This window comes from Panicum virgatum, chromosome 4K (assembly GCF_016808335.1).
Source record: "Panicum virgatum strain AP13 chromosome 4K, P.virgatum_v5, whole genome shotgun sequence".
Taxonomy (NCBI): domain Eukaryota; kingdom Viridiplantae; phylum Streptophyta; class Magnoliopsida; order Poales; family Poaceae; genus Panicum; species Panicum virgatum.
In genome coordinates this window covers 17,413,377-17,554,215 of record NC_053139.1, presented here as the reverse complement: position 1 = coordinate 17,554,215, position 140,839 = coordinate 17,413,377, and the positions used below count along the sequence as shown (strand labels likewise).

Genomic DNA, 140,839 nt, shown 5'->3' with positions numbered 1-140,839 from the left:
GGTGGGGCCCACGGGTAGGTCGGCCGGCCTGCTTGGTCGGTCGGCCTCCCATTGGGCCCACCGACCTTGCACTTTGTTCTGTGGGTCAATTCCTGGGCCCACTTGTCAATGGCATGGGGTTTGTCTTTTATCATGTCGGTTTCTTGCTCTGGTGGGCCCTATACTCCATATTCTGACACGTGTCGCGTCCTGATTTGTCGGAACGTTGTGTCTTGGATTAAACCACACCATTATGCTGCAAAATTAGCTCAAAATCACCTGCACACGTTCTAGAACATCATCTGTGGAATTTGTTAGTAAATACATCTATCCTAGTATTTATTCCACATTTTGGTCCCTTTTTGTGCAGGAGTTGACAGTCAAGATTGGTCGTTAGTGACCGTCAACAATTAGCATATTAGCTTTAGAACTCTAGCAACTTTTCCAGTATTCTTATGTTTGCTCTAGTATAATGTCTGTCCATCGGAAGGGTGGGAGCTCCGCGCAGGATACTAGAGTATCACTTGTTAATACAGACGTGGTGTCTGGTGATATCACCTTTTCCCACAGTTTGTAGAGGTACCTGGCAGGTGCTGATAGCCCAGTTTGTGCCTAGTAATCCGCCACGTTCAGATTTGGGGGACTAGGAGGTCCATAATGAACCGTATGGTTTGGTCAGGCTTCTTCTATCAAGCTAGCTGCGATCTCCTGGTTGTACCAGTTTAATCTAATATTAATTTAATTTAATTATGGGATAGTATAGATATAGCTAACTTAAGTACATAAGACAGGAGATGCTAACCTTCTTCCTTTCTCCCTACCTATAGAATATATAGAGTTGAGTGTAAACTTGTGTGTCACACTACCTCTTATCATACCATTTATCTAACCCTGTTTATACAAATAAGTATCTAATCAAGATTAGTTCATTAACTAGCCTATGCATATTCAACCGCCACCTTCTCAGTGGAAATATAAATGACACCCGAGTTACACCTAGGTAAAATGCTATAACGGTATTCTGTGCGCTTGTAAATTTATTCGTGGTTTATGAAATACATTACTGTAGCAAACCTGCCTAAAACCTGCCTAAATTAAACCGGCTTAAGTGCGCTAACTATCATCTTAATGAATAATCAAGTTACCACGCACTTAAAATAGTGTAATCCGGCAGTCCGTCGGGTAATTTCCGATTAAACTACTATATTCTAGGATCACATTTGCACTAGAAGACTCGCACGAAGATGAGCACATGTGATACAAGCATACAGAGATACTCAAATTAATTTACAACACAGGTTTTACATAAAAGTTTTGAATACAAACAACAGAGTTCAAACACAGCGGAAGTTAAACCGAGTTCAAGATACAATAAAATACTACGAACGACGATAAAAGTGGGCCTCACATCTTGCCCACAATGTGCTGCCAACTGGCCCGAACATCACGGAGAAGATGGGACCCACTAGACGGTCCAACCCGGAGGAAGTGGTTGTCCAATCCAGGACGCACAGACCTCCTCGAAGTCAGTGGGGACACAACCTGCTCAGAAGGTTTACAACAACAACCCTAAGTATACTAATACTCAGTAAGACTTACCCGACTATGGGTATACTTTGCCCATTACCTAGACATGCAAAGCTTTTTGGCTCTGGAGCTCTTTTGCGGAAAGGCTACTAGCAGTGAATCCTTACTTTCAATATTTTAGCTCCATTTAGTATAGCGAGTATTAACTAGATTCGCTTAAGTATCTAGAGCACACATGGTGGTTCAGATTATTCTTCAGTAACCCACAAACCAATCATTTCCATTCCGTTCTTATTCCACCTCCTTATTATGATGTGACACAGTGACCAAGGCTCTCATATGCGCGAGTCACGGCGAATCGATCCGATTTAACCTTGCAAGATGGACCTAACTCACACGACATGTGAAAACCCCATCGGGCCACACACGTCAACTGTTCCCATCATCACCCCGACGTCTGAATCACGCCTGCCAAAACCCGGGTGAAGGGTCCCTCACGACGAACTCCCGGAGAACCCGGAGGCGACATACTATCCAACACCCGCCATCATTCTACTCCCAAAGTAGCGGGTCGCGATTCAAATTATCAGTGCAAATCAGGTAATTAGCTTACCGGTTTCGACTACCTCCTACTTCCGGCATGTGGTTAGTACTGTTCAATCCTCGATCAACAATGCCAACAATGGTACGGTCCTCAATCGACACAGGCGGAGACTTACTTTCCATCCATTTCATATCCAGAACCAATTCATCTCCGCCCGGTCTTCATTTCTCTTTCCTCATTGATTCACTCGACTTCTACCGCGATCCTACTTAGCAGAGCATTTCTATCGACATCTGCATACTAGTATTGACCCTCAGGTACCTAGGGAGAACATGCATACTAGATTTCCATACAACTCCTAGAACGTAAATGCACAAATACTTAAATAAACATTAATATATATACTGAATTTATGGGTCATGCTCCGGGCTTGCCTTGCAGGTCAGCGGGGTTAGCAACTTCTTCTGAAGCGTGCTCAATTACTTCCTCCTGCTGCTCTTCTGCTTGCGGCTCCGGGACTGGCTCAGCAACTAGCTCGTAGGCGGCTTCGTTCGCGGCGTCTACACGTATGAAAAAGAATGCCATGCAACAGTTAGGACACAGTGCGATATATGAGTGCTCATGATGTGATGCATTTCAAAACGATGCAATGCAATGCGGTTAAAAGAAAGACATGACTGGCAATCATTTACCGAGCAATTAAAGAGAACCGAGCAAAAAGAAATGACTTGGTGCTGCTAGGAGGGTTCAGTTTCCAACCCAGTTTAGCATGAAGTGTTTCCTTTCAGCAACACTACTAAACTCGCTTTAAGAAAGCTAGGTGCATACAATAAACAGGAAGAAGCAATAAGGCATTGCTTAACAACGGCGAAAATAAAGGAAGACTAAAGCTAGGAACTAGCTAAACACAAAAACTTAACATGCCACAGGGATCTAGTAGCACAACTTATCTATCATGAAAAACTACTGATAAGGAGTGCAGAAACAATTTAAAAAAATTTATTGATGGTTGAAAACATTTATTTTAGGCCTAGAATGAAAATCAAGCAATATTAGATCCACAAACATGCACAAAGGCTATGCACCTGAAAATTTTTCAGTGAATTACACGTACAAAGAGTAAGCTACTACCAATTTTTCATAATTTTTAGACAAACCAAACAACCGATACAAAATAAACTACATTAAGCACAAACCTAATTTTTAGCAGGGGCAAAAGTGATATTTCACAAGCATGAGCATTTTTTTCCTCTGAAGATCTTGATCTAAGCAACCCAACAAAATTTAGTTTGCATTTTTTACATTTTTCTATATTTTTCTACACATTTTCAAAATTTTCAGATAAAATAAATAATTTTTGAAAAAGACAAAAACCTAAATAGGGGGGCTGGTGACTGGGCCCCACCTGTCAGTGGGAGGGAGCCCAGCCCAGCTCCCCTGCTCGCGCGCGCGCGGCCAGCCATGGCTGGCGCGGCGGCGGCGCAGGGTGTTCCCCGCGGGCGGCGAGCCCGGCCGGCGGCGGGGCGGGCACGGCGGCATTAGGGCGGGCCGACGGGGCGGGGGCGCTCGGCCGCACCACGGGGCCCCGCGCAGAGGCGGCCCGCGGCTTGCGTGCGGCGGCGCTTGGGTAGCCGCGGTGGCGCGGCGCATTCCCGGCGGCGGCGGCGCGGGAATCGAACGGGGAAAGGACCGGGGAGGTAGAGTGGATCACGGGGAAGCTCACCACGACGTCCAATCGAGTGGAGAAGGGCCGGAGGTGGTTCGTCGACGAGAGGGCGGAGCTTCGGTGGAGAATGTCAATGGCGGCCAGCGGTCTGGAGCTCGATCCGGCCAGCGTAGGGCTCAATCGAGCTCGGGGATGGGTGGAGGAGTTGCGGGGCGAGGCTGCGCGGCTTGGGGCTCGAAGAAACGAAGCGGGGGCGGCGGGGTTGGGCCGGCGCATAGCTCGGCGGCAGCTCAGCTCGTCCACTGCGCGATGCGAGCGCGAGGAAGACGATGAAGGGGGTGGGAAATGGATAGGCTCTTGCGTGGATAAGGGCGAGCTCGTTCGGACACCGAGATTCGCCGCGACGGCCGACGCGTGGCGTCGCCGACGGGGTCACGCCGGTCGCGGTATGGGCGTCGGTGAGTACAGTGGTGCACAGGGAAGATGAACAATGATTCATTTTGTCCATTTTTGACTTGCATTTGACCATCCAAATCTCAAAATTTGATATATTAACTTGAAATTTGGCCAAAATAGAAGTTGTAGAGGACGATAAGATCTACAACTTTTATTCTGGGCGTAAGTTGATTTGAGACTTGGATTAGAAGAAAAAACACGGTCGAACACGACTAATTCAATGTTTACTATGCAAACTCGATTAGCGCTAATGACACACTTAAGCCATGATTAGCGATTAAACATGATATTAGCGTCAAAATTAACACCGGGGTGTTATAGCCCTCCCCCTTAAAAGAATCTCGTCCCGAGATTCACGCACGATAGAATATATATGGCGAGAAGGTTCAAAGATGAAGTACCTGGATGAGCATTTAAAAAGTCCGGATACTTGGATCTCAGAAATTCCTCTTTCTCCCAAGTAGCTTCTTCTTCGGAATGATTGCTCTATTGAACTTTGTAGAATCAGTTGGTGTTGCGACGAGTAACTCGATCCTTGCGATCAATAATCTTGATAGGATGCTCAAGATAAGTGGGATCAGACTCTAATTGAATCGAGTCACTTTCCACAACTTCAGTCGGAACTCTAAGACACTTTTTGAGTTGCGATACATGGAAGATATTATGAATGGCAGAAAGATTTGCCGGAAGATCCAATCGATAAGCCACAGGACCGTATCTTTCCACAATTGGATAAGGACCAATATAACGGGGAGCTAACTTCCCTCTTACTCCAAACCTTTGCACGCCTTTCCAAGGTGATACCCTTAAGTAGACATGGTCACTAACTTCAAAGACCAGCGGCCTACGCCTTCTATCAGCGTAGCTCTTCTGCCGGGAATGCGCGATCTTCATGTTCTGTTGTATGAGACGGACTTGTTCCTCGGCCTCTTGAACCATGTCGGGCCCAAAAATAGTTCTTTCCCTGGTTTCAGACCAATTCAAAGGTGTACGGCATCGACGACCGTACAGTGCTTCAAATGGTGCCATTTTGATGCTTTCTTGATAACTATTGTTATAGGAGAATTCAGCTAATGGCAAGCATTCATCCCATTTCTATGGATAAGCTAAAACACATGCACGAAGCATATCCTCCAAAATTTGATTTATCCTCTCGGTTTGGCCGTCTGTTTGAGGATGATATGCAGAGCTGCGAATAAGATGGGTGCCCAAGCTAGCATGTAATTGCTCCCAAAAGCGACCAACGAACTGGGTCCCTCGATCAGAGATGATGGTTTTTGGCACAGCATGTAAACATAGTATGCGATCCATGTACAACTCGGCATACTTCTTTGCTGGATATAGAGTTTTGACTGGAAGGAAATGTGCTGACTTGGTCAGTCTGTCCACCATGACCCAAATGGAGTCGTATCCCTTTTGAGTTCGAGGTAATCCAACGATGAAATCCATGCTGATATCCTCCCATTTCCATTCAGGAATATTCAAGGGTTGAAGAGTTCCAGCTGGCCTGAGATGACTAGCCTTGACTCTCCGACAGATATCACATCTGACACATATTTGGCTATTTCTCTTTTCATCCGAGTCCACCAAAATCGTTGGTTCAGATCTTGGTATATCTTGTTGCTACCCGGATGGATGGATAGTCGTGAGGTATGGGCTTCATCAAGGATTTGTTTCCTGAGCTCGAAATCCTTCGGCACCACTAGTCGGTTTTTGAACCATAACACATTCTCATTGTCTTGGTGGAAGCAATTTACTTTAGGATCTCCTTCTAATATTCTTCTCTGAATTTCCTTCACCCTTTATCTTTCTTTTGTGCCACGATGACGAGGTCGCGAAGAGTAGGAGTGAGTTCTAGCTGGGCCAATGTGCTATGTGGTATAATACTTAAGTTCAACTTTTCCATTTCAAAGCAAAGAGACTCACTTAATGGTATAGCTGAGATGTAATGATAGTGAACTTTGTGACTTAGCGCATCGGCAACCACATTTGTCTTGCCTGGATGATGATGCACTTCGAGCTCATAATCTTTAATCAACTCAAGCCATCTCCTTTGACGCATGTTCAAATCAGCTTGAGTGAAAAGATATTTGAGACTCTTGTGGTCAGTATAGATGTTGCACAATGTACCCAGAAGGTAGTGTCGCCAGATCTTCAGAGCATGAACCACAGCTGCTAATTCAAGATCATGAGTGGGATAGTTCTCTTCATGACGCTTGAGTGATCGAGAAGCATAAGCAATCACTTGGTTCTCATGCATCAGAACACAGCCAAGTCCTGTACCTGAAGCATCACAGTACACATCAAATGGTTTTGTAGTGTCGGGTTGGGCCAAGATTGGAGCTGAAGTGAGAAGTGTTTTCAATTTCTGGAAAGCTTCCTCACATTGGATACTCCAATAGAATTTGACACCCTTCTTAAGAAGTTCAGTCATCGGTTTCGCAATTTTGGAGAATTCTGGGATGAACCGATGATAATACCCAGCTAAGCCCAAGAAACTGCGGATTTCAGGAACTGAAGTTGGGGCCTCCCAATCGAGTACATCTTGTACTTAACTAGGATCCACAGAGATGCCCTCAGCAGATATGACATTACCGAGGAATGGAACTTCCTTCAGCCAGAAGTCACACTTGCTGAATTTGGAATAAAGCTGATGTTCTATAAGACGTTGAAGAACTATGTGAAGATGACTAGCATGTTCTTCCTCATTCTTGAAGTAGATCAAGATATCGTCAATGAATACCACAACGAACTTATCTAATTCCGGCATGAATACTGAATTCATGAGGTACATGAAATAAGCGGGAGCATTGGTTAATCCGAAGGACATCACCAAATACTCGTAAAGACAATAACGAGTTGAGAACGCTGTTTTTGGTATATCTGCCGGTCTAATTTTTATTTGATGATAGCCCGATCGAAGATCTATTTTTGAAAATACTTTCACTCCAGCCAATTGATCAAAAAGAAGATCAATACGAGGAAGTGGGTATTTGTTTTTGATAGTGACTGCATTCAGAGGTCGGTAATCCACACATAGCCTCAGCCCGTGATCTTTTTTCTTTACGAATAGAGCCGGGCAACCCCAAGGTGAGGTGCTCGGTCGAATGAAACCTTTATCTTGCAACTCTTGCAACTGGACTTTTAATTCAGCTAACTCACTTGGAGTCATTCTATATGGCCTTCGAGATATGGGTGCTGTGCCAGGCTGTAACTCAATGACAAACTCAATATCCCGATCGGGAGGCATGCCTGGCAAGTCCTCCGGAAACACATCGGGGTATTCACAAACCATAGGAATTTCTTCTAAAGATTTTGCCTCGAGATGGAATACTGCTCCTGTTGGAATTTCGTGCTGAGAAAGATGAATATCCATAGGACCATCTGTGGGGGAGTTAAACCGGATGACACGAGAAGAGGTATCGAGGATAACACAATGTTCCTTCATCCAATTCATTCCAAGTATGACATCTATCCCTTGGCTTGGAAGGACAATGGGCTTGGTTTGGAAGATTTTTCCACCCAATTCAAGGGACACACTCGGAATTATTCGATGGGTGTGCAACTGTGCACCCGGTGCACAAATAACATAAGGCCTTTTCATTTGAATTACTTGCAAGTTAAGTCGTTCTACGCATGCTTGACTGATAAAGGTATGGGATGCTCCCGAATCAAATAGCACAATAGCGGGGCGGTGGTTAATAGAAAACATACCCGCCATCACTTGGGTGCTCTCCGGAACTTCCTCCAGAGTGGTGTAGTTCACGCGACCAGTCTTAGAGGGTACAATCTTCTTTTTCCGATCCTTCTGGCTGGAACCTTGACCTGGCGCAGGGGTCTTGTAGTAATCCTGCCGAGGTGGCATACTACAGTCACATGCGAAGTGCCCCAGTTTACCACAATTGTAATATGGGTAGTTGTTGGGGCGTGGACCTTGTAGCACTAAAGGCCTCTGCTGCTGTGTCGGGAAACGGGGTGCCCACTGCTCCTGTTGCTGTGGTGGTTTAGCAACCCAACGACCCTGCTGCGGAGGGCGGTTTGAAACTTGCTGATTTCTCATCTGAACCAGTTTGTACCTCTGGGGTGCATTGCTGGAGGATCCCACTGGTGCCTTCCTTTTCTTGTCAGCTTTGTGCGCTAGCGTGGCATCTTCCTGAGTGATGGCCTTATTAACTAGCTCGGCAAAGTTGTTGCAAGTAGTGAGAGCTACCTTGTCCTGAAGTTTCATACTAAGTCCCCTCCTGAAGCAATCCTGTTTCTTCTCATCAGTGTCCACATGGAAACCACCATACTGGGATAACTGATTGAAGGTTTGAGCATACTGGAGCACAGTGTTGTTCCCTTGCTTCAGGGCTAGGAACTCTGCCATCTTTCTCCTCATCAAACTCGTAGGGATGTGGTGGGCTTTGAAGGCTGCCACAAACTCATCCCAGGTGAGACGCGTACCAGCGGGAAGTAGAGCCTTGTGATTAACCCACCATATCTTAGCAGGGCCTCTCAGCTATTGCGCTGCAAAGGAAGCTTTGTCCCTTTCTGTGCAATTGAGAATGCTAAATTTGTCCTCAATGGTGGGAATCCAAGCATCTGCCTCAAGGGGATCATCTGTCTTGTGGAACAGAGATGGCTGAGTGGCCAGAAAACCGACATAGTCAGTTTCTGCTGGCGGTGGCGGGGGAGCGTGTCGACCTCTGCCGGCATTAGCTTGGGCTTGCACCAGCTGCCTTATCAACTCAGTCTGCTCGTTGCGGTCAGCGATAAGAGCTGCAACAACTTGAGCCAAAGAGGGAGGTTGTTGTGGCTGTGCTCCGTGATTCTCATTGTTATAGTTATCGCCCATCTGCAAAATAACCATCCCCTGGTTAGCCATTTCGCTATCAGGACTAATTCATGAAAACAAAGAATGTGCATATATAATATGAACACACGGCATGAATCATTTCCCTCACGATATGGTTCACCAAGGGAAATAAACTAACTTACTTCAGTTGAAACCGCCTCTACTCAATTGAACACGGATTGATAACTCAGGGTTACACAGGTTCCACCCAGAGTAACTCTAGCGTACGCAATACTAAACATCGCTCAATAAGATTTCAGATTAGAAGACATCTAAAAAACAGCTCATAAATAAAGTTTCACACTACCGACATTAACAAAATAAAGCAGTAACCAGGAAGAACATTAACAGAGGCAATTTACATTATGCAGCCATGCTGCTTGAGCTGGAACAAGGTTCATTACATTACCAAAACCCTGCTACGAACAACAAACTAACATTAGAGAGGGTTCATAAACGACCCGAACAACACACCACTACGAAAAGAGGGGTCTTACACGACCCGGCTACACGCCACACTAGCGAAGGGTTATCCTACATGACTCGAACTGCCGAGCCACAAAAGAATTCTCAACCCAAGGTTAGCCTAAAGCACTATGTTGGTCATCCTACCCAACTATCCTACAGTTAGGCTACACTGCAAGGGGAGAAATGACGCCATCTAGCTGCGTCTTCACGGGGTCCCAGGTCCAGATTCGACTCTAGACACTCCCTCAATCTCCTCCGGATCTTCTTCTTCCTCTTCTTCTGACTCCTCCTCGGCTGCCTCGGCCTCCATGTCTGCTACTGCCTGCACCTGAGCCTGGACGTCCTCAATCAACTCATGGGCCTGCTGAAGCTGTCCCTCAAGGTGCTGCACCATCTGAGTCATGCTGCACCATCTGAGTCATGTTCTCTAGCTCCTCATGTAACTCCTAAACCCTTATCTTTCTAGCTCTGGACTTTGCCTTCAAGGTCTTGATCTTGTTCTGGGTGCCAATCATGTTTTGCTCATGAATATGAGCCTCTCAATCCTTGCTCCTCCATATCGCATTCTCCTCGCGAAGCTGCTCGTACATGCTGATCAACCCAGAGGAGTAGCTGAACGAGAGGGCCGTCCTAACATTGTAGTCGGGCATCATGTAGTTCAAGTTGCGATTCACCCGATCTGCATAGGCCTGAGTGGTCTCATCCTTCAGAGGAATCACACTATAAGGAGTATCCATGATCTCAGCACTATGCTTCTCAGAGAACTCCTCAATAGCCTTCCTAGCAGCGATCTCCCAGGAGTCTGTCAGTTTCCTACCATAGACAGTGAGATGCCACGAGTTCCATTCCAAGCGAGCGGGGCAAGCAGGAATCTTCACTATCATCTAACAGCGCTCGGTGCCCAGCAAGCTAGACTCGTGTCCTGAGTACTGTGGGGGCTCAGTGTAGTCAAACGCCCTGAGCATCTGCCACAGCAGACGAGGAAAGTGGCCGGTGTGCAGGGCATTGGAGTGCGCCCAACCCTTAGTGTCCACGATCACGTGCGTGAAGCTAGCCATCTGTAAGAACACAGAGCGCTAACGTATGCCACAGTTTTCAAAAGGATCAGATTTAATTTAGCAACGCAACATAAATAAATTTTTCAAGAACGCATAGTAAAAACATGGCGATCAAAACAATTTTTTATGAAGCGCACCCGTAAGCAAACAAAGCGATCAACCAACTCGGATATGCAAGATGCATGCACGTTCTATCGTTTCTCACCCAAACAAATACCGAAATATGGTATACGAGGATGACTAGTGGCACAAATACGTACTCTCCCTATATATACTAGTCATTCCTACGATCAAGGAATTCACAACGCGCTTAACATGGTTAGTTTACCTGCAGAAAAACACAGAGTATATATAACCACTTCTGGACCATTCGTGCCAGCACTCACGAACGGCCCCCATGTGTCCTACGCCACATGAGTAACACATATGCACTTTCCCACATATTCACACATACATTACCATCCACTATAGAGATGGCACCCAGACGTTCGACGCTGAATGGGTAGCGCTGCATACGTCATAATAATGTATTCACTTCCCGTACACTCGCCTTACGGGACATCCAAGGGTAGACGTGTCCCAAGGGTCACGGTCATGGCCAACCGAACGACAGGTTTACATCTAGTAACATTGCCTTATAAGATGACCGTGATTACAATCACACGGTAGGAAATCCGCGCTCCATACCAGGCGGCAGATAGTGACATGCTCGTTTGAATTGAGCCTTATCACCTCCTCGTATGCTCATCATACGGGACCCGCGCACGGATGAAACACGTGGGCTATTCTAAAGAACTACCAAGAATGCTTACCTTAGCGTAGGTGCGTCGTTACCGAAGTAAGGTTTAACAAAAATTAAAAGCTGGAAATGCTGGAATAAAATAGATACTTAGATGCCACCTAACTCATGTAACATAATTAGGGCATACCAACTATCTATCCTATTCCTTAGCGCGTCTAGCGTCAACTTTTCGAAAAACCCGAAATCGTTGCAAGGTAAGAGTTACTTAACTTAATTAAGCACGCCAGCAATCACCCCAGTGCAATTTAGAGCTCTGATGCCAGCTGTAGCAGACCCGCCTAAATTAAACTGGCTTAAGTGCGCTAACTATCATCTTAATGAATAATCAAGTTACCACGCACTTAAAACGGTGTAATCCGGCAATCCGTTGGGTAATTTCCGATTAAACTATTGTACTCCAAGATTACATTTGCACTAGAAGACTCGCACGAAGACGAGCACAGGTGATACAAGCATACAAAGATTCTCAAATTAATTTACAACACGGGTTTTACATAAAAGTTTTGAATACAAACAACATAGTTCAAACACAGCGGAAATTAAACCGAGTTCGAAATACAATAAAGTACTATGAACGACGATAAAAGTGGGCCTCACATCTTGCCCACGATGTGCTGCCAACTGGCCCGAACTTCACGGAGAAGATAGGACCCACTCGACGGTCCAACCCGGAGGAAGCGGTCCCACTCGACACGTCAACTGTTCCCATCATCACCCCGACGTCTGAATCACGCCTGCCAAAACCCGGGTGAAGGGTCCCTCACGACGAACTCCCGGAGAACCCGGAGGCGACATACTATCCAACACCCGCCATCATTCTACTCCCAGAGTAGCGGGTCGCGATTCAAATTATCGGTGCAAATCAGGTAATTAGCTTACCGATTTCGACTACCTCCTACTTCCGGCATGTGGTTAGTACTGTTCAATCCTCGATCAACAATGCCAACAATGGTACGGTCCTCAATCGACACAGGCGGAGACTTACTTTCCATCCATTTCATATCCAGAACCAATTCATCTCCGCCCGGTCTTCATTTCTCTTTCCTCATTGATTCACTCGACTTCTACCGCGATCCTACTTAGCAGAGCATTTCTATCGACATCTGCATACTAGTATTGACCCTCAGGTACCTAGGGAGAACATGCATACTAGATTTCCATACAACTCCTAGAACGTAAATGCACAAATACTTAAATAAACATTAATATATATACTGAATTTATGGGTCATGCTCCGGGCTTACCTTGCAGGTCAGCGGGGTTAGCAACTTCTTCTGAAGCGTGCTCAACGACTTCCTCCTGCTGCTCTTCTGCTTGCGGCTCCGGGACTGGCTCAGCAACTAGCTCGTAGATGGCTTCGTTCGCGGCATCTACACGTATGAAAAAGAATGCCATGCAACAGTTAGGACACAGTGCGATATATGAGTGCTCATGATGTGATGCATTTCAAAACGATGCAATGCAATGCGGTTAAAAGAAAGACATGACTGGCAATCATTTACCGAGCAATTAAAGAGAACCGAGCAAAAAGAAATGACTTGGTGCTGCTAGGAGGGTTCAGTTTCCAACCCAGTTTAGCCTGAAGTGTTTCCTTTCAACAACACTACTAAACTCTCTTTAAGAAAGCTAGGCGCATACAATAAACAGGAAGAAGCAATAAGGCATTGCTTAACTACGGCAAAAATAAAGGAAGACTAAAGCTAGGAACTAGCTAAACACAAAAACTTAACATGCCACTAGGATCTGGTAGCACAACTTATCTATCATGAAAAACTACTGATAAGGAGTGCAGAAACAATTTACCAACATTTATTGATGGTTGAAAACATTTATTTTAGCCCTAGAATGAAAATCAAGCATTATTAGATCCACAAACATGCACATAGGCTATGCACCTAAAATTTTTTCAGTGAACTACACGTACAAAGAGTAAGCTACTACCAATTTTTCATAATTTTTAGACAAACCAAACAACCGATACAAAATAAACTAGATTAAGCACAAACCAAATTTTTAGCCGGGCCAAAAGTGACATTTCACAAGCATGAGCATTTTTCCTCTGAAGATCTTGATCTAATCAACACAACAAAATTTAGTTTGCATTTTTCACATTTTTCTATATTTTCTTCACATTTTCAAAGTTTTCAGCCAAAATAAATAATTTTGGAAAAAACAAAAACCTAAATAGGGGGGCTGGCGACTGGGCCCCACCCATCAGTGGGAGGGAGCCCAGCCTAGCTCCCCTGCTCGCGCGGCGGCTGCGAGGCCGGCCGGCGGCGGGGCGGGAACGGCGGCGTCAGGGCGGGCCGATGGGGCGGGGGCGCTCGGCCGCACCGCGGGGCCCCGCGCAGAGGCGGCCCGCGGCATGCGCGCGGCGGCGCTTAGGCAGCCGCGGCGGCGTGGCGCGTTCCCGGTGGCGAAGGCGCGGGAATCGACGGGGAAAGGGCCGGGGAGGTAGAGTGGATCACGGGGAAACTCACCACGTCGTCCAATCGAGCGGAGAAGGGCCAGAGGTGGTTCGTCGACGGGAGGGCGGAGCTTTGGTGGAGAACGTCAATGGCGGCCGGTGGTCTGGAGCTCGATCCGGCCGGCGTAGGGCTCAATCGAGCTCGGGGATGGGTGGAGGAGTTGCGGGGCGAGGTTGCGCGGCTTGGGGCGCGAAGAAACGAAGCGGGGGCGGCGGGGTTTGGCTGGCGCAGGGCTCGGCGGCAGCTCAGCTCGTCCTCTGTGCGATGCGAGGGCGAGGAAGAAGATGAAGGGGATGGGAATCGGATAGGCTCGCGTGTGGATAAGGGCGAGCTCATTCAGACGCCGAGGTTTGCCACGGCGGCCGACGCGTGGCGTCGCCGACGGGGTTACGCCGGTCGCGGTATGGGCGTCGGCGAGCACAGTGGTGCACAGGGAAGATGAACAGTAATTCATTTTGATCATTTTTTACTCGCATTTGACCATCCAAATCTCAAAATTTGATATAGTAACTTGAAATTTGGCCAAAATAGAAGTTGTAGAGGACGATAAGATCTACAACTTTTATTTTGGGCGTAAGTTGATTTGAGACTTGGATTAGAAGAAAAAACGCGGTCGAACACGGCTAATTCAACATTTACTATGCGAACTCGATTAGTGCTAATGACATGCTTAAGCCATGATTAGTGATTAAACACGACATTAGCATCAAAATTAACACCGGGGTGTTACACTGCCACCCCCTTGACGTCTGCGGGTGTTGCTGTCCGGGATCACTCGATTCCAGTGGTGACGTTTGTAGGCATCAACACCGCGCCTATATAGGAGGACTGAGGGCATTTAGGTGAGGAATACACTCTTTCAATTCCTTGCTGGTTTCCACATTTCCATAGTGTCGTGTCATCGAGCTGCTGCATCTCGTCGGCCCTTCCCTTGGCGTGCACCGAGGAGGAGGGTGAGCGGTATCTCTGAGCCCTTGCCGTCGCAAAGCCTGCACGAGGAGTGGTAATAAGGTTTGTGGGCAGAGCTTCTGCACGAGTGCTCCAATTGTGCTGCCTCATCTTCGATCTGCACGGCGTCGATTCTTCACTGCAGCAACACTAGCAACATCATCTCGACTATGAGTCCATGTTTCATCTAATTTTATTGTGTTCTTCTACCTGCTGCTAGGACTAACTCGCATCTTGTGTTTAATTGCTTATGAAATATGCCTCAAACTAAAATCTGCTAATAGAATAATGCGCATATTTCCAATAATCCAGAAACCTTATTGCTGCATTTATTCTATTCTAACAATGGCTGGTGCATCATATGCAATGAAACCTGAGAGGTTTACTAGTGGCGAAACTTTTGTAGATGGTGGACTAGGGTCAAGTTTTGGCTAGTGTCTTTGGGGCTGTGGTGGGTGATCCACCCAGTAATGCTGTTTATAGTTGAGGAGGCCAATACTTTTCATACTACTAGCGATTCTGCTCTCAGTTGCATTTTGACCCTACTTGCTGATAACCTTTATGATTTATACATGGATTATACTAACCCCACAGAGTTGTGAGATGCACTAGAGCACAAATTTGTTGTCTCTGAAGTTGGTCGTTTGTTGTATACTTGTGAGCAATTCTATGATAACATCATTGATGCTGCAAAGTCCATAGTAGCACAGGCTCATGAGATGCAGCTATTGGCTGGAGAGATTGCAAGTCTGGGTTGCACTTTGCCTGACAGTTTTGTGGCAGCAGGCATTATTGCCAAACTCCTTGCTACTTGGCGGGATTTAACCACTACCTTGAAACATAAGAGGGCAGAGTATTTATTTATAGCCCTTGATGTGGAGGAAAAGGCAAGAGCAAAAGATGCTCCAAGCCGTTGCGGCAGAGAATGGTGCTAGTACAAATATTGTTGAGAAGAAATTCAACAACAAGAACAATAACAAGGGAAAAATGCAGATGCAGAATAGTGGGAAGCCTAAGAAAACCACTAACTTCAAGAAGAAGAAGAATTAGAAAGACAACAGGGCATGTCATGTGTGCGGTAAGGAAGGGCATGTTGCAAGGAATTGCTGCCACTGCAAGAACAAGGACAATGAACAGAAAGTTGTGAATGTTACCATTGCAAGAACGGCGACGAGGCCGGATCTCCAGGGTATGGTAATTTACAGTTTGTTTTTGTAACAATTCAATCAAATGATTGGTGGGTTGATACGGGTGCTAATGTTCATATGGGTTCTGATATGTCTTTGTTTTCTTCTTATCAGGGAGCGCAGACTTCCTCCATCTTGATGGGAAATGGATCATCAACTTCTGTTTTTTGTGTTGGTATGGTCTATCTAAAGCTATCTTTAGGCAAGACTGTCCCTTTGAAGAATGTGTAGCATGCTCCAACAATAAATAGAATCTCATTAGTGTTTCCTTGTTATGTCAAGATGGTTACAAGTTAGTGTTTGAGTCCAATAAAATTGTAGTGTCTAAATTCGAAAACTTTGTTGGTAAAGACTATATGAGCGGAGGCTTGTTCCGCTTGAGTACTTCTGATTTATCATATAATCTTAAGGTTGCATCCATGGTTAGTAAATTAAAGTTTGTCAGGATTATATGTGGCACTCACATTTTTTTTCATATTGGCATAGACACCATTGCTCGAATGTCCAGATTAGAATTAATTCCTAAGTTTGATATTGTCAAAGGATCAAAGTTCCAATCTTATGTGCAAGCAAAACAACCTCGAAAAGCTTTTAAAAGTTTAGAGGGAAAAGAGAAACTTGGCACCATTAGGTCTTATTCATTCAGATTTGTGTGAAATGAATGGATTGTTGACAAGAGGAGGCAAGAGATATTTCATGACTTTTGTTGATGATGCTACTCGGTTTTGCTACATTTATCTGTTGAAAACTAAAGATGAAGCTTCACACTACTTTAAAATTTATAAGGCCGAGGTTGAGAATCAACTTGAGAGAAAAATCAAATGATTGCGTGATGATCATTGTTAATGCTCAGTAACGACCAATTCTATGCATCAACTTGATCAGAAAATCATTAGAGTTTGCATTTTTTACGAATTATCTATCAAATAAATTCCGAAACACACTTTACCCCTAGAGAATTGCAAGTTGTGTTTTTAAGATAATTTACAGGTTGCAAGCAAAATTTGGTCCGAGATAAAATCACAGATAAAATCAGAGCGCAGATTCAAACTCAAATAAACCAATAGTAACCGAAAGACCAAAGCAAAACTGCTTAGGACAGGCCATGCATACCTCGGTGTTTGGACAAGAGGAGGTCCAGGATAGCCCAACCCCCATTAGTTGGGGGCGGTTGGCGCCGTTGGGTGGCCGGCCGGCCGACCACCCTAGTCGGCCTATGGCCCAATGGGCCCCACAGCCTTCAACTAGCCACGTGGAGGGTGCCATTAGCTCACTACGTCAGTTCTTGAAGGAGTAGCTACAGAAGAAATCCCTACTGGCGTGGCTCCCTCCTATAAATATGAGGGGAGGGGGTGAGATCAGAACACACGCCTCTCAACTTTCAACTCACTGTTGTATTAGCTCTATAGATTAGTGGAGTTTAGGTGAAGTAGTAGTCATTGAGTCCCCAGAGTTGTTTAGGAGTTTTAGTATGGGTTCTTCCCTAGCTCTCTCGTGTATTTCTCGATCGTTTGTAATAGATTTACGCTAGAAATATAGGCGAGTCCGAGGAGCACCGGCGTGCTGCGCCGCCGCTTGCCGCGCTGGGCAAGGAGCCGAGGGGCGCCAGCATGTTGCGCCGCTGCTTGCCGCGCTGGGTGAGGGAAGCCGCCCTCGCCGAGCTTGTTGGCTTTGGAGAAGTTGCTGGTGGCAACGAGGATGGAGCCGAGGTCCATGAGCGGCAGGTCCGAGCTCCCATGCTGCCCCCTCCCATACTGGCCGAGCCAACCAGGAAGCCCAGGCGTGAGGCCGCGAGGGATGCGGCCGCGCCGGGCAAGGGCGGCGAGGGGCGCGGCCAGCCCGCCGCGCAGGCTCCTCGGAGCTAGACCAGGGCAGCAAGGGGCGCTGGACGAGCAGCCGGCGAGCGGCAGCGCGCTGGGTGCTAGATCGAGCGGGTCTTCGGCGCTGTACAGCTCGGCGGAGCGCAGGAGCAACGCCGCCCAACACCACCGCCTTGCGCTTCATCTCATCAGAGCTTGGAATCAATTAAAGCAATCAGAGCTTGGGATAGAACCTGTGCTAGAGGTGGGAGACGAAATTGTGGGGCCCACCTGACGGTAAGGGGAGCTACGAGACCCAACTGTCGGGAGGGAGAAGAGAGGAGATGGTCAGGGGCGGAGAGGATATTTCGCGTGCATCTGCTGACCGTGCGTTACCGTGTCGTACCGACGTGGCCATGTAAGCAAAAATGATATAAATAAAAAAGCCGCGAGATAATAGTGGTAAAAATGTAAGCGTCATTTAAGAGTGTTGATAAGTATTATTATGGTAAATAAGTAAAAAACTCAATTGACGCACCCGTGGAAAACGTCATCCTCCCTTGAAAAGAAAGGAAACGTTCTCCTCGCTGCCTCCGCCGCGACTATGCTCTATGCAAGGGCAGCTTTGCCGACGAGAGAGACGTCGACTTCTTGCCTGCCAGACTCGGACTCGCAGAGGTGCTCGGTGGGCTCACCGAAGGTTCGCGCCGCCCCACTTGGGGGAGCAAGGAGAGCTGCTGCACGGCGGATGTTCGGCAAAATTCCCGTGCAAGTTGGCTTGCCTTGCCCGGCCGGTGTTCGACGAAATGCGCGCGCGGCTCAGATTGGGGCCATCCTGGGGACGGAGATGGCGTGCCCATCCTGCTCGAGCCCCACACAACTCACGACGTGCGGCGACTGGCGGAGGCCGCGGGCCGTGCACGCCCGCAGCGGTCGCGGCGCCATGCTGGAGGAGGGCAGGAGGCACATGCCGACATGTTGGACTGACGGAGCTGCGCGCGAGCCTGCCACTGTCCCAGGTGTGTGCTCGCTGCCCAGCTGACACCTTGCCATTTTTCTGCACATGCTTCTGATGGTGGTGCTTCGGCGCAGATGTTACCGAGTTGGAAGCTTCCTATTTCCGTGTGGTGAACTGGAAAAGGGAAAATTAGACGATTTTTTGTTAGAATTTCAGGGACAGAAAGGAAGAGTCTGTAACCAAAAGCTATCTTTGATCTTTTAAAAAACGCAAAGATATCATCGGTCACCACTTCAGTTCTACTATCACTATAAAACAATTCACTAATCCAGTCTTCGTCCATGTGGTGCCCCAAACAGCATTAACTTACAATGAAATAATGTAGCTTGGGCTACTTATGATGTTGACACTGGACCAACTTACACAAAATACAAGTGGACTTAGAAAAATATCAGTTTTAGTCTCGCTAGGGAGATCCACCAACTTCTCCAACAACCTATGTCCCAGGGCAGACCCAGTGCCAGCAGCTCCCACGAGTGGGGTCTGGGGAAGGGATAAACCGAGGCAGGCCTTTCCCCTACAGTAACTGCAGGGAAGACCTGGTGCTCAGTGGGTTGGCTTCACACCATTGCACCAGGCCTGCCCTTCCTCCAACAACCTATGTACAGTGCTAAAATAGCTGGAGGATCACAATTGAAGAACATGCCAGGCGAGAGGCATGGTTGTAACACATTCTAGTAAGAGGGTTATCAAATATCAACTAATTACGTACCCAAACCCAACTGATATAGGTAACTACTCCATAAATTTTTGTGCTAAGCTGACACCTGTTTAGGCTTTACTTGGATAGTTCGTCAGGCTTTGTTATAATATGAGCATGTATTTCCTTACCTGGGACTTTCATGGCAGCAAGTTGATCTATCAATTATCATAAACAGACAACTGAACCTCAAACTCTGTCATGATTATTGCGTACTGCCAATTTTGAAAGGCTGTCAGAAAGGGCAACTCATGGTTTTAAGACAAGGACCTTGGTGGTACAATAAGAACAAGGCCATGTCTCCCAAGTCAGTCATCTAAAAGGGCGAAGACAAGACTGCACGTTCAGCTACCTCATGCATTATTGAAGACTGGTGATCAGCTTTCACATTTGTTAATTGAGAATTGGAAACCATGGAAGAAAAGAACGTCTTAAAATATTCTCAAAGTTCATTAAAGAACATTTTGGAGGAAAAGCTCAGTTAAAGATGAACTGAGAAATAGAAGAAAGAGAGGCAGAAAAGAACCAGGCTACAGCGAAATGCGTATTCTGTGATCTATACAAAACACTTTTTAGATGTTTCTGTAGGTTGTTTTGTCATAATTAGACAATGCCCCCTCACAGTTAAATGGATATGTAGATATTTGTGATGTGAACCTAACAGAATTTATTAGGGTCAAGGCTATTTGTGTGGTCCACTGCATCTCACTTTTAATTTCGCAGCTGAGACTTCTCTCTGTTTGAAGCAGTCCATCATCGATGACTTGGACTTTGGAATCTTTATACAACTGATGATGAAGAGTTGCCATTCTCTCTTCCTTTTTTTGTCTTCGGTGCCTTCTCCTTCTATCTAGTGGAGGTGTATCCAAAGGCAGCAAGCTTTGCATATAGCTCATTCTCATATACCTTTTTCCAATGTTACAACGTTCCCAAACAAAATAGAGATTTGTTTTGATCTGAGATCAAGCCTATGGAGTCTGAAGAGCAGCCTGTAAATCACCATATGGCTTGCAACTCTCCTGATGAACAACATGCGCTGCAGCAAGGCCAAGCTGACAAAAATCCTGGAGCCGATGAGGCTGAGCTCCTGTGGAAGCTGAGGAAGTACTTGATGTTGTTGGCTATTCTAGCTGCGGCCATCACCTACCAAGCAGGGCTAGCTCCGCCGGGTGGGTTCTGGCAAGACAACCAGAACGGCCACATCGCCGGTGATATTGTGCTGAGAGTTAGCTACCCCAGGCGTTACCATGTTTTCTTCTACTGCAACACAACAGCTTTTGGGGCATCACTCATTGTTCTGATACTGCTCCTGGTCAGGGAGCTGAGCCGCAATGCGGTTTGGCTTCGGGCACTTCAATTTGCGATGGTATTGAGCTTGCTAGGGCTCATGGGGGCCTATGCCGCAGGGAGCTGCAGGGAGGTGAGGACATCAGTTTACATTTGGGTATTACTTGTTGGCATATTCGCATATATCACACTTCATGTCATATTCTTTCGGCATCTGGCGCCTGAATGGTTGCGTGATACATTCATGAATATAAGGAGATACTGGAAGGATTTCCTAAACAATGTTTTCAAGAATGCACAGAGCACAACAGATGAGCAAGAGCATTCTGACAAGATGGAAGAACTGGAGAGGAATCGCAGTTTCTTGCTGGTTCTTGCTACATTAGCAGCAACAGTGACATATACTGCAGGGCTAAGCCCACCAGGTGGCTTTTGGCCTGATGACAAGCCCAACCACCTTGCCGGCGACCCAGTGCTGGAAGATCATCACCCCCGTCGATTCAAGGCGTTTCTCGTCTGCAATGCAACTTCTTTTGCTGGATCGCTTGTGATCGTCATCATGCTCCTCAGTAATACAGCAGTGGATCATGTTGTCAAGTCAAATGCTCTGCGGTTGTGCGTGCTAGTCGGCCTCTTTGGGCTTATGGGGGCTTATGCTGCTGGGAGTTGCAGGGAGGTCCGTACATCTATCTACGTCTTCTCCCTTGTTGGTGGAGTTTTGCTCTACCTTGTCCTTCAGTGGATTGAACCTATTGTGACAAAGCCAGAGTGTGTAGAGAAGTCCATTGGATGGATCAGAAAGCAGAAGACCGAGCTGCTCCAGAAACTGAGCTCTTTCATTATGAAGGGGAGTGGGAATCCAGATCATGACAATCATACTACACTGTCAAGGCCCAATACACAACATCTATCCAAGAATAGCATTTCAAGCAATTTTAGTGATGCTAAGGATGATCTACAGAAACTGAGCACATATCTCCTATTGCTCGGCATCCTTTCCGCCACTGTCACATATCAAGCTGGGCTGAACCCACCTGGTGGCTTTTGGGGAGACACTGCTGATGGACATATTGCAGGGGACCCAGTCTTGGAGGCCATGCACCCAAGGCGTTACAAGTTATTCTTCTATTGCAATGCTACAGCATTTGTTGCATCTTTGGTGATCATAACATTACTTCAGAGCAAGCTGATTACCGTTGGTGCCATGAAGCATCACATATTGCAAACAGCCATGACTCTGGATCTCTTTAGTCTTATGGGGGGCTATGCTGCCGGAAGCAGCAGAAAGTTCTCAACATCCGTGTATGTTTTGGTCTTGGTTCTCCTTGTTTTCACCTATGTTGTACTTCATGTTCTGCTATCTGTGGCTCTCAAGACACGACTGAAGAGGATAATAGATCGTTTCAGAAGAAATGATGCAATGGATAATGAAGATGAAGGGGGTGATTTGGAGAAGCAGCGCAAGTTTCTGATGTTACTTGCAATTCTAGCTGCTTCCATCACATATCAGGCTGGTCTAAGCCCATCAGGCGGCTTCTGGAGTGACAATAATGGCCACCGAGCAGGTGATCCAGTGTTCCGTGATGAGTTCCCACGCCACTACAGAGTTTTCTTCTACTTCAATGCAACAGCTTTCGTGTCGTCCTTGGTTGTGATTATGTTGCTTGTTAGTAAAAGGCTATGTAGCAAGGGTCTTGAGGGTTATGCACTTCACACGTGTGTTTTGATTGATTTGATCAGCCTCATGGGTGCTTTTGCTGCTGGAAGCTGCAGGAAAGTTTTGACATCTGTGTACGTCATCCTTGTCGTTGTTGCAGTGTCTGTTTATGTCATGATTCAGGTTGTGGTTTTGACATTTGCAAAAGACAAGGTGAACAATATCCTGGAAAGGATGTACACCTTTGGGCTTTCTGAGCGCCAACATCCATCCATGAATCACAAGAGAAGCATCCAATTGAAAAAGAGAACTGAGCACAAATGGCGCAAAGATTTGATGCTGATCGGGACACTTGCAGTCACTGTCACATACCAAGCTGGGCTGCTCCCACCGGGTGGATTTTGGTCTGATGACCAGGTAGGCCGCCATTTTGCTGGTGACCCAATCCTTCATGATACCCATCCAACACGGTTTAAAGTATTCTTCTATTGTAATGCGACGGCATTCATGGCATCGATGGTCATGGTCATCCTACTGTTGAACAACACAATAAGCAAGTACAAGAGATCTCTTCTTGCTATGAAGACAGCAATGGTATTGGACTTGCTTGGTCTGCTTGGAGCATATGCCGCAGGCAGCTGCAGAAAGTTAAAGACATCTGCATACATTTTTGCACTCTTCATTGCCATGTTCATTTACATTGTAATACATGTTTTGCTGTCATTTGATAAGGTGGCTTTGTTAGTTAGAAAGAAGGGAGAGAAGTGGATGCCTTGCCTGAAAAATATGTGGGCACTTATTGAAACTGATCCTTCAAACCTTCAGCTATCTGCTGGGCGACTGGGGGAGGCACCTCCAGCTGTGTAGTTGTAGTCTTGATGTAGCATTTGTTAAATTGTTGTGCCTGATATATACAAATTAAAAAGTTTGGATCTCTGTTTTTTCAATTTATGTATGAGTCGTGGTGTAGCATTATTCCTTCAACCATGTATTTCTTTGCATTTGCACAAATCTGCACTGCGAGGTGTGAATGTAGTCCTTTCTCAGTAAAGAATCTGCCCAGACAAAATCGTCAATTGCGTGACAGATCAGAGGCCTAGGGTAATGTAATGTGGAGAATGCTAATTGTCAGTAGCCCATCTATTGGGTTGGGGCAAATAACCTGCAGACATTTTTTTGAGGGCTGCACAGACAACTTATTAATAGGACAACAGGTGCAGATAGAGAAACTGATGATGTAGGTACCCATTGAGGTTTGATAAAATGGTCTGGCAGTTAATGAACATGGTTGTATGCTAATCTGTTAGGATCTGGATTTTCCTGACCTGTCTGCAGCAGGTCCTGAAGCAAGAAGATGAATCGATAGGGCATAAAATTTTTGTTTACATTGGTCAAATATGACCAACTTTTGACAATGATTATATGAATACCAATTAAAGGGCAATTCTTAGATTGAAGTTAATGTGCATCCTCCTATTGAAGTGCACTTGGATACCTTCCATACTTGCTCTCATTGAAGGCAGGATTGTGTGTCATTCTTTTTTTACAGTTCAACACAATACACCTAAATTTTAATCCGTGTTCGATACTGTATGTAATTTGAAAGCAGATTATTTTACTTTAAGAGAAGATTGGCACTAAAGAATAAATAGGACGTGTTGGTTGTGGGACTTCGAATCCAAGTGGTAGATGGTAAAAGAAGTTGTGAAAAAAATTAAAGCCAACCAGTTACAATGGCAATAGCTTGGTGACATTAGCTGTTAATTTCTCACATTCTTGTTTTCTAAGATATTTTAATCAAACTGTAGTTGTTAAAATCAATGCTTTTTAAAATATACAACAGAATAAAACAAATAACTTGAGACAAGGGAAATTTGTCATGCGGGCAGGAGACGAGGAATGAACCTATGGTGTGGCGGGGCTTAGGGCCTTCGGTGTCCTTTTAAGGCCCTACTGTCCTTGCATTTGTGGTCGTTTTGTAATTAGAGTGTGGCACAGTGTGATGCACATTTGCTACCAATGAAATTACTCGCAGTTCTATTGCGTGCTCAAGAGAACAATAATATCAAGGAAGAAATGACAACAAAAGGAAGATAGCTTGGTATCCTGCAGACACTTGATAAGCTGCACTCAAATCAAGCCCTTATTATTCTTCCCTACTGTGATGAAATAGATATTGATCTGAGAATCTAATGCAGATCAGTAGTAATTATTTGCAAGGATAACTGAAGGATTACTGTCAGTGCCAGGTAATACCATAATAGATTCGATATATCATACTACAATATGAACCCAAGGCACACATGCTATATTTTAACTTTTGTACTTTATTCCACTTCAAGAGATACTTTCAATGTTTTCAACAAAGGTGGGCACCGGACTTACAAGAACTCCTCCTTTCTTGGTGGCTAAACCAAAGTTGTTATCATTTTTAAATTTGGCATTGGATTTTGTACCCTATAGCAGGGATACCCACTCTCACTGCAGCAAGGTAGAACTCGCGTAGTCATCCGTAACTATGACATAAGGGGCGGAGCAGCCGGGCCCCACCGGTCAGGCTCTTTCCTCACCAACCCAACGGCCCCGGACCCGCTCCCCGCTCTGGGACGAGTCCGGTGACGCCACGTGTCCCTGAGGAAGGGAAGCTCCGAGCCAACAGCCAAGGACTCGGACACCCCATAGGGGTCCGGGGCCTCCTCGCGCCCGTCCAGACCTCCCACGCGCGTAGAACCAACATGCCGCTAGGGGGGGTCCGGAGCCGCCACGTGTCCCGCAGGCGCGGGCACGGGCGCGGGACTTCCGCTGGAAGACTCGCCCACCCATCGCATTCAATGCAGGTGGTTGAGGCGTGCTCTGACGCCGTGGCACGCGGGGCAGCCTTTGTCAGGCCTCACTGTAGACCGCATATTTTCGAGGTACACAGTGTAGCCGCATGCGTCGCATCCGCGCAGAGCCCGTCTGCCGCATTAAATGGATACGACGGCACGGCACTTTTCCATCATGTCGCCTACGCCGCAAGCTACACGGCCGTTCAGCTACGCTGCAGGTGACGCCGCAAGCTACGCCTGGCGCTGTTTCGACAAGACAGGGCAAAGCACGCCGGTCGGAAGATCCCCGCGGGCAAGCAAGCAAATCTAGGAATGAGATCTCCTTCGCCTGCAACGCCATAATATATGAACAGTATGATATTTTATACTACATCGATTGGGCCCACCTGTCGGGGACCCAACGGCCATGTACGCGCCTCCCTTGAGATATAAAAGGGAGGCGCTTGCTACAGATGGACAGGACACACACAGAGACACTCTGGACTCGGCACTAGACACGCCGAAGCTCTCTCAGACTCAAGCAATACAACACACAGTGGACGTAGGGTATTACGCTCCGGCGGCCCGAACCACTCTAAACCTGTTGTGTTCATCGTGTTCTTCCAGCGAGATTGAACTAGTCCTAGCTAACCCCTCGAGTTCATACTCCCTTAGGGCTTAGGCGGGTGCATTCCGCCACCCAGCTGTGAGTTTGCACACCACGACATTTGGCGCGCCAGGTAGGGGCCCTTAGCTGGTTTTAGTTCATCTCTTGGTCGTCTCCATGGTTCGGGTGGATGAAGTGGAGATGACGGAGGGTGTGGCGTCATCCGTGCAACACGCCTCTCACCTTCCTGCTCAAGTGGCAACCGTGCCCGTGGAGCGGCCACCGTCGGCGGCGGCGCGCGCTGCACGTCGGCAAGAGTCAGGGCGCCCATTAAGGGCCCCCTCACAAGCTGTTAGCGGCGGAGCACTGGCGGCAGCTAGGGAGTTGCTCTGCAACCCTCCGGCTGCTGCAGCCTCGCCAAACGCTATGAGGCAGTGAAGGGACGACGTTTACCGTCTCCTCCATCTGGCTCTGGCCTCCCCCAGTTCTCCAAGGACTGGGCAACGACCTCCGCCTGGCAATGCGGTGGTACCCTACCACCGGCGCCAGGGCGGTGCGTCGGCATCCGTGCGCTCCCCCACGGTGAGGGGTGCACGAATAGAAGACCAGCGGGCGGAGCTCAACCGCAGGCGTGCGGGTGAGGACGCCCGCATCTCCGTGGAGAGGGCACGAGAGCGCCGCCTCAACATTGAGGGCCGCAACCGCAATGCCGACTTGGATGTAGCGGCGCCCAAGCCACCAGTAAACGCCCGGATACAGGCGGGCACCCCGGTGGCTGGGGTGGGCTGCGCTGCGCTGGCGGATCACCTCCGCGCGGTGGCATGGCCGTCCAAGTTCCGCCCGCACCTGCCGGAGAAGTACGACGGTACCACTAACCCGTCGGAATTCCTGCAGGTGTACGTTACCGCCATCAAAGCAGCTAGTGGTAACGACGCCGTCATGGCGAGCTACATTCATGTAGACTTGACTGGGCCAGCCCGGACTTGGCTCATGAACCTCACTCCTGGGACGATTCAGTCCTGGAAGGAGCTCTTTGCGAGGTTCACTGCGAACTTCACCAGTGCATACCAGCAGCATGGTGTGGAGGCTTACCTCCACGCCGTGAGGCAGAAGCCCGAAGAGACGCTCCGGGCATTCATCTCGCGCTTCACCAAGGTACGGGGTACCATTCCTCGTATCTCTGATGCATCTATTATCACTGCTTTCCGTCAGGGGGTACGTGATGAGAAGATGCTCGAGAAGCCGGTGACGCACGAGGTGGAAAGCGTTACCACGCTTTTCTCCCTGGCAGACAAGTGTGCCAGGGCCGCTGAGGGCTGCGCATGGCACTCAGCCCCCCAAGACGGAGACGCCAAGGCTGGTGGCTCCGGGGCTACCGCCCAGGGCAGTGGCAAGAAAAAGAAGAACAAGAACCGGAGTCGCGGGGAGCCGCAACCCGGCGGTGCAGTCGCTGCGGCAGCGGCGCCAGCTGCTGCGGCACCGGCTGAGGGCCAGAATGCGCATGGCAAACGCCCGCGCCCGCAAGGTGGCAGCAGAGGTTCATGCCCAGTGCATCCCACCGCTCGCCACACGCGCTGCTGACTGTCGCGAGATCCAGAAACTCACGAAGCGGGTCAGTGGGCGACGTGAGCAGTCCTCCAAGGACAACTCACCCCCTCCTCGCCAGCGGTCTGGCATGGAGAAAGCCTCCGACAGTGAGACCACTGCCGGGGAGAAGGAGCTGGGGTACCAATTCCCCGCTAAGGAGCTGAAGGGCGTTTACCGCCACGACAACTCCGACTCCGACAACGAGGAGCGCCGCAAGAAGCTGTACGTAATGTACGGCGGAAGTTGGGAGCTTGTCTCCCGGCGGGACGTGAAGACCCTTCGCCGAGAGGTCCTTTCGGTGAGGCCGGGGGTCCCGAGGGCGGCGCCGCATCACAGGTGGATGAACACCACCATCTCTTTCGGGCCATCTGACTACCCGGAGAACATGGATGGGGCTGGTGTACTACCTCTAGTCACCGCCCCTGTCATAGCCAACATCAGGCTCTATCACGTGCTGATTGACGGTGGGGCCGGCCTCAACGTCATCAGCTATGCGGCGTTCAAGCAGCTGCAGATCCCGGAGTCCAAGCTGACTCCCTCTCGCCCATTCTCTGGAGTGTGCCCACATCCGGTGTTCCCTCTGGGGAGCATCACTCTGCCGGTCATGTTCGGGACCGAGGAGAACTTCCGCATAGAGAGCGTCTAGTTCGATGTTGCGGAGGTGAACCTTTCACCTCCCGTTCAATGCCATCATTGGCCGGCCGGCTCTCTATCGCTTCATGGACATTGCTCATTACGGGTATTTGGTCCTGAAGATGCCTTCCCCTGCCAGTGTCCTCACCGTGCGGGGTGACCGCACCGCTGCCGTCGCTGCAGTTGAGAGATTGCATGCTCTGGCGACAGAGGCTGCACGTTCCGAGGAGGACCCATCCACCTCGTAAGCCAGGGCGCCTGCAAAGGCACCTAAGGTTCAGCCGTCTGATCCGGACCACGTTCCTGTAAAGACGGTGCAGATCGGACCAGACTCCTCCAGGACCACCCGCATTGCGGGAAACCTGGAGAAATAGGAAGACGCGCTCATCACTTTCCTCCGGACAAATGTGGACGTGTTCGCCTGGGAACCGTCACAGATGCCCGGGATCCCCAGGTAAGTGATCGAGCACTATCTGAGGATCTCCCCCGACGCCACGCCGGTGCGCCAGAAGCCTCAGAAGCAGTCCGTGGAGCGGCAGAACTTCATCCGTGAAGAAGTCCGCAAGCTGCTACATGCTGGCTTCATCAAGGAGGTCCACCACCCCGAGTGGTTGGCCAACCCGGTCGTCGTCCCAAAGGCCAACGGGAAGCTTCGGATGTGCATCGACTACACCAGCCTCAATAAGGCATGTCCTAGAGATCCCTATCCTCTTCCACGTATCGATCAGATCGTGGACTCCACCTCCGGGTGTGACCTTTTGTCTTTCCTAGATGCATACTCTGGTTTCCACCAGATTCAGATGTCTAGAGAGGATAGGAAGCATACTGCTTTTGTAACAGTAGATGGACTTTATTGCTATATTGTCATACCATATGGTCTACGGAATGCCTTACCCACATTTGTACGAGCTATGAACAAAACCTTCTGTAATCTAATTAGAGATATAGTTGAGGTGTATGTTGATGACATTGTGGTCAAGACTAAGGTAGGGTCAACACTAGTTGAGGACCTGTCCCTCGTCTTCGACCGACTGCGCGCCACGCGCACGAAGCTGAATCCCGAGAAGTGCATCTTCGGCGTCTCGGCAGGGAGGCTGCTGGGTTTCCTGGTCTCACATCGAGGCATCGAGGCAAACCCAGCCAAGATCAAGGCGATCGAAGCGATGAGGCCTCCGGGCCGCATCAAGGACGTCTAGAAGCTTACTGGATCTCTCGCCGCTCTTAGCCGCTTCATATCGAGGCTGGCTGAGAGGGCCCTCCCCTTCTTCAAGCTTACTGGAACAAGCCTTCCAGGAGCTGAAGCAGCACCTCACCTCACTGCCAGTATTGGTGGCTCCAGAGCTAGGTGAGACGTTGTTTCTGTATCTTGCTGCATTTGCAGAAGCGGTCAGCATGGTCCTGGTCGCCGAGAAGACGGAGCAAGCTCGCCAGGGGGATACCAGGGTCTCCCCGGCCAAGGATGGTGGGCCGGACCCCGGACATGAGGGCCCGGCAGCCACTCCTCTGTCTGAAGGTCCGGACCCCGGACAAGGGGGTCCGGAGGAGCCTCGTCCCAGTGGGAACCTAGAACCACTAGGGGCCCGAGGACCTGACGTGGTGGATAAAGGCGAACTGGACCCGGCCGCCAGGGTCCGGACCATCCAGAAGCCAGTCTACTACATCAACGAAGTCCTCCACGAGGCAAAGGCCAGGTATCTTGAGACACATAAGCTTATCTATGCCATACTTATTGCGTCCAGGAAACTGCGCCACTACTTCCAGGCACATCGAGTTGTTGTAGTGACCTCTTACCCGCTACGAGCGATCCTGCACAACTCCAACGCCACGGGCAACATCGCCAAGTGGGCAGCAGAGTTGGCTGGGTTCCAGCTGGATTTCCATCCTCGCCATGTAGTCAAAAGCCAGATCCTGGCTGATTTCATAGCAGAATGGACTCCTTCCCCAAGCAATTCTGGGGGTCCGGACCTCAACGCCGGACCCCCGGAGCCGGAAGTCAGGACGCCAGTCTTCACTGAGCCCCACTGGACACTCTACTTCGACGGGTCCGTTCGCAAGCAGTGGGCTGGAGCTGGTGTGGTCCTCATCGACCCAAATGGAGATCAGCTAAAATACATGGTGCACCTTGAGTTCAAGGCCACCAACAACATGGCGGAGTACGAAGCTTTGATCTTTGGCCTGACACAAGCCCTGTCTCTGGGGGTCCGGCAGCTTCTGGTGAAGGGAGATTCTCAGCTAATCATCAAGCAGGTCCGAGGGGATTGCAGCTGCAACAATCCCCAACTCGCGGCATACCTCATCCACGTGAGGAAGCTCAAGAAGGACTTCGACGCCTTGGAACTGCAACATGTTCCCCGCGAACTCAACTCAGCAGCAGATGATCTCTCCGCGAGAGCATCTACCTGGGCATCCGTGCCCGAGGGCGTCTTCGAAAGACAGTTGTTGAGACCTATCGCCCATCCTGCCGAACTGGGTGAAGGGGATCATGCTAGCACCTCGAAGCTAGCGGTCCCGGCGGCATTCCACCTGTGGTGCCCGCCCTGGTTTGTGAGCTCTGTTGAGGATCATGGAGACCTCATAGAGCCACTCCCACCTGCTCAGGGAGCTCCCGATGCATGGATCTCCGAGATCCGGGACTACCTGAAAGACAATATCCTTCCTGATGACGATGTATCTGCTGAGCGCATAGTACGATTGGCTAAACACTACGCGATGGTAGAAGGGGATCTCTACCGCCGTGGCGCCAATGGTATCCTCATGCGGTGCATTTCCCAGGGAGAGGGCCGCGAGTTGCTCGCGGAGATCCATGGAGGCGAGTGTGGAAGTCATTCCTCATCTCGCACGCTTGTTGGTAAGGCCTTTCGGCATGGCTTCTACTGGCCGACAGCACTCCAGGATGGGGTTGAGCTGGTAAAGTCCTACCAAGCATGCCAGTTCCATGCAAAGCAAATACACACACCGACTCAAGCTCTGCAAATAATCCCGCCCTCATGGCCATTCACCGTATGGGGCGTGGATATCCTGGGGCCGTTCCCCCGGGCCGTCGGCGGGTACCGGTTCCTCTACGTCGCCATTGACAAATTCACAAAATGGCCGGAGGTTACCCATGGGGTGAACATCACCAAAAAATCAGCAGTCGCATTCCTCAAGTCCATTGTGTGCAGATTTGGCGTCCCAAACCGCATCATCGCGGACAACGGGACCCAATTCAAAAGCAGACTCTTCCAAGAGTACTGCGAGGACATCGGCATCCAGCTATGCTTTGCGTCCATGGCACATCCCCACAGCAATGGGCAAGTCGAGAGAGCGAATGCAGAGATCCTCAGGGGACTCAAGACCCGCACCTACAACTGCTTGAAGAAGCATAGTGCCAAATGGGTTGATGAGCTTCCGTGCGTCCTGTGGGGCAACCGGACCACACCCAGCCGAGCCACCGGGGAGACTCCATTCTTCCTGGTCTACGGGGCTGAAGCATGCCTTCCCCCAGAAATCCACCTAGGCTCGCCACGGGTCCAGGCTTTTGACGAATCCATGCAGGAACAACTGCGGCATGACGACGTGGTCTTCGTTGACGAACAAAGGTGGCGAGCAGCAATCCGAAATGCACGCTACAACCAGGCGCTCAGGTGCTATCATCAACGGTTCGTGCACAGTAGGGAGCTCCAGGCTGGCGACCTCGTCCTAAGGAGGATCCTGAACCGAGCAGGGCTCCACAAACTCTCCCCCAGCTGGGAGGGGCCCTTCAAGGTTACAGAAGTATGCCAGCCCGGATGCGTTCGCCTTGCCACAGAAGATGGAGTGCCGCTTCCCAACCCATGGAACATAGAACATATACGTAAGTTTTACACTTAGACAGAGCATGAAAATGAATTTTTCCTTTGTAATAAGATAGAATTACCGTGCGGCCCAGAGCGGTGGAGGTCCGTCCTCATAAACCCGGCCTCTGGCATACATCGCACCGTCGGCTAGCATTAACGCATGGCCCAGAGCGGTAAAGGTCCGCCCTCATAAACCCGGCCTCTGGCATCTATCGCGCAAGCCATGCATATCAAGTTGTAAATGAAAGATTTGCTCCCAGTTCTGTCTTTATGTCAAATTTTGTTTCACATTCTGATTCTCGAGATTTCACTTTTTTAACCCCCGCGTGGACTTCCATTCTTGTCTCTACAGCTAAATCTGTATTGAGTTGCTGGACTGCCGTACAGGTCCGGACCCTCTTGCTGCCGGGAGAGGGGTCCAGACCCCTAGGGACCTGCTCTGGAGAGGGGGTGCTTGTTTCCTGGGGTGGTCCGGAGTTCTGTGTAGCCGCTTAGCCGGTTCCGTACCCAAAGCCTACACACTCCACCACCCTGTAACGAGTGCTCTAGTACCCGGAGCTGGGTAATTAGGGGCCCGGACCTCGTTCTAGCTCAAGGGTTGGCTTCCTAAGTCCTACACGGCAGGTCCAGCCCCATATCTCAAAGGATCGAGTACGACAGAATGACCTCACCCACTACTAGGAGGGGTCTGGAACGTCGGAGCCAGGTCCGGTAAAGTCATGTTTGTTTCCTGGAGTGGTCCGGAGCCCTGTGTAGCGCCTTAGCCTGGTTCCGCACTCTAAGCCTACACACTCCACCACTCTGTAACAAGCATTGAACTGCCTGGACCTACGCATCCGGAGCGCCGGACCTCGTACTAGTCTGGGGGCCGGTCCAGAATAGGTCCCGCGGGCCTGCTACTAAGCTGTGACTTTAAGTGGTACGCAGGTTAAGCCTTGACTGGTGGTAGCTAGCCTCAAACCATTGAGCCTACCTACCAGAGGGTCCCGGCATCCGCTTTAAGGCTTCATGCAGATCGAGGTCTAGTCACTATGGTAGACAGACTCAAAACAACTGAGCCTGTCTCCCAGGGGGCCCGGGGCGTTTGCTTTGAGCCAGACACCAAGGATCGATCCTGCATACGTCAAACAGCTAAGTTGCAGTATCATTACTACCATACAAGCGAGTTTGATTTTCCTCTCAGTAGTTTTTCTGCTATACAGAGAATAAGTCGCTCGTTCGAGTTGCAATCTATGCTACACCTATGCCCAAGGACGCTTGCTCAACCTCATACGGGGATCCGGAGTGTCTTTTGCGGCTCGGATGGTAGATAGGTCCTAACAACTGAACCTATCTGCCAGTGGGCCAGGGCGCCGGGGTGCTGCATACCGCAATCAGAGCAACTGACAAACAGCTAAGTTGAAATTTTCCTTTATTAAAATTTCAACAAGTACAATGTTGTTACATAACGCAAAAAAAAACAAAAGTACAATGTCCAGTTCAGGAGTTTGCAGGCTCCCGCTTGAAGTAGGCGGCTACGAAGTCGACGACCTCCCGCACGCTTTCCCGAGCGGTGGCCTCCGTCTCCGCCACTGGACCATTGACCACAGGGGCTAGCGAGATGGCCAGGTCGTGGCTCCGGAGGCAGGTCAGAATGTGCTCCGCCACCATCCGGATCAGCTCGCGGCTCTCGGCTTCAAGCTGGCCAGCAAGGACCGGCTCCAGACGCCGGAGCCTATCCGAAGCGGAGTTCAGCACTGGGAGGGCGTCAGCAATCGAAGCTAGCGGCTCCGCCACTTGGATTGGACTCATTCCAAGTGGCACCAGAGCTGAGCTTGCTTTGCTCGCCCAGTCGATGATTCGCTGGGCCCCCACGCGCTGGTCCTCCTGCAGCTTCCGGACCACCTCCTGGACCGCCTCCTGCACCCGGGTGTCCAGTGCTGCCTTGGCCGCCTCCACCTCGCGGGTCCCCTCCTCGAGCTCGGCCTTCTTCTTCGCCGCCGACTTCTTCAGGGACTTGAGGGCCTCGCGCTAGCGCTCAAGCTGGAGCTCCATGTTGGTGGCGTGGGATTCCCTCTTTGCAAGGGACTTCCTATCCTCCTCAAGCTCCAACTCGGCAATAGCCTGCTTGCTGGCGGTCTCCTGCAGCTGCTCGCGCCATCCTTGCAGAGTCTCAGAGAGCTTGTCGAGCTCCTGCTTGTGGGTCTCGAGACCCTGGCTGCGAGACTCGAGCTCAGACCGCTGCGCTGCGAGGCTGGCCCCCTCCTTGGCAAAGGCTGCCTCCCGCTGCGCCAGGGCCTTTTCCCGGCTCGCCACCGCAAACTCCCGGTCGAACACCTTCCGGCGATTGGCTCGGTAGGACTCTTGGTCGGCCTTGAGTTCGGGCCGAACACGCGCAACATGGGAAGCTTCGGCCTTCGTGCGCGCCTCTAGGCGGGTGTGCCAGTCACCGAGGCACAGGCGCTCGCTCTCCAGAGCTGCCCACTCCCGCCGAAAGGCCTTCTCGGCGGTAGAGGTCGCCTCCTCTATCGTCTGCCGGACCCGGACCAGCACCTGGGGGAGGGGAGCCGCTTCCTTCTCCGGGGGACCCTGCAGGAGCCGCCTACCAGAGACCTCCTCCAGCTCTTCCTCTGCCACAGGTTGGGCACTAGAGGAGGGGACTTCCGGTACAGGCGTCGGGACCTCAGGAACTGAGGTGCTCGCCGCTGCCGCGCCCGTTGCCGCTGTGCTCGCCGTTTCCGCGCCCGTCGCAGCTGCGCTCGCCATCGCCAAGCCTGGTGTCGGAGCGGCTGTCGCCGTAGCCGGGGCCTCGAGTGCCACTGCGTCGGGTGTGGCTGCGCCTGGCGTTCGCGCATCCGCCGCCACCGTGTTGGGCGCCACTGGGTTCGCGGGAGCCGCCGCACCCGAGCTCCCCGCGCCCGCCGTCACTCCCGCCATCGCCGCCGAGGCCCCGATCGCCTGGACCCCCGCTGACGAGCCAGCGGCGGTGGAAGAACTGCTTGGACGAGGGGCCCTGGCAAACAAAGAGAAGAAACCTTCAGCAAGAAGCGAAGCACTGAGAATAAGGGGAGTGAACGGAAGAACACATACCCCGAAGCTCCGGGTCTCGGCGACTGCTTCTGTTGCTGCTGCTGCTCCTGTGGCGGCGGCGGAGGCGCACCTCGCGGCTGCTGCTCCCAAGGCGGCGGCAGAGGCGCAACCCGTGGCTGCTGCTGCTGCTGCTGTTGCTGCCGGGGGAGGCATCTCCCGGCGGTGGTGGTGGAGGCGCAGCTGCTACGGGGGTCCCGCGAGGTCCGGGGGCCCGGGAGCTACCCTAGCCCGCGTCCTCAGCGGTCCTCTGACGCTTCGCGGCGGGCTCCAGAATTGGGGTCCCGTCGCCCCGGTGCAACCTGTGCCGGCCCGCTTCACCCGATGACGCGCCGGAGCTGCTCCGGACCTGGCTGGCACTGCTCGTGGCGGCGCTTCCAGCCACGGCCTGCTTGCCCTTAGCAGTGGGGCCGGACCCCGCGGTGCTCGGCACGGCTTGTTCCCCAGACGCACCAGGGATCCGGATCCCACGGTCCGGGTCGCCTCCAGTCTGGCGCGCTGCCAGCCCACCGTCATCGAGGGTTGGCAGGGTGGCCGGCACCGCAGTCCTCAGGCGTGAGTCCTCGCAGAGGGGGACGACACTCTGAGAAAGGATCAGGTGCTCCGGGATGAAGATCTCCCCCGTCACCGCCCGCACCAGGACCTCCAGGGCTTCCTGGGTCAGATCGCTCCCCTCTCTACGGTGGGTCCTGCTGCAGTCGTTGTGGCGGTGAAGCTCCAGGTAGGACGCGGCCGCTTCTTCAGGGGGGCGATCCGGCGCTTCAGGAAGTCCCCGAGCACGTGCAGCGAGGTGAGGCCGCCCTCTGCCAGTGCCCTGATCTTGCTCAGCACGGAGTCGAACTCCGACGGCAGGGACGGCTTGGCCCTCCAGGACTGACGGTCGGAGGCGGGTCCCCCGGTCGGCATGACCAGGTGCTCGTTGGCTTCGGTGGTGGCGATCACCCACTCCCTGCGCCAATCCTCCCACTTCCCGCCAGTGAGCCCGGGGATGTACGGCGTCCGCAGGTCGCTCCTCGTCTGGAAGTAGTACGCCCCCACTTCGTCTTTGCCCTTCCCGGACTTCACCAGGACGAAGAAGTGGCGGAAGAGGATGACACAGGGCCGCACCCCCACGAACATCTCACACAGGTGGACGAAGATGGCCGTCAGGAGGATGGAGTGCGGCGTAAGATGTTGAAGCTGGAGGCCGAAATCTACCAGCAGCAGCAGAAAGAACGAGATCGGCAGCCCCAAGCCGGTGGAAATGTGCGAGATGAACAGCACAAATTCCCCGGCGCGCAGGTTGCCGAGGGGAACCGAGCCTGCTCGAATCCCCCAGGCAGTCTCCTGTGCACTCCATCCGAGCAGGTGGCGCACTGTGTTCAGCTCCTCCTCAGTTTGGAAACGGCAGGGGCGAACAAGGGACGCCATCTCGCTAGTGGAGGTGAAGAGCAATCTACGCAGAAGAGCAAGGGGCGAGGAGGCTCGAAGGCAAAGGGGCGCAAAGGATGGAAGGAAGAAGGCGAATGCGGAAAGGTGACCGCGGTATGCGGTTCGTCCTTTTATGAAGCCTGACCCAACCGGCGCCCCCCGGAATCGTCGCTGGAACCCAAGCGACGCTCACGCCTGGTGTTAACCGCCCAGTCCATGACAAGGGGGCCCAGGCCCACCTGTCAGGGAGGGCGGGTAACAAACAAAGGTGTGAAAATGCGGGATCTGAACCGTCGCCCGCGCGCGAAGCAAGGCGGAAGCTGAGCTGACGTGCGCGCATTAAGCGCTGGCATGACCAGGGTTTTCGGGAACTGCGCTGGTGGTAAATATTCTGTTTGCTACGGCTGCAACAATGCTGAGCGTCGCTCGCGTGACTAGGCGTACCACTATACGTGGGGGCCACGAGTCAGTAAGCCGTTGCGACGTGATGAGGCAGCGAAAAACCCGATGGATGGTCAAAGCCGGACGAGACTCCTGCAGTAAGAGGCTTCAAGTTATGTAGAGCCAAATCACAGTAGTGGCCCCACCTGCGGGTTCGTCATCTCTCCCGAGGTGGGCCCGGGGGCCACTGTCGGTACCCTATAGCAGGGATACCCACTCTCACTGCATCAAGGCAGAACTCGCGTAGTCATCCGTAACTACGCCATAAGGGGCGGAGCAGCCGGGCCCCACCGGTCAGGCTCTTTCCTCACCAGGCCAATGGCCCCGGACCCGCTCCCCGCTCTGGGACGGGTCCGGTGACGCCACGTGTCCCTGAGGAAGGGAAGCTCCGAGCCAACAGCCGAGGACTCGAACCCCCCATAGGGGTTCGGGACCTCCTCGCGCCCGTCCAGACCTCCCACGCGCATAGAACCAACATGCCGACGGGGGGGGCGGGGGGCAGAGCCGCCACGTGTCCCGCAGGCGCAGGCACGGGCGCGGGACTTCCGCTGGAAGACTCTCCCACCCACCGCATTCAATGCGGGTGGTTGAGGCGTGCTCTGCCGCCGCGGCACGCGGGGCAGCCTTTGTCAGGCCTCACTGTAGACTGCATATTACCGAGGTACACAGTGCAGCCGCATGCGCCGCATCCGCGCAGAGACCGTCTGCCGCATTAAATGGATACAACGGCACGGCACTTTTCCATCATGTCGCCTACGCCGCAAGCTACACGGCCGTTCAGCTACGCTGCAGGCGACGCCGCAAGCTACGCCTGGCGCCGTTTCGACAAGACAGGGCAAAGCACGCCGGTCGGAAGATCCCCGCGGGTAGGCAAGGAAATCCAGGAATGAGATCTCCTTCGCCTGCAACGCCATAATGTATGAACAGTATAATATTTTATACTAAATCGATTGGGCCCACCTGTCGGGGACCCAACGGCCATGTACGCGCCTCCCTTGAGATATAAAAGGGAGGCGCTCGCTACAGATGGACAGGACACACACAGAGACACTCTGGACTCGGCACTAGACACGCCGAAGCTCTCTCAGACTCAAGCAATACAACACACAGTGGACGTAGGGTATTACGCTCCGGCGGCCCGAACCACTCTAAACCTGCTGTGTTCATTGTGTTCTTTCAGCGAGATTGAACTAGTCCTAGCTAACCCCTCGAGTTCATACTCCCTTAGGGCTTAGGCGGGTGCATTCCACCACCCGGCTGTGGGTTTGCACACCACGACATATTTTACGACATTGGTTTTTTCTGCACACCTGTCTAACATTCACTGATACATACAAGGACCAGAATCTTGGCATATACTGAGATTGTTGCAGTCCTACAAATAGAGCAAATGTCTTCTGTGCTAACTACTCAGAGATTTTCTTTGGTTTGTTGAGCTTATGATCATGGAGGTTGAACTGCAGCCTGGAAACGATCATGCGGTTGAAAGCACCACGGGTCAGAAAGAACCACAGCAACAAGGTGCCCAAATCCCAAGCACCCGTGAAGAAGCAGAGCTTGTGTGGAAGCTGCGGAAGTACTTGATCCTACTGGCAATCCTTTCTGCAATTATCACCTACCAGGCAGGGCTCGCCCCACCAGGCGGCCTCTGGCTTGACAACCAGCATGGCCACCGTGCCAGTGACATTGTCCTGCGATCAACATATCCAAAGAGGTATAATGTATTCTTCTACTGCAACTCAACTGCATTCATGGCGTCACTCATTGTTCTGATCTTGCTTCTAGTAAGGGAGCTCAGCCGCAATGCAATTTGGCTCCGGTCGCAGCATTTTGCAATGTTGCTCAACCTGCTCGGGCTTATGGGAGCCTATGCTGCAGGGAGCTGAAGGGAAATCAGAACATCCTTGTATACATGGGTGTTGCTTGTTGGCATATTCACATACATTGCGCTTCATGTTGTGTTCTTCCAGCATCTAGCATCTGAATGGCTTCGACAAACTTTGATGGATGTTCAGAGATCATGGAAGGAATATCTGGCGCACATGTTCGGCAAAAATAAGAGCACAGTAGAGGAGCCAGTTGCTTCTGTCAAAGAAAAAGAGGATGAACTGGAGCAGAAACGCAGCTTGTTGCTGGTTCTTGCCACATTGTCAACGACAGTGACATATGCTGCAGGGCTAAACCCACCAGGTGGATTCTTTCCTGACAGCAGTGCTAGCCACCTCGCTGGTGATCCGGCGCTCAGAGACTACTACCCCCATCGCTTTAAGGCGTTCATGGCATGCAATGACACTGCTTTTGCTGGATCCCTTGTCATTATTGTCATGCTTCTCAGCAACACAGCAGTGGATCATGTTGTCGAGTCAAATGCACTTCGATTGTGTGTTCTGATTAGCCTATTCGGCCTTATGGGTGCTTATGCTGCAGGGAGCTGCAGGGAAGTCCATACATCTATATATGTGTTCACCCTTGTTGGTGCAGTCCTACTATACCTCATCATCCAGTGGATTGCACCTATTGTGCCAAGACCAGAGTTTGTCAGCAAGTGCATAAAATGGACAAAAAGAAGAAAAAAATAAGCTGATTCTGAAGCTAAAATCTTTCCTTACAGATAATACAAGCACAACCAAGGAGCAGGAGATGCCATTAGCATTAGATCAACAGCAGCCATCCGATCATGATATAACAAGCACTGTCAGTGATGTTAAGGATGATATCAGAAAGTTGCGCACATACCTTCTATTGCTTGGCATCCTAGCAGCCACCATTACATACCAAGCTGGGTTAAATCCACCCGGCGGGTTTTGGTTAGACAACGAAGATGGACATCATGCTGGAGACCCAATATTGGAGGCCATCAGTCCGAAGCGGTACAACACATTCTTCTATTGCAATGCCACTGCATTTGTGTCATCTTTGATCATAATCACCCTACTCCAGAGCAACTTGATCACTGTTGGTGCCTTGAAACGATATGTGCTTCAAACAGCCATGATCTTTGACATGTTTGGTATGATGGGAGCATATGCCGCTGCCAGCAGCCGGACTTTCTCCGCATCTTTGTATGTGATAATCTTGGTCATTCTTACCTTCTCTTATGTTATAATTCACATTCTGCTGTTTGTGTGCAAAAGAAACTCTGACGAATCAGCTCAGCAAATGGATGATAACCCCGAACTGAAAGATTTGGAGAAGCGGCGCAAGTTTCTAGTGTTGCTTGCAGTTCTGGCAGCATCATGCACATATCAAGCTGGCATAAACCCACCAGGTGGTTTCTGGACTGACAACAACGATGGTCACCGTGCAGGTTATCCAATGTTCCATGATGAGTTTCCGCACCGTTACATTGTATTCTTCTACCTGAACTCCACTGCTTTTATGTCTTCCTTGGCTGTGATCATGTTGCTTGTTAGCAAAAGGTTATACCAAAGGGGAATCAGTGGCTACTTGCTGCGTGGGTGCATGCTACTTGATCTGGTCAGTCTCATGGGTGCTTTTGCGGCTGGAAGCTGCCGGAAAGTATCAACATCAGTGTATGCTATTCTCGTTGTTTCAATTGTATTTGCCTATGTCATGGCTCAAGTTCTGGTGCTAACCTTTGCAAAAGATAAAGTGAGTTACTTCTTCGAGTGGGTGCTCTGTGCCACTCCTTTCAAGAGTCTACATCCATCCGATAATTGCAAGCAAAGCATCATGGTCAGACGAAAACCTGAGCATAAATGGCGAAAAGATCTGATTCTGATTGGAACCCTCGCAGTGAGCGTCACATACCAAGCTGGGCTGCTCCCACCAGGAGGACTTTGGCCTGATGACCGGGACAGGCATTTCATCGGCGACCCAATCCTCCATGATACTAATCCACCACGGTACAAGGCATTCTTCTACTGCAACGCCACAGCATTCATGGCATCGATGGTCATAGTCATCCTGCTGCTGAATAGCACGATAAGCAAGTACAGGAGATCTCTCCTTCCCATGAAAACAGCAATGGTGCTGGACCTGCTTGCTCTTCTTGGGGCGTATGCTGCAGGCAGCTGCAGGAAACTGAAGACTTCTATATATGTTTTCCCACTAGTCATTGCTGTTTTTATGTACATCATCGTTCACATCTTGCTTTCCTTCGATAAAATGGCACGGCTGGTGAAGAAGACTGGAGAACAGTGGATTCCATGTCTGAAGAAGATGTGGGCACTCATCGAAACTGAACTTCCAAATCATCATCCATCTTCTGAGGAGCCATGAGAACTGTCTCTGACTGTGCATTTGTATTTTAAACAAGATTCGCCTTTCCTATTTGTGTTAAGTTTTTTTAAGTATACTTGTGCCAAGGTTGAGGTGTTGTAAACTTTTCATAGACCATTGGTTATAAGAATTGGGCATACTTCATCATGGTGCTTTGCTACTTAGCCCATTGCCCAGTCCATGTAATTCAGTAATTCTAGAGACTGCTGCAGATGGGAGATTTCTCACGGTCTGAGTCTGTGGTTGCTTTACCTTGCTGGTTGTACGTCTGAGTCTGTGGTTGCTTTACCTTGCTGGTTGTACATTTTCTTTGGCCACATATCTTCTTTTTCTTAATCATGACATTTCTCCACCTATGGGCATGTTTTGAATGAACAATTGTCGATACTAATTACTACAGTGTTAATATAAGGATTAGATTTCCGAGAAGAACAATGTTATGAGTCTAAAAACTAGTATACAGACTAAACTAGAATCCGACAAGGTCAACCTTGCATATGATAAGATCAAATTCAACCAGGGCTCACTGTCAGCCGCTGTTCATCCATTTTCTAATTTACAGAATCCACAATACAAGTAACATGACATAAGGGTAGAACAATTGACCAAAATTTCCTAAAACTAGAACCAATCCTACATACAACAGATCTGATTAACAATGAACAAAGTTGACCAATAAGAATAATAGCACTCTAAGCAAGAATTAGAGAACACGAACTCAAAGTACTGCTACTCAAAGAGTTTTTTTTATAGACCTGCTACTCAAAGTGTTAAACTTTCATTCTCCTACTGCCTCAGTGCTACTTCCAGGATTCTTAAAACCATGCAGGATGGCAATTCTAAAACTTACACAGAATCGACAGTCTTTGTTTCCTGCTTTTCTCCATCTGTAATAACCTTGGACTTCAGAAAATGAGAATTTTGCCGTGAATTTAAGGAATTTCTCCTACCACTGGTGCCTGACCCTTTCATCCCTAGGTAAGTATACACTGACATCCCAGCAAGGGCAATGACAGCTCCGCAGAGGCTGGTGAATCCAGGATCAGAGTTAAATACCAGATAACCAGAGAGCATAATAACAATTGTCTTGAATTGACCTAGCACAACATGAGCGAGAGCCGAGGTTGCACTGCATCATCCAAAAGACAGTAAGAGTTATGTTCATTTCCAGAAATTTTGCAAACTCCATATCCACAGAAGAGAATGGCCGTTCATAACATTTAGAAACCTACCCGCAAAAAAAACATTTTAGAATACCCTTTCCAGTACCCCAAATATGTGAAATAGTTCATTTTCAAGAGAAAATAAAAGGATTGCACAGACAAAAGCTTTTGGCCAACTGCCCTATTTTACCTAATAGAAGTAGGTCTTGTGAGCATAAAGTTAAAGAATATATTTCATTTCCATGCTAGGTCATAACAGATATATTTTATCACATTACTGTCAGAAAGAGCCTTTCAGTAACCAACTTGCTTGGGACTGAAAGGATTTTGTTGTTGTGATGGTACATCGAAATACATATATATAATTCATATAACCTATATATATACATGTAATGGCATTTTCATTTTCCAAGAAGGACAGTCCAATTTGAATCATTTGATGACTACAATGCTAAAATCAGTACTAGTCAATATCACAAGTTTTTTTTCTCTATGTTGGGAAAGAAAGGAGCTTCATATGTGTTCATATTTCCATGTTTATCAAGTAAACATGCATTTAAACTGCAAACAGGACTATATATGCATTTAGAAAGAACAATAGATATCTGCAAACAGGACTATATGTAATTTAAGCACACAAGCATTAAACTAGTAACAAGCTTGCATAGAAATATCACTCTCCATGAAACACAAAATTATGTAATATAAAGTTAAAAGCTTATGACTCACCCGAGTGCCAAAGCACCAGACCACTGAAGAAGAAAACCAAACAAAGCAGATATAATAATTGCACTGCTGTTCTTAAAATCCCAATTGAAAGACAAAAGGCCTGGAGGATCCAGCAATGGCATCAAAACAATAAAGAAAAATATGGTAATTGGGGTTGTCTTCCACATTAACCTGATCAGATAACATGAAAATTAGGAGAAAACAAAGGAAATGTGAGCTGTCTCAGAAGAGAGAAAATAAAAGCTTACGCAAGAGCTGTCCAATTTCCAATCTGCTGTAAATTTGACCACAAGATTTTGTTCACAGCGCTAGGAATAATCCAAGCTAGTGCTACACAAGCACCAAAAAAATTGAACTCCAAATCAGTAACAGTCGCAATAGCCACACCAAATGAGACAACAACCAGCATGATAACCTACAATCCAAAAAAGGTATATCTTTCTTGAATAGTTGAATATCGCAATCAATTTAAAATGTTGAGCTAACAATCAAATCAACTGAAGACTGGGACAGTTTAGAAGCATGAAGTTCCTAAGATATTTACCTTTTGAAGAGAAACCTTTTTCTGGAAAATAATAAATTCTGCTACAACTATTGTTGGAGTTACAGCTATCTTAGCCATCTGATAGAAACCTACACTGAAGACAAAGAACAATGAGTACATTGTTACACAATCTTATGTAGCAAAACTTTAAGGCAGGACACTTTGTATCCATTAAACAAAGACCTAACTGTTCATCTCACCTATTATGCTTTAAGCTGATATTGGCAAGCCCAGTGGAGAAAGACATGACAGCACCCAAAGCAAATAATGAGGAGAAAGGAGTGGATTTCAAAGGAGGAGCAATTGGCAGCAAGTATAATGCCTTGAGGACAGCCATTAGAGCCCAAGCAAAAAGGTAATGAATTAACGACAGTGCAACTGGGAAGTTAAATCCAACAGTGCCCATCACCTGCAAAAAAAAGATGTACAACTAATAAAAAAATGTAAATAGAACAGACAGCGAGAAGTTTAACATGATTGGAAGGATAGCCATACCATTTTGTTTGCCATGATGATCCCAACGGCAACCACAAAGTTGAACGTCAGCGCAATGATAGGGCCACAAAGCCTCTGCTGCTGGCGCTTGGCCCCTTCCGGAGTATGGAAGTCATTATACAGTGAGCCTCTCAGTTCCTCTAGTGCCCTACCTAATATGTATGAGTGAGAGTGTAAGACAAGACTTAATGCGCTAGCTTTTTCAATCAGACAATTATACATATAACCAATAAACATCATTCAAAACATCTTTAGAACAGCAATCTTGAAACCCAAAATGTAATTACGAGAGCTAGGTCAATGGAAAAATACTCCCTCACTTTCACAATACTTGTTTTAGCCATAGGCACAAGAATTAAAGAGAGAAACGAAAGGACAATCCTACCCTTAGCTAATCCTCTCTAAAGTGTGCATTTATGATTTCAAAAATACACACACTCTGAAGTGTGAATTTTTTAAGTAGGGACAGGATTGGAAAATATGGGTCAAAGTTGCCTTGGAGTTGTAGAACAACAAGTATTTTGGAATGGTAGAAGAAGCTAAAACTACAATTACTGTGAAACAGAGGGAGTAGTAAATGATTATTAGCAATAAGGTCGAGCCTAGAACACACTTCATGATATTGAGCATATTCAATGGCATCAATTAATATATTTGTTACCACAAATTAATTGTGCCATAAAACTATTAGTAAGCTCCACTCATATCCTGAAGTGATGAAAGAAGTGCTGAAACAGCTATCATGTGCGATCAAACTTTCAAAAATCTTCACTGGAACAGGGAGATCATTATGTATAATCAAACTAAGTGAGCATGCCATGGAGCCTAAGACATATCAAGAATCAATTGTATAAGCACGCCTTTAAAATACGAAGGCGAAACAAAATCATCACGCTTTGGGAAAGGGAATACGAGAGATGAACTGATCTCGGGACCAAGAGAAGCAACAAAAACCGGGATTTGCCAACTCCTGAGCAACGCCGAGTACAAAAAGATAGCAAGTGGACTTCAGCATTCCAACTCCTTGTTCTCTCGGGTTGATTTACCCATTAGCAAATAAAATGCAACCAGCCAATCACAATATGGTAATTTTAGCATGAAAGAAGAAGCGATAGAACTGATCCCCAAACCGTGATGCCCAGTGAGCAGGGGAAAACTACGAACAATCTAAGTGACAATGTGGCTCATAACATGGAGCAACGGCAAAATGAAGCAGTTCAGGCTCTCTCTTCCTCACGCGAACACAAACCATTCCACCAGTGAAGCACTCAAAGCCAGGATCTTTAAAACAAGTAAAAGTAAAAGAAAGAGGAGCAAGTGAATCAGGAAACCACATCGCCGCAGCATCTCCAAGGACAACCCACTTCGTACCAATCCATGCAATAGGTGCTCCCTCAGGAAGAACACGAGAATGAGAAATGGGTGCGGACCAGGGGGGTGGGGGTGGAGGGGGGAGGGAGTTCGGAGTCCTGACCTGCCTCGCCGGCGTCGCTGTCCTTGCGCTTGATGAAGCGCCGGCCGGCGGCGGGGAGGATGGAATCCCAGACGCCCATCGCCGCCGCTTCAGTTGGACCACGGGGCTGTCCTTGGGCCGGGCCGCCGGTGACTCAGAGCTCGGGCTCGCCCTCACTCCCCAGCAGCGGTTTTTTTATTTTTTTATTTTTTATTTTCGTTTTTTATAAAAATATATTTTCGTTTTCGAAATTTACAGCAATATAGGCCGGCCGCCCCGCTACCGGACGGCCGGGACCTGGTCGCCCCGCTACCGGGCGACCGGTCCTCTAGGGGCTTTTCTGCAAAAATTCAAAATTTTTTGTAGAAAAGCTCCTAGAGGACCGGTCGCCCGGCAACGGGGCGGCCAGCCCCCCAGGCCGCCCAGCAGCGGGGCGGCGGGCTCCGGCCGCCCGGCAGCAAGGCGACCGGCTCCCCCGCCCTTATATAAGGGTTGGCTGGTCCCCCCACTCCTCATTTGCATCACTAAAATTCCAAAAACCAAGAAAAGAGAGGGAGGGAGGGACGGAGAGAGAGGCAAAGCCCTCCCGCATTTTCGAGCCGGCGACTGCAGGTAACCAAAATTCTTCTACGCTTTACAAATAGATTATGTTGTAATTATTTTTGTTGACACAGTAGATTAGCAATCAGTTTAATATGATTATTGTGTGGCCAGATATGTCGAGCAAACTTCATTTTCAAGTTCATTATGGTGACTACTATATTTCTCATGATGCGTATGGAGTAAATCTATCAGCTTTTGAATGTAGAGAGTACGGAATAGATAAACCCTTAGAGATGAGTTTTGGTTCCATACGCAAATGCCTTCACGAGATATTCAATGTGAATCCAAAGACCCATTTCCTAACCGTTCAGACTGTGACGAATTGGGCAACTGAAGGGGATTTCTGGGAGTTGATGCTTATAACAAATACCGAAGAATGGCGGACTTACATACAAGCAGCTCTTGACCACGGGTGGCCTCTTGCAATGCTAATTCAGATTCACCAGAAGGCAGCTCATTTCCGTGAAGGGTCAACAAGTTCATCTCATATGAACCAAGCATTGGAACAAGAAAATAAAGATCAAAACATGCATGTCATAGAACCTGAGCCGCAAGGTATAGCTGATCAAGTAGGAGAAAAAGAAGATCAGAACGTGCATGTCATTCAACCTGAGCCGCAAGGTTTAGCTGATGAGGGGGAGCGGATACCTGGAATAGTGGAAGCTGTAGAGAATGAAGACCAGGAGGATCGAATGATGGAAGAATGTGGGGACTCATTAGACGATGAGGACTACCCGTTGCTAGGTGAATGGTGAGACAAGGGCTTTGGAAATCTAGTGATACAGGATATTAGGAGTAATAAGTAAGAATACAGAGATAATGAGATTGTGCAGGGGCAAAATATCCTAGCATTGAAGCTGTGAAGGATACTGTGAAGCTTTGGGCTATATCGTTGAGGAAGGAATTCAGAGTTGTGAAGTCTACCAGCAAAGAATATAAGGTGAAGTGTGTCAATGGCGATTGTACATGGCGAGTACATGCCTACAAGGGCAAGTACAAGACACACTGGGAGTGTTCAATTGTTACACCACATACATGTAGATTAACTGCTGTTGCGCAAAATCACCGTAACATCCCATCCACTTTCGTAGCCAAGAAGATGTGTGGGGTGATTCTCGACAAAATTAATTATGATCCAAAATTAATAATTAGGGGCATAGAGGACCGTTTTCAATACAAAATCAGCTATACAAAAACTTGGTGGGCAAAACAAAAGGTGTTTGAGATGAGGTTCGGCACATATGAGGCATCATATGATAATCTGCCTCACATGCTGTCAGCAATTGTGCAGATAAATCCTGAAAGCGCGACTGATACCTACATTATACCGAGTTTGTATAGGAGACCTGGATTTCTGCTCCGTGCTTTCTTCTGTCTTGGTACATGTGTGAGGGCATTTATGTATTGTGTTCCTGTTCTGTGTATCGACGGCACATTTTTGACAGGGAGATATAAGGGGACAATACTGACAGCGATTGGAGTTGATTGCAACGAGCAGGTGGTTCCCATCGCCTTTGTTTTTGTTGAGAATGAGAACACAGAGAGCTGGTACTGATTCCTTGAATGTGTGAAGATTCACATTGTTGCTGCAAAGACCTGATGTTTGCCTCATCAGTAACAGGCATGCAGGTCTTCTAGTAGCAATAAGGCAACTATATGAAGGAAGTCGAGGACAACCTCCTCTATGGCCAGATATTATGAGTAGGTGGTGCATAAGGAATATGGGTGCAAACTTTTATGAGCGCTTCAAAAATAAGGAACTTATGAATTTGTTCAAGAGGTTGTGCACTCAGAATCAGCAGCGGAAGTTCGATGCTTTGTGGCAGGTGCTAGATAATATGTGCGCCGAGCTGCTAAAGGAACAGGCCTCAACCTCCAGCCGTAGACGTTCAAGTGGCGGACCTTTCACACAGTGGATCAAGGATGTACCTAAGGAGAAGTGATCAATTCTATACGATACTGGTGGGCATCGATATGGGATCGAAACAACCAACCACACAGAATGTTATAACATGGTAATACGTAATGTTCGTGGATTTCCTCTTGTTGGCATAGTTGAATTCATCATGTACGGATGCACAAGGTACTTCAGAGAGCGGTACTAGGCAGCTGTTGTCTTACTTAATGATCCACGAGTGACTTTTTTAATATGGTCACTAAATACATGAAAGAAAAGATTGAAAATGCTCACTATCACAGAGTGGTCTCCACGGGCACAAAGGATCAAAAGTTTGAGGTTTTATGCAAGGACAGGGCAGGTCAGGGTGTCCGCAGACAAATGGTGGTTCAGGATTGCTTGATAACGCCGGAAGGCAAGGTGTTTTGCAGATGCAAGAAGCCACAACTTCTTCACTTACTATGCTCTCATGTCATTGCGGCATGTTCAGAATCTAGATTGGAAGCTGGGGTTTTTGTTTCTGAATATTACAGAAAAAAACCGTTGTGCACACTTGGGGCCATGAGATATATGGCATAGGCAGTTTGGGATCATTCACTACACCAAATATCCCTCCAATGTACATTCCCAATCCAGATGCTAGGAGAGGGGTAGGTCGACGGCAGACACTTTGTATCCGTAACGGAATGGATGAGTCTGAGGCAGGAAAGAAGAAAAAACAATAGAACCTATGTGGAGCAAACGGTCACACTTACAAGAAGTGCCCTAAAATGCATGAAGATAATGCTGGTGCCGAGATTGGACCTTCTAGGAATCCCAACGATGGATTGCCTCCAGATTTTGGAGTCCGTCGCGTTTAGATTTCGTTATGTATGGATATGTATTTGAACCAGATGTATGGATATGTATTCCCACCTGTATGTGACAATTACATTTCGTTACGTATGAATATGTATTTGAATCAGATGGTAGCATGTAACAATACGAAGGTATTTGTGTAGTAAGGTTTTTTGGTTGCAATTCTAAATGTGTAGGTTGCTTGAATTCGATTGCTAACTGAATGTAGTGTACTGAAAATAGAAGGATAAGGTAGGTTACAAACCATAAATTCCCGGTTTGCAATACAATTTTGTAAACAATGCTACGATTACAAAGCAGAGACCTAAGGTGTTCGTACTACTACGGTAAATAACGCTGAAACCTTTGCTGTAAACTAGATACTTTAACAATGAAAAACAGTGGCATATGCAACACGGTAACCTCGTGTTGTGACTAAACCTGACATGCCTTACCAAATGTAAAATGCCGTGATTACACGATGGTGCTTTACTGAGTGCACCGGGGATATTTTCCCTTCCTAATAGCTTCAGGCCCTGCTTTCTTAGCACGGCGGGCCCTCTCTCGCTTCCTCTCCCTGTCAGCTTCACATTCCTCTGCCTTCTGACGTTCCTACTTCTGTAATTCTCTTCTGAATCTCTTCCTAATCTTTCTTACGCTTCTCCTCCATCTGTTCTTCATGCAGCATTCGTTGCCACCTTTATGCAGCCCACCTTACTTGATGCTCAACATGGTCCTTATCCTACTGAGATTGCTCGGTGTCTAACCACTACACGAAATCACATAGAGGTGGTGGAGTCTTTTCCCAAATCATGTTAGAAGTCATTACCAGCTGCCGGGAGTGGCAAACTCTGATAGTGTTTTGTAGTACCTTTACTCGATCCTTGCCGTAATGCTTGTGCGGATCATACTCGTAATTCTCGAACATGAAGAACCTCATGCCAAAGTCGTCCCCCAAAACCCTGGATTTCATTAACTTGCACAAGGATCCGCAAAAGCACATAGGCAACTGGACTCCTTGGGGGACTGTTTCCCTCACCTTACTTCGTAGAATGTAGGTGGATCCTGAGAAGGCCGTGGTGTTGAGCTCTGGCAATCACAAGTGCGCAATCAGATTGCTAATGTACTGTATCACAAACTGATTGCTAATGTACTATATCACAAAATGATTACTAATCTACTGTGTCAACAAAAATAATTACAACATAATCTATTTGTAAAGCGTAGAAGAATTTTGCTTACCTGTAGTCGCCGGCTCGAAAATCCGGCAGGGCTTCGCCTCTCTCCCTCCCTCCCTCTCATTTCTTGGTTTCTGGAATTTTAGTGATACAAATGAGGAGTGGGGGGACCAGCCAACCCTTATATAAGGGCGGGGGAGCCGGTCGCCCTGCTGTCGGGCGGCCGGGGCCCGCCGCCCCGCTGCTGGACGACCTGGGGGCCGGCCGCCCCGCTGCCGGGCTACCGGTCCTCCAAAATTTTTGCAGAAAAGCCCCTACCGCCCCGCAGCGGGCCGGCCGGCCTATATTACTGTAAATTTCGAAAACAAAAAAATATTTTTGTAAAAAACGAAAATAAAAAATAAAAAAACCGCAGAATGCGACGGTGGCTGTGGAGATGGGGATTATCGCGGTCCTGTGCGAGGGGTTCATGTTTTTCTGGGCTATTGACTAGCGTCTTTAACAGTAGCTACAAGACTAATTAATATACCTCTCAGCAGGACATCAGTCAGAACTAATATAGAAAACTTTACCTAATGTGATTTCTGAAAGCAATTAGCAGTGATGATCCTGAAATCCACAAGCCTAATGCCTATTTTTGATTACTTTGTTCAGTTTAATTCATGAAAAGAAAAAAAATCCCATTATGGTATTGTCTGTCAGTAAGCATTATGGCCGAGTGAGTGTCAGTAAGCATTTGGATTTTTTTTTTTACTTTTCACTAGCACCAGCTAAATATTGATCCATCCACTGCAACCGTCCAGATCTTTCGTCCAGATCTTTGTCACATCATGACTGAGTGTCGGTTGTACGGTTGTACCTGAAATTTCTTTTCTCATATTAATCAGACCATGTTTACTTATAATCTTTATTGGAACAAGAAAGCAAAGCCACTCCAAACCACTTGTACTTGTGGGCGTGACAGCCTTGTGTTGGTCTGTTTGGTTCTGTATAAATAGTGTGGTGTTCGATAACAAACAATCTTTTTTTTGCAGGTTATTTTCTCAACTACACATTAGCTCCGCACGTGGGCTATTCTTCAGCAGCCTTCTTCCCAGGAGGTGCTTATGGAGGCATCTCATTTTTTGGCTCAGGTGGCCAAGGTTTTTTTTATCCGGGCACATGGGTGGCGGTCTAATCTTAGGATTGACGGCTATTAGAGTGTCAGGTTTTTTTATCAAGCTCTTTTAGGCTGTGTGCCGTTCCAGCAGAGGCTAGAAACATTTCAAGATGATGTATCAACTTGATGCATCTTTCTTGAAATTAATAAATTTCTCTTTTTCAAAAAAAAAACCACTCCAATGACATGGAGACAATATCAAGAGTGAAGTAGTCATACAGCCATTACGGGTTCATTAGTTTAGATTCTTTGTATGAACCAATTTTTCTTTTCATTACAGAGGCTAGGGAAACTATTAATAGGTTATGTGATCCGAGAAGCTTTAGTCAACAACAAGAGTTTTTATTGTTCTCTATATATTTTGTTTAAAAAAATTGTTCCCTATAAACCGTCATTTTTCTCTTTTAACCTGGTACAAGGCATATAACTTAAATGGTGTCTTTGATTCAATGGAATATGTGTGACTGTAAATGGACTCATGAACCCTTGTATTGAATTATTTATAAAACTTTGCTCTAGACAGATCGTGCCAGGATTGATGGCCCCAAAACAAGTTGAAAACAAAGTTACATTATTTACATATTTATTTCTCCTAATTATGAAATATATGTTGTTCAGGTACAAGAAATGAAATCACCAACTTCAAATTTCCTCCATCCCAAAATATAAGTAACGCCCAAATATTTTGGGACGGAGGAAATAGAGAGCATGGCATTGACACTACTGCAAAAACGATTTGTAGCAATGCCTCAATTTTTTTTAGGGGCGGACCAAAATGTCACCCGTTCCTATAAATGGGGCGCGGGTACTGTAGAAATGAACCACCCATAAACATGGCATTTGTAGGGGCGGCTCAACCCCCCCTAAAAATCGCACGCATTTTCAGGGGCGGCTGAGGGGGTGAGCCGCCCCTATAAATAATTTTTCAAATTATTCAAAAAATTCATTTATTTCAAATGAGGATGCAAAATACTTCAAAACAACGTGCAATTTTTACCATAAGTATGTACTGTCATGTAAAATAGTAAAAAAATCTGAAAAATACAATTCAACACATTTAGTGTTAAGGCAACACAAAGTTAGCCTTAAATTGTATGACATAGTAGTGTGACATAGGTATGCATTGTTGTTTCAAAACATTTATTCATTATATGCGCTGATATATGATTTTGATATTTTTTTCTATGTTACACATATCATAATTTTTCTATGGTTAAAATTTGACAATTTTATCATGTGTTTTACTATTTTATTTGCATTAATCCAATTTTTTGAATAATTTGCAAAAATATTTGTTGGGGCGGGCCGGGCCCCCACCCGCCTCTACAAACCGATTTGTTGGGGCGGGCCGGGCTCCCACCCGACACTACAAACCGATTTGTGGGGGCGGGCCGGACCCCCACCCACCCATACAAATACTCTATATATGCCTTCAGACAGCCTTCCTCCTCGCCCTCCTCGCCGCCACCTCCTCCTCCTCCTCGCCGCCCTCCTCCTCTCCTCCTCCGCGCAGCCGCCACCTCCTCCTCCTCGCCGCCGCCACCGCCGCCACCACCTCCTCCTCCTCCTCCTCCTCCTCCTCCTCCGCGCCCTCCTCTTCTCCTCCTCCTCCGCGCAGCCGCCACATCCTCCTCCTCGCCGCCACCGCCACTACCTCCTCCTCCTCCTCCTCCGCGCCCTCCTCCTCGCCGACGCCCGAATTCGCCGCCGACGAGCCATGGAACGCCACCACCGCCTGGACCCACGACGCCGCTGAACCAGGAGGAGATCATCGCCGTCGAGCCTGCGCCCGAACATTGACCACATCGTAGCTGCTCTCCCTGCACCGCATCACCTCTCCTCGGCTGCGACTCGTCACAGCGCCGCCCTCGTTCCTCTCCAACCCACACGGTAGGTGCCGTTGCCTTCCCCTGTCCAACCACTTAGTTAGGGTTAGGGTTAGAACCTGTACGGTTAGAGTTAGGGTTAGGGTTAGAGTTAGAGAATAGGGTTAGAACTTTTTTCATTTGAATGGGAATGGGAGTACATGAATTAGTGAACTTTTGTTACACTACGAATTTTGTTATTCATATTTACTCAATGTGAATACTGATAGATGTTTCATGGTGGTGGTCGTGGTAGGCGTCGTGGTGGTGGTTGTGTATATATGGACGATGTTGATGCTCAGCAGCCAGGCATACACTTTCATCAAGAGGTTGACTTGCCACCAGGTGATCGAACGTGCGGATCAATTCCAAACGTTGTAAGTTTCATTGGTTAGTTTCATATATAGTTTTGCTCACATACAATGCAGCTTCAATAAATTCTAAATTTGCTCACATACAATGCAGTATATCAACCTTGTTAGATGGCTTGAAGATGTTGAAGGTTTGGGTGGTACTACTTTTGTGGCTCGACAAGAGCTTTTACCCGCCCCAACAAGTGCTTTTCGTAGTAGTGTGACCACAGGATTCTTTAAAAAAAATATTAGAGAAGCCACTTCGTTGGATAGGGTCTACCATCGCCATTGATGGATTGTCCTATACATTTTCAAATAGGTAAATGTAGGTAATATCATTATCTTGTTCCAGTTTCGGTTGCTCCATTAAGGGTCGTTGTCTTGGTTGAGAAAAGTGAACTGTTGTGGCTTCCAGTATGATACTGTTTAGCGAGCCAAAGGCTATACAAGTTATGCATTTGGCTATTAAAGACATTGTGGTGACCTTGGATTTCTTTATGATTTAGGGGTCCTTCAATTTGGCTTTCAAAAATGGTACATATGCTTCAGCAAAGGATGACAAGGGCACGCCATGAAAGCAAGGTAGTTTAGCACTAAGTGTAGTCCTTGTGACTAGGCAAAGCAGAACACCTATGGTGATTGTACAAGTGTAGATCCACCACTGGTTGCTCCATTTGCGTGCGTGTGTGTTTTTGCACACTTATTAATAATGTGAGGTATGTGTATCAAGGTGAAAATTCTTATAGTTTATTAAAAACTCAAATTGGAGAAAGATAATCACATCATTTCTACGCGTACATCTTTACTATAAATACAAAATTAGTGTTAATTTTTCATGAACATAAAATCTTGTTCACAATATTTTTAAAAACACATGTGTGCCGCGCATACACCTCTAGCGAGAATGAAAAGAAATTGGGGACACACACAATTCTAGTGACACGGATGCCACGTGTATGCCGCATGAGCAAAACCAGGATGAACGGTTTGAAACGTTGTTGTGTCGTCCCCTGTACTCTACCTGGTCAAATTTTTCACACTTGGACAATATAGTTAGGGCGTAAAATAATCTTTACCCTATTTTAATCAAGTAAAATTAAACTAGAAAATGTATCATCATCTCTACCAAAATTCAGGGAATATGCAAAAGAAATGCACACAGCTCGACGCTAGGTAATTCACGGATAAAACACGAAAGTACCTGCTAGTTGTGAAGAAAAAAAAGGTTACAAACATACCAAGGATTATGCATGCTTCAACGACAGGAAGTAGTGAGAAGGGCTGCCCATCATCAGTGGGTGGCTCGTAGTGCACCTCTGCAAAGAAACTCTTTACATTTTTGCTACTGCAGCTGCGAGCCAAGAAATTGATGTGGAACGAACCACGGTCTGCCCTTGAAATGCACGCTGTCTTCTGTCAGAGACTTCACAGCATCAACAACCGGCACTGGAGAATTCTCCAATGTCTGTCTTGCCTATTACTTTTATTTGTTCACAAAATACTTAACAACGTCGTGTCGTGTGTCACGTTCCCAAATCCGGCATTGCAGAATTAAGCTAGATAGTTTCAGATTCAGAGTACATTTTTTTTTTCTATGCCGAGTGAATGTAACTTCAGTTTCTTGATTGGTAGACGTGCAGTGCAGATGTCCCATTTTGTTGATCGATGCTGCTAGATAGTTTTAGAAAAAATTTGGACACATTACTCATCCTAAGAAATGACTTTATTACCACTACTATAGTTTTTGTTTTTCTTGCGAAAGTTAGATCATTAGTTAACATCACTTGCGTTTATCTTTGAGACTTTTGTAACTATGTACTGTAAATTGCCAATCGAAAGTAGGTTTTGCCACATCCTTGAGCTGATCTGTTCCACATTCAAATAGTCAAAAAAAATAGAAGTACACCAAATGCTAACTGCATTTGTTGGCGCAGAAATAGAGCCAACACACTAAAGCGCTAGAACGCGCAGCGAGCGACGGCATGACGCAGCGCCGATGTTCAGACCGGTCGGGTCTACCGGTCAGACCGGTTGTCGCCGGGCAGGCTGGCGGCGAAACCAACGAACGTCGCCCTGGAAGGACCCGTCGGGGCAGGCACACGCAGGGTTGTTCTAGGGTCGGCAGGCCATCTAGAACGTCCTCAATCGACGTAGAGACGAAGGAGGAACATCAAACAGTAGATTGAAAAAGTTAGGGCAAAGAGAAAAGTAAAGAAGATAAAACTTGTATTATTTGATCGATTGGATGCCTCAATCGGCCGTGACCCTTTATATTTATAGGGTGGGGTAGACTTATCCCGCAAGAAATCATATTTACATATCTAAATCTATAAAAAAAATTAGTTGTACTCGGACTCTACTTGGACCGGTCAGACCGTTCAAACCCACAGGTCAGATCGGTTGGCTACTGCCGAACTGGCTACAACACCTAGATCGGTTAGACCGCTTGGTCAGACCGGTTAGTCTAGACTACTGCCAATTTTTATCGTCAACATATGTCCCCATGTTCTTTGACAAAGTTTGCGTGCCAAAGAACACTCTTCTGGACCAAAATTGTCTAAGGACGATGAATAAAACATCGGCCATATTTCATACTAAGGGCGATATATTCTATCGGCCGTATCTTGCTTCTTCTTCAAGCTGATGATGAAACAACTTGCTTAGGCCACCATACTTGCTTCATGGTCGCCGACCTTGCTGGTACAACCTCCGCTTGCTGTTCCATAGACACCTTCTTGCGCATCCGTTGCAGCCTTCTCTTTTGGGTGTGAGACAAGTCTGAGGGACACCACCTCGGCTATAAATATTTTGAATCTTGTTTTATGCCCTTCTCACACTTTTTGATGCAATCAGTGTCTTTTTTTACCAGATCATCGCTAATCGGTCTTTGTGAAGCATAACTTGAATATATAGGAGGATAACGAATATAATACAACTGCATGTGCATCCTACTATAATCCAAAGGCATATAACAAGTATACCAACAATACCATGGAGCAATCGGTCCATTAAATGAATGCGGTATATAATTATCTTGGCTCGAACTCATCGCTCTTGAGACTTCGATGATGGCTCTATATCCTTAACTTTATCTTGCCGTCCCTTCTGCTTCTAGACGACTCCTTTCTTTTCATATTTGGCCAAGAGTTCTTTAAAACTCGGCTTTTCTTTTTTCTTTTTGTTTCTAGAAATTTTTCCAGAATTCCCAAAAGGACCGGTCAGATGGGTTTCCAGACCGATTAGACCGGTCTTAGCACATCTGGCGTCTTTGTTCTTTTCTAGCCCCCGAGTATTGAATTATTCAAAGAATCTTCAGGGACCTTCTTTGCTGGAGCTTTCTCGGGAGATTTTGAAAGCTCAGATCTCTCTTCATCAACAATTATATTTTTCCTTTTTGCCGATTCGGCTTGATTTGGCCAAATTAACACTTTTGGATTATTCAATTCAAGCATGTGTGTATGTGCAGAAAAAGGATTCTGATCCACCTTTATTTTTGGAACAATTATTCGGCCTTCATTAACAGCCGATTGAATTTGTCTCCGAAGCACATTACAATCATTAGTGGTATGAGAGAAGGTATTATGGAATTTGCAATAAGCTTGCCGCTTTAATTCCTCAAACGGCGATATGGCATGCGACATCTTGATGTATCCATTCTTATATAGTTCATCAAATATTCTCTCGCATTTGGATACATCAAAAGTAAACCTTTCTTGCCGATCTTTGTGAATCGGCTTAAGAGAACCACAAACGCAAGATTTATCACTAGAAGGCCAAACCAACTCAGCAGCATAAACATCTTTACCTTCAACGTCCGAACAATTTGAATCGCATCCAAGCACATAAACAGGACGATTAGGCTTTTCATTGGACTTCTGTGAATCTCTAGCCTCTTTAGCTCGGCTTTCACTAGCCAGAGCTTTCTGTAAGACTTGACTAACATCTAAAAATTCTTATTCCTCTAGCTTTGCTTTTATGAAAATCAAGTAAGCCAGCAAAAGCTAGACCAGCTAAATCTCTATCAGAAATTGTCAAACTATAGCATCGATTTTTAGTATCTCTAAATCTTCTAATATATTCAGAAACACCTTCATGTATCTTTTGCTTAACTGATGTAAGATGTGAAAATTTTAATTCAGTTTCACCAGTAAAGAAATAATCATGAAATTTTTGCTCTAAATCAGCAAAAGTGAGAACTGAATTGGGTGGCAATGAAATAAACCAAGTAAAAGCAGCACCCGATAGAGATAAAGGAAACAATCTCAATTTGTAAATATCACTAGTGCTAGCTTTACTATATTGTATAATAAATTGCCCTATATGCTCCAATGTAGTTCTACTATCATCACCAGTGAATTTAACAAATTCAAAAAATTTAAACCCTTGAGGATATGAAACATAATCGTAATTCTCAGGGTATGGTCTTTGATAAGATCAGCATTTGGCTTTAGACTCTATACCACATGTTTGCCGAAATATCTTAATCACTTCTTCCTTAATACTACCTGATCCAACATTATCGGCATTAGGCCGATTAGTGATCGGTGTACTATTAGGTTGAGCAAAGTTCAGCGGTGTAGAATGTCGCAACGAACTTGCTCCTCCATACAACATATTGGCATTAGGCGATGCTTATAATTAACTCGGCTATGCTAATTAGCCGAATTCATCACAATAGCATTATTAGTTGGAATTGCCGAACCACGCATTGTCTTATCGGTATTAGATGTAGATGCATCATTACCGACAGACTTCATACCAAGATGTATTTCAATTCGGTTAAAACGATCATCAAACATATCATGCATATTTTGACCAATAAATTTCAACTTATTATTCATATGAGAAGAAACAGTATTATCTATAGCATTAGCTATTTTAGAATTAAGGATAGACTGCTCGTTCTGATCGAATTTTACCTCAAACTGTGAAGCATCGAAGACGGCATCCGTTGTGACCTTCTCTTGATGGTCGATGGAGAAGTGCGAGATATATTGCTTCATGACTTCCTCTTCCAGCCTCTGGATCTCCTTCTTCTTCTCTTCTCTGATCTTTTTTTTGGATGCCATCAAGAATCTTCTGATGCTCGGGCGGAAGTTGCTGAACAGTCGGCCTCTTGATGTTGGCAGCATCAATTTCGTCAGGTTTAGAAATACCGGCCATGGCAGCCGAGTTATTTTTCTGATCCCCAGCGGAGTCGCCAAAAAGTATGTTGGAGCAGAACTAGGGCCAACACACTAAAGCGCTAGAACGCGCAGCGAGCGACGGCACGACGCAGCGCCGATGCTCAGACCGGTTAGACCGGTCGGGTATATTGGTCAGACCGGTTGCCGCAGGGCAGGCCGGCGGCGAAACCAACGAACGTCGCCCGGGAAGGACCCGTCGGGGCAGGCGCACGTAGGGTTGTTCTAGGGTCGGCAGGCCACTTAGAACGCCCTCAATCGACGTAGAGACAAAGGAGGAACAACAAACAGTAGATTGGAAAAGTTAGAGCAAAGAGAAAAGTAAAAAAAGATAAAAGTTGTATTATTTGATCGATTGGATGCCTCAATCGGCCGTGACCCTTTATATTTATAGGGTGGGGTGGACTTATCCCACAAGAAATTCTGTTTACATATCTAAATCTATAAAAAAAGACTAGTTGTACTCGGACTCTGCTTGGACGGGTCAGACTGGTCAAACCCACAGATCAGACTGGTTGGCTACTGCCTGACTGGCTACAGCACTTAGACCGGTCAGACCGCTTGGTCAGACTGGTTAGTCTAGACTACTGCCAATTTTCGTCGTCAACACATTCCTACAAATACAATCATTTAGTTTAATGTATGACTATACTCAAATAGTTGTATCTAGAGCATTTCTCAAATGCCAGTTTGAGAAAGCGCTCGTATATACTACCTTCACTTTTAAATTAATATATTACTTTCGGGATATACTTGTCTAATTGTCATAAATTTTTATGATTAAGAATATCGTGTACGTACAAGTAAAACAAAATAAGTACAAACTGAATAACACATCTAGAGCCTTTCTTCCTGCCTCTAGACCCCGGAGGTGTTGCTTTTCTTTGCAAAAGGCCGTTTTTTTTCAAGTTGTAACGGTTTTGCATTTTTGCAACCCTGTTTTCTGGCTTTTGAATCATAGCTTGCGGGCTTGTACCTTCAGTTACAAGGAGGAGGAAACGGCTTTTCAAAAAGCTCATTTTGTAAAAACAGTAACTGTCTGTTTTTGGGTTTAATCTTTTCGTGAGTACAGCCCAAACAGTAAGGCCTTTTTTGGGCTGTGTTTAGATGGGGTGAAAAGTTGGGAGAAAAAGTCACATCGGTTACTGTAGCATACTGTAGTACTTTTCGTTTGTTTGTGGTAAATATTGTCCTACCATGATTTAACTAGGCTCAAAAGATTCATCTCGCAACGTACATCAAAACTATGAATTATTTTTTTATTTAACTACATTTAGTACTCCGTGTATGGGTCATTTGCTATATTTAATGTTTCGATGTGATAGGGGATGTGATGTAAAGTTTGAAAAGTTTGGAAATTTTGTGGTAACTAAACACACCTTTGGTCTTTTTTCCCCGTGCCAGTCGTCATCAGACAGCCAGAGCCAGGGCACGCCGTAGCTGTCACTGTCGCGCCATATCGCTCCCTCAGGCTGTCTCAAAGGGAAATCAACGGAAGGCGAGCCCCTGACACGCCACGTGTCACCGTCTACCCACGTGGGCCCACATGTCGGTGGCTGGGCGCCGGTTAACTCGTCCCCCTCCCCGGTTTGTCTCCCCCCGCGATTAATCGCCGCCATGGCTGGCCCACCCGCACTAATCACCCCTCAAATCCACCACCCATCCCATCGGATCCCCGACAGCGCGAGGGGCGCAGGGCAGGCGACGCTGCCCCCCCCCCCCCCCCAGCCACCGCCCGCCGCCCGCCGTCGCCGCCGCAGCAGCAGCGGCAGCGGCATTTCCTCGAGCACATGGCGCTCGTGCCTCGCGGCGGCGCGGGCGCGGGAAAGGACAAGGACGAGGCCGCCCTCGGCCTGCCGTGGTCCGAGATGTTCCGCTCCGCCTCGCTGCGCCGGCCCAAGCAGGAGCCCGACGCCGCGCCGGCCAAGAAGCCGCCGCCCCCAGCGCTGAAGCCGGCCCTGAAGCTGAAGGAGGGGAAGCCCAAGGCGGCTGCGGCTGCGGCGGCGGGGGGCGACATCGGGGGGCTGTCGCTGGAGCCCGACGCGCGCCTGGCGCTCTACATCGCCATGGCGCACGCGGGGCTCGCCACGGCGCTGCTCGTGCTCTACGGCCTCTACATGCTGCTCGCCGACTTCCTCCGCCCGCTGCAGTGGGCGCTGCTCTGCTCCGTCCCGCTCCGGGAGACGCAGCGCGCGCTCGTCGCCTTCTGGGAGCCCCCGCTCCGGGGCGGGCTCAGCGCCGCCGTGCTCGCGCTCCCGCTCGCCGCGCTCCGCTCCTCCGGCGCCACGCTCGCCGACGCGCGCGCCGCGCTCCTGCGCCGCCCGCTCCCGCACTCCCCCGCGTTCCCGCGCCTCCTCCGCTGGCTCGTCTCCTCCTTCTTCTTCCTCGTCCTCTTCGAGCGCCTCGGCCCCGCCGCCGCGCTGCTGCTCCTTGCGCTCGCGCTCGCCTTCTTCGCCGCGACCCCCAAGCTCACTCGCGCCGCCTCCTCGCGCATCTCCGGTCGCCGCCCCTCCTCGCGCGGCCTCCTCTTAACTGGAGGCATCCTGCGCCACCTCAAGACGCTCGTCGCTGTTGGCCTCATGCTCGGCATGATCGCCGGGTTCATAACCGGGAGCATCTTCTTCTCCTACAAGATTGGGCTCGAGGGCAAGGACGCCGTCATGTCCCTCAAGTCCCATGTCGAGAAGGGCAACTACTCTGAGAAGATTGGGCTCAAGAAGTGGCTGGACGACAATGATATCCCCGGCTTGATCGATCAGTACTCCGCCAAGATTTATGACACAGTCTGGGAGCAGGTGGACCAATTGGCAGTGCAGTACAACCTTACTGATTTCACCAGCGGATTCCGACATTTCTTGATCAGCCAATCAGTTGACCCAAAGAGCAAGGCGCTCATCAGTTCCAGACCACACCCATACTCAATGAAGCTGCAATCAATTGCCGCACGTGTGAAGAAAAGGGAGTGGGTGGAGATTTACAGGGAGCTGGACTCGTTCTTTAGGGAGCTGTTGATCACAAGGGAGGATTTGGTGATAAAGGCCAAAGAGCTGGCTTTGCAGGGAACAGAGATCGCAAAGAGGCTGTTGTCGAGTAGCACATCGGTGCTCGGTGGTAGTGCTAATTTGATGTTATCCATCGCTCTCCACATTGTCTCAGGTGCGGCTGAGGTGGTCAATTTTTTATCGCAGCTGATGGTCTTCTTGTGGGTGTTGTATTACCTCATTACAGTAGAGGGGGGTGGAGCTACAGAGCAGATCATTGATCTTTTACCAGTGTCAAAACAAGTAAAGGATCGCTGTGTTGAGGTCATCGACCATGCCATTAGTAGTGTCTTGTTGGCCACTGCCAAGATTGCCATATTCCAAGGAGGCCTGACATGGCTCTTGTTCAAGTTCTTCAAGGTGCACTTTGTGTACACATCCACTGTGCTTGGATTCATCAGCGCACTTGTGCCAATACTTCCATTTTGGCTGTCTTCAATATTTGCTGCAGGGCAGCTGCTCATGGAAGGGAGATATGTTCTTGCACTAGTGGTAACGGTTATACATCTCACACTGATGGATTATGGAACAACTACCATTCTGGAGGATATACCTGGATACAATGGATATCTCACCGGCCTCAGCATAATTGGTGGCATGACTCTGTTTCCAAATGCTCTGGAGGTACTAATTTTGTTGCGTACTACTCATTTTGCAATAAAAGTGCTTTTTATGATAAGTTAAATTTTGTACTATTTGTCTTGCATATTATCTTTTTTTTCAAGATGCAATTAGAAGAACCTTCTTTTTTTTCTGTGAGATACAATCCCTTCTGCAACTCTTTTTTTCTTTTTGAGATACAATAGAAAACTTCTTTTGTGGTCTACATAGTAGTGTATTTTCTCCATCCCTTTTTGTGATTTAGATAGTTGTGCTCTAGGAAAAAAAATCATTTTCCACATATTTTTCTGCTTATTGCACTTCTACATACTTACCTGCACTAAAGTACTGAACTACAAGTATATACTTCTAGGCTACAAAAAAATGGCAACAATGTTGTCATGTTGAACAATTTTCCATAGATTATGTGTCATACAGCTGTGTAATTGTGTAAATAATTTGTGTTTGTGAAAGTCAGAAGATGAAACAACTATTTATAAATAGGAAGTAGAGAATTATTTTCTGTGCTTGGTTGTTCACTAAATTGCTTCAAACACCATCCTGATTCTTGGGAGCTGGAGTATAGCAATAATCCTCACATAGTGATATGGAGCTTTTCCTTGACCTCAAATTGGGCTGATGATTTTGTTTTGGTTGCTGTTCTGCAGGGAGCGATATTAGGTCCCCTTATAATGACAGTTGTGATAGCATTGAAGAACTTGTACACAGAGTTTGTGCTTGCTGATGCAGAGGAGACCAGCAGCTAGCATCAGATCCAAGGCTAAATTGCTCGTATTTTGAGAGAAATACATGTGTAGGATTTTTTACCTAATATATTTACATGATGGTTTTTCTCTTGTATCATACCAGAGTATATGCACAGCTATTGCAGCAGTTGTGATCATCTCCTCTCTGTGGCTGTATTTAATATCTATGGGATCGCTCCATAGATTTGGTTTTGATGTCCACAGAGTGCTGAATGACATATTCAAGTCTCTGTCCAGTTGAATTTGAAGTTGTGCAGTATTTTATTTTATATTTTGCCATATTGGTTCGTATATAGCTTACATGCATCCCACTCTTGAAACTTTCAGTACAAGTGATACTATGTTAGGTGGTTTTCTGCTGTGCTTCCTTAAAGGATCTGATAGCATACGGTTTGGAAGAGATAGCAGGCCAAGAGAGCCAGGTATCCTTCACATGAACTACAAAAGGCAACTGTCAAGGCTTCAGAGTTCAGACAGCTAAACCAGGTCAGGCTTGACACTCTGTGCATGTCTGCACCTACCTGTGGCTTTTTCCATTCAGTTCTTTGCGTGGCACCCTAATTCCGCGAGTCCTGACAGTAATTCTGAATGTTGACTTGTTCCTATGGGTTGATTTATCATATGCTCTGCACTAATGTTAACTTGCGAGCCAGAAAGCTTGGTGCCTTTACTTATGATATGAACCTGTTCTTGACCTTGAGTGATCTAGAATTCTGGAGTTAACTTCGTTTCCGGTTACACACAACTTTTTGGGTGGATAAAAGTTGCCATTCCTTTAGAAGGAAAAAAACTGGGAATGTACTGTAATTAAGTTCTTTTCGAACTTGTCTTCATTAGGATTTTTAGTAGTACCTGGTCAGTTTTCTAGACTATATCGTCATCTGAAAAGCCCATATCAAGGCACCTTGTAAGACTTGCACATCTGAAGTCTTTGCTCTAGAATCCAGATGGGAGAGGCTTATACTGGATTGTCCAAATTACTCTCCTCAAGTTTGGCTCAAGTCCAGATAACCCTCTTAACAATTTCTTGGTTCAATTTGATCCCTAAACTATATCATTTGGTTCATTTTACCTTCTAATACAATTAATCTTTTTTATTTCTCCACATACAAGTGGAATCTTAATTTAAGGTTTTGCATGATTGTAGTTGGCATCACAGCGTATGTCAAAAATATATATATGAATTTAGTATTTTTCCTATAATTTTGTATCATACAGGTTAATTTATTATTAAATGTTGTACCCTATCAAAATAATGATGAAAAATTTTTGACACATTTTTCTAAAATATGTTATGATGCTCACTATCATCCTCAAAAATTTCAACTTGAGACTTCACTTGTGCATGGTAAATAAAAAAGATAAATCTTATTAAGGGTAAATTGGACCAAATGATGTTTAGGGGGTAAATTGAAAAAAAAAATTAGAGGGTTATATGGACTCTGACAATACTTGAGGGGAGTAATATGGAATTTTTCCTTAAAGAAAATATTTGCCCTTTTGACTAGTCTCCATTTTCTTGCTGATGTTCTGGGTGGTCGACTCTGGAGTATCTTTCAATTATTTCCGTGTTTGTTGAACTGTTCATCGATAAGACAATAATCCATTGACGTTGACACCTGTTTCTGCCGTCAAACCTTGCCAGCTTAAAAGTATTATTACTTGTTGATAAAGCTGCCTCTTATTAACCCAGTCAGATGGTGGGCTCATGGCTGCATAAAAAAGGCCATGTAATTTTCTTCTTGGAAGACTGCAAAAAGTTTCAGTTCGTGTGTAGTACTCCCTCCTTCCCAGTTTATAAGGCATACACGTATATAAAGATTCAAACTTTCTCATCTTTGACCAATAATTTGACTATTAAATTTTTATTTTTATAATGCAAATTTCATATGAATGGATTCATAATCAAATATAGTTTACAATGATTATAAGCTTATAATCAAAAGTGATATAATATATGATAAATAAATGGTCAAAGTGTTGTTTAGAAGACCGTGTCATGTTCTACCATGCCTTATAAACGGGGAAGGAGGGAGTAGCAATCAAGTGATGCTAGTCCTGATTGTCCTGCCGGTTTGACGGTAGCTTTGACCTGCACAATCATGGTCTGCCTCTAGCATGGATTATGTTCTTGGTGCTGGGTTGCGCTTTTCTGTCACAGCATTGCAGCTTTCTCATGTTGGCAGCAGTGCCTGAGTTTAGTTGTTTTGTGGCACAAATTCTCTCTTTTTTCAGAAAAATAATAGTACGATTTTAGGAGAATAGAATTTTATACACAGGTTCTATATAGAGAATAGAATTCTATTTACAGAAAGTAAAAGAAAATAACAATACAGACGTCATGTATTCTATCAATAAAATATAAGCTATGGGCCTATCAAATATATTTTTTGGAACACAGCACATACGCAAATACTAGATGAAGTCAACATAGACGGCTCATTATTGATGGGCAATCACCTAAAACTGAAATAAAAAGCACAGTTATTTTTAAAAGTTAGAAAAATACGAGTACACTTACAAGCCAGGGGCTCACTGAGTGGGCAGGCTCTGCCGATCAAACATTTTAGTGTTTAACACGTTCATAATATATTTCTTATTCCTTTTTGACACGTAGCTTATCTTCATACAAATAAAATTTGTTTGGTAGCACTATCTGATTACCACACAAAATCAGTCGACCTACAACATCTTCCTTCTTCAACTCAGACACAAAAATGTTAATATCTGGTTTATAATGTTAACCTTTGTACCTAAATCCTATCTCAACCTAAAAAATTATTTGAATTTTGTTAAACTTCAAGTTAGCTTAGTTTTTTAAGAATAATTCCAACTTGAGTTGCAAATTCTCTACTTTGATGTGAACGTAAATCAAAATTTTTGTATTTGGAACAGTTTAATTCACCTTCTCGTCATCGTAGCCTTTCGACGGAGGTTTCATGTCATGAACACTTTACAAGACCATCCATGATAAAGTATTTAATTATCTCTTACTTCAAAGAGATACAGTGGGCTCAGTCTTTCCATCCTTACCCCCTTGCTACGGTACAAAAGGGCGAAAAGGAGGCGGAACTGCTTTCCGGCAGCGATTTCGCCGATCCCTTCCGTCTCCGGTAGCTAGTTCGGCGCTGGAGATGGTAGTGGATCGGGGAATCATCGTACGACTGTGAATAGACTAGGTAGTTTAGTATCTAGGTCTTCGTCTTCCTCACCATCGGCGTCGAGGGTGGAGGAACGACCTCCGGGGGTGGCTCCGCTGCCACGCCGCCGGCAAATAAGGTCGCAGGCTGGCCCTGAGGCCTCGGCGACAAGCTTGCTTCTCCATGGAGTCTTTGCAAGTTGACGCGGCATCTGGGCATGGACTCCGTTGGAGGTTAGCGCTTTGGCTTTTGGTTCTTTCTGTCCTCCTTGCGAAAGGGAGGTGGCAGGACTTCCCTACGACGGGATCTCCTTCCGGACTGCTGCGAGCCGCGGCAGTTGCGGATTTTTCTTCCGGCCGGTGAAGCGTCCCCACATAAGTAGAGATTAAATGTGATACAACTATCAATCCCAGGAGGCAGATAACACATTTATTCAATAGATGGTACAGTCACCGTACAAACCTCCGAGGAGGCGGACACTCGATACAAACGATAATAAGTAGTAAAAAAGCTACGGTGATACACCAAAGCACAACCCAGACGGTCTCCAGCTCGGGCTCAGAGTAATGCGCTATCAGAAGCATCTTACAAAGGGCCAACACCACAGGCAAAGTTGGGCGCGGACGCAACCTGTACTCAACGTCTTCGACAATAAAGTCCGGATCTTCTTCTGAAGAAAAAACCACAAATATATATCGGGTGAGTACAAAAGTACTCAACAAGTCCAACCCCATCCACGGAGGGGGTAACACAGATATGCACAGGATAAATCAAGGATAAGGCTAGGGTTAATTTGCAGTAAAGCTAGATTTTACACATGCAGGGGTTTATTTTTTAAAAGAGTTTTCTTAAAGCCGTTCCTACTTAACCGAATAATAAGTGGGGTTGATCCTACACAAAGGATCCAAGTTTTAATGCTACCGGACTCCCCATCCGCAGTAGCTCACGGCACAACTGCCGGACACCTTTCCAAAACAACTCACACCATGAAAATATCTCTCCCAAAAGTCTAGTTGTGTGACCAAACCGTAACCCACTCAATACCGTGAGCACGGATATTCGAATAGGTTTTACACTCTGCAGAGGTGTGCAACTTTACCCACAAGTGGGGTACCACATCACGATCACCTTAGTATCGGTGCAGATCCCAATAAAACCATTACCCACCTTAGTTAGACCTGACTAGCCAACACGGGCTCCACCAAGGGGCCATTGACCTATTACTGAGGTTTAGCCGGGGCATAAGTCACCACGACCTTATCCCTTCTCCTGGCTCACCCGTCTCTCTCAGCTCTCCTGATGGCTATCAGACTAACTAGTGGGGTTTATGCCAAGCCGTTGCCACATACAACGGTCGAGTGGTTTGCACGATAATTGAGTTAGATAAGATGACACATCAACTCGGTCCTTAATTGTGACAGGATGGATATCTCCCAACCTCCTTGCTCTACCACAACGGTACGAGCCTCCAACGCATGACAATTCACCCAGGGAATGTCATTCATCCATCCCATTTTAACATCCTTTTCTTTTATAACCCAACTTCCCTTTTCTCAATACTCACGCATTTTTCTCTTTTATAAAACATGTTGTAACCATTTAAAACGAGTACCGGGTCCTAAGCGGCGCTCTAGCAGCGATTAACATCCAAATAAATCATATTTAGACATTAATCTAGGTGGTCAAGGAATGGTTATAACAAATCAAGGGGTGGCTATCCAACCATGTTTTCAGTAGTCAAAATATATGCAATTTTATAAAGCAGGCCAATAGGTTGTGGTTATAAAACTGGGTCAAATATGCAATCAAAGGATGAGATTGAACTTGCCAAGTTCACAAAGTCTTCCGGGAAGTCCTGATCGAGGTACTGTCCTTTGTGTTCGGGGTCGCGGTACTGGTCCTCACACACCTGCTCGCGGTACTACTCATCGACGGGTTCTTCCTCGGTCACTCCGTGATCTACGGCGCACACAACAAACACACAATAAATAAAAAGAAATAAATGTTTTATCGTTGAGCTCGAATCAGGAGAAATTAGGTTATGGAGGTTGGAATAATATTTTTGGGGGATTTTCTAATGGCATGGCCAAAACAATATTAGAAATGGCGTGGTAAAGTTTCGAGACGATTGGAGGATTTTTGGCGCATGAAATGATAGGTCGAAGAGGGGTTTAGGGTTTTTAAACCGGGGTCTGGGGGCCTATTTGTAATAATTTTAATATGGCAAGGGCTTGATTGTAATTTCTAGAAATATTTGGATTACTCTAAAAAAGGGCAGGGGTATATTTGGAATTTTGTTTATATAGTGGAGGGACTAGTTCTTAAATAAATAAAAGAGGAGGGGTTTTCTCTAAAAAAGGACGTATAGGGGGGTTCTTAATCAAAACAGGGAAAGGGCAGCGGGGTATGGGCAAAAGTGCCCTTTTTCTTCCATTCTCCCGTAACCGGAACAGGGGAGGGGAAGGGGGCAGCGTCGGCGCCGGCCTTGCCAGCGAGCCAAGGCGCGGTCACGGCCGTGGGAAGGGGGAAAAGGGAGAGGGAGCCGTGGTGGATCGATTCCCCCACTTGATTTGAGCGGAAATGGTCTGTGGAGGCTTGGCCACGGCGGCGGGCGGCGGCGGGCGGCGGCGGCCGTGGTGGCGCCACTGCGGGGTTCGGTGGCGGTCAAGGAGGAGGGGAAAAGCGGGAGGGAACCAAGAGGATCCTATCCCGTACCTCTGCTCGGGCTGGGGTGCAGCAAGGAGGGCTGCCCACGGGGCCGGCGTCGGCAGGCAAAGGAGCTTGTGGCGGCAGCACTGGGGTGCAGGAGTGGAGGGCTAGCGGCGGTGGTCGGTGTTGTGGTGGTGGTAGGCGGCGTCGGGGCCTATTTATAAGCATTGGAAAGCGGTGGAGAGGAGGGGCGCCGGTGGTGGCCGGTGAGCTCATCGGGGCGGCTTTAATGGCGCCCGGCGTCGCGGAGCGGCGGCGTGGGCGGCAAGGCGGCACAGGGACGACAGGACGAGTCGAGCAGGGGTGCAGCGAGCATCTCGGGCGTGTGGATCGCGTGGGTGTACAGGGCGCACGTGCAAGCACAGGAGCTGCCGGCGGTGAAGGCGGGTCGACGAGCGGCGGCCACGCGAGCTCTATTCATGGCGTTCGCGGTGAGCGCGAGCGTCGAGGCGGGCAAGGGGCACGGCGCGCGCAGAGGAGGGGACAGGGTGAGCAGGAGGCAGCCGCGCAAGTGGGGATGGGGGGCCGGCGTCGAGCTCTGCTCGGCGTCGTGCTGCGCTTGCGGGAAAAGAGGGAGGAAAAGAGAAGGAAGAAAAGGAAAAAGAAAGAAAGAAAGAAAGAGGGAGAGAGAGAGAGAGCGTCGGCGAAACTCGCGGCAGTGACCGTGGGGCCGGACGAGCACGCGCGCCGGTCGGGCGGCACGCAGCGCAACATGCGGGATGAGGAAAAGAAAGAGAAGCGACGGCGATCGAATTCGGTGTCGGGCGGCAAAACGTCGGGAAGGATTTTGGGAGATTAGGATCTCGGATGGAAAAAGATTCTGAAACGATTCGAGCTCAGTGACAAAAAAGTTTTTGAAAATTATTTTTAGCGGGTGATTTGTTTTGGTGAATTTTTTGGATGTTACAAACCTACCCTACTTAAAATGAATCTCGTCCTCGAGATTCGGCTGGTCCCTAAAAAGATGGGGAAACTCCTTCTTCAGAGCATCTTCGTGTTCCCACGTGGCTTCTTCTACTCCGTGTTTGCTTCATTGCACTCTACAAATTCGTACTTCTGAATTCCTTGTTCTTATTGTGACAGTGTCCAGAATTTTGACCGGTACTTCCTGGTATCGTAGGTCTGGCAGCAAATCTATCACATCCACTAGCACGTGTTCTGTCTCGGGTACCCTCAAACACCTTCTCAATTGTGAGACATGGAACACTGGGTGTATGTCTGACATTCCTTCTGGTAGATGAAGTCGGTAAGCCACTTTTCTGACTTTCTTTAGTACCTGGTACGGTCCAATGTACCGAGGAGCTAACTTTCCATGTACTTGAAATCTTTGGGTCCCTCGAATGGGTGAAATCTTGAGATAGACGAAGTCTCCTGGATTGAAACTTATTTCTCGCCTCTTCTTGTCCGCGTAGCTCTTCTGTCTGGACTAGGCTGCTTTTAACTTTTCGCGGATTTCTGCTACTCTTTCTTCTGCTTCCTTTATGAGGGCTGGTCCAACTAATGAACGCTCTCCCACTTCTGACCACATCAGAGGGGTTCTGCACTTTCTCCCATAGAGAGCTTCAAATGGCGATATGCCTAGACTCGCCTGGTAACTGTTGTTGTATGAGAACTCTGCATATGGTAAACTTTGTTCTCAATCTTTACCATAGGTAAGGACACATGCCCTTAACATATCCTCCATGATTTGGTTTACCCTTTCGGTCTGTCCATCAGTCGGCGGGTGATATGCCGAACTGAAATCCAATTTGGTCCCCATAGCTTTATGCAGACTTTTCTAAAACTTGGAGATGAATTGGGTTCCGTGATCTGAAATGATTCTACTAGGCACACCATGCAACTTCACTATATTATCCGCATAGAGCTGGGCTAGCTTTTCTTCTCCGTAGTTGGTCCATACGGGTAGGAAGTGAGCGACCTTGGTGAGCTGGTCCACTATTACCCAAATGGAGTCATAACCTTTCTAGGTCTTGGGCAATCCTACCACAAAATCCATTCCTATCTCGTCCCATTTCCAAACTGGGATAGGTAGGGGTTATAGTAATCCTGCTGGCTTCTGATGCTCGGCCTTGATCCTTTGACATGTGTCATAATGAGCAACGAACTGGGCAATGTCTGCCTTCATTCCATTCCACCAATACTTTTGTTTTAAATCCAAATACATTTTGGTGGACCCTGGGTGAATGGAATACGCCAAGTTATGAGCCTCGTCCATGATTTCTTGCTGAAAGTCCCCTTCTTTGGGCACACAAATTCTATCTTTATACCACAAGGTTCCCTTGTCGTCCACTCGGAAATCCAGTGCTTTGTTTTCTCCGGTATGTTTGCGGATTCTCATTAAATCCTTGTCTCAACCTTAGGCTTTTCTGATTCTGTCCTCTAGGGTAGGTTGAACACTCAGCTTGTGGCTGGAGCCTCGAGGGACAATGTGCACATTCAATCGTGCCATTTCTTCTTGCAGATGGGCGTCCTTGGGTCCATAAGATTTCCGACTTAAGGCAAAAGCTACCACGTTAGCTTTTCCGGGGTGGTAATGAATTTCCAAATTATAATCCTTAACCAATTCCAACCATCTTCTTTGCCTTAAGTTCAAATCCGGCTGGGTGAAGATGTACTTCAAACTTTTATGATCGGTGTAAATCTCACACTTAAGGGCATGCACTACGACTGCAAACTCCAGATCATGTGTTGGGTAATTCTGCTCATGAGGCCTGAGCTGTCGGGAGGCATAAGCTACTACCTTCCCGTCTTACATCAGTACACAACCCAATCCTTGTCGGGATGTGTCACAATAAATGACAAAATCCTGATGGATATCTGGTAGGGTTAGTACTGGAGCGGTTGTCAATCTTCTCTTTAATTCCTGAAAACTCCTTTCGCGGGACTCTGTCCAAACAAACTTCTTTTCCTTCCTAAGTAGCTCTGTCATGGGCCAGGTTATCTTGGAGAATATTTCAATAAACCTCCGATAATACCCAGCTAATCCGAGAAAGCTTCTGATTTCACTAACATTAGTTGGTTGCTGCCAATTGGAAACTGCTTCGACTTTCTCAGGGTCGACTGCTACTCCTTCTGCGGTCAGAATATGACCAAGGAAAGCCACTTTCTCTAGCCAAAATTCACATTTGCTGAATTCAGCATAGAGTTTGTGCGTTCTCAACTTTTCCAAAACTACCCGCCGATGTTGCTCGTGTTCCGGGACACTCTTGGAGTAAATAAGTATGTCGTCAATAAAGACTACGACAAACTTATCTAACTCATCCATAAACACCTTGTTCATATAAGCAGGTGCATTAGTGAGTCCAAAAGACATTACAGTAAACTCAAACTGCCCATAACGGGTGACAAAAGCTGTCTTTGGGATGTCACTTTCCTTAATTTTGAGCTGATGATATCCTGATCTCATATCAATCTTGGAAAAGTTCTGGCCTTCTTTTAGCTGATCAAAAAGATCATCAATCCTAGGGAGAGGATACTTATTTTTTATGGTGACCTCATTCAGTGCGCGATAGTCCACACACATCCTCATACTCCCATCTTTTTTTCTTGACAAACAAGATTGGGGCTCCCCATGGGGATGAGCTAGGTCTGATAAAACCACTTTGTTGTAACTCTTCTAGTTATTTCTTTAGCTTTGCTAGTTCTGGGGCTGTCATTCTATAGGGTCTCTTAGCTATAGGAGAGGTCCCAGGGACAAGGTCAATGGAGAATTCTATGTCCTGGTCTGATGGCATTCCAGGAAGTTCGTCGGGGAAGACATCAGGGTATTCATTCACGACTGGAACTCCTTCTAAGGATTTCACTTCCATACAGAAAACCATTGGGTCTGGTCCACTTCCCCGAGTATGGCAGGTTACTTGTATCCCATCTGAGTTGGTTAGGTGTACTATCTTGTCAGCGCAACCTGTGAGACCATTGTGTAGGCTTAACCAGTCCATTCCAAGGATCACATCTATTCCTTTAGACTTAAGTACTACTAGATCCACTAGAAATTCTATCCCACTTAAATTGATCCTTACCCGGGAACAACCCTGTTGACACTTGATGTCACCTCCAGGCGTCCAGGTTAATAGGGGTGTTTTTAGTAGTACTGTAGGTATTTTATGTATATCCACAAAGCTTGACGATATGAATGAGTGTGATGCTCCAGAAACAAATAATACTGTTACCAGAGTTGAGTTGACTAGGAACTCACCAAGTACTACTCATTGTGCACCCTGAGCCTCCTGCGCGTTGATGTGGTTGACGCGGGCTCGTCCATAAGGCTGCTGGCTGTTGTTGTTGCCCTTGTTGTTGCTGCCGATGGAGACATGGTTGGCTCCGGATACAGGTGGCCTAGGCCCATTCACCGAGTTGGAGAAGACCGATGCAGCAGGCTTGTTTTTGGCATACGGGCAGTTGGCAATGTAATGCCCTGTCTCACGGCAGTTGAAACAGGCCCTAGCATTATTGTTGTTGGTAGTGACTTGGCTGGCATTGCTCTGCGGGGCCTTCATGGTGGTCTGACTTCGGAACTGTGTGTTAGGAACTTGGGAGCCTGTCACCTGAGACTGGGTCCTATACTGCATTGGGGCCTGAGATATTGGTCCAGTATAGCTGAAGCTTCTTGGTTTCTGAAAGCGGTCCTGCTGCGGGCCTTGCTTTCCAGGAACTTGGGCTTGTTATCCTTCCTTTCTTCAGCTTTGGCCCTTTCTATGAGAATGACCTTGTTCATCAGAGTATTGAAGTCCGGGTATATCTGAGGGGTAAGCAAGGTCCGGAGTTCTGGGTTCAATCCCTTCTTGAACATGTCCTGCTTCTTTTCATCATTGTCCACCTCCTCTGGTGCATAGCGGGCACACTCGATGAACTGGTGGGTGTACTCCTCTACTGACTTGTTTTCTTGCTGCAGTTCGCGGAACTCATCCGCCTTGCGCTTCATGGTGGCCGTGGGGATATGATAGCGGCAGAACTCCTTCACAAATTCCTTCCAAGTGATGGTGGTGGCATCTTCGGCAGTGGCACAATAGTTTTCCCACCAAGCTAAGGCAGTTCCAGTGAGTTGGTGAGCTGCCAGAAGAACTTTGTCTTGATCTTGGCATTCGAACGGCTCGAGCTTCCGCTGGATCACACGCAGCCAGTCATCTGCATCCAAGGGGTTGCTGGATCCGGCAAAGGTGGGCGGCTTGGTTCTCAGGAAAGCTGTCAGCTTGTCATTCATGGTCTGCTCTCTTGGCCGTTTATTGACGAGGGCATTGGCCAGGGTTTCCAGTATGAGGGTCTGGTTGTGTATTATCTGTGCCAGGTCCCCGAGGGGTGGTGGTGGTGGCAGTGGCACTTCCCCTTGGCTTCCTTTTCCTTGCTGGTCTACTTCCTGCTCCTTCTGATTTGGGCCTTGTCCATGCTCATCTTGCGGTCCTCCTGCTCCAGGGGCTGCAGGGGTCCGACTGTGAGAGGCTCTTGAACCGCGTTGGGAAGACATCTGTTGATTGAGTAGAGTCTTTGTGAGATTGGGATTAAATAATGTTTAAGTTATTTAATTCGTATTTTTGAAAAGACAGAATCTTCCTCCTACCGCAAAGCACACAAACAAGCACAGAGAACAACAAGCACAAACAACTTTATTACTGCAGGGGGGTATAATATTGGCGCAAGGCCAAAACACGTACTACACGACCGAGTACAAAGGCCACGCTTAAGGGTACAACTTAAGCCATAGGGGCTAGGAGGGCTTGTTCTAAGGTGGCGTCGGGGCATGCTACTTGCGGGGCGAGCCTTCTTCCGGGGCGAAACGTGCTTCCAGGGGAACGGGCAACTCGCCGTCTTCTGGGTTTCCGTTTTCCAGGGGTTGCTCAGCAGCCTCTCCTTCAACTGCAGCAGTTGATCTTTCAGGATTCTCGGGTGGAGCTTGTGGGGTCCCAAAAAGTAGCCCCCATCCTATGATGGGCGTCCCAAGTAGGACATGGTTTTCTCTAATTGCCGGGACTGGCGTTCCGCTTCTGGTCCATTCTTGCATACGCCGGTCCCGGGGCTGCCTGAGGCTCTCCTGGGCAACTGCTTCGCTACTGACCGCGGCTGCGGCTCTTGCCTCGGCTTGAGCCACCCAGATCTGATGCATCCTTGCCGCGAGCTCTGTTTGCTCGGCTCGGTAGATTTTCTCCCTCTTGATGCTGGCTTGCTCGTCAAAGAGCTGATCCAGGGAGGCTATGTAAGTAGTCACTTGGTACAGGGGGTCCTCTTCATGGCAGCGCCGTTCCAGGCTTCTCATGCGAGCCTCCCAAACTGGGGTTCTGATGGCCGGGGGAAAGAACCTCATTGGTGTGGGGCGAGGTGTCCTTAAAAAATCCGACACGGTTAATGGAGCGCCTTCCTGACGACCAAGGGATAGGTGTTGTGGTACCTAAACCCCGTGGCGGTCATTCGCCATGGCTGGATGTCGGGGTAGCGGTCACTTTTGGCGATGACCAGGATCACCTTGCAGCAGAGAGTACCATGGTGCTCGTACTCCCTGCTGTAGTACCTTGGGCGTTCCGTGACGCCAAGGCTCTCCAAGACATAGATCAAAAGGCTAGGGAAGCCAGGTGTAGCTCGGCAAATGCCCTGGGTCCATCCTTCCTCAGCCATCTGAAAATAAAGATAGGGTGAACAAGCTTTGCACAAATACTTGGGTACAAAAGGGGATAGACGGTCTTTATTTCCTCATAGGGTTGGCTACATGGTTCATGGATACATTATTAAGATAGCGGTTCTAGCCTGGACATACTACTCTCTACTCATGGGGATGCTTCCTCAAACTAGGTGCGGCGCTTCTTTGGTGGAAGACAGTGCTCTTCATCTTCGGTCTGAGTACCCTTATCCCAATGGGTTTCTTCGGATTCTTCTTCTAACATCCCAGCTTCTATCCTGGGCGCCTCATGGTTTTGACTTTAGGCTTGGAGAGCAGCTAGGGAGTTTTTGGCTTGTATGGATCTTCTCCGGTGTAATTCCATCTCTTGGATTGCCTTCTCTGCCCTGCGGATTTGGTGCTTCAGCTGAGCCGCCTGCTCCTGGTAGAGTTGGTCCAAACCGGTGAGGTAGATGGATAGGTGTGAGACTGTATCTTCTAATTCTTCTTCTTCCCTTCCAAGTCCTCTCATCCGGGCAATCCATGAGCGTCCTCTTCCTCCAGTAGGCGGAAAAAATCCCATAGGAGTCTGCTGAAGATGATATTTGTAAATGTCGCAGGGCTTTTCAAGCGGCCTTTCGGTAGGTGTCTGGGAAGCAAAAGCCAGTGGTGGAGATAAACCAGGGTGCCACGTCAGGATAGTGGGTGCTTTTTTCCACGAAGATCATCAAGTCGCATCGAATGGTGCCCCTGGAGTCGTACTCCTGGTAAACGTACTCCGGTGGATCCACAACTCCAAGGCGTTCCAGGCTGAGTAGCAACAACTTAGGGAGGCCAGGCTCTGCGGGGCAGATTCCGCCACTCCATTCGTCGTCAGCCATCTAGAACCAGGCAAAGGCCATGGGTAAGTGCTGTGTGGAAAGATGGGCTAAGCAGGGAAAGATCTAGTGGAAAACTGGCTTAGAAAAGGTCCTCGGTCCTAAGGGTCACGTCCTACGGCCAACCTACGGCTCTGATACCACCTGAAGCGTCCCCACATAAGTAGAGACTAAATGTGATACAACTATCAATCCCAGGAGACTGATAACACATTTATTCAACAGATGGTACAGTCCCCGTACAAACCTCCGAGGAGGCGGACACTCGATACAAACGATAATAAGTAGTAAAATAGCTACGGTGATACACCAAAGCACGACCCAGATGGTCTCTAGCTCGGGCTCAGAGTAATGCGCTAGCAGAAGCATCTTGCAAAGGGCCAACACCACAGGCAAAGTTGGACGCGGACGCAACCTCTACTCAACATCTTCGACAACGAAGTCCGGATCTTCTTCTGAAGAAAAACCACAAATATATAACGGGTGAGTACAAAAGTACTCAACAAGTCCAACCCCATCCACGGAGGGGGTAACACAGATATGCACAGGATAAATCAAGGATAAGGCTGGGGTTAATTTACAGTGGGGCCGTTTCCTCCCCGGGTAGAGTTTTTTTAAAGTATTCTTTTAAGAAAAAGAAAAGATTATCAGGAAGTGGAATGGTTACAATCATGCTAGGAAAGTAAAAGGAAAGAAAGAAAGCATTCTAATTGAAATGTTAGCAGCGAACAAATTATTTTAATTTTTTTCGAGATTACACAATACAATCTAGACACTCCCAACGCATGCACACTCAGATCCCTATGAACGCACGTAAGTAAATTCTACCCCTATGAGCATCTTCGAAGACTGAGCTAAAAATCCTCTAGATTGTTGAACCTAGGACCTTAGATGCTACTGAGGCTCATGTCCTTTCGCAACAAATCATTTTAGTTGAAAGGTTAGCAACGAAAATTGGCTTTAAAATTTATCAGTGATGACACAGGCGCGGATCAAAACCATGTCCCTAACACTCCCATCTCCTTCCATCCCCTCCTCTCCCTTTCCCTTTGCCACAAATTGAAGCACTCCTTGCTTGAGCCACGGCTTCTCCTGCTCGTAGTGTTCCTCGTTAGTTTTCATTTTTTATTTCCTTGAAGTTTTTTTTAAAATATTGGAGCCGCTTCCTTCTTAAAGTGCTTTAGTATGTAATAATGTTGATTGTTTGAGCCGCCATGAATATATTAAAGAGAAATCAAAGGATAAAGTCTACTTTTGGAAACTTTCTTATATGAAAACATAACTCCCCTACCTGCCATATTTTACCAACTTCTCGAGACATAACTACAACTTATGTAAGAAAATTTGTTAAATTTGACGACAACTAACAATGTTTAAAGAATTAACATGGCTGGTTGATAACCTAGTACTTTTTGCTCAGTCTAGTATGACCACAGGCATAATGTTGTGGCATGAGTGAATAGTGTCGATCGGCTCGAGCTCAAAGCAAGCAGCAGCAAAAGGAGGAAGAAAAACTGAACAAAATGAGAGATTTCATGATAAATCATCGAAACACCTAACTAAAAAAAAATATTTTGTGGTACAATGAAAAAGCCAAAAAGCAACATCCAAATTCCAAGGCACCATCCCTATTACGTATTCCCTCCGTTCCAAATTACAATTTGTTTACTTTTTTATTTTAAATTTGACCACTCATCTTATTAAAAATGTGTGAAAAATATCACTTTTTTTATTGTGGCCTGCTTTATTAATAAAAAATTTTCAAAAATAATTTAAATTTATCTATATTTGTATAAATTATTTAAATAAGATAAATGATCAAACTGAGGTTAAAAAGATCAAACGGCTTTCTTAGCATACATCGAGCAACAAGCCTTCAGCACACACCTTTGCTGTCCTTTTTTGAGAACGTGTCATAGCACGTATTTCATTAAGAGGAAAACATATTACAGACATAACTTGATGCTGGCCAAATAGAAATTGACCACCACAAGCACACAAAGGATTAACAACAGAGAAAAAAATGAAAAAAGGCCAATAAAAACAAACAGCCACAGAACTAGCAGAACAACGATCACAGAGCGGAAGTGAAAACCTCGCCAACCCGCCAAGATCACCCAAACGACCCAACAATGGAGAACCTACATGAAGAACAACATCATCGAGGCTGCCGACACTGGAGTATCCACCAGAAGAATCAGCTCCACGGCGGCGAAACATCCGCCGGAGACGACCAATAAGCTGAACAAATGCGGCGGCAAAGCATCCGCCAGAGTAGCAGTAACACGGGCGGCAAAGTATCCGCCAGACCAAGCGAAACAGGGGCGGCAAAGCATCCGCCAGCACCACGACGGCAAAGCATCTGTCATGGTAGTCGCAGCACAAGCAGACCATGGTGATGATGTGTCAATGGAGCACAGGTAGGTAACACCCAAGAGGACAACCACCCAAGGCGTGATGAAGACCCCAAGACGACGTCCTCAAAAGGGACCATGACACGCCGGGCGCCAACGTCGTCAGCCCGTTGGGCATGGATTTCACCAGGGAATAAACTTCGTACCATGCCAGGGACCATCGAGGACTGAAACGCACACGACAGCCAACGCGAGGCAGACCCGAAGGCGGCGGCGGAGGCATGGAGATGCAGAAGCCACGACCAGCAGAGAAGGCATAGAGGTGTCCCATAACAACGCCCCGGACATAACGCACCTTTGCTGTCCTAGCTTTTTCATCGCCGCTTGATGGGGGAAGAAAGCAGCGGCATGGTTTGGAGTGTTACTTCATAACTTTTGGTCCTATTTGCGAAGGACGCCAATTTCATCGGTTACGCCACCACCAATCAATTTCTTTCGTTTTCATCCATGCCAATTGCCAATCCATCAATTTTTCAAACATGTATCGCGAGCCCACATGACATTAAATCCATCCAGAAGGACTGCACGTGCACGACCTCAAGATTTTTCTTTACTAGAAAACAAAGAGGAATTTTTTTTTAAGATGGAGAAAATATTTTTTTTAAAAAAAAGAAAAGTGTCCCTGGAAGTGCCAGGGAGGCGGAAAAACGGCCCGGTTGAATTTGGAAGGAGTAAGGGCGTGTTTGGTTCGGCGCCTACGGCGCCACACCTTGCCTAAGGTGCGGAGGCCGATTCGGCCGCCACACCTGCGGCGCGAAATGTGCGGCGCGGTGTGGCGCCGTAGGCGCCGAACCAAACACGCCCTAAACCTCGGCGGAGCGAGCAGGGCACGACTGACGAGCGAGGGGGCGGCTCGTTTGAAAGTCAGCAGCACGAACGCGACGCGGGGAGGGAAGACGACTCCGCGGCCTCCTTCAACCCACCCAGGTCTCCTCTCCCCTCCCGTCCAACCCCCGGCTTTCATTGCCCTCAACCTGACCTCCCATCCACCTCCTCCGGGGCTCGACATCCCCCGAGCCACGACTCTGCTCTGATTTCCTTGGAGGTTCCTTCCTTCTTTTTTTTTTGTTTCCTCTGATTTAGTGATTTCCCGAGAGGTTTCTCTGTGCCTGGCGCTGCTTCGTTCCCAAAGTCGTCGTCTTTCTTGCTCCCGTGAGCGCGTCGCGCGTCCTTGCACCCCCCCCCCCCCTCCACGGATTCATGCCGCGTTAGTCCGGGGTTTCGGGGATTTTTCGTATTTCGGTTGCCGGTTTGAGCTTCCTTCGTTTCTTGGACCCGCCCACAGCAGCAGCCGGCCGGGGGGATACCTCCCCTCCCTGATTCTTCCTCCATTGGTTAATCCCGAGTGCTCAGCAGCTCCAGCTTCCTTTCCAGCCCGAGTGATAAGCGGAGAAGAGGAAGGAAACCGGAGAGAATCGCGGCTTCTCGGAACTCGGATTGCTTCGATTCGATTGGAGGAGGCGTACGGACGCCCGAATCGAATTTCTTGGGAACAGTAGTGTTAGAACAGAACAGGATTTAAAAAAAAACGTCCCATTTTCCAAGAAAGATGAGGCTGGTGGTGCGCGTGATCGAGGCCCGGGGCCTCCCGGCGACGGATGCCGACGGGCCGCGGGACCCCTACGCCAGGGCGCAGCTGGGCAAGCAGCGGGCCAAGACCAAGGTGCTGCGGAAGACGCTCAGCCCCGCCTGGGACGAGGAGTTCGCCTTCCGGGTCGGGGATCTCAAGGACCAGCTCCTCGTCTCCGTGCTCCACGAGGACCGCTACTTCTCCGACGACGTCCTCGGCCAGGTCAAGGTGCCCCTCACCGACGTGCTCGACGCCGACAACCGCACGCTAGGGACGCAGTGGTACCAGCTGCAGCCCAAGAGCAAGAAGGCCAAGCTCAAGGATTGCGGTAAGGACATGCAGCAAAGTTATCTTGTACCCTTTATTCTTTGGTGTTCATTCAATTTGTGCTTTTTTCTCCCTTAATCAGTCTGCTGATGGTTCCTTTTCTAGGAGAAATTTGCCTCACCATATCTCTAAGTCAAAATCACTCTGAAGAGATCGCGGCACTTGCACATTGGGCTTCAGATGACCTCGCATCAAATTCGGACAAATCAGCTGAATTAGTGAAAGGATCTTCTTTGCCAAATATTCCAATAGAAATATCCACAGCAGTATCAGAGAGCGACGAGATAGAAGTTATCAAGGAGGATAAATCAAATGGCGGTCCGTCATTTGTCAACATGCTGTATCAAATATTTAAACCAAAAGACACTGAAGCTCCTGCTCCATCTCTCTCCAATCTGGACAGCAGTCCAGATGTTCTTGAAGAAACACCATCAACCAGCTCGCAATCTCATGAGAAGCAGGATCAGGAAGCTAGTGCATCTATGACATTTGATGAGCTACTGAAGGCCTTTGGTTCTCGGCATGAAGGGAAAGAAATGCCTGATAATTTGTCAGGTGGAGTACTCCTTGATCAAGTTTATGCTGTTGCACCAAGTGACTTGAACACACATCTTTTCTCTCCAAGTTCAGACTTTCTGCAATCACTAGCCGAGATTCAAGGAACTACTGATCTTGAAATTCAACAATGGATACTTGAAAATGATGGTGAAATCTTGAAGAGGGTCATAAGCTACACAAAAGCTCCTACTAAATTAGTTAAGGCTGTGAAAGCGACGGAGGACGTGACATACTTGAAGGCAGATGGAGAGATGTTTGCAGTTTTAGCATCTGCTAGTACTCCGGAAGTTCCTTTTGGCAATAATTTCAGAGTGGAGGTTTTAACCTGCATAATGCCAGGGCCTGAACTGCCAAATGATGAAAAATCTTCACGTCTTGTAGTCTCTTGGCGCTTAAATTTTTTTCAAAGTACCATGATGAAGAGCATGATTGAAAATGGGGCACGACAAGGCTTGAAGGATAGCTATGCTCAGTTCTCTGAGCTCCTTGCTCGAACTTTGAGGCCAGTTGATGCAAAAGATACAACAGACAATAATGAAGTCCTGTCTTCTGTGCAACCAGAGCAAGAATCTGATTGGAAGCTAGCATTTCGAATATTTGGAAATTTTACTCTTTTATCCTCAATTTTTGCATTTGTATATGTTTCTGCGCACATCATCCTTGCAAGTCCTAGTATAATTCAAGGTCTCGAGTTCCCAGGTCTGGACTTGCCAGATTCTGCTGGTGAAGTTGTAGTTTGTGGGGTTCTTGTTCTACAAGGACAGCGTGTCCTAAATATGATTGGACGGTTCATCCAGGCGAAGAGGCAGAGAGGTAGCATATATCTGGCTTCTCATTGTTTTTCTTAGTGGGAATAGAATGTCACCTTAAGTTTTATTCATCAGAGGTTCAGAATTACTATTAGTAGTGAAATTTCATCAGACAAATCCTGCTCTACATTTCAGTCAACAGTGACAAGTTAGCATGTAGCTGTTAGGTCTCAAAACAAGTGCTTGCTTAGGCATTTCCTAATTGGAAGAAATAGTTACTGTTACCTTTCCCTGTGTTCAACATAACCTTCAGGATTCAGATATTGTTTCGGATGATTACTCTAATAGTCCACTAATATTAACCATTGGGATTGGAATGTATATTAGGTGATCATGGAGTCAAAGCTCAAGGGGATGGCTGGTTGCTGACTGTTGCTCTGATCGAGGGAACCAACTTGGCAGCAACCAAATCATCTGGCTTCTCTGATCCATATGTTGTATTTACATGCAATGGAAAGACAAAGACAAGTTCTATTAAGTTTCACACCCTTGAGCCTCAATGGAATGGTAAACTGTATTTTTTTCCTGACATCCATCAGCTATTGCAGGATTCATTGGACATGCATTATCAAGCAGCTTCTCTTATATATTTTGATTTACCTAAACTTGCAGAAATTTTTGAATTTGATGCCATGGAAGATCCTCCATCAGTGATGGAAATAGATGTGTATGATTTCGATGGACCCTTCGATGAAGTTGCCTCCCTTGGTCATGCTGAAGTGAATTTCTTGAAATATAATATATCCGAGCTTGCTGACATTTGGATTCCTCTTAAGGGAAAGCTGGCTCAAGCATGTCAGTCGAAATTGCATTTGAGAATATTCTTGAACAATACAAGGGGTAATCAAATTGTAAAGGATTACCTGGACAAAATGGAGAAAGAAGTTGGCAAAAAGGTTAGGATTTCCTCTCATGTCACTAGTGTGCAAATTCATCCCATCTTGGGTTTATTGACTTACGCAAAATTCATTCTGCAGATTGCTGTGAGGTCTCCTCACGCAAATTTAGCATTCCAGAAAATCTTTTCTTTGCCACCAGAAGAATTTCTTATCAATGATTTTACTTGTCACTTAAAGAGGAAAATGCTGACACAGGTAAATGTTCATTCTTTACCCTTAATTGCTTTTTTGCTGCTTTTCTATCATACTGTGGCTGAGCTTCCATCCATTTTGTAATACTTGATACTTCACTACTGTGTTCTTATTATCCAAAAAGCAATTGATCAGATTTAGGCACATGAATTGTATACCGGAGGTTTGCAAATTTATAGATGGTAGTCATACTTTTCACCTTCTATTCCTGATTGTTGGTATTCACATGATTCGGCCTCAAAATCCTGTTTAACAATATATTTAACCTATTCATCTGCTTGTCTTGATTGAATGATTCTCCTCAATGATCAACGATACGCAGAGAATAACCATGCTTTGAGATTATGACAATTTTGTATTTTACATTGTCATGCTACTGTAACATTATGACAAACTAAACATGACTTTTTCTGTCATCATCCCTAAGATCTGACTCATGTCTGCCTGTGTTGCAGGGTCGCCTTTTTCTGTCTCCAAGAATATTTGGGTTTTACACAAACCTTTTTGGTAACAAAACAAAATTCTTCTTTCTTTGGGAAGATATTGAACAAATCCTAGTGGTCCCTGCAACCCTGGCTTCAATGGGAAGTCCGTCTCTGGTGATTATTCTTCGCAAGGGCAGAGGAATTGATGCAAAGCATGGAGCAAAGCAACTGGACAGTGAAGGAAGACTCAAGTTTCATTTCCAGTCTTTTGTCTCATTCAGTGTCGCACATAAGTAAGTACATTTTCTTGAATGATACATATGGACCTAATTTGTCATATGTGATTGACCGTCACAAGTGAATTCCTTGAAAAGGACACTATCTTTTCTGTCTATTTATCCCTCACCAATTTGATCTGTTTTTTCATGAATATGTTTGTTCAAAATACCAATAATCTGCTTTGCAGAACAATAATGGCACTGTGGAAGGCAAGGTCCTTGACCCCTGAACAAAAAGTACAGCTCGTAGAGGAGGAATCAGAAACAGAAGACTTCCAAAATGAAGAAGGTGGATCTTTCTTAGGCATAGAAGATGCCAAAATGTCAGGAGTATTTTCATCTACAAAACCTTTTGGTGTAAGATTCCTTATTTTTTTTCCATCAAGACATGGTGTGCAATCCACTTTGTGCTCCACAAAGAATCGTAGCGTTACATTGTAATCAACTTTATGTGTCATTAGGTATCAACAGCCATGAGCATTTTTGAGGGTGGTCCCTTGGAGCGTCGGGTGATGGAGAAAGTTGGCTGTTTGGACTACTCTGTTACAGAATGGGAACCTGTCAGACCTGATGTTTACCAGAGGCAAGTTCATTACAAGTTCGACAAGAAATCAGCGCAGCACGAGGGAGAAGCAATGAGCACCCAACAGAAGTCCCCTTTGCCTAATAAGAATGGCTGGCTTGTTGAAGAAGTGATGACATTTGAAGGTATCCCTATAGGTGAATGTTTCAATGTAAGAGCCGATTCCTGGTATTTTGTTTTATACATTTCAATATCAGTTATTTATTATATATCTTTTGAAATTTTGACATGCATATGGTGTTTCTCTTTCACATATTCCTACTCCCTCTGTTTTTATTTACATGTCGTATTAGGTTTGTCCGAGTCAAACTTGTCCAATTTTGGCCAATTTATAGAAAATAATAATAATAATTACAATACCAAATCTATTTCATTAAATTCAGCATGAAATATACGTTGATAGTGCATAGGTTGGTCAGTATTGTTGTTGCTCTATTTTTCTATAGATTTGGTCAAAGTTAGCCAAATTTGACTTAGGAAAAACCTAATACTGACATGTAAATAAAAATGGAGCGAGTATTCTGAACCATTAGACCTTAAGGATTGGAATATCTCTAAAGAGATAGCTTTGGATAGGAGCGCTTGGAGACTAGCTATCAATGTGCCTGAACCATGACCTTTATTTCTTTTGGGTTTCATCTCTAGCCTACCCCAACTTGCTTGGGAAAAAAGGCTATGTTGTTGTTGTTGTTGTTGTTGTTGTTGTGGAGTATTCTGAACCATTGTTGTCAAGCAAATCACTATTTGTTAGCTGATAATCTTGAATGATCTTTCTTTTCTATATTATTTCTTCTTTTTATATAAAAAACTAACTATCAGCCTGAAAAACACTGATACACATATTTTTTTTATGCTGCATGTATAGATACTATTCTGGATATTGGCCATTTTCCATTTGTGGTTTTGTCAATGAAATTACAACGGTGACTTGTTAAAGAGGGTTGACTTGATTCTGAAATTCATGTAGATGCACTTAGGCAACAGTCATCTATTTCTTCATCACTTCACATTGAAAGTGTTGGCTTTTTACTTGCCGCCTGATTGTGCTTCCCTGTGTGGTCTTATCTCTCTTACAGCTTCATATTCGATATCAACTTGAGAGCAAAACATCCAAGGAGAAGACTTGTACTGTCCAAGTATTCATTGGCATAGTATGGTTAAAGAGCTGCAAGAATCGGAAGAAGATCACGCAGGATGTAGCATCCAATGCATCTTCACACCTCAAGAAGATATTCAGCCAACTCGAGAAGGAATCTATATCAGCCAAGTTTCCTTTCTGATAACGTCCTACTTTTGCTAATGCACAAGTGCATATACGGATCACCAGAAAGCATGTTCCGGCAATATAGTGTCTTTTACGACTCCTTGCTGCCATGCTGAGCAAAGATCAGTGACGTGATGAATAACTTTCAATATAAGGCAAAGCCCTCAGCAAAAATTTTACAAGGCAAGGGCCAAATCACAAGATTTTAGATTGGACAATGGAGAACTAACTGCAGAGTCTGGAATGTGTTTTTGCTGCCTATGATTAACAGAATGTTCAAATGTTGTTCTGACTTTTACAGAAGGTTGGAGAATCCGAATCTCATCCTTTCAGTTTGATTAGAGACACAGATAGCCCCCCCCCCCCCCCCCCCCGCGGCACTCCTGCAAAGGCTGCATCATCTGTTGGTACTAACAAGATTGGAAGGAAAAAAAATACAAATACTGTATTTTCCCTTCATGTTACAGTGATGGGCTGGCTTCATTAGTTTCCTACCCTCAAAGAATTAGACGCAGGGGTTCTCTACTGAATCCTGAATGATCCACGACTGCAGGAATCGCCTTGGCTCTCTTTTCTTATGGGTGCTATAATGTTAATATGGTGAAAAAAACGATATTGACAAGGCAGTTTGCAAAATGAAGGAACTTATGTGTGTCAATAACTCAGAATAGGTGATGTTATTGCACAATGAAGGGGTTTGATTCGAATTCTGTCTAGAAGATTATGCTATTGTTTGATGCTACCACATGAGATGAATATGCATATATTTGCTATTTGTGCATCCAGATTTTTTCGGATAAAAGTAAAATCAATATATTGTTTTCATGCTACCTTGTTGGTGTCACTTCAGTAAGCTTTTATTGATGCAGTCATATTTGTTTCATACAGTTTCGAATATAGACAGCTTTAGCCATGTGCGCATGAGTTAAGTTGTATTGCCTCCTTTTCTTCCTTGTCTCGTTTATTAACCTAGCAATTAAGAAGAAAACAGGAAAGAAAGGTGAAAAGGTACCTCAAAAACATAAAAAGGCTTAGGGCATGTACAACGCACAATAATACTTCGTCTATAACCGGTTTATTGTGCTAACCAAAGCTCATTAATCGTGTTTTGGAGCGGAACTGCGCGGTGCCGTCGCCTCGCGAGACGATGGCACCAGCTCGTGCTCCGATGGCTTACGGCCCGCTGGACTCGCGTTGTATGTCGCCGCCCTGCGGTTCCCAAGCCGCGCGCGCCAAAATCCATCTGTGGCGACAAAACGGTCGATCCTAGAAAGCCCACAGCCACCGCCAACACCAAGCCGCCCGCACTGAGCGTCTGAGCCAGCTGCGGGCGCCAGAACGAGGGAAAGAGAGATGAGATGCAGAGAGGTCCACGTGCTGAGAGAGATGAGACAGAGAGATCCAGAGAGGTTGACAAACACGGTCAGGGATATTTTGGCATTTTACAATTTGATCCCTGGTATTTTTAAAAATCAACCCAAATAGGATTGTATTGTGCAGCATACAACATGTACAGTATATGTGTGTGTGTGTGTGTGTGTGTGTGTGTGTGTGTGTGTGTGTGTGTGTGTGTGTGTGTGTGTGTGTGTGTGTAGAACAAGCAACAATATGGCACATAAAGATAAATTGTATGATTGATCACTATGTGTTTATGTGCCCATGCATGTATTAAATAGCTAATAGACACACTAACAGATATTTCATTGTACAAGTTGTCTATTTTGTTGTCTGTGTGCAGTATAGACAACAACTGTCTACACCATTGTACATGCCCTTATACATCAATCTCATCATAGTGCAAGTTTTCCCAGTGTTCTCTGACCCATAATTTTTTTTTGCCAATATAAGGTGCCGTAGCAAATGTTTCTCAAAGCAATATGACTCGGGAATAGTATATTGATTATGGAGGGACAAAGCCCGTGTACATATAGAGGCAAGATGTCCTTGGGTTTGGTTTATAGATGTAGCTCCAACTAGAGGAGATTCTTGCCTAATCCAAAACCATCTACCTATGCCCGTAGGCTAAAGGGTCAACCAAACCTTCTTGCTAACATACCCTAGCAGTGATCATCGGCGTCGTTAATGTTCAAATTGGTCCTGAATTCCATGAGCACAGAGGAAGAGAGCCCATTGATGAAGATATCTGCATATTGCGAAGATGTAGGCACATGCATAACACGAACATCACCAAGTGCAACGTGCTCCTAAAAGAAGTGAAGATCGATCTCAATATGCTTGGTGTGCTGATGCTGGACTGAATTGGCGGACATGTAGACAACGTTGATGTTGTTGCATTAGACCAACGAGAAGCGCAACAAAGTGGAGCATGAAGCTCGTGGAGTAGCTGCTGCTGCCAAGTCACCACAGGGTGACCATCCACGGGAGAAAGCCAATGAGAGGACAATGCAGATGGTAGCAGGCTTGACAATGGGACTGAATGCCTCGTTGAAGTCCACACCTGGCCACTGAATGAAGCCGCGTGGAACCCACTGAGTCGCTTGTATTGCTCAAGGCTCCCATCAACATGATTGTAATACAAGCAGTGCTTGCGCGCACCAAGAGTTGTAAATCCAGGCCTCAACCCAGAAGGATGATTATATGGAAGCTTGAAATAGGAGCGAGCATATGACATTATTAGCGTTACGAATTATACGTTTAGCTTTATCATTTTGGGGCGAGATGTAGGGCATGACATTTGAAAATGAGCATTGTCGAGAAGGAAGAACGTGTGGGTGTTGGAGTTATCGAAACTCATGGCTATTGTCGCATTGAACTTCCCTGATGGTGGTGCCGAACTGAGTCTTCATATAAGAGAAGAAATTAGTAAGAGTGGTAAATGTGCCTAATGATCAATTTATTAGATAGCAGATCCTTCTCATAGCAACTAGAAGGGTCAAATTCAACAAAATAATTATTGTCAGAGGTAAACAATAATATTATTAAGTTGAAAGGAACCAGGAAGGTGAGCTGTGCTAGTAGCACTAACTGGGAGTAAAGACCTGTTACCGACAATGATAGATGAAGGAGAAGGGCATTGCAGGACAGAGCTATGTGAAAGAAAGCTAGGAGTGGAAGTCATATGAGAAGTAGCACTTGAGTTGAAGTACCATTCGTTGGTCTATGGAGGGTTAAGTGTAATCATGCTAAATGTGGAGGTGAGGGACTGTTGATCATAGGAAGGATGATCGGCGACCGAGTTGTAAAACCTTGGAGGCACAAACAACACTGGCGCCTGCATGGGTGGGCCGGCGTATGGTGCCTGAAGCTGGCTGAGGTGGGTGAAAGGACCGTGACACCCTAAGAGGGGGGTGATCTAAGAATTCTATGGCTCCAATCACATATAAAAACATATTTCAATTTCTATCTAAATGTGCACTAGGTTTTTCTATGTGTTGCTATCTCTACTGTAAAAGAGTTTTGCACCCTAGGTTCAAATCCTATAAACTATACGAGGTAATCTAGTAAAGGTAAATGTGGAATGTAGGCACAATGTAAATGTGGAAGTAAGTGAGGTAGAGAATGCAAATTCCCGGCGTAGTGACACAGTGATTTTTACCGAGGTATCGGAAAGCAACGCTTTCCACTAGCCCTCATTGTTGGATCCCCTCTCAAGGGAATGCTCGCGCAAGGGCATAAACTCCCTGGTCGAGTAACTCTGTGGATAGCCGACGGGCCTTCCCTATGCGCAAGTGGGTGAGGCCTTGCCTCTCCCGGATGCTCTGTAGCGAAAATGGCCTCTCATGCCATATTTCAATATAAAGTTTTGGTGATTGATATAGACAACACAACACTTGGACTAATATGATTGTTAAGATAACCATTCTCAGGCTTTTAGGTTCTAGTGATGACAAAGAGAAGATAGGCGTAGATTGAAGGAGTCGAAGATTGAAGAGACCGTGAAGAAATCAAGTCAAAACGAACAAGACAGAGACAATTTGCTATCACCGGTTAAACCGACGTTAGGCAAATTGTACTCATCGGTGCAATGGATCTAGAAAGCTGGGGCTAGGGTTTGGCACCGGATTAACCGGCGTTGGGTGTTTTACACTCGTCGGTACATTGACAGATGAAGACAGAGGAAATTCTATACACCGGTTAAACCGACGATCAAGGCAAAGTGAGCGTCGGTGCAGTTGTCCAGAGACTCCATTTTTCGGGGGTTCTGAACTTACACACACCGGTTAAACCGACGTTATTTTTGAGAGCGTCGGTCGATTGATCAAAAGTGCCGTTGGAGCAGTAACGGCTAGTTGCTGGGAAATTACACTCACCGGTTAAACCGGTGATGACAAAAACTGGAGCGTCGGTTTAACCGGCGTTAAGGGATTTCGTCAGCCTTTTTCCCAACGGCTAGTTTGGAGGGTTGGGCTATATATATGCCACCCCACGACTCATTTAAGGTTGCTGGAGACCATACAAGCATACAAGAGTAAAAGATCATCTCCAACCATCCTAGAGCTTCATTGTACATCATATAGGCTTAAGCACACTTGTGAGAGTGCTTAGTGCTTGTAATAGGGATTAGTTCTTGCGAGAGCTCCCTTGAGAGAAGCCTTGCTGCGGCAAGCAACTTGTGATTCGTCGTGTGACCCTCCGTCTTGGTGTGGAGTGGCAACGACACTTTGTGCGGGGGAGGAGGAGGCCCCCTCCTTGGTGGAGAAGCTCCGTAGTGGACTTCGGCCGGGTGACCGAGAGAGACGGTGGCGGTGCACGAGACTTAGTGTCTTGTGGGCACTTGCCTTTGCTAGCCGGCACCGCCTTGGTGGCGTAGTGCAAGACGTGATCGGAAGAGCCTCGGTGTCCCGTGGACGTAGGCGTTTATGCCGAATCACGTTACATGACCGTGTCTACTCGGGAGTTTGCATCCCTCTTGCACTTACCGCATTACGTTTCCGCATTTACTTTACCTTGCATACCTTTACTTTCCTAGTTAATTTGATTAGGATTAGCTAGGTTGCAAGTCTTTTAGGGGTAAGTAGAGAGTAGCATAGATAAACCTTAGTCATAACTAGCATGTGTAGGACGTGTTAGGTTTATCTTATGCAAGTAGTTTGAGCCCTAGGTTAAAAAGCGATTAGCGACCCTATTCACCCTCTACCCCTCTAGGGTCGGACACCCCGGTGATCCTTACATGCTCCCTACCGTCTTCACTAGGTAGAGCTTCGACAAATCACCGAGGGCCTCTCCTCCCTCTCACAAGCACTAGCGGCCTCTCCACAAATGCAGTTGGAGGGTCTCACAAGACTTACAAGCCCCGGATTTACAACTCTTGGTGCGCGCAAGCACCGATTGCAATGAGGTGTGCAAACCTCGCCTAACTCTAGGATAACACCTAAAGCAATGCACTAAGCGGCCTAAATTAGCACTAATCAAGCCCTAAGACTTATGTTAATTACATTAATCTTATCTTGAGCACTTCGGTGGCTTGAGCACTTAAATGTGTGTGGAATACAAGCCAATAGCTTCTCCAAGTTCTAACAGCTTTGAAATGGCCGGGAGGAGGGGTATTTATAGCCCCAACCAGGCCACAGGCATCGGATCAACTGGTCACACACATACTGAACTAGCCATTTAACTTCAAATGTTTTCTTTTGATGACATCATTGCACCGACATCTTAAAACCGATGCATGTCGGTTCAGCTGGTCCTGAAGACTTCTTCTCGTACACCCCGACATGCTCTCTAGACAACACCAGTACCAATGCACCAACACCTTCTGTTGTAGAGTGCCAGTTTAACCGGTCATGTAGCCTCTTCTTCACATGGCCTTCACTTGCACCGCCCGATGCACCGACGCTTGCAATTTGAATGTTGCCGGTTTAACCGGTCGCAAAAGCATCTTATTGACTTGACCTTCACTTGCAGTGCCCAATGCATTGATGCTTGCAATTTGCATGCCGTCGGTTCAACCAGTCGCAATAGCATCTTCTTGACTTGGCCTTCACTTGCACTACAAATGCACCGATGCTTGCAATTTGCATGTTGTTGGTTCAACCGGTGTCCAATTCCTGTTGAGTTCATCCAATCTATCACTTCTTTTGAGTTTTTTCTTCGTGTTTTGCTTTGCTAGGCTTCTGTTCTTCATCCTTGAGACCTAATAGACACCTTCAAACTATATCTTAACAAACACATTAGTCCCAATGGTTATGTTGGTATTCAATCACCAAAATTATAAACAATGGCTTAAGCACCATTTTCCTTACGTGGGCCTGCCGGGCCTGAGCTTGCTAGGCTAGCAATGCCTGTGGCGGAGGCAGACTCTAGTGGGCCTGCTATGGCGCCATGAGGAGCCATGGATCGAGCCCATCTGGATGGACCCGATCCACAAGTTGTACATGGTGGGCTAGGTGCTTGGGCAGTGCTTGGTACTAGTCCGTTGGTGCAGCCACCGCTGCTAGCAGCAGATGGGTGATATGGGCAGCGAAAAACAAAAAAATTCTACCCATAACTAGGAACTACTGCTGTTATAGATCACGAGATTACCACTAGACGCGCGGGTGCAAAACTTCTGAAGTGCGTCGGTGTCATACAGATGAAAGTCGGCTGTGTAGTTGCGAGAACCTCCTCACGCGCGGCTCGTCCTTGTGTAGCAGATGCGGTACCTCCAAGGTATCCACACGTACGGCAGAGGAAGCGGCGCTCCGGACTGCTAGGTCCACAAGGGCGACCTAGGGCTTGGGCGCGAGGGCAGGCGAGGGCGGTGTGTGAATTATGGTGCCCTATGGCACTCCCACCCCTGCTTATATAGCCACTTGGGGAGCCCTTCAAATAGTATCCCCAATTGGGCGCGCAGCTATGTGCCCGTGGCCCAAAGGGCCGGCCGAACCTTCTTGCTAACAGTTTCGGCAAAAAAACATAAATGAATAAAATTAACCTCTAAAATATCCTGGTTTGTTACAAAAGGACGTATTTGAGGTTTGAGCACAAACTCGCTCAGTACAAAAAATAACATTGAGAGGTTGGCTTGGGCAGAGTGAACACAGAAAGTTGGTGTCCCGTGTCCAGTTACAGAGTTCTGGGTTCCATCATAGTCTTTTTTCCCAAGTAAGTTGGAGTAGGCTAGAAATGAAACCCGAAAGAAATAAGTTCAAAGTTCAGGCATATTGATAGCTAGTCTCCAAGCGCTCCTATCCAAAACTATCTCTTTAGAGATATTCCAATTCTTAAGGTCTCTTAACCGACTCATCCCACGTCAGTTTAGGCCTACCTCTACCCCTTTTTACATTATCAACCCGCTCAAGAACCCACGTCAGTTTAGGCCTACCTCTACCCCTTTTTACATTATCAACCCGCTCAAGAACCCCATTACACACCGACGCCTCAGGAGGGCTTCGTTGGACATGTCCAAACCATCTCAGCCGATGCTGGATAAATTTTTCCTCAATTGATGCCACCCCGATCCTATCCCGAATAACTTCATTCCGGCCTCTATCCCTCCTTGTGTGCCCGCAAAACCACCGCAACATAGTTCTGGATTCCATCACCAGCCTAAAAAATATCAAACTGACCACCAGTATGTCTCCCACCTGGTATTTACACGTTCACAATAGCAGAAACGCTCCAGATACCAGCGAAGTTTACACAATAATTAACAAAATACAGCAGGAAATTCCACAGGTCAGATCTACAGCCATCTTTCTAATCTGGAAGAACACCGCAGAAAGGTTCCGTGGACCAACACCACAGTCAGCAAATGGAGATCAAAATGCAACAAGAGTATGTTTAGTCATATTCAGGCGCAAAAGGTGAAGAGTGACTCAAATCGCTCCCCCATAAGGCAACGGGAGATGCAAATTCCATCCACTGTACAGGAGGAAAAAGGAGGAACTGCATCCAAAAACCTTCTGAAACATCCAAATATTTTTCTTTTTTTCTCGCTCATTGCTTTCACCTTTTTTTTTCTTTCTGTTCAAGGCAACTTATCTTGCCCAATTGCTTGGAGAGTCCGTGCTTTTGTGCCAGCTGCATTGAGCCTTGGTTTAAGTTTTTGCTAACCTAACACCAGAGAAAGGTCACATGCTTCAGTAACTCCTTGTTTGGCTGAGAGGATCATAGTCATATGCTTCACCAGCCTTAACAAACCGTCCCTTCACCCTCTTTCTCACATCAGCCCTAGCCTTGCGAGAAGCATACCTGATCTTCTTGTCAAACCTATCAGAATGAACAACAACCACTTACATAGTGTTTGAATTATTATTATCATAAAATTTCTTCGAGGGGCTGTTGTATGGTAGAAATCAGTACATTGTTACAAAAGCACACACAGATTTATATAAGAGATGAACTTACTTTCTTCTCTTCTTCTTCTCCTTATATCGTGTAAGAGCACTGTCTCTGCTACCTCCAGCAATTGAGCCCTCAGGGCCAGGAGGCTGCCAAGGAGGCTCACCCATAAGGAGCAGTGATGATACTACACAATCTTGGTGATCTCCAGCACTGCTCTCACCAGTAAAACCAGAAAATGAAAGAGACAGGCTGGACCTAGCCTGCCTTGGAGGGATGCAAACACTAGAATCACCTTTCACTCCTGGGTTCGACATCCCAGAGTCAGCAGATACTGCATTACTATTGGCAGGCTGCATCAGCTTGGGCTGCTGAAAAGCATGAGACACAAACCCTATAATAATTATATAATGAAATACAAAAGCAAAATGTCTAATTATGCCCAAACAAAACTATGGGATAAGAGTAAATGGATTACAGATCCACTGACAAGCATTTAAATGATTATAGATTACAATTTAGTGATTTACAATTAGTTATGGTTAGAACACAATACCAAATACATTACTTGGCACATGCTCAACAACACCCAAGACAAACAGAAAGAAGGCGAAGACTGCTCCTACTCCCTCAGTTCCAAATTTTAAGTCATTTTAGCTTTGTCCCAAGTCAAACTTCTAGCTTTGCCCTAAGTCAAACTTCTTTAGGTTTGACCAAGTTTACAGAAAAATACATAAATATCTACAACATCAAACTAGTTTCACTAGATAGATCATGAAATATCTTTACATACTACATTCATTTGATGTTGTAGATGTTAATATATTTTTCTACAAACTTGGTCAAAGTTAGATGAGTTTGACTTAGGACCAATGTTCAAGAAAACACTAGCGCCTAGGAAGATTAAACATAGACATTAGGTCTCTGGTCTCCGTTTAGCATTTAATCTTGATTCAAAGATGTTTAATAACATTTTTTTTTGAACCTTGCTTACTATTAATTCACTTAAGAACATGTATCCAGTCTGAAGAGTTTGTCAATTACAACTAATGGATAAAACAGAAAAGAAACAGGTCAAGTCAATGACAAACAATCTACCAGTCTTTTTTAGTATCTTGGTTGCTTTTCTCATATAAGGATTATAGTCACACATGGAAACTTATAACTGGGATCAATTTTGTGGTAGGCCCTCCCACTGAATTTTGATAATGTTACATGAAATTAAACATCTTATGAGTGACACAACTTGGGAGCCCTGTTTTAAAAAAACGTTTTAAAACTACGTTTAATCTTGATTAAACTCTAAACTTTGGCCTAGCGTTGCGTTTAATCACAGTGTCGTTTAATCACAAAAGACGTTTAATCTACATTTAATTACAAAAAACTCTAAACCATAGGCTAGCGTTCACCTAGCGTCTAGCGTTTTTTAAAACCTTGGGAGGAATATGAAATTGGCTCAGTTGGTTGGCAAACCAACAAACTACAAACCTCAGTGGAATCCCCAGCAGGCACTTCCTTCACTTCAAAGTAACTGTCGATTCCAGCGTCATCAAAGAGTTGCTCCATTTGAATATGTGAGGTACCAAATAATTCTTCATAATTTTCGAAAGCAAGGTCAACATCGTCCACACAAAAATCTTCATATATGCTGTCCTTGCTAAACATATCTTTATCTGGCGTATAGAGAACCTGTACAAGACAATCCTGAAACATTATTAACAGATTAATATTTGAAAAGGCACAGTGCAATGGGGATGTGGGGTGGGCGGGAGTACAAATTTTGCACATGCCATACAGAGAAATAACATATGAAAAGATCAAATATGTTTTTCACCGTACCGCATCTGTGGAATCCTCACAACCAAAGAAAGCAAAAGGCTCATAGATAGTAGACGAATTGCCCAGTGCAAGAGTTACTAAGGTGTGGCTAGGTAACATAAATTAGATCTGAGAAAGATTCAGATGTGGATGCCATAAAATGAAAACAGCGAAAGATAGATACTACGCCCAGTTTTTCATATCAGCGAGACAGGCATATGCAATTATTTATACTATCTCAGCAACGTCAGTGTTTTCATGCATGGTACAGTAGATTCATAAGCTTATTAGCAATTCTTGTGTTCATAATTTTTATTCTATCTTATTATTTCAGTGTTCTAAAAAACGTTTTTAAACGTCGTTTAATCTTGATTAAATGCTGAACGGTGGCCAAGCGTTGTGTTTAATCACAGTGTCGTTTAATCACAACACACGTTTAATCATGTTCAATCTACGTTTAATCACAAAAAACTCTAAACCATAGGCAAGCGTTCGCCTAGCGTCTAGCGTTTTTTAGAACCTTGTATTATTTATTAAGTAAAATGAAATATACAGACAGAAAACAGATCATACAAAAGAAAGAAATTAAATGACATGTGAAATGATAATCATCAATTATAGGAAGGAAGTCATCTAGCACATGGAAGTGGAATATGCAGCAGCAGTTGTGAAAAATTAATTCTATGTATGAGGTATCAGGGATATGTGAATAGCCTTAAAGCACCTTAATTGTTGTTGAATCCTCGGTTCCAGCTGTCTGATCAGGAGCAAGTGGAAGCAGGTTCACTCCAGCTCCTAAAGAGGAGCCTACAAAAGGCTTGTCACAAGTATCAAGATCACTCATAAGTGTTGCACTAACTATATCAAACAAATTATTGTCCCCTGCAGCATTGTCTTGATTACTGACACCACTGTCGCTGATGCTCATCATGCTTATCCCTTGCTCACAGTTGGGCTCAGGTGCCACATTAGGAATATCTGAAACGAAGGACCAGATTCTAGAAAGTTCTGCAGATGATGGACACCCTGAGTAGCAATTTATAGTCTGCCTTTTGTGTCCAGCAGCTGAGGATCCTGTAGCGTGGCCATTCCAATCACAATTTTGGCAAAGCGAGGCATTCTCCACTAGACAGCGGACTGTAGCAGGCTGTGAAGCACACCGATCACATAAAAGGGACCTTGTATGGCGCCGAGAAAGAGCATTAGCTGAATGCACATTACGGTCGCATGATAAACACAAGGATGCTGCATCTGATCGGCAGTAAACCATGGACCTCTGCTCCCCACAGAAATCGCAGAGAGCGCCCATCATTCCTATCAGCAAACTTCAAGCCAGCTTCAACAAACTAGTATTCACAGTGTTTCCCAACCAACCAAGTTTTCAAGGAACCTGTTGCAGCGTTGTAAGAACCAATTAAAAAGAATAAATCAATAATTATTCTGACTCTTTTTTCCGACAGGAACAGGAATATTATTGTAAGCACTTCTATTCTATGAACTATACATACATGGTTTGGGTGTAACTGTATTTGATAGTATGACACTGACGTGATGACAGAAATTTTCTACTGGCAGCAATTATGACCGTGGTACCCACCCACACAGCAGTTAAAGATATTTTTTTCAACTTAATCCAAAGGTTCAAAACATTTTCCACCATCAACATCTTACATCAGCTGCCAGCAATATAAAATCATGGATAATATAGATTTACTTCCTAATTAGTACATATAGCCGACATCTGCATTGGGACAATTCTAGGTATCAATGAACTCATAAATCTGTAGACTCCGCCCCAATTTGCCGACCAAGGCATAAAGAACTGTAAGTCCCACTACAAAAGTACAGGCAACTAGTCTTGGAATCTTGTGTTCTCACTTCTCAGCATATATTATAATTCGAGCCCCCCCCCCACTCACTGCTTGCAAGAACACAAGTATATACTCCACGAGGTCACTAGGTACTGCGATTCCTAGAAGAGATAATACGAAAAAAAAAGTGAAAGGCAACCATCACAAAACACAATTTATAATCAACCCTGACATTGTTTTCATTAGAAAATCCTATTCTATAATATCCCCACTTTTCCAAGCAACCAAAGGACAGCATGCGCAACACAATGCTGGGGACGAAACATATGACACAGGAATGATTGGGCCAATGAAATAAAAAAAAAAAGCACCGCTCACTGATAATTTTATTTAACTCAAACTATTCTGAAAAGGCAGAGGGTTACTTTTTCACCAGCAAAATAACCGAAGAGTTGCATAGAAGGCTCCAGACCCGAAAGAATGTCTTATGTGTGCAAACCAAGAAATAAAAGTGACTTTAGTGGAAAACTGAGTTTCGAAGAAATGGAAACAATTTTTTTCAGGAACTGTGCTCATACGGATCATAGCAAAAAGACTTAAGTATGAACATTTTTAAGTATAAGTAACCTAACATCTTTGTACCTAAGACACAAGGCTCTGATATAAATAAAAAAATGTAGATTTTGACGATTCATATAAGCAAGAAAAAACAACCTTTTTTTTAAAAAAAATAGGATGCAAAAATGATCTCGCTTTGAAGGCTGAAACTAGAAGCAAAAGCAAGTAGCAATATGATGATCATTTAGATCAAGACAAAACCCAAAAAAAAACAGTTTTCTTACCGCACTTATGTACCGACCTCAAACAAATACACAGTGTTGACGCGTATTAAACAGAAACAATTTCACAGTTGCCCAAGAAAAAAGAAGATCTTTCCCAGATAAAAAAGGGAAAGCAGCCATTTGGGTGATTTGAGGAATATCCCGAACAAAACATAGCCCAGGCGATTAAAAAATATTGCAGAACAGCCATTTCCAAGGCTCTTAAATCCGCACCAAGCTAAATCACACCCAAAATCCAAGCCAGGCACATAGGAAACACCGAAAGGCAAAAAGGAAAGGAAATCCTCGAACCTGTGGGCCATAAGCTCGATCCCACATCCGAAACCCCGCGGCAAGGGAGAGGAAGAACCACTCACCGGAGGCAGACCAACGGCGGCCGGTCCTCAGATCCGCCGGAGCGGGCGCCCCCCGACCTCCTCGCTGGTCAGCTCTGCCACAGAACCCCAGGAGCTTCTAGAAAGGGGTCAGAACCCTAGTTAAAAACACCTTTTCTAGAGAGAGAAGGGAAAGGAGATGCGGGCAGAGGCAGAGGCAGCGGCAAGAGAGAGCGGGGAAGCCAGAGGTTGGGGGAGAAAGAGGAAGCCAGCACAGTGGTAGCGTAGAGCGAGCGCGAGCGAGGGGATGAGGTGGCGGGCCCCGCCGCGACTCGCTTTTGTGCGCTTTTTGGAGGGCAGCGGCGTCATTTCCGCCCGCCAGAGAGGATAAGAGGAGGAGGGGAGCCCGGGCCCCCGCCACGTGTGCAGCTCCCTCGGTTCTGGCACGGGCGGCCTCCGCCACCGCCACCGCCCCTCGTACCTGCCGCTGCCGCTGGCAGGTGGCCCTGCGACAGGTGGGGACCGCGTGTAAGCCACTGATCTCGGCTCGGCTCGGGCCGGGTGGGCCTGGGCAGCTCGTGCAGCGGCGCTGCGGCTGTCCCCCCGGCTGCCATTTGACTTGTCCCCCTGGTACCGCGGCGTACACCTGGGCTGCCTGCCTCTCTGGCCAGTGGGCCCGCGCGTCCCCGGCGAACGGTGACATGTCATATCATGCCCCGTTTGGGCGTGCCGCCTAGCGCGCAAAGTCTATTCAGCGCGCGCAATTTCCTAGCCACGCATCGCAGAACATGCGCGCGGCGCCCGCCGTGCTCATCTCCTACCTCCGGCCAGGGGGGGGGGGGGGGGCAGCAGCCGGCGAGCTTGGGGAAGAGTGGAGGGGGAGGGGGTGGTCGATGAGGGGTGGTAGGTGGGCGGAACGGCCACCGGCGAGGTCGCCGGCAGTCGTGGTGGGGATCGAGGCGGCGGAACTTTAGAGTTCCAGATTGTCGGTGCTTCCATGGCCGGCGGTCCTAGAGGAGGGGGTGGCGGCGGCGGCCCAGCAGAGGTGGCGGGTTGGCCGGCGGAAGACGAGGCGGCACGAGAGCCCCGGCGGTCGGGCGGGGCCGGGCATCCAGTGGGCGGTGGCCGGCGGCGGGGGCGAGGAGAAGGCAGCGGCGATGGACGGGCGGCGCGGCGGCGTGCTTGGTTAGCAGCGGAGGTGGTGGAGGGCGGTGGCGGCGGTGCCGGTGGCAGCGCCGGAGCCAGAGATGGCGGTGGAAGGCAAGGGAGCAGCAGTGGGGCAGCTTGTGCGATGGAATCGCCGCCAGCCTCATGCGCCGCAAATATACACCCCCGCCTAGCGCGCCAACGGCTGCCTTTCCTGACCGACTCATCCTATGAATAGGCTGCTGGAAGCTGGATGGAAGCCGGATATTCCGTCCAAAGTCCAGCTTCTCGGACGTATGATTGGTTGGCTGTGGTACCGTAGTTTATTAAGCCGACGGAAACTTTTTTTATATTTAAGGACCGAAACTTAATTTTTGTATGATTACCTTTTTTTACAGAGAGGCAGCTGATCTCATAATTTTAGAAGAGGGCTAGTAGGGGTCTTTTTCTGTGAATGATGATGGGGATTAGTTGTACGTAAGCCTTGCTTATCGGCTTATTATCGTGTGAACAGTATTTATTAACAAACCCTTGTGTGTACTTTTTGGCTAATTCAAGGAGTAGCGCAATAATGCAGATTTCTTCAGCCACTTCTTTGGGCAAAATTAAGGAGCTAATTTATTGGGTAGCCACATGAGAATATGATCTTGACATACATGTCGCAAGTTTTGGCGCATGCATTCGATCATCCAGCATGTGAGCTTGTACGTCTTCCCTAGTAAATCTAGCTTGCAAATTGTGATGGTAATATTTCGAGTGTAATTAGTTTGGTGTATCATGAGTTCATGAAATTATATTAACCATTTCAAGTTTTTTTTTGCGATGTAAGACGATGAAATCGATTCGGACATATCACCGCGCGCATTCGATAGTTACCGATCATACGGGTGGGTCAATCTTCTCTAATACTCCATCAGTGTATTTGCGACGGTAATAATTCAGGCATATAAGAAGAAGAATAGTTGTATTTGGCGTGCAATTCTAGCACCATATATGCGGTGCTTATCCGTCCACAGGGAAACTGAGGCATCAAAAACTCAGCTCAACCCACCTTACCCTTACCCTGGTGGCGTGAGCAGATAAGAAGCACTCGGACCTGTCAAGCTCTCTTTTCCCCCCCTTTGATCTTTTTCATGCTGACCTGTCATGGAGATGGATCATGGTGTCTTGCCCTGTACGGGAGGACCGGGTCCCTTCCCGGGAGCAATAAGATGGCCATCATTGCGGACGTGGACACCGCTTGGCTCCTCTCGAGCCATCGCTTTAAGCAAGCACAGCTCGCGTGCATTATGGTGGTAAGTATCTTAATTTGAAGACAATTAGCCCATGATTTTAGTAAACGACTTCTGGGGCCTGGGGGATGCTCCATCTCGCGCCGACGACCAATGCGTACCCGACATGGCGACATATCACATATGTGCGTGCCCACTTTTAATTTTGTTGACGAAAAGATCGGCGTAGGGAAAGTAATAAGCGTCGAACGTGGCTCAGTCGATTCACACATACGTACAGTGCGCGGGATATGGACGGTGGTTCATGTCGTTTCACGGAAATGTAAAAAAGGCGTTTATTCTAAGGATTTTCTTTTTTTTTTGACTTGGGGAGTCGGGGAGATATCATGATAAGTCTCCCCAAGTCACTGTACTAAAAAGGTCTCCCCAAGTCACTCTATTCGTCTGGCTTGTTAGCCAACTAACCAGTAATATTTTTCTCTCACACTAAATCAGCACTAGTCACTAACTATAGCCAGTCATCAGTACTTTTCTCTTACAATAAATCAGCACCAGCCACCAGCCACAACCAGCCGAATAAAGTGACGGTTCGGTTGACAATAACTTCAAATTTTAGACAAAAATGAATTTGACTTATTCACCATTGGTATCAACGAGTGTTATACCTGCTTGTATAGTACTCCACTACGGCCTAAATCCAAATGGGAAAAGGGTCGTTGAAGAAAGGGGCGGAAATGAAAAAACTCAAAGGATAGATGGACAACACATCAAATTCCAGATCTAGCTAGGGATCTCAACACACGTGACGCACCCAGCTTCCCGTCGTTTTGCGGCCCCGCGGGGCCCATGTCCGGGACCCTACCAACCGGCACATGCCTAGCGGGCTCTACTCCCCGATTGGCTCCGTTGCCTCCGAACTGCTGGGGCCCGCCTTTGTGTACTGTTCATTGACCGTTCCTGTGACTATATTTCCCTCCCTCGATGCGTACTAGGTATCGTTACTCAAGTTTCTATAAAATACTTTGACTACTAATTTGAGATATTAAATAAAAACAGATTATAAGACCAACTACAGAACTCTTGCATTAGGAATCCTTACGAATTTAATGAGAACTTTGATCACGTGATTTGAGGATGATTACTGTAGCATCACTATAGTCAATCATCAATTAATTACTATCATTAAATTACTATAGCCAGAGTCATCGGAATCACAAGCTTGGGCCATATTGACATGGCGCTTGAACTTTTCCTGGTATACATCACGGTGGTAGTGTTCATACGCTGTAAGGTTCTGCACCATGTGTGCCAGCGAGGGAAATTCCAACTAAAAAGGCAGATCCTTGATCGGCTTAGCGAGTCCCAGAACTGCCAAATCAACCGCTTCCTTTTCTGTTATGTGCGACGTGTAGCATCGGTTCTTGACCTCTCGGAAGCGCTGCACGTACTCTGAAACACTTTCCCCTCGCTTCTGCCTGACTTGAGCGAGGTCGGCAATCCCAGCTTCGACAGCTTCTGAATGATACTGGGTGTGAAACTGATCTTCTAGCTGCCTCCAAGTCCGGATCGAATCCGGAGGCAGTGATGTGTACCATCCAAAAGCTGAACCCGTGAGAGACTGGGAAAAGAAACGGACCCTCAGAGGATCCGATACTGAGATCATCCCAAGTTGCGTCAGGTATCGGCTCACATGTTCAATGGAGCTGGCTCCTTCTGATCCACTGAATTTGGTGAACTCCGGAAGCCGATACTTGGGTGGCAACGGGATCAAATCGTAGTCACTTGGATACGGCTTGGAATAGCCGATCGCCTTTCTCTTTGGCAGGATGCCAAATTGGTCCCTTAGTATTGCACTGACCTGCTCCACACTAAGAACTCCTGGGGTCGAGGGTTCAGCACTCGCCCCGGTAGCATATTTTTATCAGCCATGCCTGTTTCTCTGCGTCTGCTCCAGAGGCTCCTGTACCCACCAGCTGCCCCGTGCGTGTTACGCTGATGTTGTCAGGTATGTACACACACGTGTAGCCATGCGAGATCTTCTTAGGCGGCTCGCTCAGGAACTGTCCTTCCCCGGGGTCACCGCCGATCTTGTGGACGACGTAGATTGACGAGCTCTGTTGTCCTGCTGCCGCGAGCGAGTAGGACACTGGCGGCCTGGATTGCAATGCAGCTTCCCCCCTGTGACTCCCCAAGATTGGTCCTGACGGGGAGTACTGGTTCTTGATCACCTCCTGGACGACGCGATGTGCCATGCGCTCGAGCTCGTTTACCAGGCTCTCTGAGTGCCGATGAAGCGCATGAGCCACCATATAGTTCATCTCCTGGCGTAGGGCTCTGGTGCGCTCCTCTGATGGCACAGATAGATCAACATTGTCGAGAACGCCCTCTGGTGAGAACCCCTTCCACCTGATGCCATGGTTGCGGGTCCTCTCGAAGGAGCCGATGAGATCGACTTCGAACTGAGCTTTGACCTCATCGTATTTTTGTCTGTGCTCTGGAGTCAACTCTTCATATGTGACAGGTTTGGTGACCGGCGGAACATGAACTTGATCTTGAGGTCCGGTCATCTCTGCAGCGGGCGTTGTTGTTGATGAAGGTCTCACCGGGCGTGCCAGAATGTGTTGTCGGTCAAAACCCACCGCGCGAGCAGCGACAGGCAACACGAAGAGCCGGGAGGTCGCCGGGGCGCTGGCAGGCACTGCTTCCTCGTCAACGGCCCGCAATCCGGCACACGCCGAAGATTCCGGAGAATGTAAGGCGTGCCACCTGACCTATACCCGATCAGGAAGGTGCGAACGTGCTTGCAACGATTTGTCTGCATACACAAACACGTGGAAACGTAAGTCCGAGCCGTGGTCGACTCCCCGGGACGACTCTTGCATTGGCTTTAAAGAGCCGATCAGGTCCCGGTGTCAGATTGGATCTGCATCTATCCGGATATTGATGAATAAAACAAATAATTATGGAAAACTTGCTTCAATTAAATCTAACTGATTCAATCCATGACGGTAAAAGCCTCACTGCTAGATCGGAACATCCTACACGTAACTAGGCCTAGCGAACATAACAGATAACTAAACCATAACCGAAAACAGAGGACTAAGAACTAGCAAGAGCCGATTCCCGGAACAATCCCTATCAAGGCTAAGGTAAAGCATCTATTACATCACCGGAACATCCAATCCGTTTGCAGGGCCTAACCTAGCAGATATTGAGCTAATTCTTATAAAATAAGAATAAACCGTAACAGGTTGGATCTACTAGATAGAAAAGAAGCAATGTGTTAACTCTATGCAACTAATCCTCTACGATGAGAACTAGCTTAAGATCAAGCATGAACACATAGAGAAAACATGATATTCGTAGATGGTAAACAATAAGAACATGATAGATCTACTAAAAGTCATGCTACGAATATCAAGATAACTAGCACTATTCGTCATAAAAAACGCTTCAGTACGAGTAATACCAAGATAAAGGTAAGAACAATGCTGCCCTAGGGCAGCATGACGCTTACTTGGATGAAACCCTAGAATTAGGGGTGGCGATGCGCCGAGAGTTGTTGTTTGCGAGACGTGATGACGTTTTTCTTTTACGAATACCATATGGTACATATTTATAGTCCGGAGACTTGGGAAACAATCTAAACTAATGTATCCACATCGGACTCTATCTCTAATTCAATCTGAACTAAATCTAAGAATACATGACCCACATGACCCAAATACTCATGCAGGAGCCGATTCGTAACCCTTCTTTAATTTCTTCATTAAGCTCAACTTACTCGCGGCCCATTAATTAACTCTGTTAATTTATGACGATAACACCCAAAATTGGTGGGATAAGGATTTGGAAAAAAGCGGATTGGAACACAAAATAGGGCTCTCACAAACACACCGGCCTAGAGATCTATAATTCGATATGGACTGGACCAGCTAAATGGGCCTTATGTGCTGTTCGTCCGTGGCAGAGCCCACGAGCACGGAACTACCGAAGCCGCGGCTGCCTCCCCACGTCCGTCTCTCCGCTTCGTCCCCTTCCTTCTCGCCAGTTCGCCTCCTCGGTTGCAACCTTTACGCCCAAACCCTAACCCTAGCTCGGTTCCCCCCCCGCAACGCATCGAAACTCCTCGCTCCCCGGCCGATGGGGAGGAGGAAGGAGCGCCGCCTGGCTGCCATGGCCGCGGCGGGTCGCAGGGTCAAGCTCGACCTATTCCTCGATCCCTCCCCCGGTAAGCTCCGCCCCCCGCCCGGTCCGTTTTGTTCGATCTGGTCGTGTTCGACCGTGGGGTGTGTGTGTCCCACCGAGCTTCGACATGGTTTGAGGGTTGAGATCGATCCCGGATCGCTTGACCTAATTGTCTAGCCTGTAAACCGTTTGATCTTTTCTGCTTGATTAATACGAAAACTGGAGCTTGTTGCGATCTGCTCGTATTGTTTCACGATTAGGGTTTCTCTGGTCCTCCGAGTCCACGCGTCCTGCATGAGTTGTTTGGTTGGTCTTATCAGTACAAGTCGGTTGCTATGAAAATCGGTGTCAATGCAAAGCATACACATGCTCCCACAAGGAACAAACACTGGGCAATATGGCTGGGCACGCTTTTGTCCGTAGAGTGTTCTAATGTTAGTATACATCATTTCAACATTCGTCAATCCAGTTGCAGTTTCGGTGGTATAGCGAGAAATACTATAGTTACAGTATCAAGCCCATTCTGCTGCGAATCTATTACAAAGCATAATTGAAATGCCTACTATTTTACGAAGCAGTGTCAGGTGAATGTTCAAACCTACCAAATGTCCGAACTCAAAGAACGAAATCATTTCTAGCATTAAAATTTTCAACTTACCATCAGCTATAAATGCTAATATTCTTTTTCATCAGACGTAAGTAACAGAACTATACCTGAATAGGTTCATTACCACAATGTACCAAAGCACATTGAGGTAATGCTAAACTGGCCTTAGTTTGAAAGTTTCAATCTCGTTTTGAACTTTACATTACCAGGGAACATAATCTTGGAACTAGGATGGTAGATCTGATCCAACATGCATGCTGAGGCATACCTTACCTTGCATGGATTTTGGGGGATTTTGGCTGGGAGGCAGGAGTAGGCCTGGGCATTCGGTTAATGCGGTTAAATCAGTTTGGTTAACTCGGTTATGAGCAAGTTTGGTTATCAAAGAATGGTCACCGAACTTGCTCCCAGAATTTAATTAACCATGAATTTTGGTTTTTGGTGAAATCGGTTCGGTTAATCGGTTATCGGTTAACCACAATAAATACCCATCTACAGATCCAGAAAAAGGAAATGGAATCAACAAAATGGCGCATGATCAAATCCCCAAAGTGGAGAGGAAATCACAGGGAAAAAATCAAAGGGAAGAGGGAACATATGTTGGATGGGTGCTCGTTTGATAGTATCATGTACCCATCGGAGTTGACAAATCTATTTGCCCCTGCACGTGCCCCACCGCAGATGTGCAGTGCTGCTGCAGTGGAATGGATGTGGCGACTGCGACCGTGGTGAGTGGCGGCTGGCGGATGTGCACTCGAGCAGCAGGCAGTGGAGGCGCAGGTCTCACCCAACCACGACCAGCTGCTGCTTGCTACAGTGAGGGAAGAGGGACTGAGGGCGAGGGAGCGTGGGTAGTGACAGCGCTAGGCACAGACTACGGGTGGATTTGGGTGGCTTGGGGCTAGGACTGGCTGCCTGTTAGGGTTTCTGGAGTGGGGGTGGGGGTTTTATTTGGTCTTTGTGGAAGTGGGATCCATCTCCATGGGATGGCCAATCTGGGCCAGGCCTACGTCGTGAGGAGGGAGCTGATTCTGCTGGGAACAAGCATCTCGGTTAAGTCGGTTATTCGGTTAACTGCATCCCAGAACCGACCCGAACACCGAATGGCACATAAATTTTAACCACCGACCTGTCACCAATTTAACTATCTTTTTCAGTTAAGCCGGTTCGGATCTGTTAATTGTTTTCGGGTAATTTTTGCCCAGCCCTATGCAGGAGTAGCCGGTGTCTGCAAGGATGATAAATGGCTTTGAGATTGGGTTGATCTAATGGTGCATGGTAGGTTATTGGTTAGTCATGTCAATCAATGTAACAATAAAAATGGAAGCAATCAAGCAATCTAACTCCAAATGCCAGTTAGGTAATGAAACATATTGGATTTTGCAGAAGGATGTCATGTAACTGTTTTTGGATATATTTTATTCATGTTACTGATTCAAGACATTCTTGTAACAGTAGAGATACTGAATATCGATGAGATATGGTTATTAAGACATACCATCTGTCTCAGGTCTGTTAGCATTTCAATAGGCTGTGATATATCTCTACACATAAGCTGACTCCTGATACTGTAACTTGCAGGGGAGGCATCACAGAAAGAGGGAATAGGAGGTGAAATCCGTGACCGACAGATTGTGGTTCCCACTTCACCCTCTTCTTCAGGTGGGTTTCATCAATTTCCTTCCAAGGGATATGTAAAGAAGACATGCCTATGGATTATGGAACATAAATATGGTGGAAATTTGGATTTGTTGTACAAGCATGTATGCACTCCGCATGTCTGGTTCTGAGATACATGTAGGGTTGCCAGCCTGCAATGAACATTGAGTAAATTCTTCAGACCGAGCTGCCACTATCAAAATTGAGTGAATGCCTACGGGTAATTTCCCATTTGGCAGCATCTAAGCGTGGGGATTTCAGGATGTGATTTGTTCCCTCCTCGGTTCGTATGTCTCTTTCTTTGTATGTAGCTCCTAACCTGGTCTTCTTATTTATGGACACATTAATAATTTTAACCATCTTTCTGGTTTAATTTTACACACTATTGATGTCATCATGTATGCTTCTGAAAAGAGTTGCAATGTATATTGGCTTATAAATTCCTTTTCTTTTATAATTTTTGCATGTATTTTATTTTTCAGATAAAAAGGAAAATCCTCTAGCATTGCTTGGGCAATATAGTGATGATGAAGAAGAGGATGAGGAGGCAGCAGATCAACCAACTGGTGAAGCTAAGCGGAGTCCAAGGGATGCAATTGCTCAGGTAATTCCACCTCACTGTGCCTGCCTTGTGGTAGTTCAATCAGGTTGAACCTTCTGGGTTAAACATGTAGTCTAGTTTTGTACTATAGGTCCCAAAATAGCTGAAGCCAGCAAAGAAGGCTTATAGGCTGAAGCCTCCAATAAGCTGGCCTTACATTCACTGAGCTTATTTAACTTTTGCTAATTTATATTATTACATTATTCAGACCACAATTGTTTCTTCACACAATGATATTTCTTCATCTTCTTGGTCAACTGCATTTATCTTTTCAAATAGAGGACTTTATTGCAGCTAGGGAGTATAAGCTCACTTTGCCATTTTTTTTCCAGTCGTGTAATAATACATGTTTTCTTACATCAGGTAACTATTGAGCGTGCCGACACAGCTGGTGATGCACAAACTGAGCCATTAGTTTCTGTTGGTGATCAACAAGAAGCATCTGAAACTTGTGATGTTAAGAACTACACTCAAAGTGTTACTGAAGAAAGCACTCTTGCTCCTGAGCCAACTCTGCAAGAAGAGAGCGTGATAGCAGCTGAATCTGTTCCTGATTCATCTGGCATGCAAATTGTTGGTGATATCGGTGGAAATTGGAAAGCAATAATGCATGAACAGAGTAATCAGTGTTATTACTGGAACACAGTTACTGGAGAAACTTCTTGGGAGATACCAAATGGATTAGCTTCAGGAGTTGCTTCTGATGGAGTTGCATCTACATCTGTCCCTACTCATATGGACTATTCAATAGAAGCTCAAGCCCATGTCCTTCCCCAAAACACTATGGAAGCATATCCAAGTCACATGTCTGTTGGTAATGGCACAGCAACTTATGCTAATTTTGGAATGACATGTGGAAGTGCACAGGTAACTCAAGATGCTTATGCTTATGCACCTGCCGCGAGTCATGAGTCTATGGACATTGATCCCTTGTATCTTGCAAAATATGGTGAGGAATTGCTACAAAGATTGAACCTTCTATCAAGGTGCTTCTTATTATCTTTTGTTACTTTCATGCATTCTTGTTCCTGGAGTGTAGAAAACTAATAAGTTATTATCATTGTAGGCTCCATGGCTCGAACGAAGGTCTTGAATTGTTAAGAAGAGAAATTGAGATAAGAATATCAGACTGCAATGCACTCTCATCATATGGATCTTCTTTGCTTCCTTTGTGGTTGCATGCTGAGGTGCACCTTAAGCAACTAGACTCTTCTGTTTCCAAATTGGAAATGAGCTATCGTGTGGATACAGAGCCTAGGGATTCAAAGACAGAGGTTGCTGAACACAAGGCACCTAATGAAGCTGATACGATAGCACCCTCCAATGGTGAGGCTTTGAAATCTGAGCTTAGTGCTGGGATTACTATCGATGAAAATGTGCAGATTGAAAAGCCAGCTTTAACATCATCTGCTCAGAGTTCACAAGATAAGGATGCTCCAGCAGTTACTTCAAAAGTCAAATCCGACAATGATGAAGATATGGATGTGGAAATGGAAGTTGATGAGGATAGTGTTGGAGAGCAGGCACATTGCAGTTCTGTGCCTAACAAGGAGCATCCTTCATCAGAACAAGTGAGTTCAGCTGATTTGCCCCCATTGGAAGGTCCTACTTCTCCTGAGGATAATGATGTCCCTCCGCCGCCACCAGAGGAGGAATGGATTCCACCTCCACCACCTGATAATGAACCAGCTCCTCCAGCTCCCCCAGAAGAGCCCACTGCACCATATATTCATGCTGATACAATTTCTCAGCCACATATAGCTCAAGCAAATGTTGGCTGTACACTTTCAGGAATGGAGTACTATGCTACTGTTGGTACTGAAGGAACACATGCCAGTTACTATATGCAAGTGACTGAGCCCCATGTCCTTCAAGCACAGCAGCATTCTTATTATGCACCAGTATCTGCAAGTGGCATATCTGTTCCTGTTGATGGCACATCTATTGCCCCAGAATCTTACTATACCTATCCTTCAGTCAGTATGGCTGCTAGTGGAATAGCAGCTGAACATTCTGGATATTATGCTTCATCAACCTCTGCCATTCCTAGCAGTGCAGCTGATATCAAAACAAGCTCAGCTCCTCTTGTTTCTGCAAATATCAATTCAGACCCCAAAGGGCCTGATAAAATTATATCTAAGGATGCAAGTATTGCACCTTTGACCCAAGCTGCAGTAGCAGCATCAGCTGCAGGAACATCATCTGTACTTGGAAGTTCTACACAGTCTTCTACTAGTACTACAAATCAGACTAAAGGTGATTCTTTTTTTTTTTGAATATCTTCATTGGGGCAATTCATCTTAGGTCATGGTTACTCCATCACATTGTTTGATCTTTTGTGCTGTTCTGTAGTTATTCGTAGCAAGAAGCGGGCTGTTGCTGTTACATCATCCCTGAGGTCTAATAAGAAGGTTTCGAGCCTGGTGGATAAGGTAGCTCTCTATCAGTATGATAAACCACTCAATGCTATTATCACAATGGGTGCAAATAACAGTGACTTGTACCCCTAACTATACTGGTACTGCAGCATGCACGGACCACCCTTCGCAAAATTTGATGCATGAAATTTGCAACAAAAATTTGAAATTCTTCCCGCCTATTCATGGAATCAGCAATTACTAGTTTTGTATACTTGACCAATAGAGATGTACTCTCAATTTTAACTAGTTTCATATACTTGCCCAATAGAGAGATACTCTCAATTTCAACTATCCTTTTTGATCAACTAGTAGGCAGCAGCTTCGTTTAAATTAGTTTTCTTGTGTGCAATATATATATCGTGTCATGAAGAAACATTTTCCTGGAAGTTGCATTTTGAACTTCTGTTTCCTGGTTATTTTTTAGTTTTCATTGTTAAAATAAGTTAGTATAAAGGCAGACTGCTTTCATGGTAAGGTTTAAACTCAGGTGAGTAGTGATAACTGGTGTCCTGGCAATATAACATTGCAAAAGCAGCTCATTTCGTTCTTTTTAACAGTGGAAAGCGGCAAAGGAGGAACTTCGCGATGAAGAGGAGGAACCTGAAAGCGCTTTGGAGGCATTAGAAAGAAAGCGTCAAAAGGAAATAAAGGTACTTCTGTTTGAAGCAAGTTTGCAGAAACTGACAAGTTTCTCAAAGTTTTCTGAATTTAAGTTATGCTCCATTTAATCCAGGAATGGCGGAAACAACAGATAGCTAGTGGAGAAGCTCAGGAAAATGCCAATTTTGTTCCTGTTCGTGGCGATTGGTACTGTTTCTGCACCTTTGATAGTTGTATCTAATACCTTGATACTATAAGTTTACAACTTTTCTGGCCTTCGTCATGATCATGATTCATGACCAATTTTGTTTCCTTTCATCATTTCATGGCCTCTGATGCCCTATTTGCTTATAAGTAGACTTCTTTTACTTTCATCCTGAAAGAGCATTTTTAGAAACAGAGATAATCTTCCTGCATCTATAATTGTGTTAAAATGAAATGTTCAAACTAACTTCAGTAACTAGCTTTTTCGTCTTACTAGTCTGTTGGTTGCCCTACCTAGTGCCTACTAATTTCTTGAACATTGTTAATACATATACATTATGTCAGTTTGCCTTTTCTTTGCAAGCATCTGAAATTGATACAACATCTTTATTCTATGTGTTCTCTGCTTGGTACCGATAGTAATTGGTTCAAGTGCATCTGAAGCACCTGTGAGAGATCTTTTAGGCTGCTGACAGCTGAAGGGCAATCAGTTTAGTGCTTTGGTTCCTGAAACTTGGTGGAATATGTTTAACATTTTTTTTCCCATCTGGTACACCCCTAAGGACCTGTTGCATTGTAGGTATTCTCATTTGAAAGTTTGGTGATTTAGTTCAATTTGATCTAGAACCCAAAACTTCCCAAAGAAATGCCCCAATATGCAGTAAGTGTTCAATGCCATGATCAGTTTATATTCTTCAGGTTACAGGCAAGAGGCCCTTTTCTAGCTACCATTTAAGAATAGGCCCTGTTATGAGCACAGCTGAGAACCTTAGCATTCTGAATCTGAACTTTATGAATAGTGACATGGGTTCTTGCATTGATTAAACTATCATATTGACTCAATTGAATTTCATTGCAGGCGTGACCGTGTGAAACGCAGAAGGGCTGAAGCAAAAAAGGAGCCAAAAGATGAGTCTATTGCAGCATCGTTAGGTAGTGCTGAACAGCATAAAGGGTCGCCTGATCTTGCAGAGCTCTCCAAGGGGCTTCCTTCTGGTTGGCAGGTTAGTATTTTACATTGTGCCTTTTCTTTTGCTCGATACACTGAGGCTGTCTTCGATGTTGTAAGTACCATAAGTGGTAGCTTCCAGTGCAGCTTGCAATATTTGCATATCTATTGCATTGCATCCGATCTAAATAAGTGATCAACATCAGTCCCTACCCCCATTAGTGTATCCTGTGCTTCAGCATGCTGTAAAACCCATATGCTATGTGTTACAAAAATGATACTGACATTCGTTTACCCCACCATGCAGGCCTACGTGGATGAATCTACTAAGCAGGTCTACTACGGGAACAGCCTCACATCGGAGACATCCTGGGAGCGACCAACGAAATGAAGAGAAGATAGGACTGGTTAATAGTCTCCAACTGAGACACACCGTCAACCAAATGAAGATAGGACTAGCTTCATCATGCAGTGGCAGCTGTACAATCTGCTGCTGATTTTTTTGTTGTTGTAGATATCTTCTTGTTGAGTTTTTCAAAATGAAAGAACAGAAGTTGCCGACAATGATCACGAAAGTAAAGTTTTATTAGACCTTCCCTGTAGCTTCAATGAGAGATGGCACAAAAGCTTGCAGAAGGACCATCTCGGATGAATCGTTTATTACTGAGTTCGAACAATTCTGGGCAGTGGGCAAAGTTTCAGATAATGCATCTGCAGTCCGAATTTAGTTCAAATTCTCTGCGTAGTGTTTGGAAAAGAAAGAGGTCCCGTGTAAAGTCTTTCTAACAAAAATAGAAATTACAATCAGCTCTTTTGGATCCTCCATGTTCGCCGTGACTACCACCGGTCGCCAACACCGGTGCAAGGGGAGACTGCGGGAGCGGCATACACACCAGCACCGGAGGAAGGGCTGGAGAGACATTCTACAGTGACATTGGTTCCGCGCCTCCACCTAGCCCGGACACACAAGCCTAGAAATACTAGGCCCTCTTCCCATCCGAGCCTTCCGAGGCCATCAGAGGATCAAAGATCTCGCCGGCGGTCTGCAGCGTAAAAGTATACTTCTCACTTCGTAGAAGTAGGGGTGGTAATGGGCCATGGCCCTAATGGCCTCTTCACAGCCCAATAAAGCCCTTAAAATTTTTAGTTCAAAAATACATATGTTTAGAGCCCGGCCCTTTTAGGGCCCGATCCTTAGATTTTCTAGTTCAAAATGTTGGGCCCTTTACCACCCCTATGTAGAAGGCAATGTTATTAGTAGCAATTAGCAAATGCCATCCAAGTCATTGCATAAGGCTACCTCCAACGGGACACCGAAAACGGCCCCTTCCCCCCACATACCGTGCACAGTCCTCCCCGGGTACGCTCCAACGGGACACCCCACATCGCCCCCCCACATCCGGTGAGCGGCTTGGCCTCTGCAAATGTGGAGGGAGCTCGGCGTCCCTGGACGCGCGAGCCGTTGCAACCTCCCTCTCTCGCGCGCAGGGAGCGAACCCGTGGACGCGCGCGGCGGCGGCGGCGGCGGGGAAGTCTGGGGCGCCGGCCGTTTGGCTAGCCCACGGGAGGTAGGATCCGCGAAGCTGGAGGCGGGGAGCGAGGTGGGTGAGGTGGTGGCGGTAGATCTGGTCGGCGGGTGCGGCGGGAGGTCCGGCGAGGTGGCGGGCGTGGAGGGCCGGCCTAGCGGGGGAAAATCCAGGAGCTCGTCGCGCGCGGGAAGCAGATCCGGAAACCGGGGGAAGAAGCGGAGCTGCGGCATCCGGCGGCGGTCGCAGAGCTCGTCGCCGAAGCCTCCCCCGAAGAAGGCCCGATCTGCAAGGTAAGTCTCCGCTGCAACTTTCGTTTTCCGAAAATCTCCAAGGTGCTCTGCAGTTGGCGTTGATTCCACTTTATTGACCTTTGATTTTGCAACCTAAATGGGGAACGGATCCTAGATCTAGGGACTGATTTAGCTTTGATTACGTTTTTGGAAAAATCCAAGAACATGTAGATCTAGGGACTGATTTAGTTTATTGACCTTTGATTACGTTCTTGGAAAAATCCAGCACATGAACATGTAGATCTCTAGGTACTGATCTAGGGAAACTTGTGAGCTCATTTGTTCTCTGTAGTGTTATGAGTCCTATGAATTGCAAATAATTTTTCCTTGTACTGTGATAGAAATATGCAGCGATTGTTAATGTTCCTTCATTGATCTGCACGGCAGTTGCATATAGGAATCTTTGTCTTGGTATTTCGATGTCTGTTTGTAGGGGGAATAGATGGGTTGGGAAAGAAATTTCTAGTAATTATGCACGGCTTTGGAAATTGCAATGATTCTTTAGCAATGCACCCCAACATGTTGTTCAGTTATGTCGGCTAGATCAATAATTATGATTGTAACTTATCATAACTAGTAATTTTCCAATCTTTTTGTTACTCTGCATCCATGTTAGTACAGTATGCAATTAAAATGTTACATTTTAAGTTCTTCTTATTGTTTTTGACAGATAACATCATAGTACTGAATTTAATATGACAGCCTAAACCCCTTCAATGAGTGTGGTCTTGACAGTATTGAATTTTGTTGATAATACTGATTTTTTTGGTAGATTAGATCATAGACAGATCATAAGCACAGCCTGCTAGGTTACTAAAACTGCTTTGCATCGAAGGAACTGCTTCTACTCGGGCATGTATTATGTTTCGTTTCGGCTGTGATTTATATGTGCAATGTTATTTGTGAGATATTTGTGCTGCTGCTTATGTTTTCCTGGTTAACATGCTTGCGCTATGTTAACTGTGAGATATCTTGGTTCCTTTTGCATCTCATAATGGCTGACCAATCCTGTTTTTGTCATCAACGCTTGGCATGCTTCTTGTCCAGGGCCATGGATGGCGGGTGGGACTTCCAGACGGGCCTCCCGGACCTCTCTGGTCCCTCCAACACACCTTATCAAGACATGCTCAATATTAATTTTGAAGCACCGGGTGCAGCAGCTGGTAGTCCGGCCTTTCAGCCCGGTTCCAGCCAAGGTGGTTCGGGGAAGGCGCGCAAGAAAATTGTGTCCAGACCGAAGCAAAACAACTTTTCAATCGAGGAAGACAAAAACCTAGTGTCCAGCTGGCTCAATGTGAGCTTGGATGCAGTTAAAGGTGATGTGTCAATGTGAATTTGTTTCAGCTGCACATTTTTTAAAGGACTAACCATGTGTTTCTCATGTATGGGTATGTTCCAGGCGCGGGCCAGCACAAGGCTTCATTTTGGAAGGCCATTGAACGGAACTACAATGCCCATAAAGGGCCCATCTACCCTATCCGCTCCCTTCGCAGCCTTGAGGGTCGCTGGTCTGATATTAAGGAACAAGCAAATAAGTTTGAGAGCCACTACAACAATGTCCTTAATGAGAGGCGCAGTGGCTACAGCGATATGGACAAGGTCAGATTTCTATAACCCTTTGTTTGTAATGCTTATCATGAACTTACTTGTCAATATGACCCTTGGTACTTGCTTACTGTTATTTCATTTTGGTGCAGATCGCAGCAGCCATTGAGTTGTACAATAGTCTCGAAGATAGGCCGTTCAGCACGATCCACTGCTGGGAGATGCTTCGCAACGAACCTAAGTGGATGGACCTAAACAACCGTGGAAAGCTGGACCGAGGTCGGGTCCCCGAAGATGTTAATGCGCCCATCGATCTCACAGAATCTGGATGTGGGGAAGCCGGGAGCGAGAGTCAGATTGGTACTTCCAAGAGGCCTCCGGGGAGGGACATTTCGAGGTCAGGCAAACGGACTTGCTCCAGTGGGTCTCCTAGTGATGCAGGGTCCGAGTTCTCTTCTATGCTGTCTGCAATGCACATCCAGAAGATGGACTTGATCAGGACATTTGACGGTTCTGTGGCAAGCAAAATGGACCGGTTGGTTACCATTCAGGAAGAGCACATTGAGTTGAAGAAGAAAAAAGATGCCCGGGAGCAGGAGTTACGGGACGAGCGCATCATGGCTATTGACCTGACCACTTGCAATCCCGGACAGCGTGTCCTGTACGAGGCAATGCAGCGAGAGATTTTACAGCGGTGGGGTGCACGCAACAAAGATGCTCCGTAGATTGTTCTATTACTTTTACTGTGAACTACGTCCTGATGTTGTTCTGAACTATTTCATTTGGACCCGTGTTGTACTGTGAACTATTTCATTTGTCGTTGGATTTGTTCTGAACTATTTCATTTGGACCCGTGTTGTACTGTGAACTACGTCCTGATGTTGTCAACTTTTTAGTTCGGACTTGCTATATGTTGCAAACTACTACATATTGTTTTCAACTTTTTAGTGTGTGAGTCCACGCTTTTCTATCTACTACGTTTATAGCTTCTTCTTGAGTACACACACTAGCAGCCCCCTGGTCAGCGCAAGGGGAGGGCGCCCTCCCTGCCCTGCAGGCTGCAGTATCTCTCTCCCTCCCCATTTTCTCTGTGTTGATAATGTTAAAACATGAATGACAATAAACACGCGACTTGCATTCATAAGGTCTTAAAGACAATTCGGAAAAGTACATAACAACTTCAAACGTAACAAACACATGGAACATCTACTCTCAACATGAAGACAACAGATGACTACATTATTCAAATACAAGCCTAAGGTACTTCATATGTAAATCCGAAGAAACTAGCAGACATCATACAGCTAAGAAGACCCAAACAAGGACCAAATATGCTCGATGTGGTCGCGCTTGAGCTTGTGTGCCGTGTCACGGTCACGTAGCCTATGGTGGGCCGCGATGAAATCAGTCTGCTCGCGAGTAACAGACCTGAAAGGCTGCACCGGTGGACCATTGCTGTCGTACACGTACGGTAGGTTCTCACCGCGCTCGTCATCAATTATCATATTGTGCAAGATGATGCACGCCATCATGATGTTCTTCAGCCTGTACCGGTCCCAACCGTAAGCAGGTCCACGAATGATCCCCCACCGAACCTGCAAAACTCCGAAAGCACGCTCGATGTCCTTGCGTGCCCCCTCCTGAACCTGGGCGAACCGACAATCTTTGTTCGTCATGGGGTGACGAACAGTTTTAAGAAAAGCTGGCCAATCAGGGTAAATCCCATCTGCTAGGTAGTACCCCATATTGTAGGTGTTGCCATTTACGGTGAAGTGCACGGGGGGTGCCTCATCCCTAATCTGCCTACGAAATAGAGGGGACCTATGCAGCACATTGATATCATTGTTACTACCGGGCATCCCAAAATATGCATGCCATATCCATAGGTCATGGGAAGCCACTGCCTCTAGCACCATCGAGGCTTGCTTCCCACGGCCAGTGAACATGCCCTTCCAAGCGGTTGGACAGTTCTTCCACTCCCAATGCATGCAATCTATGCTCCCCAACATACCCGGAAACCCACGAGTGCTGTTGAATGCAAGGAGAGCTGCGACATCCGTCGCAGTAGGTGCGCGGAGGTACTGCTCCTCAAAGAGCTCAATCACCGCTGCGCAAAACCGATTCAGAGCCTCCAACGAGGTGGACTCTGCGATGCGCACATACTCGTCAACCGCATCGGCCGGAACACCGTACGCCAGGATGCGTAATGGCGCGATGCACTTCTGGAACGGGGATAGACCCATTTTCCCCGTCGCATCAGGCCGGCAAGAGAACCAAGGGTCCCTCGCCGTCACGCTTTCCATGATGCGAAGGAACAAGGCACGCCTCATTCGGTACCTACACAAATAGCATGAGTCAGCAAACAAAACTTTTCCCCCTACGCACAACGAGAACAAAAAATGACAAGTACCGGCGGCGGAATTGAGCATCAGTGTACACCGGGTTCTCTACAAAGTAGTCCGCCATGATCCTTGCATGCCCAGAACCATGTTCCCGGTCGATCACGATGTGACCGGGAATGGAACCACGCCTCCCGCCTTCCCGGCGCCTTGCTTCTTCTTCGTGGATGATGTGACCGACGACGGTGGTGTCGTCATCATCGTCGATCAGTAGCCTAGCTCTACTACTACTCACCCACTGGAAGATCGCGGCGGTGGTGAGGTTGTCATCCGCCATAGTGTTTGTGGTTCACAACAGATAGGATCAACTGAGTGGGTCAATACATTTGGGTTGCCCAGCGTCGATTATATAGCGCTAGAAGCTTGCGATGGAAGAATCTTCCTCCGCAAGATTCAGCCAAGCTTCTGTCACAAGCCTCCGACTTCCTTCCAACACAAGCTACTCCCGTATCATGACAAATGCACAGCAGAACTGGTACGATTCTTCGACCTCAAGCCTTTGAATTAAATAATTACATTTTAATAGGAATTAAAAATTAATGACAAATTAATTGTAACGCCAATATTAAAATGCATGCCTGAATTAAAATTGGTACTGTTCATTTATACAAATACGCATCGCGTATAGTCCATATACGTTGTTTTCGAATGAGAAGTTCAAATGAATACAAAATGATGGTAGTTGGTTTAGGGGGAATGTATAGAGAGAATGGTTGGAGAGGAGGAATTATAGGGGGAGGAATCTTTTAGGGAGAAGTAGTAAAAAATAATAAAAAGTACATTTAGGGGGAGTTGGATGGGGGGAACCGTTGGAGGAAGCCTAAGGACTTCGCCTACAAGAACCTCCTAAGCCAGCTCTACCTTATCCGTACACCAGTTGTGCGCCACGCCACCACCTCCCATAACTCGCCATCACCATCACGCAGCCACTGCCCAAGAACCTCCTAAGCCCAGGCGCTGAACGCTTCTACTAGTACAGGATGCACAATATTTGCAGGTTTCTTGAGTAGTCAACAAAACACAATAACAGCGTTTTTCAAAAAAAGAAAGGAAAAGAAAAACAGAAACAGAGTAATGCCCTAGCAGAAGCAAAATTTCATCAATGATAAGATGTGAAGCAAAAGCCAGTTACTTTATTCAGATTCATCTATCATAACTCCTTATGCCACCTAGAACAGAAAATGTTGAGCAACAGCGAAGCCTAAAACATACTCAGGGTCTATTTTCAAAAAAAAAAAAACATACTCAGGGTCTCAGGCCTTGTTTGAGAACTCTGAACAAGCTAAATGGATGTTACTCAGATTCATCAGCAAGGACGAATCAAATCAACTAAGAAATCACACAATTCGAGCAAAGGTTTTTCACAAAGTACAGGGCTCACATATGGTGTTTTACAAGTTTAAAAGTCACATGCTCGGCTGCTCATACGGTTTGTCGAGGAAATAGCTGCATGCTCACATTCAGAATTGCCAAAAGGCCTTTCTTGATCACAGCAAACCTAAATGCTGCCACCGGCCTTCATCCCGTCCAAGCAAACAACAAAAGCATGATTGTTCACCTTATGAAGCTCCACAACACCTGGCAGCAAAGAACAAATTGTCATAAAAATGCGAGGAAAACAAACTAGATTATGGTCGTCAGTAAGAATCCTTACACTTCAAAACTAATGCCTACTTTTGTCAAAATCCGTAGACTTCAAAAGTTATCCTTTTGTCAAAATCTACTATTTAGTCAGATTCCACAACAAATAATACTACAATACTATACTATTACACTAAAATCATTCATATTCATATAAAAGAACAACTATACAATGTGCCGATCATTATCCATGAGTAAACCATATTGCAGGCATTACAGCACATGTGAATCGCAGCAATAGAAAATGTCATCAATCAAAGAGCGGCATGGCAGTTTAGTAATGGTACTAGTTCTTGAAGCAAACCTTTTATATCGTTTCTTAGAACCACATGGGCAGAGAGCATTCCTACTTATCTGACCACTCTTCGCCAGATTAGATCGGCCGACGTCCATTGGTGTAGAACCCATTAGATTTTGGATCTACAAACAATGAAACAAAGGTATGGTTAGAATTACCAAACGATCCAGCAAAATGAAAAAAAAATCTAAATGAAAATGCAATAAAGGAGATCGAAATCTGGTGTTAATAGAAGAAGAAAAAAAATAGAATATTATATAATGGCATCCAACACTTTTCACAACACAAATGGGTTACTTAGACTTTACAAAGCTCCTTAAATATAATCCAGAAAGTTGTTTACCATGAAGCAGACACGAAAAATAGCATGTGTCAAACGGAGCAAGATCAGAAGTCAGATATATCAAACATGACCACACAAAAACTGAAAATAAAGAAAAGGGTACCAGAAGCCTAATCAGTCTGCTGCTCCCAAATTATGTCAACACCTTGACATACCAATTAAAAAGTTTAATGATGAAAAATTTCAAGCTAATATGGAAAAACTAGGGTACTGCATTTCCTTCTTTATAAATCTGTAACATCACACGTCACTTTTGGTATGATATAATTCCCTTTATCCAGCTGAATGTGCCTACAACTTTGCATTACTGAAAATATGCACTCTACTTATATATTCTGTTTTTCCTCCCTTCACTTTCTTCTATGTCTTTATTTGTTAGCCTTAATTCTCTATAATGTCCATTTTTGCCTCTTCAATACATTGTAAATACATTGTAGAATTATAGACTATAATTCAAATTGAACAAATTAACAATCCCCAATACCCCTCAAGAGTGTATTTTGCAGTCATCTGACACAAGCTTAATAATACACATAGCTCCATGTCCCACACAAGCGTAATAACACAAAAAGCTCCATATCCTTGACGGTCTTCTTATAGTTACCTCATTAAATGTCTTTGGCAATGGCTTTCCTTCTTCCTTGAGCTTTGCCATCTTCTTCTGTGCCTCTTTCGCCCATGTATACTTGGCCAGTATGTGCTCCACATCAGCAATCGTGCAGTTGCAGTGCTTGGTCGCGTTAATCTTGTCAGTATTTTGGAGTTTCTGAAGAAAATTTACAGCACAGATCATCAATCAATCTCCAACCCCTCTATCCCAAAAAATAAAAAGAAAAGAAAGAAAAAACAAATCAGTGTACCTCGCCAGTGGGGTCGATGGCGCCGAGGTAGCGCAGCACGGCGGAATGCTTCTCGAAGGCGTTGACGACGGTGGCCTCGCTGGCCCGCCCGGCGACGAAGTTCTTGAACGTCCCCACCTTCCTCGCCATCTCCATCGTGTCCGCGAACTCTGTAAATCAGACCCAATCCGCGAAGTGGGTCAAGCCGGCGCTTCGCCGTTAGCCCCTTAGCCTAGAGAGAGAGGAGCCGAAGCAGAGCTCGGGCGCATCGTCGACTTACTGATGAGGGTGAAGGAGTCTGCCTCGGAGGCCTCGGGCTTCTTGCCGGTGAAGGTGGACTTGATCTTGTCAAACCAGCCGAGGGAGGCGAGGTGCGGGGTCGACGAGATGCCGCGGTAGGGGGTGAGGAAGTGGAGCGCCCGGCTGGAGGCCATGGGTGCCGTCTCCGGTGAGGCGCCGGCGGCGAGGCGGGGTGCGGTTTCTTGCTGGGGTTTATTGCGGCGACGGCGAGGAGGAGAAAGGAAGGTGCGTAAGATGGGCTTTGAAGAAAGCGTGAGCAGTGAAACGCGCACGTTTAGGCCTTATGACGGCCCAAATGAATGTTTCCTAGCCCAAAACGAAAGCTGGGTTGTCGTAAAGGGAAAAGAAATAACCAACCGTCTCCCGTGTCCGTCTTCTCTCTCGGAGCGTCTGTTCCCCAACAGCTGAGAGAGGCGACGCGCCGGCGAGTTCTCGAGTTCCTGCCGGATTCGCTGCTTTTCCTCGCCGTCTGCAGCCTTTTTGGCGCCGATGTGCTTGGGGAAGGACGGATTCGGTGGGTGGTGTACATATCCTCTTTTAATAGAGTAGTTTTATTTAGAATAAGGTTGGATTTTTTACCGGTGAAGATCTCGTCGGTAAGCTTTTGTCCCTTCCAGATTTTTCCCTAGTATTGCCTGTGGTCTTGGTGAGCTAGTCCTGGTGCTATCTGAGGTGCTTGTGGTGCTTGATGGTTATATCTTTTGTGTGGTTTTCAACATCGACGAGTTTGTTATTGTTTCTATCTTCTGCGTCGGTGTTGGATTTCCTCGTGTTTTTCCTGGTGCTGTTGGTGCCCATGGTGCCAGCGACAGTGCTGGATCTGTAATCCAAATCACAGCAATACATATGTGGAGAAATTTTGGAAGGTTTGATTACCAACTCGTAGAGAAACCAGGTTGGGTTTGGTTCCCACCTTCAGTGGTGGTTTTGCTTCTCTTTGGTTTGTATCTTTCTCCGGTGAGTCAGGGCTGCTGGTGGCTTTTGAGGCGCCAGATTTCTTGTTTTACTGGCGATGTGATGGTCGGCGACCATCTTCTTCAGCCAGAGCGTTCATCGATCTTACAGCATGTCGATGCACTCGATATGCGACTCATGGTGGCATCGAAAAATTGTGAAGAGCTATCGTCCGGAAAGAGATCGATTTCATACTGCAAGCTGCTCCGATCGCCGGCAACAAGTTCAACTGGGAGGACCTTGATCTTGCAAAGTCTGGGTTGTAGTTTCATTTTCTTTGAGAGGGTCTTTGTAAGATTTAATGTAAACATTAAGAAGTTTATGTAATATATATTCCTGGTTTCTCAAAAAAAAGAAAGTAAAGGGGAAAGAAATTGAGCTTGAAGCTGGGTTGGCTGGGCTGTTGGCTGCAGCCGCCTTTTCCAAGCCATCGGTTCAACCATCCTCAACCACTAGCCCAGCCATCTGAACAGGTGGAATGGGAAAATCAACGGGAACAAACACACACAACAGAGCCAACCGCCCGTTCAGATCAGGGGAACAAGAAGAAAAGGACGAAACCAAAAAGGGAGCCTGGCAGGATGGAGGCCAGATCGGATCCGGGGTCACCGTATTTCCTAAGGCGCGAGGAGACGGCGTGCATGTGGAGACGCGCGAGCGGGTTGCGGCGCGGGTTCACCAGCCAGTTCGACAGCGCAGACATCATCGACGACATGGTAGATTGGTAGCGGCGCCCGGGAGCTCTCCTTCGGCTTGCGCGGCGGCGGGATGCGCTTCCCCTTCGCCCGAGAGAGGAGGAGCGGTGGTGGGCATGGGTGTGGATGCGGTCTCGGGCCGGGACGTACGGAACATCGAGAGAATGGGCTGGATTTATATGGGCCAGTACAAGAGGAATTACAGTGCACTTATTAAAGCCATCTTAAACTTACTCTTGAAGGCCGGCCCAGTTTCTCTAGACGCTGAGTAAGATTAGTGTTTTTTTTTGCAAAAGGGCATGTAGCCTAATGGTTACAAGAGCCTCAGTAGCACATGAGGTCCTGGGTTTGACTCCCCGTGAGAGCGAATTTTCTAGGATTTAACGGCGTTTGTGCTTTCAGTGGTAGGCGACGTTCCCGTCGACAGCGGAACGCCTGTGGTGACTTCGTCAATCTCGAGGATTTGCCGGCTCAGTCTCTCGGAGGTGCTCATAGGGGTAGGGCTGCGTGCGTGTATTCATAGGGATGAGTGTGCGTGCGTATTTGTGAGCGTCTGCGTCTGTACTGTGTTTCTCAAAAAAAAGATTAGTGTTTTTTTGGAAAAAAAGAGATAAGATTGACCAACCATATTTGAAATATATACCAACATCCATTTCCAAATACTTGTCACTTTTGACCATTTTATTTGTTTCAAAATATTTGCCACTTCACATTCCCTGAAACATGATTTTCTATTTTGCCCTCACAAGAATATTATAGGAATGTTCTAGAAATACTAAAAGGCACCTTTACAAGTGTATTTTGATCGTTTCATACATAAAAGGTGAAGAGAAAATTGGTTCTATAGCACCGAAAAAACATCGTTTCTGTGAAATACCATTGAAAGATCTCGGTTGCATAAAATAGTACCGAAAGAATCAATGTTACCCCAAACTAACATTACGTCACATTTTCCGCTAAATCGTCCATCACGAATGTCTTTCTTCCTGCTCTGTCCCAAGTCCACCCTCCGCATCCACCTCCATCGCTACCCGCTGCCACCGGCCGCGAACTCACCCTACCCGTAGGTGGCGCTATCCCATCACGCACGATGCCCATTCACCATGCATCTGGGGCCGAGTGCATCCCTGCCCCAGTGCTTCCCTATAGGCTCCAGCGCCTCAAACACCATGCGGATTGCAGAGCTGCGTTGTTGAACAGCAGCGCTGGGCGAGTCGCGGTGGAGCGGTCGGTGAGGCAGTTGTGTGGAGTGTGGTGAGCCCAAGGTGACGTTTGAGCAGGTGGAAGCGGTCGGGCGGCTAGCGGCAGATCATGAGTGGGTGGAGGCGAGCGCATGGTACGGCGACGCACGATTATTTAGTGGAGGCGGCGCGAAGCCAAGGGCGGAGAATGTGGCGTGGCCATGCACGAGTGCGAGGCCAGCGACAGAGGGTGCAGCAAAGTTGCTGTTGAACTAGCGGAGGTGCATGGGAGGTCGACGGTGGAGCACGCTATATGACCACAGTTGAACCGACGGAGGTGCGCTTGAACCTGCAGAGGCGGGTGTGAAGTCGCCAAGTCGGCGGCCTAGCATGGCCGGCTTGCTGCAGCTTGAGGATTAGGTGCGAGAGGATATGCAGGATAGCAAAGGTGGAAAGAAAGGGAGAGATGAGGGAATCAGTTCCTTTGCAGTCGACTGCAGAGTGACATTGTCACTGCATGCGGGCTCGGACGTCCGTCGGGGCCACGCGTCGGTCACTGCAGCCGATTGCAGAGGATCTCAATCGAGTATGGAATCAATTTCTCTGCAGTCGACTGCAAAGTGACATTGTCACTGCATGCGGGCCCGGGAGTCCGTCGGGGCCACGCGTCGGTCACTGCAACCGACTACAGATGATCTCAATTGGGTATGGAATCAGTTCCTCTGCAGCTGTAGAGTGACATTGTCACTGCGTGCAGGCCCGAGCGTCCATCAAGGCCACACGTCAGTCACTGCAGCCGACTGCAGAGGATCTCCATCGAGTACGGAATCAGTCCTTCTGCAGTCGACTATAGAGTAACATTGTCACTGCGTATGGGCTTGTGCATCCATCGGGCCCATGCGCCGATCACTGCAGCCGACTGCAGAGGATCTCAATCGAGTACGGAATCAGTTCCTCTGCAGTCGATCGCAGAGTGACATTGTCACTGCGTGCGGGCTCGAGCATCCATCGGGGCCACGTGTCAGTCACTGCAGCAGAGGATCTCAACCGAGTACATGGGTCCCACAAAACTTTGGAGAGTGGACCAACTGTTGGATTAGGCCAAACAAAGCCCTCATTAGGGGGTGTTTAGGAACAGGGACTTCAAAAAAGTCCCAGGGACTTTTTAGTATTTAGAAGTATTAAATAAATATTAATTATAAAACTAACTGCAGAACCCTGGGGCTAAACTGCGAGACGAATCTAATGATGTATCTTAATCTATGATTAGCGAATGGTTACTGTAGCATCACTGTAGCCAATCATCGATTAATTAGGCTCATTAGATTCGTCTCGCGAAAAAGCACTCAGCTGTCAAAAAACATTTATAAACAGATTTTATTTAATAATATAAAATAGTAAGATTCCTTTTGATGTGATAGGGACTTTTGGAAAAAGTCCTGGAGCCAAACAGGCCCTTAGTTTGTGTTCTAGAATTCCAAGAACGGGGTTTGACCACTATTTAGAGGTGTCAAACAAAGCCAGTTTACAAAACCAACTCTAGAACTCCTACTCTAGGAACCCTGAAGAATCTAATGAAATTTTTGACGCATAATTAGAGGATAGTACTGTAGCATCACTGTAGTCAATCATCAATTAATTACCGTCATTAGATTCGTCGTGAAATGTTACACCCATCTGTGAAGAGGTTTTGCAAATAGACTTCATTTAGCCCTCCATACGGAGACTAGAAGTGGCTTTTCCAGGGATTTTAGAAAGAATCCAAACAAGGCCAAACTACGGTTCCTCGCCTAGACCATGTCACACCCGATTTTAAGGACAAAACCGAATGCATAACTATATGTATGCCAGGATCAAGTTTCATACATATAGAGACATTATAAGTGATTAATCAGTAACAGTATCACGTAAAAACAACAATTAAAAGATTATCAGAGTTATACAGCTTATCCTGGAAACGAAGGCTCCAAACTTCACAGGCAATCGACTGGGGGTTGCGTACGCCTAGAACTCAGCAACATCTTCAGAAAACTTCATAAACCTTCTCCTTCTGAGCAGCAGTAAGCAAGGGTGAGTACACTTATGGTTGGTACTCAGCAAGGCCACAAGAAATAACTAGAAAGTGATTTAAATCCATCTTTAAGTTTATTAATCATGTGAGGGTCCAAGCCGCTCTTGACCGTGAGCACGGCTAACCGGTTAGTTTTAACTCTGCAGAGGTTGTACACTTTCACCACAATTCGCGTAAAAGTTCCGAAGAACTTTGAACCCAACCACGCAATGTGCTAGCTAGGCACAATACCACACTTCCGAGGTGTGATTGCATAGGGACGCTACGAGGCCTTTACAAAGATTCCCTAACCCATGACAATCCGCTAAGGTTTCAAGCCAAAGCAGTCATAACACTGTCCTAATGAGGTGGTACCTTGCCAAAGGACCATTAAACAATACCAATTGCCCCAAGAGGACCGAGCTATACCCCGTCGATGCATCCCCTCTTGCCCTTTCGGTAAGATTGTCACAAGCTAGAGTCTCTAATTAATAAGCCAAGACCAGAGCCATATAGTATTGTGGTTGTACGGTTTTCTTGGGTGGTTCTCCATATTCCAATTAAATCATAGTACTCTTGTAAATAAAGCATAGATAGAAGTATGGTTAGGGTCACTTGCCTTTCTCCAACGAAAAGCTACTCTTACTGCCCTTCAACTTTTGCTCACTTGGAACTCTTGATCTTCAATCTTCAAACAGCGATCCTTCTACTTGGAGCAAACTTCGGGCAAACAAGAAGATACATCTAAGAACAATACACCAAACAAGATAAAAAGCTTTAAAAGAACGCACTAAAGGATAGGGCTCACTGCTACGGTTATGGGAGCGCCAGAAACGCGGAAAACGGAACTAAAACGGCGATTCTATGGGATAAACGATGCTTCAGGGATCTAGTCGCGATTAACTATAGAGTTAAGAGCTAGCGGAAAAGATTTGTAAGATGCAACAAAGTGTGCTCACAGAGGATAAAAAAGGTTATAAAACTATCGCACACGTCACAAGGATCACGTGAGCGCGAGAATCGATGAAAACGGAGTTAAAACGTGAAAGATATGGCTAAAACAGTGCACCAGGGACTTGTTTGTGAGAGTTTTGAACTTCCAGGGGCTAGATCTGAAGAAACCAGGGGCTAAAACCTAATTAACCATAGACTTCAAGGGCTAGCACGTAAAAACACCTAAGCAGGACTGCGGGTTCTATTTCCTAAAAGGTCAGGGTCTAAAACATAAAACAAAGGGCTGTTTTAGAAATACTTTTGAACTAACTTGAACGGCGGATTGATTTCCATAAAATGGAGGGGCTTATTTGAAAAAGATCCACTGTTGACCGGTATTTGGGTTGGATTGACTTGATCGAACCTAATATGAACCGTTGGATCTCCATCTGACGGATGCAAGCGGCTCAGGGAGTTTGGGCGGCGGCGCTGGCTGCCGGCGGTGAACGCGCACGGCGGCGGAGCAGAGGCGGAGCAGAGCTCCGGCGAGCGTGCATGTGTGCGCAGAGATGGGAAAACGGGGAAAAGGATGACCGGAGAGACTTCTTACCTTGACGCAAAGCTCCGGGATGACTCAAAAACAACGGGGAGGCGGCGGAGCGGCGGCGCGGCGAGCGACTCCGAAGCGGCGGCGAAGGCAAGCTTAGCTAGGGTTTAGCGCAGGGCGAGAGGTGGCGGTTGCGGCTTGGGGAGTCAAGGGGGAGTCGCGGGTCCCTTTTATAGGGGCGCGGAGGCGCCTTGGCGTGCGGGCCACGCCGAGGCTGCGGCGGCGCGGGGTCGGGACGGGCGTGGACTCCACCAGAGCCCTGGCTGCGCACGGGGAAGGAGAAAGGCCCGACGAGCGGGGCCCACGTGGCAGTGAGAGTGAGAGAGGGGGCCGAACTGGGCTGGGAGAAGTAAGTGGGCCGGCGGGAAGGGGAAGGCAAAACGGGCCGGCGGGGCGAAATGGGCCGCGGGAAAAGAAGAAAGGAAAGGAGCTGGGCCGGCTGAGGCGTTTTGGGCCGAAAGATGTTTTTTTTTCTTTTTTTTCTTTTTTTTTCTTTTGCAAGAGATTCAAACAAATTCAATTTGAATTCACATTTGAAGAATTCAAATTCAAATTGAACCACAACATTAAAACAATGCAAGGGTAGCATGAGTGCAACACACAACCAACTTCATTTTATTTTTTTTTATTCAAACAAACTTTATTTATTTTTACTAAATTCCCTGTGAAGAAAAGAAAATGTTGCTAAAATTTTAAAATTATGAGAAAATTGATTATTTATTTTTTTAATTTTAATCACATCCTGAAATTCAAAAATTTCAGGGTGTGACAGACCATCTGGCGGATGGTAGCAGCCTCGCAATGCTCCAGCTTGGGTCCACGAGACCATCAACATGAAAGGGTACATACGCTGATCACGGTGTTAGCGGCTAAATGTGACGGAATGCTAATTTGAGGTACCGGTTCATTTTCGGTGCTATTTCACAGAACGGAGATCGTTCGATAGTATTTTTCGGAAATAATGTTCTTTCGATGCTATAGAATGAATTTTTTCAACAAGTTATTCCTTACTTTCACGAGCAAGCAATTTTGACTCTCCCATCCGGCCAGCACATAATCTTGATCAGAAGCCAAACTGAGCAAGGTAAGACAGGGCTTGCTTAGGAGCCAAGTATACTCTTAATTTCTGCAAAATCTTAGTAGGTCATAGAGAGATACTTGGCGTGGATTCCTACTATCCTACTAGATCAATAAGGTCGATGATTATTGGCTCGCTGCCTAAAGAACTTCCAAGTCCCAGACGGGCAACAACGGTCTAACAAAACCGTCTACTCCGAAGAATGCCGCTCCAGGATTAACAAAACCGGCAATCTCGTTCTCCTTCCTCGCTTTCCCGGTATTGCCAGTTCCCCACTACTCTGCTCTTCTAGATTCCAAAACCAACCACGCGGTAGGCAAGGCACGGCTCCGGCGACAGTCGTCAAGAAAAAGGGGAACGGACGCCTCGATCCAACAAACCCCGGCCTCCTCGGCTCATCTTCCTTCTCTTCCCTCCGCCGACGGCCCGCCGCCCGGCGCGATGATTCAGCTCCTCTTCACGGTGCTCGCCGCGGAGGCCGCCGTGGCGGCGACTCTGCTCTTCAAGACGCCGCTGCGGAAGCTCGCGGTGCTCGCGCTGGACCGCCTCAAGCGGGGCCGCGGGCCGGTCATGGTGCGCACCGTGGCGGCCACTGTTCTCGTCGTGCTCGCGTCCAGCGTCCACAGCATGGCCCAGATCCGCGGCCGCGCCGAGGGGGAGCTCGACGGCGCCGGGGTCGTGGGGCTCACTCCCACCGACCAAGTCCTCCTCGCGCGCCACCTCCTCGAGGCCTCGCTCATGGGTATGTGCGCGCGGTTCCTGATTCTCTGGCGCATTCTCCTCGCTTTGATTTGGTCCATCATCGTGAATGTCGCGGCGGCTGTTTTGGTGAGGCTTCCCATGTGTAGGAATTTGGAGAACGGGTGAATTGATCTTGTTGTACGATGCAGGAACGTAGGATTTTATTCTGAAATGTCAGTTTAGCAGTGCCACGTCCGGCTACATACTGGGATGATGCATATCGAAATTTCCATTTATGATGTCCTTAAATTTCACTTTGCAGTTTGCACCAAGTGGTGTAGATTGATAATTGAGCTCAGGGTAAACTCTGTTTTATTAGACGCCCACAAAAAAAACTCTGTTTTATTAGACTTGTCCCCTTTCTGGACGAGGCTTTTGCTCCAGGAAATTTCAGAATTTCATTTAAATTGGTATAATGTTTTGGATATCAGACCCCCTATCCGAACAGGTTTTATAGGATGAAATATCATAGCGTTACTGTACACCAATAAAATGTGGTTGTCGCATGACCGTTGTTTTTTTACTTCACCATTATAAACCCTGTCCTGTAGTATTCTTTTATAATGTACTATGCATTGTTCTATGAATCCTTGCACAAAGGAAAATCAAACACTGCCATAATGGAGAAGCTAAATCCAGAATAGTTCCACATGGAGTGTTTCGTATTCCCCTCCCATAGTTTATGCTAGTATGTGTGTGAATAATTGGTAGAACCAGTCTTTTGTGCTGGACCCGTTTCATCAACGATACAATGCATGCCCTTCTACAGTCATCAATTCCATTCTGTGAGCAGTCTATCCTAATACAAAAACAATAACCTGGTTTTGGGTGTCTGATTTTCTTTCCTGCACCATGCATCTTCGGTATTCCAGGGGCCCTTTTCTGAACCTTAAGTTGTAAATGTAGATCATGGATTCTCTCCCTTTATGTTGATGATTTTTTTTCAGTTAGCTGAACACATGCCCTTTTGCTACATCTATGTCTTATATTGCAATGCAGATCATGGGTATTGTCAATTATATGGTTATTTTTTAAGTTAAATTGAGGTTGATCCCAAGTAACTTCAAACACAACATGTTTGTTTGAGATCCAAAGCATCAAAGGATCCAAATATGGTTTGGTCCCAAGCCTTAAATGTGAAATGAGTAGATGCAATTGTGCAGTATCAGAATATTTTGTGCATATTATTATAAGATTGTTCTTAGAATTCTATTGCACTATGAAAGTAAGGATGTTTGAGGTAACCTGTCCTTGGCATTACATCATATCTAATCTTTTAATCATCTTTAAATTTGTTATTTTGTGTGCATTGTATTTGTTAGTCATTCAACCCTTAAGTTGATGCACTCTCATATGGAACTTGTTTAACACTTGACAAACATAAAAGTAGTGTAATTCAGGGAAAATCTAAGGCAAGTGCGTTTGTGTCTCCAGAAAGCAGCTAAATAGATATTTGAATTCATTGTGTGCCCATCCTCATTCACTGGTTGCTTGGCTTAGAATTTTGCAAGTTTATCCCTGAATATATTTATGAATTTAGTCCACATGATTACACTTATATCAGCTGTTATATTTGATTCAGACTAAAACTGTAGGATTTATACTCCCTTCCGTATGTGACCATAAAAAACCACTAGTTTCATTGATCGCGGTGAGCAATGAGTCCACTCAGATCGCAGTTCCGCACTTCCGCTTGCATGCACACAGTATATATGTTCTATGATGCAATTTGTGAAGTTTTATGGGTAGTTTCTAATTCACAGCATCACATTCTTTCAGGATACTCCTTATTCCTTGCTCTAATCATTGACCGGCTCCACAACTATGTCAAAGATATTCGAAGGCTCAAGAAGAACCTGGAGGCTGTATCCAAACAGAATAAGACTATGCTAGAGGCAGCAACCCATGGGAAGTCGGAAGAGAGTGAGCCTGACCAAAAGGACATTTCTGATGCCAAAAAGGATACCTAAGTATGTCATTTGATTGGGCATCCACACAAAGACTCCTGGCGTCCTAGTCGGTTATTGGTAATTTGATAATTTCCCATCCAAGAAATGAGAATCGACATCTGAACATAAGAGCTCGGCTTTAATATGCTGGAACACAGTTTAACGCTGAACCTCTTAGAGCTAGGCATCTGACCTAGCACTGAATATGTCCCTCTGTGATTACCTGATGCCACAGCTGTCAAACCAAATGTTAACCGTGTGGTCGTCATGTAATCAACTTTCAAAATGACACCATTGGTATCGTTCTCAGTTTAGCTGCCAGTCAGAGAAATGATTTTCATTTTCATTCTTTCACAGTGCGTCTAGCTGACTTGGTTAGCCGGCGCTAGGTTTTGGGTTCGACTCCCGGTGGGAGCAAATTTCAGACTAAGGTTAAAAAAACTTCTTCACTTGTCACATATCCAAAGCATAGTTGGGGTTCAGCTCTTCTCACGGGTAATGGGCCACTATGTATGGGTGGGGTAGGGATTCAGGGGTTTTCTAGATCTGCGTAAGAATGTCTTCTTCTTAGTGCAATGCTGTAGGGGCGGTCTCCCCCGTAGGTCTAGTTTTTCTTTTTTTTATTTTCATTCTTTCACAGTGCGTCTGGCTGATCTCTGTTTTTGCTCTGGTCGGTCGATCGTTTCAGGCCGAGGACGGCATTATGAGTTCCGTTGGAATTGACAGGTTTTAATTTTTAAGCCGCTCGCGCAATAATGCCTTCATCCATCACCTGAAGGGAATCTCAGGTGGGCTGCAGGAGTAAATTAACCCAACAACTCATTGCAGCTTTAAAAAAACTATGTCTATGCATGTGAGACTACGTGAGGAAGCTGTCTATATTGTGATGGTATAAACAAAAATAATTTTACTATAGCTGTGTGTTATGTATGTGCCTAACAACTAGCTAGGCAATATGGTCGGACGTGCATTATTATTTCGTTTATTCTTTCCCATTATGTTAGCTTCTCTTCTTTTACGTTTTTTCGTTCCTTTTTTCCATCAGTTTATCTTCATCTCTCTTTGACATGTTTTTTCTTGTGTTCGTATTTTCTTCCTTGTTTTATGGTAGTTTTTCTTTTTTTCCCTAGCAGGTTAATTTGTACATTGACTTCTAAGATTTTATACAGATTGTTTTAGGTATAACTTTATTTTGCTTTTACCTTTCCTTAATAGAGATTTCTTAATATAAAAGTATATATTATGTGACTATAAAACTCGATGCTTCCCCTTTTGCTGTTCTTTTTCTGAAATTCTTTACTTCATTTAGTTTTACGCTCATCACTATCTTAAGATTCTTTTTCCTTTTACATTTTTTTTATTTTATTCCTTTTATGCATTCTTTTTTATATGTCCTGTTCCTTTTTTTATTTAGTTTTCATTCTTCTTGTACGTCCTATGCCTAATTTATTCCTTTATTTCTTTCATGTATCATATTATTAGTTTTATGTTTATTTATTATTTGTTGTAGGTGTATAAATATTTATTTTCTGAGTTCGAGTAGTTTGCTCCAGGTGAATAATATTTGTTATCTACGTTCATATAATTTGTGATGGGGACGTGAGGGTGCTTGATCTTCTGTCAAGAGGATAATTATCGATCTGTAGATAACCCGACAAAAACGATCCGGCTTCCGATCAACAAGACCTGAGCCCGCAAGCAAAGCACCATGTCATCTCATGGTTATCAACTGTGAGCTACCCAATTGACCTCACCGCGAATGCTAATCCTTACTTGCGAATCGAAGAACACAAGCACGAATGATAAATAACGCAACAAAAGATTGCAGATGAATGATTATGCTCAAAAAGTTGGGGTCTCACAAACCGATAACAATGAAACTAATCTTGACAGATTAATCTAAGCAAAATCCAATCCCTAACGTAGGCATTGGTTATCTTATGAAATTAGCTTTCCATCCATACGTGTATCATAAAAAAACAGAGTTCGTATGTGACTTGAGCGTCTGTTTTACCGCAGACTGCTCCTGGAGTACGAGATGGACACGAACTTGACATGGATCGGGCCTCCAACTTGACTTGGCCACCCTTGTTGGCCTGCTAACCAGGTGGCCAAGGGGGAGGACGTCCAATGGATTCCTTGTTGTTTCCCCCATCTCCTTTAGGTGTGCACCAACTTGGTCCTGGGACCCAATGATGAATAACAAGCCCATGAAGATAACGTAGCTTCTGGTAGAAACAACGACAACTAGTCTTGATGATTTAGAGACCTTGCCGACGTGATACTGAAGTGGGACAAGATCTATATAAAATCATATCAAGCAAGCTTCCATCAAGTGCCCATCGGCCTCAATCGCACTTCGGATGGATGAGTTATGACCTTCCCAACGAAGCGATATTGGCCTGCCGACGAACTAACAGTTCAACTTTGATGGACTTGCACTTTGAGACACATTTGTACCTATAAGCAAGTAATGACATGTACATTTGGAACCAATTTAATTATACCAAAAAATCACTATGCAAAAGTAGGAACAAGTCACCTAATAATCAATGGTCGTATCTGAAAATGTCATGTCCTCATCATTATCCCCTTTTTAATAGCAAACCATCCTCAGTTTGGTCTTAGTTGGACGATATGTAGTAGGTAGTAACCAATAGTGCTCTCCTTCTTGTGCCTTATCCTATTTCTTTAAAACAAAACTAGGAGATCTCGACATAACATGATTATAACTATTGCATCCCTCTAGTTGATCATATTGTTGCACAATAAAAGGAGAATTCAGATTTGAACAAATATAAACTCGGTTTACCATGTGGTCTCCTTTACAACTATATTTGCCAATAAAGTGATATGTACATCTATATAACCATGGCAACTGAGCGTATACAAATGTCTCTGTAAGGAACATGGCCACATTAGGCCATTATTTATGATTTTGGTGATTGTGTGACAACATAATCAATGAGACTAACAAGTTTGTGAGATCAAATTTGTAGGATTTCTAGGTCCCATGGATGTAATCCAGTGTATCCAATTCACCATAGAGATGTGTCCAATTCGCCGTAGAGACACCCAAACTATAGTGAAAAAGCAGAGATAGAATATATTTGAGGTGTCCAAATGACCGCCGCGACGATTTGGACAAGTGTCAGCAAAGCAAGTTGCACCGGTTAAACCGATGACCATGTACCGGTTAAACCGATGGCAGCGTAAGTGCATTGGATAGTGTGTTTGGAGCTCAAGAGAAGAAATGTCAGTAGCACCGGTTAAACCAACGTTACAAGACAAAGGCATTGGTGCATTGACCTTGGCATTGTCTAGAGAGCATGTCAAGTGGCCAGGAGCAAAGTCTTCAGCACCAGTTAAACCGATAGCACAAGACGAAGACGTCGATGCATTCACCGTGCCATTGTCCACAGAGCATGTCGCGAAGCAAGGAGCCAAATCTTCAGCACCTGTTGAACCGGTGGCGCGTCAGAGCAATGCGTCGGTGCAATAATGTCAGCAGAGGAAGCCAAGAACAACAGCAGCCAGACATGCTCAGTGTGACCGGTTAAACCGGTACCCAGAGGTCGGTTTAACTGACGGTTGCTGAGTCAGCTGCAGGCATGTCAGAGATGCTCAATGGCTAGTTTCAAGCCATGAGTGACTAGTTGAACCAACACTATGGCACTAGTTGAACTGATGCCTACGTAGAAAAGTGCATAACGGCTACAAGCAGCTACTTCAAGTTGGTGGCCTATATAAGGGCCTCACCCCAACCATTTTGAAGTTGCTGGAGTTCAGGGATACCCTATATACATTGAAGAATACCTCCAAGCCATCCAAGTGCAAAGTGATCACATCTTTAGTCCTTAGCACACCCTTGTGAGTGTTAGTGCCAGGTTAGCTCTTGAGAGAGTGTGAGAGCAAGGTGTTGAGCCTTGTGTGCTGTTCTTGAGAGCTTCTATCTCGGTGTGCTGGCCCCGTGGAGCTTTGTGGCTCGCTGGCCACGTCTACCACCCTCCGGCTTGGTGTGGAGCAGCGTTGACGGCTTCATGCAGGGAAGTGGAGACCCCCATCCTTTGTGGAGAAGCTCCTTAGTGGAAAATGGGATCAAGATGACTATGGTGACTTGACATAGCCTTGGTGGCGAATCAAGAAGAGTCCCAGAAGAGACTTGATTATCGGGAAGAGATACTCTTAGTGAGTGCTTCAACAACGTCGAGTAGGAGTGGCTTTGTGCCTAACCAAATCACGGGATAAATCTCGCGTCAAGAGTTTGCTTCCTCTCATCCCTATTTAAGCTTCCGCATTTCATGTTGCAACTTGTGTGCCTTTACTTTCTTAGAGTAGTATCTTGCTAGGATTGGCTATAGGTTGTAAAACTCTTTTGGGATGAGAGTTTCACACTAGAAGAACCGTAGTTGCACATTTAGATAGCATGCTTTAGTTTAGTTTTGTGCAAAATAGTTGGAGCCATATGTTAAAGTTTTAGATTGCTTAATTCACCCCTCCCCCTCTTAGGCTACGAGCACCAGATTCCTTTCAATCTCCTTCAAATTACTTAGAGCACATAGAGTATCGAATTCGATATAACCTAGAGTATTTAAAAAAAAGATAATCAGTAGCAATGGGAAGCATTTTCTTATTTTCAGCACAAGTATTTCATTCAAAAGCAAAAGAATCAGTTTCCTTCACAAGTTATGGCACGTGAATAATCATAGTACTATCACACAACTTTTCTTTATCACAAATATCAATAAAACATTCATCATCTCACAAAGGACAAAGCAAAGCAATATCCGAAACATCAGAAATAATCCCAAAAGTCAAAGCAATATCTTCATTTTGTAAAAAAAAGATTTAGAGGAAGGTACTGTAACATCTGAAATCAATAAAACATTCATCATCTGAAAAAGAACAAAGCAAAGCAATAAAACACTCATCTTCCAACAAAAGACAAATAATATCTTCATTTTGTAAAAAAAATCAGATTTAGAGGAATGTACTGTAACATCTAAAATAATCCATTCTTTTTCTAAAAGGCTCATTCTTTCTTCTCTCTGCTCTCATGATATATTCTCTTAAAATTTTAACAGCAGTCAAAGGTCTAAGAGTAATTTTTCCTCCATTGTATTTGAGCGAATATTTATTAGCAATTGTATTGTGCACAACATTATTTTCAATATCCAAGGCGTGCCTAGCACCAATTGACATGTTTTTATAGGTACTATATCGAAATCTACACTATCCTTATAAGAACCAAGAAAAAATTCAATACGTGTAATTTCAGTTACCTTTATCTTATCATAAGAATTTACTCATTGGATGTAATATGGATATGGGTGTGGTCTTGTGGTCAAGCCAAGCTTCTCGACCAATTCTAAGTTTACAAGGTTGTTGCAACTCTCGCCGTCGATGATGACACCACAACGTCACTTCTTCACAACAAAGTATGTTTAGAACAAGTTACTAAACTAGTTTTGCTCCACTTTGTCCAATTGAGAACTGTGCACTTGCTGTGCAAACTCCGTGGTGCATGAGGGAAGTGGCGGTGATGATGCACTGCAGCAATGGAGGAAAGTCATGTGTACGCTGCACTGCCCAACTTTGCAATGATTTCATCTATCCTTGTAGACAGTTGGTCCATGATGTCCTGCAATTTACTCTTAAATAGAAATTCATTTGATATTGTTAGAAATTAAAAGAAATTGCTACCAACAATTATATGGGCAAGTGGAAATACTCTCTATCAGTGTTTTACTGGCGAGCCCACATAGGGGTACCCTAAAGTGGATTGTAGGCAGAGAGTCGCCGAGATCATGAATACGATCGTGCAAGCAACAAGGTTTAGACAGGTTCGGACCGCGTGATGCGTAATACCCTACATCCTATTGGGTGATTTGTATTGACTGAGGGTTGTAGATTGTAGCGTGATGCTTTGGAGGGAGGGAGTCCTTGTCCACCCTTATATAGCCTGAGGGGACACGGTTACATCAAACCCTAGACCGATACTAGCTTAGGAGTCCTTCTCGAGTACTACTCAAGTAGTTTCCTTCTATACCGACTAGTTCTACTCATATACGACTACCTTGCATGATGTCAGGGTATGGGACATGCCCCATCCCTTATTCTATACAGATCTGTGCCATGTCAGGTACACTGTGGCCCCGAGTCCAACAAACCCCCGAGCTCTTCGTAGCCAATTAGTGCAGGATCCCGAGTACTTCTGAAGTCATCTTCGAGTACCTTGAACTTCACCTAGAACATGCATTTCGAGTACTTTCTTAGCTGCGCTTAAGCTACGTGGTGCTCCAGCCCAAGTACTTTTGAGACCTTCAAGTATAATTTTCATATATGGGGTGCGATGACAATCGCACTCCATATGGAATAGCCCCCGAGCTTTAGGTTGAACCGAAAATCAGGTTGAGGGTCCATCTTGAATTTAAATCTTTGTCTTCCAAATAAATTGGAAAAGAAACCAATGATGACACGTGTCCTGCAGCCCTCGAGCCATGAATCCAAATTCTCAAATTTGGAAAAAGGGCTCGAAAGATTGTGGCATGTGTTTTGATGGTTAATTTAGTTTACTTGATCAGGAATTTGAAAGCCCGCTTCTTGGGATGAAATCCCTGAAAAAAATGACCGAACAAATATCTCCCGAAACAAAATCCAAAATTACCGCTCAAAAACAAATCTTATTTGTAAAAAATGTTCCGACTTCTATGGATTTACGAACTTGCCAACCCGATGGCGCTATTTAACCCCTTGGTGACCTAGGGTAAATTTACTCTCACCCTCTTCGACTCTCATGTTGCTGCCAGCACCAATCTCTAGCCTGCATTGCCTCTCAAATCCCATCTCTCTCTTTGATAACCCTTTCGCTGCCCTTCCTGAAGCCCCTGAGAGCCTATGCGCTTAAAGCAACTTGTGACATTCAGGATGGGGAAAGCCAAGGCCGCTGATCGTGGGGAGAAGCACAATCACGAAGATCAGGAATCTGTGTAGAAAACATTAACCCAGAGCAAAAGTAAGTGCTCTGGATCTGATCTACTCCATTTGGTTGACAAGGTTTTTTTTTGCAAAAGAAAGAAGTGGTCCATGGGCACCCAGCTAGGGCAGAATCGTCTCTGTCCGAGTAGAGTACGGAGATTGTTCTTTTTCTGCCTTTCCTCAATCGTGGCCTAGCCCTGCCGGCATGCGACTTTCTGCAAGGTCTTTTGTATTTCTATGGAATCCAAATCCATCATATGGACCCAACTTCCATTTTGGAAATATCTGTGTTTGTCCATTTTTGCGAAGCCTTCCTTGGCATTGAGCCTCATTTCGATCTCTTCCATCATCTTTTCACTTGATGACATATCCCAACAAGGAAAACATTGATCTGATCAGAGGTGCCAGGATCCAATTAATGCCAGATATGATAGAGTTCTTTATGGAGTACCCTTCCTTGAATAACTGTCTGAGTGGAAAGACCAGTAGTTCTATATTGAAAATCAAGACCCGACCTTGCCAAGAGGGAATAACCAGGCTCCCACAGTTGTACTGAAATGCTTCAGTGAACCATCTCCCAAAAGTATGGACCAAATAGCTGAGCTGGTTCAACTGATCCGATGTTTTAAGGAACTTGGAGTCACTGATCCTTCTGTTGTCTTAAACTAGATGCAACGAAGAATACAAGCACGCACAAAAGGGAAAGATATGGATTCGAGTACTTGGGTACTAAGGACTTTTCCCGATTTTCTACAAAACCACTCAAACGACCAGAGGAACTATGGAGGACACAAGTCATATTTCCAGATTTGCACAGTGTGCCTTATGTTCCCATGCTGTTCCGTGCCTCCAATCCTCCATGTGTTGACACTCAAAATTGGCATGACCTGAAGTAGGTAAGATAAAGGCCAAAATAGCCAATTCAATATTAACTCTTATTATTTTGCAAGTTTGGCATATATGACCATTGTGCAAGATATGGAGATCGTTTTGGGATATTCTGGATATGATTTCATTAATGAGATAAAGATGGGCACAAAAAGACATCAAGATGAGGTCAAATCATGGGTTTTAATGCACCAAGACGAAGACCTCATCGAGACGATCGGAATGGACATATGGATCGCCTAATTCGGAGTCCGGGTGTAGGAGTTATGGCGCCAGGAAGTTCGCCTATCTAGGCAAAACCGGTCTGACCGGTTTTGGCTGCTGTGCAGCACGAGGAGTCTGGTCTTACCGGATTTGGTGACCGGTCTGACCGGTTTTAGCAGATTAGTCCGAATTAGAGTTGTAATTTGATTCTAGGTCGGTTTGTAACATATTTTTGACCTCCTACGGGTACAGACCTTCCCACCCTATAAATATAAAGGGCTATGGCCGATTGAGACACACCCAATCAAGCAAAACATTATGCATCTACTTTTTACCTCTAAACCCTAGTTTTTTCCAATCTCTCTTGCTGTCCATCGTGATCTCCACGGCCATTGATGGCGTCCTAAGCTCGCTAGTCGACCTAGGGCACGTCCGGCGATGTTCACGCCATGACGGGGTCCTTCCCGGGCGAGAGCTTCGACGGCCTTTGCTAGTTTGCTCGTAAACTTGTCGTTCTTCGTCACATAAGCGCGTTGGTTATCCTTCGCTGGTTTGCTCATAAACCTTGCTGCTCTTCACCACGTAAGTGTGATACTTATCCCTCGAGACGACCGATTCCAGTGAAACCCTAGAAACTGGTCTGACCGGTTTGCTCAACCGGTCTGACCGGTTTGCTCAACCGGTCTAACCGGTCCGTGTGGCCTTGCCGCTCTTCGGTCCGTTTGTGACTCGCACGTTCGAGTGCTCTCATGTGTTGACCGAGAATTGCATCAACACATTTTGGCGACTCCGCTGGGGACGATAATTCTGGTTATTGAAGCAACCGAATTTTTCTACCCTAGCCATGTGTTAATTGATCTACTATTTTGGTTCGCCCTTGTTATTGCATATGGTCTCTTTAGACCGATTGCAAATATAATTGTGGTCTTACATTAGGCTGCTCAAGCCGATTGCACTCTACTTTGCTTGCTGCTACATATCAAAGATCAAAAGAAAAGGCAAAGTGTTGGTTATTGATTGCTTGGATTATCAAATATATCTGGATTTATTGATTACAAGACCATAAGCATCAAGACCTACTAAGAAGTATACATGGCGGGTTATTCATATGCACCACAACAATATTACTACACCACGCCTGAGTTACAACATGCAAGTACATCATATATTTCTACTGATTATTTTGCTAGTACAATAAATTCTCATGTTGATGTTGCTAGTCATAATAGTGGTATACATATTGCATCGGCTAGTAATTATTCAGATGATTTTAATTAT

The 140,839-nt window shown here is 46.3% G+C and overlaps 11 protein-coding genes and 1 pseudogene across 22 annotated transcripts; 8 read left to right on the top strand and 4 right to left on the bottom strand.

Annotated features, from left to right (window-relative positions):
• Window positions 1-18,069: 18,069 nt before the first annotated feature.
• On the top strand, window positions 18,070-23,343 carry LOC120703346. Its single transcript, XM_039987390.1, has one exon. The coding sequence runs from the start codon at window positions 20,428-20,430 to the stop codon at window positions 23,266-23,268; it is 2,841 nt and encodes a 946-aa protein (XP_039843324.1). The 5' UTR covers window positions 18,070-20,427; the 3' UTR covers window positions 23,269-23,343.
• Window positions 23,344-38,110: 14,767 nt separating this feature from the next.
• LOC120703345 (nucleotide-sugar uncharacterized transporter 2-like) lies at window positions 38,111-45,568 on the bottom strand. Of its 3 annotated transcripts, none has more exons than XM_039987387.1 (8): window positions 45,415-45,568; window positions 43,941-44,092; window positions 43,646-43,854; window positions 43,446-43,539; window positions 43,150-43,316; window positions 42,902-43,072; window positions 41,860-42,138; window positions 38,111-41,362 (listed from the first exon to the last, which is right to left on the bottom strand). In XM_039987387.1, the coding sequence occupies exons 1-8, from the start codon at window positions 45,491-45,493 to the stop codon at window positions 41,206-41,208; spliced, it is 1,308 nt and encodes a 435-aa protein (XP_039843321.1). In that variant the 5' UTR covers window positions 45,494-45,568; the 3' UTR covers window positions 38,111-41,205. The 3 variants fall into 3 exon arrangements, with proteins under 3 accessions (XP_039843321.1, XP_039843323.1, XP_039843322.1); XM_039987389.1 differs by having other exon boundaries at window positions 43,941-44,088; window positions 45,415-45,540; XM_039987388.1 differs by having other exon boundaries at window positions 41,282-41,403.
• Window positions 38,173-41,260, top strand: LOC120703344 (annotated as a pseudogene).
• Window positions 45,569-60,161: 14,593 nt separating the features above from the next.
• LOC120703343 lies at window positions 60,162-63,145 on the top strand. Of its 3 annotated transcripts, none has more exons than XR_005686908.1 (3): window positions 60,186-61,869; window positions 61,961-62,133; window positions 62,778-63,145. XR_005686908.1 is itself a non-coding variant. In XM_039987385.1 (3 exons), exons 1-3 carry the CDS (start codon window positions 60,259-60,261, stop codon window positions 62,874-62,876), a joined length of 1,878 nt encoding a protein of 625 aa, XP_039843319.1. In that variant the 5' UTR covers window positions 60,189-60,258; the 3' UTR covers window positions 62,877-63,145. The 3 variants fall into 3 exon arrangements, 2 of the variants coding, with proteins under 2 accessions (XP_039843318.1, XP_039843319.1); XM_039987385.1 differs by having other exon boundaries at window positions 60,189-61,869; window positions 61,966-62,133; XM_039987384.1 differs by having other exon boundaries at window positions 60,162-62,133.
• Window positions 63,146-79,427: 16,282 nt separating this feature from the next.
• On the top strand, window positions 79,428-86,290 carry LOC120703341 (C2 and GRAM domain-containing protein At1g03370-like). The gene is made up of 9 exons (XM_039987383.1): window positions 79,428-80,498; window positions 80,603-81,868; window positions 82,192-82,371; window positions 82,477-82,760; window positions 82,842-82,958; window positions 83,411-83,673; window positions 83,847-84,015; window positions 84,120-84,392; window positions 85,318-86,290. The coding sequence occupies exons 1-9, from the start codon at window positions 80,150-80,152 to the stop codon at window positions 85,519-85,521; spliced, it is 3,105 nt and encodes a 1,034-aa protein (XP_039843317.1). The 5' UTR covers window positions 79,428-80,149; the 3' UTR covers window positions 85,522-86,290.
• Window positions 86,291-92,545: 6,255 nt separating this feature from the next.
• On the bottom strand, window positions 92,546-98,825 carry LOC120703340 (zinc finger protein CONSTANS-LIKE 9-like). 4 transcript variants are annotated; one of them, XM_039987380.1, is made up of 6 exons: window positions 98,556-98,825; window positions 96,271-96,936; window positions 95,217-95,432; window positions 93,795-94,096; window positions 92,770-93,656; window positions 92,546-92,712 (listed from the first exon to the last, which is right to left on the bottom strand). In XM_039987380.1, exons 2-5 carry the CDS (start codon window positions 96,856-96,858, stop codon window positions 93,527-93,529), a joined length of 1,236 nt encoding a protein of 411 aa, XP_039843314.1. In that variant the 5' UTR covers window positions 96,859-96,936; window positions 98,556-98,825; the 3' UTR covers window positions 92,546-92,712; window positions 92,770-93,526. The 4 variants fall into 4 exon arrangements, with proteins under 4 accessions (XP_039843314.1, XP_039843313.1, XP_039843315.1 ...); XM_039987379.1 differs by having other exon boundaries at window positions 93,795-94,099; window positions 98,556-98,824; XM_039987381.1 differs by having other exon boundaries at window positions 93,795-94,099; window positions 95,217-95,417; window positions 98,556-98,822.
• A 6,055-nt stretch (window positions 98,826-104,880) lies between these two features.
• Window positions 104,881-112,805, top strand: LOC120703339 (formin-binding protein 4-like). 4 transcript variants are annotated; one of them, XM_039987377.1, is made up of 10 exons: window positions 104,881-105,122; window positions 107,268-107,648; window positions 107,828-107,949; window positions 108,310-108,932; window positions 109,013-110,202; window positions 110,299-110,378; window positions 110,924-111,016; window positions 111,100-111,173; window positions 112,030-112,174; window positions 112,427-112,805. In XM_039987377.1, exons 4-10 carry the CDS (start codon window positions 108,511-108,513, stop codon window positions 112,508-112,510), a joined length of 2,088 nt encoding a protein of 695 aa, XP_039843311.1. In that variant the 5' UTR covers window positions 104,881-105,122; window positions 107,268-107,648; window positions 107,828-107,949; window positions 108,310-108,510; the 3' UTR covers window positions 112,511-112,805. The 4 variants fall into 4 exon arrangements, with proteins under 4 accessions (XP_039843311.1, XP_039843309.1, XP_039843310.1 ...); XM_039987375.1 differs by having other exon boundaries at window positions 104,913-105,122; window positions 107,268-107,348; XM_039987376.1 differs by having other exon boundaries at window positions 104,916-105,122; window positions 107,268-107,628.
• A 738-nt stretch (window positions 112,806-113,543) lies between these two features.
• On the top strand, window positions 113,544-115,342 carry LOC120701982. The gene is made up of 2 exons (XM_039985767.1): window positions 113,544-113,938; window positions 114,986-115,342. The coding sequence occupies exons 1-2, from the start codon at window positions 113,544-113,546 to the stop codon at window positions 115,269-115,271; spliced, it is 681 nt and encodes a 226-aa protein (XP_039841701.1). The 3' UTR covers window positions 115,272-115,342.
• LOC120701981 lies at window positions 115,319-116,208 on the top strand. Its single transcript, XM_039985766.1, has 2 exons — window positions 115,319-115,537; window positions 115,636-116,208. Exons 1-2 carry the CDS (start codon window positions 115,319-115,321, stop codon window positions 116,206-116,208), a joined length of 792 nt encoding a protein of 263 aa, XP_039841700.1.
• A 579-nt stretch (window positions 116,209-116,787) lies between these two features.
• LOC120701980 (protein ALP1-like) lies at window positions 116,788-118,863 on the bottom strand. The gene is made up of 2 exons (XM_039985765.1): window positions 117,894-118,863; window positions 116,788-117,820 (listed from the first exon to the last, which is right to left on the bottom strand). Exons 1-2 carry the CDS (start codon window positions 118,157-118,159, stop codon window positions 116,788-116,790), a joined length of 1,299 nt encoding a protein of 432 aa, XP_039841699.1. The 5' UTR covers window positions 118,160-118,863.
• Window positions 118,864-118,990: 127 nt separating this feature from the next.
• On the bottom strand, window positions 118,991-121,552 carry LOC120703338. Of its 2 annotated transcripts, XR_005686907.1 has the most exons (6): window positions 121,284-121,552; window positions 121,025-121,173; window positions 120,769-120,930; window positions 119,828-119,943; window positions 119,387-119,460; window positions 118,996-119,326 (listed from the first exon to the last, which is right to left on the bottom strand). XR_005686907.1 is itself a non-coding variant. In XM_039987373.1 (5 exons), the coding sequence occupies exons 1-5, from the start codon at window positions 121,435-121,437 to the stop codon at window positions 119,442-119,444; spliced, it is 600 nt and encodes a 199-aa protein (XP_039843307.1). In that variant the 5' UTR covers window positions 121,438-121,552; the 3' UTR covers window positions 118,991-119,441. The 2 variants fall into 2 exon arrangements, 1 of the variants encoding a protein (XP_039843307.1); XM_039987373.1 differs by having other exon boundaries at window positions 118,991-119,460.
• A 7,431-nt stretch (window positions 121,553-128,983) lies between these two features.
• LOC120703337 lies at window positions 128,984-131,831 on the top strand. Its single transcript, XM_039987372.1, has 2 exons — window positions 128,984-129,543; window positions 131,322-131,831. Exons 1-2 carry the CDS (start codon window positions 129,243-129,245, stop codon window positions 131,510-131,512), a joined length of 492 nt encoding a protein of 163 aa, XP_039843306.1. The 5' UTR covers window positions 128,984-129,242; the 3' UTR covers window positions 131,513-131,831.
• Window positions 131,832-140,839: the final 9,008 nt, after the last annotated feature.

Coding starts and splice junctions, on each gene's coding strand:
- LOC120703346 (XM_039987390.1), top strand. CDS start 20,428: ATGGAGTCTGAAGAGCAGCCTGTAAATCACCATATGGCTTGCAACTCT.
- LOC120703345 (XM_039987387.1), bottom strand. CDS start 45,493: ATGGGCGTCTGGGATTCCATCCTCCCCGCCGCCGGCCGGCGCTTCATC. Junction 43,855..43,940: donor TCATCATGGCAAACAAAATG/GTATGGCTATCC, acceptor TTTTTTTTGCAG/GTGATGGGCACTGTTGGATT. Junction 41,363..41,859: donor ACAAAGACTGTCGATTCTGT/GTAAGTTTTAGA, acceptor ACATGCCCATAG/GTGGAGAAATGTCATGATTA.
- LOC120703343 (XM_039987384.1), top strand. CDS start 60,259: ATGGCGCTCGTGCCTCGCGGCGGCGCGGGCGCGGGAAAGGACAAGGAC. Junction 62,134..62,777: donor TGTTTCCAAATGCTCTGGAG/GTACTAATTTTG, acceptor GCTGTTCTGCAG/GGAGCGATATTAGGTCCCCT.
- LOC120703341 (XM_039987383.1), top strand. CDS start 80,150: ATGAGGCTGGTGGTGCGCGTGATCGAGGCCCGGGGCCTCCCGGCGACG. Junction 82,372..82,476: donor CCTTGAGCCTCAATGGAATG/GTAAACTGTATT, acceptor CTAAACTTGCAG/AAATTTTTGAATTTGATGCC. Junction 84,016..84,119: donor CATCTACAAAACCTTTTGGT/GTAAGATTCCTT, acceptor ATGTGTCATTAG/GTATCAACAGCCATGAGCAT.
- LOC120703340 (XM_039987379.1), bottom strand. CDS start 96,858: ATGATGGGCGCTCTCTGCGATTTCTGTGGGGAGCAGAGGTCCATGGTT. Junction 95,433..96,270: donor AGGATTCAACAACAATTAAG/GTGCTTTAAGGC, acceptor ATAATGTTTCAG/GATTGTCTTGTACAGGTTCT. Junction 93,657..93,794: donor GAGAAGAAGAAGAGAAGAAA/GTAAGTTCATCT, acceptor TCATTCTGATAG/GTTTGACAAGAAGATCAGGT.
- LOC120703339 (XM_039987375.1), top strand. CDS start 105,035: ATGGGGAGGAGGAAGGAGCGCCGCCTGGCTGCCATGGCCGCGGCGGGT. Junction 107,950..108,309: donor CAAGGGATGCAATTGCTCAG/GTAATTCCACCT, acceptor TTCTTACATCAG/GTAACTATTGAGCGTGCCGA. Junction 110,203..110,298: donor TACTACAAATCAGACTAAAG/GTGATTCTTTTT, acceptor GCTGTTCTGTAG/TTATTCGTAGCAAGAAGCGG.
- LOC120701982 (XM_039985767.1), top strand. CDS start 113,544: ATGTGGAGGGAGCTCGGCGTCCCTGGACGCGCGAGCCGTTGCAACCTC. Junction 113,939..114,985: donor AAGAAGGCCCGATCTGCAAG/GTAAGTCTCCGC, acceptor CTTCTTGTCCAG/GGCCATGGATGGCGGGTGGG.
- LOC120701981 (XM_039985766.1), top strand. CDS start 115,319: ATGTATGGGTATGTTCCAGGCGCGGGCCAGCACAAGGCTTCATTTTGG. Junction 115,538..115,635: donor GCTACAGCGATATGGACAAG/GTCAGATTTCTA, acceptor ATTTTGGTGCAG/ATCGCAGCAGCCATTGAGTT.
- LOC120701980 (XM_039985765.1), bottom strand. CDS start 118,159: ATGGCGGATGACAACCTCACCACCGCCGCGATCTTCCAGTGGGTGAGT. Junction 117,821..117,893: donor GATGCTCAATTCCGCCGCCG/GTACTTGTCATT, acceptor CTATTTGTGTAG/GTACCGAATGAGGCGTGCCT.
- LOC120703338 (XM_039987373.1), bottom strand. CDS start 121,437: ATGGCCTCCAGCCGGGCGCTCCACTTCCTCACCCCCTACCGCGGCATC. Junction 121,174..121,283: donor AGACTCCTTCACCCTCATCA/GTAAGTCGACGA, acceptor TCTGATTTACAG/AGTTCGCGGACACGATGGAG. Junction 120,931..121,024: donor CCATCGACCCCACTGGCGAG/GTACACTGATTT, acceptor AATTTTCTTCAG/AAACTCCAAAATACTGACAA.
- LOC120703337 (XM_039987372.1), top strand. CDS start 129,243: ATGATTCAGCTCCTCTTCACGGTGCTCGCCGCGGAGGCCGCCGTGGCG. Junction 129,544..131,321: donor CCTCGAGGCCTCGCTCATGG/GTATGTGCGCGC, acceptor ACATTCTTTCAG/GATACTCCTTATTCCTTGCT.